The sequence below is a fragment of the Oncorhynchus kisutch genome, linkage group LG16, assembly GCF_002021735.2.
Source record: "Oncorhynchus kisutch isolate 150728-3 linkage group LG16, Okis_V2, whole genome shotgun sequence".
Lineage (NCBI taxonomy): Eukaryota > Metazoa > Chordata > Actinopteri > Salmoniformes > Salmonidae > Oncorhynchus > Oncorhynchus kisutch.
The window spans coordinates 25,639,308-25,783,486 of NC_034189.2; the positions used below are offsets into that span (position 1 = coordinate 25,639,308).

The 144,179-nt window shown below is 43.3% G+C and overlaps 4 protein-coding genes across 11 annotated transcripts in view; 2 read left to right on the forward strand and 2 right to left on the reverse strand.

The window, feature by feature from the left end:
- The first annotated feature begins 8,113 nt into the window (after nucleotides 1–8,113).
- hacd4 (3-hydroxyacyl-CoA dehydratase 4) lies at nucleotides 8,114–17,892 on the forward strand. Of its 3 annotated transcripts, none has more exons than XR_004203388.1 (7): nucleotides 8,114–8,247; nucleotides 8,771–8,877; nucleotides 9,620–9,737; nucleotides 10,080–10,192; nucleotides 12,592–12,698; nucleotides 13,688–13,819; nucleotides 17,034–17,892. XR_004203388.1 is itself a non-coding variant. In XM_020504268.2 (7 exons), the coding sequence occupies exons 1-7, from the start codon at nucleotides 8,144–8,146 to the stop codon at nucleotides 17,114–17,116; spliced, it is 774 nt and encodes a 257-aa protein (XP_020359857.1). In that variant the 5' UTR covers nucleotides 8,116–8,143; the 3' UTR covers nucleotides 17,117–17,892. The 3 variants fall into 3 exon arrangements, 2 of the variants coding, with proteins under 2 accessions (XP_020359857.1, XP_020359858.1); XM_020504268.2 differs by having other exon boundaries at nucleotides 8,116–8,247; nucleotides 9,620–9,747; XM_020504269.2 differs by having other exon boundaries at nucleotides 8,121–8,247; nucleotides 8,749–8,877; nucleotides 9,620–9,747.
- focad (focadhesin) lies at nucleotides 17,382–84,108 on the reverse strand. 2 transcript variants are annotated; one of them, XM_031792101.1, is made up of 43 exons: nucleotides 84,052–84,108; nucleotides 81,461–81,532; nucleotides 81,269–81,343; nucleotides 80,873–81,027; nucleotides 78,024–78,122; nucleotides 61,607–61,708; nucleotides 61,027–61,270; nucleotides 60,653–60,853; nucleotides 60,000–60,087; nucleotides 59,510–59,703; nucleotides 58,965–59,222; nucleotides 54,055–54,159; nucleotides 53,613–53,714; nucleotides 49,381–49,508; nucleotides 48,812–48,938; nucleotides 46,187–46,321; nucleotides 45,974–46,024; nucleotides 45,803–45,886; nucleotides 45,207–45,351; nucleotides 44,160–44,348; nucleotides 43,682–43,803; nucleotides 38,380–38,472; nucleotides 38,121–38,209; nucleotides 34,905–34,946; nucleotides 34,424–34,532; nucleotides 33,667–33,783; nucleotides 33,219–33,457; nucleotides 32,949–33,038; nucleotides 29,659–29,809; nucleotides 29,297–29,416; nucleotides 29,087–29,209; nucleotides 28,854–28,931; nucleotides 28,246–28,317; nucleotides 28,012–28,114; nucleotides 23,273–23,482; nucleotides 22,975–23,090; nucleotides 22,473–22,733; nucleotides 22,223–22,312; nucleotides 21,901–22,078; nucleotides 21,486–21,583; nucleotides 18,788–19,039; nucleotides 18,525–18,600; nucleotides 17,382–18,351 (listed from the first exon to the last, which is right to left on the reverse strand). In XM_031792101.1, the coding sequence occupies exons 2-43, from the start codon at nucleotides 81,515–81,517 to the stop codon at nucleotides 18,278–18,280; spliced, it is 5,442 nt and encodes a 1,813-aa protein (XP_031647961.1). In that variant the 5' UTR covers nucleotides 81,518–81,532; nucleotides 84,052–84,108; the 3' UTR covers nucleotides 17,382–18,277. The 2 variants fall into 2 exon arrangements, with proteins under 2 accessions (XP_031647961.1, XP_020359838.1); XM_020504249.2 differs by having other exon boundaries at nucleotides 58,965–59,225.
- Nucleotides 84,109–88,538: 4,430 nt separating this feature from the next.
- mllt3 (MLLT3 super elongation complex subunit) lies at nucleotides 88,539–134,818 on the forward strand. Of its 5 annotated transcripts, none has more exons than XM_020504254.2 (14): nucleotides 88,539–89,169; nucleotides 89,769–89,949; nucleotides 111,946–112,028; nucleotides 112,345–112,509; nucleotides 113,752–113,790; nucleotides 114,947–115,093; nucleotides 117,439–118,038; nucleotides 126,224–126,296; nucleotides 126,454–126,507; nucleotides 126,620–126,764; nucleotides 127,094–127,193; nucleotides 127,556–127,624; nucleotides 128,052–128,123; nucleotides 129,564–134,818. In XM_020504254.2, exons 1-14 carry the CDS (start codon nucleotides 89,158–89,160, stop codon nucleotides 129,693–129,695), a joined length of 1,872 nt encoding a protein of 623 aa, XP_020359843.1. In that variant the 5' UTR covers nucleotides 88,539–89,157; the 3' UTR covers nucleotides 129,696–134,818. The 5 variants fall into 5 exon arrangements, with proteins under 5 accessions (XP_020359843.1, XP_020359846.1, XP_020359844.1 ...); XM_020504257.2 differs by having other exon boundaries at nucleotides 88,541–89,169; nucleotides 112,366–112,509; nucleotides 129,564–132,425; XM_020504255.2 differs by having other exon boundaries at nucleotides 88,567–89,169; nucleotides 114,947–115,075; nucleotides 129,564–132,425.
- Nucleotides 134,819–142,635: 7,817 nt separating this feature from the next.
- Nucleotides 142,636–144,179, reverse strand: part of LOC109906538 (histone H2A.Z) — a 1,561-nt gene continuing 17 nt past the window's right edge. The window contains exons 1-5 of the mRNA XM_020504277.2: nucleotides 144,065–144,179; nucleotides 143,705–143,782; nucleotides 143,303–143,416; nucleotides 143,046–143,175; nucleotides 142,636–142,949 (exon numbers count right to left, since the gene is read on the reverse strand). The exon at nucleotides 144,065–144,179 is cut by the window's right edge and continues 17 nt beyond it. Of these exons, the coding sequence (XP_020359866.1) occupies nucleotides 142,888–142,949; nucleotides 143,046–143,175; nucleotides 143,303–143,416; nucleotides 143,705–143,782; nucleotides 144,065–144,067 (387 nt within the window). The 5' untranslated portion in view covers nucleotides 144,068–144,179 and the 3' untranslated portion in view covers nucleotides 142,636–142,887. The remainder of the gene's footprint in view (nucleotides 142,950–143,045; nucleotides 143,176–143,302; nucleotides 143,417–143,704; nucleotides 143,783–144,064) is intronic.

The following is a 144,179-nucleotide window of genomic DNA, read 5'->3' on the forward strand; positions in this document are numbered from 1 at the left end:
CTACCAAATGGTACTAAATATTACTTATTTGAATGAATCACAAACAACCATAATAGTAAATACTAGATACTTATTGTGTAATCACAATCTTACCTCTTTTCTCAAAGTAAACATCAGGTAAATAGTAAAGTGTAAGATAATCAATCACATTGTAGGCAGCCATATTGGCATGAAGCCGTTTGGTTTGGAATTGTGTGGAGAGCGCCCTAACGTCCCCCCTTCAACAAGGCATTTCTTCATCTGTGCACTGTGGTAGAGCCAGCAGAGACACAGGCATCTAAAAACTGCAAACTTGGAATGGACTTGAGTACTTCTCCGGTGTCACTCTGACCTTCCTCTATGGTGGGAACCTCTACCCAGTCCCGACAGACAGTCTTACTTTACTAAAGCCCTGTCAATGAGACATTTGTGTGATCTGAAAAACAGAAATCGTTGGGTGCTACTTTTCTGCAGTAATAGAGGGCCTGTGTCTTTAAGACATTCAATGCGAGCAAAAGTGAGCTGTCATCAATACTCTTAACCATGCCCGGCATGCAGGGTCGCTCCTTACAAGCTCCATTGTTTATTTTCTACCACACACCATTAACCCAAACCCCCACCATCACCACCACTACCCCATCCTGGTGTCTAATAGATATCTATTTACAAACCGATGCTGGCACTAAGACCACACTCAATGAGCTGCATAGGGCCATAAGTAAACAAGGAAATGCTCATCCAGAGGTGGCACTCCTAGGGGACAGTGATTTTATTGCAGGGAAACTGAACTCCGTCTTACCTCATTTCTACCAGCATGTCACCTGTGCAACTAGAGGTGACAACACTCTAGATGACCTTTCCTCCACACACAGAAACGCATTCAAAGCTCTCCCTTGCCATCCATCTGTCAAATCTGACCATAACTCTATCCTCTTGATTCCTGCTTACACAAGCAAAAACTTAAACAGGAATTACCAGTGATGCGCTTAATACAGAAGTGGTGCGATGAAGTGGATGGTAAGCTACAAGACTGTGTCGCTAGCACATCCGATGGCATTGCGGAGTTTACCACATCAGTCACCGGCTTCATTAATAAGTGCCTGAACCATGCATGATAGCACCAGCTGTTCTGGATGACTGTGTGATCATGCTCTTCGTAGCGATGTGAGTAAGACCTTTAAACAGGTTAACATTCACAAGGCCACAGGGCCAGACGGATTACCAGAATGCATAGTCAGAGCATGCGCTGACCAGCTGGCAAGTGTTTTCACTGACATTTTCAACCGCAATCTGACCCAGTCTGTAATACCTACATGTTTCAAGCAGACCACCATAGTTCCTGTGACCAAGAATGCTAAAGTAACCTGTCTAAATGACTATCACCCCGTAGTACTCACATCTGGAGTCTCCAAGGTGGCATAGCAGTTCAGACGTCTTTTGTCCTCGTCTTGTCGTGTCCTGTATATATATATATTTACAACTTTTTCACATACATTTTATTTTTATTTTCCATCAACTCATCTTCAAAACACTCTCCTGCAACCCGCCTCACCAATGTATATTTATAAAAAAGTATTATTTACCTCAGATCTGTAATCCTCCAAGAAGCTAGCCAGAAACTCCAAGAAGCTAGCCTGAAACTAGCCAGAAGCTAATCCAGAAGCTAGTTCAGAAGCTAGTTAGCTCCTTTACTGGCAAATCGTTAATATTCAGCTAACCACGGTTTGTGGTCATCAGCTATCCTTTAGCTCGAAAATCTATCGCCAGTTCTGTACGGCGCAGCGCGGCTCGGAACGGAACATACCGGACCAATTTTTCTCTCCATGTCCCTGGACATTCATACCCGGATCTCACAGCTAGCTAGCTGCTATCCGTGTGACCATCGGAGCTAGCAAGCTCCGTCAATCACTCCTGAGTTCCATCAATCACACCTGGGCTGCAGTCACCTATCCGGACCCGTTTTACTGCCTTCGCGGAGCCCCACCGGGCCTTCACAACTGGACTGCCGACGTTATCTACCCGAAGGAGTTATTCGGCCGGCTCCTCCGTCGCGACGTTACCTGAACGCCCATCTGCGGCCTGCTAACCGTTAGCTGTCTTACCGGCTGCTATCTGAATAGACAATCGGACAATTTTTTTATTATTATTTTTTTTTAAATTATTTTTTTAATTATTATTATTATATTTTCTTCTTGGGCCTCTATAACTATATCTATTGTTTTTATTTTTGTTGTTGTTGTGTGATTTGGATTAATCCCCTCTACCACACGGAACCCCACTAATCTACTGACGGAACGTAAGGGGTGGCTAACAGACCTCCATCCTATGCTAGCTTGCTACCGATGCCCTGGCTAGCTGTCTAAATCACCAACCAACCTCTCCACTCACCGGACCCTTTTGATCACTCGACTAAGCATGCCTATCCTTAATGTCAATATGTCTTGTCCATTTCTGTTCTGGTTAGTGTTTATTGGCTTATTTCACTGTAGAGCCTCTAGTCCTGCTCACTATACCTTATCCAACCTATTAGTTCCACCACCCACACATGCAATGACATCTCCTGGTTTCAACGATGTTTCTAGAGACAATATCTCTCTCTTCATCACTCAATACCTAGGTTTACCTCCACTGTATTCACATCCTGCCATACATTTGTCTGTACATTATACCTTGATGCTATTTTATCGCCCCCAGAAACCTCCTTTTACTCTATGTTCCAGACGTTCTAGACGACCAATTCTCATAGCTTTTAGCCGTACCCTTATTCTACTCCTCCTATGTTCCTCTGGCGATGTAGAGGTGAATCCAGGCCCTGCAGTGCCTAGCTCCACTCCTATTCCCCAGGCGCTCTCTTTTGACGACTTCTGTAACCGTAATAGCCTTGGTTTCATGCATGTTAACATTAGAAGCCTCCTCCCTAAGTTTGTTCTATTCACTGCTTTAGCACACTCTGCCAACCCGGATGTTCTAGCTGTGTCTGAATCCTGGCTTAGGAAGACCACCAAAAATTCTGAAGTTTTAATTCCAAACTACAACATTTTCAGACAAGATAGAACTGCCAAAGGGGGCGGTGTTGCAATCTACTGCAAAGATAGCCTGCAGAGTTCTGTCCTACTATCCAGGTCTGTACCCAAACAATTTGAACTTCTACTTTTAAAAATCCACCTCTCTAAAAACAAGTCTCTCACCGTTGCCGCCTGCTATAGACCACCCTCTGCCCCCAGCTGTGCTCTGGACACCATATGTGAACTGATTGCCCCCCATCTATCTTCAGAGTTCGTGCTGCTAGGCGACCTAAACTGGAACATGCTTAACACCCCAGCCATCCTACAATCTAAACTTGATGCCCTCAATCTCACACAAATAATCAATGAACCTACCAGGTACCTCCCCAAAACCTTAAACACGGGCACCCTCATAGATATCATCCTAACCAACTTCCCCTCTAAATACACCTCTGCTGTCTTCAACCAAGATCTCAGCGATCACTGCCTCATTGCCTGCATCCGTAATGGGTCAGCGGTCAAACGACCTCCACTCATCACTGTAAAACGCTCCCTGAAACACTTCTGCGAGCAGGCCTTTCTAATCGACCTGGCCGGGGTATCCTGGAAGGATATTGATCTCATCCCGTCAGTAGAGGATGCCTGGATATTTTTTTAAAATGCCTTCCTAACCATCTTAAATAAACATGCCCCATTCAAGAAATTTAGAACCAGGAACAGATATAGCCCTTGGTTCTCCCCAGACCTGACTGCCCTTAACCAACACAAAAACATCCTATGGCGTTCTGCATTAGCATCGAACAGCCCCCGTGATATGCAGCTGTTCAGGGAAGCTAGAAATCATTATACACAGGCAGTTAGAAAAGCCAAGGCTAGCTTTTTCAAGCAGAAATTTGCTTCCTGCAACACTAACTCAAAAAAGTTCTGGGACACTGTAAAGTCCATGGAGAATAAGAACACCTCCTCCCAGCTGCCCACTGCACTGAAGATAGGAAACACTGTCACCACTGATAAATCCACCATAATTGAGAATTTCAATAAGCATTTTTCTACGGCTGGCCATGCTTTCCACCTGGCTACTCCTACCCCGGACAACAGCACTGCACCCCCAACAGCAACTCGCCCAAGCCTTCCCCATTTCTCCTTCTCCCAAATCCATTCAGCTGATGTTCTGAAAGAGCTGCAAAATCTGGACCCCTACAAATCAGCCGGGCTAGACAATCTGGACCCTTTCTTTCTAAAATTATCTGCCGAAATTGTTGCCACCCCTATTACTAGCCTGTTCAACCTCTCTTTCGTGTCGTCTGAGATTCCCAAAGATTGGAAAGCAGCTGCGGTCATCCCCCTCTTCAAAGGGGGGGACACTCTTGACCCAAACTGCTACAGACCTATATCTATCCTACCGTGCCTTTCTAAGGTCTTCGAAAGCCAAGTCAACAAACAGATTACCGACCATTTCGAATCTCACCATACCTTCTCTGCTATGCAATCTGGTTTCAGAGCTGGTCATGGGTGCACCTCAGCCACGCTCAAGGTCCTAAACGATATCTTAACCGCCATCGATAAGAAACATTACTGTGCAGCCGTATTCATTGATCTGGCCAAGGCTTTCGACTCTGTCAATCACCATATCCTCATCGGCAGACTCGACAGCCTTGGTTTCTCAAATGATTGCCTCGCCTGGTTCACCAACTACTTCTCTGATAGAGTTCAGTGTGTCAAGTCGGAGGGTCTGCTGTCCGGACCTCTGGCAGTCTCTATGGGGGTGCCACAGGGTTCAATTCTTGGACCGACTCTCTTCTCTGTATACATCAATGAGGTCGCTCTTGCTGCTGGTGAGTCCCTGATCCACCTCTACGCAGACGACACCATTCTGTATACTTCCGGCCCTTCTTTGGACACTGTGTTAACAACCCTCCAGGCAAGCTTCAATGCCATACAACTCTCCTTCCGTGGCCTCCAATTGCTCTTAAATACAAGTAAAACTAAATGCATGCTCTTCAACCGATCGCTACCTGCACCTACCCGCCTGTCCAACATCACTACTCTGGACGGCTCTGACTTAGAATACGTGGACAACTACAAATACTTAGGTGTCTGGTTAGACTGTAAACTCTCCTTCCAGACCCATATCAAACATCTCCAATCCAAAGTTAAATCTAGAATTGGCTTCCTATTTCGCAACAAAGCATCCTTCACTCATGCTGCCAAACATACCCTTGTAAAACTGACCATCCTACCAATCCTCGACTTTGGCGATGTCATTTACAAAATAGCCTCCAATACCCTACTCAACAAATTGGATGCAGTCTATCACAGTGCAATCCGTTTTATCACCAAAGCCCCATATACTACCCACCATTGCGACCTGTACGCTCTCGTTGGCTGGCCCTCGCTTCATACTCGTCGCCAAACCCACTGGCTCCATGTCATCTACAAGACCCTGCTAGGTAAAGTCCCCCCTTATCTCAGCTCGCTGGTCACCATAGCATCTCCCACCTGTAGCACACGCTCCAGCAGGTATATCTCTCTAGTCACCCCCAAGACCAATTCTTTCTTTGGCCGCCTCTCCTTCCAGTTCTCTGCTGCCAATGACTGGAACGAACTACAAAAATCTCTGAAACTGGAAACACTTATCTCCCTCACTAGCTTTAAGCACCAACTGTCAGAGCAGCTCACAGATTACTGCACCTGTACATAGCCCACCTAAAATTTAGCCCAAACAACTACCTCTTTCCCAACTGTATTTAATTTTTATTTATTTATTTATTTTGCTCCTTTGCACCCCATTATTTTTTTATTTCTACTTTGCACATTCTTCCATTGCAAAACTACCATTCCAGTATTTTACTTGCTATATTGTATTTACTTTGCCATCATGGCCTTTTTTTGCCTTTACCTCCCTTCTCACCTCATTTGCTCACATTGTATATAGACTTGTTTATACTGCATTATTGACTGTATGTTTGTTTTTACTCCATGTGTAACTCTGTGTCGTTTTATCTGTCGAACTGCTTTGCTTTATCTTGGCCAGGTCGCAATTGTAAATGAGAACTTGTTCTCAACTTGCCTACCTGGTTAAATAAAGGTAAAATAAAAAAATAAAAAAATAAATCTGTAGCCATGAAATGCTTTGAAAGGCTGGTCATGGCTCACATCAACACCATTATCCCAGACACCCTGGACCCACCCCAATTTGCATACCTCCCCATCAGATCCACAGATGATGCAATCTCCAACCTGCCCTCTCCCACCTGGACAAGAGGAAGGAACACCTATATGAGAATGCTGTTCAATGACTACAGCTCAGCATTCAACATCATAGTGTCCTCCAAGCTCATCACTAAGCAAAAGGACTCTGGGATTGAACATCTCCCTCTACAACTGGATCCTGGACTTCCTGACGGGCCGCCCCCCATGTGGTGAGGGTAGGCAACAACAAATCCACCTCGCTGATCCTCAAAATGGGTGTCCTGAGGGGTGCCTGCTTAGTCCCCTCTTGTAGTCTCTGTTCACCCACGACTGCTTGGCACAACTCCAACACCATCATTAAGTTTTCTGATGACTTGACGGTGGTAGGCCTGATCACTGACGCCAATGACCTCCTATAAGGAGGTCAGAGACCGCAAGGCACTAAAGAGAGTAGTGTGTACGGCCCATTACATTACTGAGGCCGAGCTTCCTGCCATCCAGGACCTCTATACCAGGCAGTGTCAGAGGGAGGCCCAAATAATTGTCAAAGACTCCAGCCACCCAAGCCATAGACTGTTCTCTCTGCTACCACACGGCAAGCAGTACCGAAGCACCAAGTTTGGAACCAACAGGACCCTGAACAGCTTCTACCCCCAAGCCATAGGAGTTAGTTAAATAGTTAACCAAATAGCTACCCGGACAATCTGCATAACTTTTTTTGACTCATCACATACACTGCAGCTACTGTTTATTATCTATCCTGTTACCTAGTCACTTTATTCCTAGTTATATTTACATATCTACCTCAATTACCTCGTACCCCTGCACATCAACTCGGTAATGGTACCCCGTGTACAGTATATAGCCACGTACTCATTGTGTATTTATTATTACCTTTATTATTACGTGTTATTACTTTTATATTCTTTCTCTATGCATTGTTGGGAAGGGCCCATAAGTAATCATTTTACTGTTAGTCTACAACTGTCGTTTACTCAGCATGTCACAAATAAAATGAGATTTGATTGGGTTGGACCCTGTGGGGTGCAGTTCGCACCCGAATCCTGAGGTGTCAGAGTGGCAGGCTGCAGCTATAAGCCAAACCCCTTGGCATGTCCCGCTGCATGGCTTCTGTTATGCTGACATTGGGGAAGCACAACATGTAGGTCACATGGATTCATTCCCATACACTATATTAGCCAAAAGTTGACTTTGTTGGAAATGTCTGGATTACCTAGTCCTGTAATACCCCAAAAAATGACCAAGGTTGTTTCACGTTTTACTTCAAGTACTTTACATCAAGTTAGATTGGGTTGGTTTACAGGGTATGGTTTAAAAACAGATTATGGAGTAAGAAAACCAGTGATGTGAAGACCTCAAGGACTGAGTTTGAATTCCCTTGTTCAAAATCAACCACTAGAGGGCATTAACCCCCATATCTGACAGATGGTCAGAAATCAGCAACTTAAACCACTGGGGAAAGATGCATAACAGGGGTGCCAGGTTCTCTTAGGTTGTCCAGTGCATTCCCACACCTCAACATTCTCTCAAAACCCTTCATGGGTCTGCTCACTCTTCGGCCGTGCGGTGTCTTCCCACTTCTGACATCAGTGTAGTGAACTTGGTGGTGGTCTGACTCTGAATACAAAAACACCACTGTCTGACTCTGAATACCCGGATTTATGTTTATCCATACAGCATTGTAACAAAGCACTGCAGGTATGATTGAATTCTAGTATAATTCATATTCGTACCAAATTTGATCTATTGTTTGTTTTATTTATCATATTTATGGACCTTTGATTTATATAATATTTTAGGTAGAGGAATAGATAACGTAATATATGCAAGCACGCGCCATAGTGCGCATACAGAATCCGCATCATCATAATATTTTTAGGAGGAAAAAGCACCAAACATCACTGAATATCCGACCAACCTCCTTGACGTCAGATAGTTGCCCTTGTATGAGAGAGATGTCGACTTCCTCGAATTTGGGATTTCCAAAAGCACAGGAAACAACTTTAGTACATCATTTACTTTTTCGTCCGTCGTTTCCAGGTGAAATGAGGTAAGGACACAAAGCTTTGTCTTGCCCAATTTCGGAATGAAATAAGAATTTTGCCGCAGAGACCTCTACTTGGAGATACTTTAGGTTATGTTTATGTAGGAAACTTCCCCTTATCACAAAACTGCATAGAAAATCACCAAATGGTTAGTCGAGAGGCTTTATGTGGCTAAACATTGCGTGACTGTTAACATTCTTTTCAGTAGCCTAAGCCTATTATGCTCATTTATTTCAACAAGCCATTAACCACAACAGGATTTGTCAAGACTTGTTGAGGAGTTTTAGGAAACCATAAGACAAAGTTAAGAATTGAGTCGCGTAGTAGGCTGTGTAATGATTTGTTTTATTGCCAAACAAATACATATCTATTATTCTTATAATTGTTGTATTCAAATAATTATAATTATTTTGTATTGTCATGAGCTATTATTATGTTAAATACTGTAAAAGATGCCTTCTTGTGGAAGGTATGCATATCATAATTTTTTATAAATCTTGTATTAGTGTGTATTCTTTTATTTTCTAGGCTCAGCATTCGACTTGCTTACCTTTTCCTGTATAACCTGCTTCAGTTCTGTGGGCACACATGGATATTTGCAAACATGACAGCCAGGTTTCTCACATTTGGTGGAGGTAAGTTGTCGAGATCAGAGTCAAAACAGCAGAGCTGGATAGTCTAGACCAGGGATGGGCAACTTCCACTGAACTCATAACGAGGCGCTGCAGGGGTCTGCTACCGGTGTGCTGATCTCGTTACTACTGTTATTCGTAAGTTTTATCATGCTTGATACTGGTGATCGGAAAACCCGGAAGCGTGCTTTAAATGTCGGTATAGCCTATACTTCAAGTAGGCTACGCGTTAATGCGCTATTACTCAGATCACATCTTTATGTTCCTTCATTCATTACGCACATGCAGTCAGAGCCGGCCTTAGCCTTTTGTCATAATTTTGAAAACATTTTCGCATCCCCCTCTTCACAGCTGGGAGAAATTGTTTTCGTTTTTGCAATTTTAAAGCAAGTTTGCTGCATTTCTACACATTTTGCCATGGAGGGGAGAGAAGATTTAGCATTTTATAACAAATTTCATGCAACTCTACACATTTTGCCAAAGGGTTCCCCTATGGGGACAAACCGAAGAACCCTATATGGTTCTACTTAGCACCTTTTTTTTTTTACAAGAGTGGAGACTAATCTAAAAATGTTTGGCTGACAGTCAGTGACTTACATAACGAGAAAAACTGCTGCGGGCTGCCAGTAGTTGCCCATCCCCTGTCTAGACTCAAGAGCCTATTCATAAATGCTTTACGAGACTGTATAATGCAGTATGAGTAAAGGTAAAGTATGAACCCGAACCGAATGTTCTTGTTTTCCAGACGCGCTTGCTGACACCTTCTATGCTGTGGGGGTTGTGATGAGTCTATGCCAGCTGTTGTCCGTGCTGGAGCTCTTCCACATCGCTGATGGGATCGAGAAGGCACGCCTTCTGCCACGGTTTGTTCAAGTGTGTGCCACTGCCAAGCTTAACACTGTGTTCTGTCTCTTTGGAGTCTGGGCCCTGTTCAAATACTACAAAGTGTACCCTTCATCCATTCACTGAGAATTTTCACTTCACCGATCAGACAAAATAGGACGGTTAGAGCAATTCATCTCTGATTAGTGGTCCTGTTTGGTGTGTACACGACTGTACGTGACTGTGCAAGCAACAAATGGAGATAAGTGATGCACTATGTCATTTTGGAAAGCACAGTATGTCTGCAACGACTTCTGTGGTTGTAGTTCACGACAATATCAAAGACCTCAAAAGTAGTCTAATGCCAATGTTTTCTTGTCCAGGTTATGACCAGAAACTTCCTACTGTTTATGGTGATAGTCAGTCAAGAGGAGATCCAGAGTAAACCGGTTGTGTGTGCACAGTTTTACCTGTGGAATATTCTAGATCTGTTAAGGTATGTATATTTAATCGGAACAAAGACATTAAAAGGGTTTGGGTTGCACATTTTTGTCCTAACGCAGCACTAACATCCGATTCAACTATTCACCTAGCCCTTGATTAGTTAGGCTGGAACAGGTGTGTTGACCTGGCAGTATGGTGCCGTGACAACAACCTTTCCCTCAACCTCAGTAAAACCAAGGAGATGATCGTGGACTATAGGCACAGTCTTGAAGCCATAGACTGTTCTCTCTGCTTCCGCATGGCAAGCGATACCGGTGCATCAAGTCTGACACCAACAGGCTCCCGAACAGCTTCTATCCCCAAGCGATAAGACTTTTAAATAGCTAACAGAATGGCTACACACACTGTCTGAGTTGACCCTTGTATTTTGTTTTTGCACTGTCTCTATGCACACTCACAGGACTCAACACATTCTCGCTCACTGACATGCCAACACACACATGCACACATTAATACTGACTCTACACACACATATAATCATAATTTACACTTCTGTTACTCTGTTGATCATATATCTGTATGCCTAGTCACCTTAGCTCTATACATATATACCTTTATCACTCCAGTACAGTATCCTTCAGAAAGTTCAGAAAGTGTTCACACCCCTTGACTTTTTCCACATTTTGTTGTGTGACAAAGTGGGATTCAAATTGATTTAATTGTAATTTTTTTTGTTCACAATCTACACAAAATACTCTGCAATGTCAAAGTGGAATAAAACTTCTAACATTTGTAAAAGATTAATGAAAAATAAAATGAATATATCTTGATTAGATGAGTCTTCAACCCCCTAAGTCCATGTGTTAGAATCACCTTTGGTAATGATTGCAGCTGTGAGTCTTTCTGGTTAATATGTCTTTAAGAGCTTTTCACACCTCGATTGTACAACATTTGCATTACTCTTTTCAAAATTCTTCAAGCTCTGTCAAATTGGTTGTTGATCATTGCTGGACAACCATTTTCAGGTCTTGCCATAGATTTTCAAGCAGATTTATGTCAAAACTGTAACTCGGCCACTCAGAAACATTCACTGTCTCCTTGGTGAGCAACTCCAGTGTAGATTTGGCCTTGTGTTTTTGGTTATTGTCCTGCTGAAAGGTAAATTAATCTCCTAGTGTCTGATGGAAAACAGACTGAACCAGGTTTTCCTCTAGGATTTTGCCTGTGCTTAGCTCCATTCAGTTTATTTTTTATCCTCAAAACTCCCCAGTCCTTAATGATTACAAGCATACCCATAACATGATGCAGCCTCCACTATGCTTGAACATATAGAGAGTGGTACTCATTAATGTGTTGGATTGGATTTGCCCCAAACATAACACTTTGTTTTCAGGAAAAAAAGTAAATTGCTTTGCCAATTTTTTTACAGTATAACTTTAGTGCCTTGTTGCAACAAGATGCATGTTTTGGAATATTTGTATTTTGCAAGGCTTACTTCTTTACTGACTTCTTTTCAGTTAGGTTAGTATTGTGGAGTAACTAAAATGTTGTTGATCTATCTTCAATTCTCTCCTATCACAGCCATTAAACTCTGTAACTGTTTTAAAGTCACCATTGGCCTCATGGTGAAATCCCTGAGCGGTTTCCTTCCTCTCTGGCAACTGAGATAGGAAGAACGCCTGTATCTTTGTAGTGACTGGGTGTATTGATACACCATGCAATGTGTGATTAATAACTTCACCGTGCTTAAAGGGATATTCAATTTCAGCTTCTTTTTTTTTTTACCCATCTACCAACAGGTGCCCTTCTTTGCAAAGCATTGGAAAACCTCCCTGGTCTTTGTGGTTGATTCTGTGTTTGAAATGCACTGCTCAACTGATAATTGTATGTGTGGGGTACAGAGATGAGGTAGTCATTCAAAAATCATGTTAAACACTATTATTGCACACAGTGAGTCCATGCAATTTATGTGATTTGTTAAGCACTTTTACTCCTGAACTTATTTAGTCTTGCCATAACAAAGGGTTTGAATACTTATTGACACAAGACATTTCAGCGTTTCATTTGTAGTTCATTTGAAACATATAATTCCACTTTGACATTATGCGGTAATGTGTGTAGGCCAGTGACACAAACATTTAATCAATTTTACATTCAGTCTGTAACAGAATGTGTACAATTTCAAGGGGTGTGAATACTTTCTGAAAGCACTGTAGCTTCTCACTTTCTCTTTCTTATTTCTTATGTGTTTTTGTTCTACCTTATGTCATTTTTAGTGCTACATTGATATTGGTTACTGCATTGTTGGGTTTTAAGCTTGCATGAAAGGCATTTCACTGTTCTTGTGCACGTGACATTAACACTTGAAACGAGTGTTAAGATGGAACAAAAATGTGCACCACTCCAATGGTTGCTAATGGGTTGACTTTTGGTTCTGTCTGGCATTTGCAGGTACCCCCATGTTCTCCTGTGTTTGATGGGCACGGATTCCTTTGGCATGCTGTGGGCTCGATACACCCTATCCATCCCCATCTACATAGTCTCAGTCATCACAGAAGGTTAATATGTTACTATTATTTTACATAAGGGGCACTCAGTAAGATTTCATTGCCACAGCTCAGCTTTTTGAACTAGATTCTTGCAGGGATGTGAATATGGTAACAAAAAGAAAATACCCGAATGAACCTGCTGTTTTTATACAGTGGGGGTTTGAGACCGATGCTTTGACAGTAAACATTAAACAGGGGTTTTATAGGTTGCTTGGAATGTTATTTTTCTCTCACAGAATTTAGTTCCTGACCAACGGATTCATTAGACTATCTACAGACTCAGGGCTCGTTGCATCTTATGGAATGCCCCTTTAAAGGGCCAATCTGCAGTTGAAACAATAACAAAGCTTCGACCCCATCACTCTTTTAGTAAAGAGATGAGGGATAGAGTTTGAGAAATGTAACCACTCTCAAATGTATAGACAGAGCTATGGATAAAAGAACTGATCATCCATGTTATCAAAACCATGTTTTGATGCTATACAGCGTTTGTTTACATTTATGTTGTTTACAAACATTGTAGTAAAACAAGATTATATGTTGGGTTCTGATGGGGTACAACGGTTGAACTAAGCTCATTTCTAAGTTCTTTTTTTGAGGGGAGAGAAGATAGAGAAATGTAATAGTACACTTTCACTTGGTATGTTTTAATCTCCACTCAGTGTCTTGTTTTATCCTTTTACAGTCGGTGATGATGTGTCAGGCGCATTAGTCAGGCGTTGCATGTTGTGAGGAAATAATATTTAGAGCAGAAAGGAAGTGAGTTGGCACAGCAGGCTGACCAAGATATTAAAGTCAGGAAATGGGACACATTCCAACTTCTTTAGGCGCCTGTGTGTGGTTTATTTTAGACACTACAGAGTACATGCATTTTGCCTAAACAACTTCTGTGTTTTAACAGTAGACCATAGACATTTTTGCAATTTTGCCTTCCACTTGGTCTATTTTGTGTATCGAAGAGTGTGTTCGAAGAATCTTTCTGCTTTGGTCTTTTCCAGGCATAACCATTCACCAATCACTGCCTTACTTTGAGTCATTGGGAACATACTCATTCCAGCTCAGCCTGCCGGTGTCTGCAGGAATTTACTTCCCTATCCTCCTGAAGGCATACTTACCTTTACTGGCTGTTGGTAAGTTAACAGATTTAGCTTCCTTAGCAGAGCCTAAAGGCGCAAGCTGAATGAAACTGGACGAGCCATTTACAAAAAGTGAATGTTTCTGTAATTAATTCCTTAAATGAGTTCCACTATGTCTGACGGAAACAAAGCACTGCATTCCACAGTAAGAACCTCATACCAATGTTTAAGCATGGTGGTGGTAGTGTGATGGTTTGCTGCCTCAGGACCTGGATGACTTGCCATCATTGAAGGAACCATGAATTCTGCTCTGTATCAGAGAATTCCAAAGGAGAATGTCAGGCCATCTGTCTGTGAGCTGAAGCTGAAGTGCAGATGGGTCATGCAGCAAGACAATCATCCAAAACACACAAGCAAGTCTACATCAGAATAGCTCAAAAGCAACGCATTCCAAGTTCTGGAATGGCCTAGTCCAGGGGTTCCTAAACTTTTTTATCCCGCGACCCCATTTTGATATCTGAAAATCCTCACAACCATGTGAAAAAAATTCTGTACATGGCGGTCAATTGAAAACATTCTAACAGTATTTCTGATTGTCTTCTCAGCCAATTGGAAATGAGTCTGACAATGTATCTTATCTCACCACCACTAATGAGATGGGTGTGCTTAATGCATGTCGCCGTTGGAGCTTCTCAAAGTCAGGGGGCGTGGTCGACACTGCACTCCTCATATCCGCTGTCACATCCAACCTGGATCGACATTTGGTTTTAATGCAGATGATTGCGCTGAATGCAGCTTCACAGATATGAGCTGGCGAAGGGTACATGAGTTTTATGCTGCTTTCAAGACAACTAGGATACAAGGTCAAATCATGACGTTAGTGATCTTCAAGTCGGGAAGTCGGAGCTCTAAAAAGAGGCCAGAGTTCCCGAGTTGGAATTCCAAGTTGGATAGCTGTTCAAAGCGATTTTTTCCTCTCGGAGCTCGTTTTCCCCCCAGAGTTCCCAGTTGTTTTGAATTCAGTGAACTCGGATGTCAGAGATTTCTGAGTTCCCAGTTGTCTTGAATGCAGTGAATATCAGAGATTTCTTGAGTTGTTTTGAACGGTGATGATTTCTGTATTTTGAAAGTTACAAATCTTGAAAAGTTCATTGCTTACAAGCAAAATATTTAGGAATGATGTCTACAATGAACTAAATACAAAAATAGATTTTGGGTGGAATTTTTCATTAATGCTCAGAGGCCTACAATAGGTCAGGGCTGGCCAACCCTGTTCCTGGAGAGCTACCCTCCTGTAGGTTTTCACTCAAACCCCAGTTGTCACCAACCTGATTCAGCTTTTCAACCAGCTAATTATTAGAATCAGGTGTGCTAGATGAGAGGTGGGGTGAAAACTTACAGGACAGTAGCTCTCCAGGAACAGAGAAACAAAACTCGTTCTTAGAGACCTGTGAATGCATTCGGTCACATGACAGCTCGATCAGCTGTTCGATTTTACTTACGGGCATGTCAACTGAGCCAGGATCACAGTGAAACTTCCAAGTGTTGGGAGGTGAGCAGTCATCACTCGTGTGAGCCGAGGGAAGGGGGCATGGTTCGCTTTTGAAAGACTCCAATAAGAATTATTTCATATGAATCCACCGATTCAGTCACTCATCTGTAGAATGTTTTTTTAAATGCATTTCCCCTGCATGCTTGCGTTCAGTTCATTCAGTTTCACAAGTGTCTGTTACATAGGCAAGGATACATTTTTTCATTAGTCTTTTTTAAATTCATTTTTTTTAACACATCCATTGTGAATGACAACGGTTCCTCTCAATGCAAAAAATCTTTCCAACACTCCCCCTCGATAACCGCCAAGCATGGGTATGAAATAGATCATTGTCATGCTCGGATCCCATATCTCCACATAGTGTTGCGAACTGGCGTGCGCGCAGTGGATTGTGGTTTGATGTAGTTTTACAATCGAAGTTACCTGCTGCAGTACACCTCCGAGTTCTGTTCTCAGGTCTTTTTCCGCCAGTTGCTCTTGGTGTATCCACTATAGCTCAGTGGGTGTATCATACAGTGCATCCATATGGCAGAGTGAGACACATTCATAACTATAGTGCAGAGATCTGCCCGCCGTTCCGCTATAGATGGAGCCCAATCTGTGCAAAAGCCCACCATTCGAACCACTGGACTCTGTTTTTTATCAATAGAGGCACGCAGCAAACTAAATATCCCATGTACCCTTTCATGCTCGGGAATCATGAGACGCATCATCATCGCATCTGCCGACGTGTATAGCGAACAAAAAGTCAATACATGGGCATCTCGGCCCTCACAGCTAACGTCCATTTGGAGAGCATAACCTGGGGAGTTTTGAGTCCAGCTTCAGTTCTCTCTTGATTGCTAGCAATATCATAAATTCTTAATTTAACAGTCTTATATAACAATGGTTATGAAGCGAGTTTCTGTGCCTCTGCCTCCCCACTCATTGTTTCCACCAAATCAATTGCCTAGCTTTTCACCGTGGGAATGATTTATGTGCAATGGTCAAGTGCTGCCTTTTCCCACTATTTAAAAGTCGCTCTGGGTTATTTTCGATTTAAATAATTTTCATTTACATTTTTAAGATTAACATCATTACAATGATTTTGAGATAAAAAAAAGAATATAATCTTTGTAAGTATATTTTTTCTCAGGATTTTGGAAATTCTCCCGTTACACGATTTTCATATCAGGTGACCCCACATGTGGTTGCGACCCCTAGTTTGGGAACCACTAGCCTAGTGGCCACTACCTAAACCCAATTGAGATGTTGTGGCAGGACCTGAAACTAGCAGTTCATGGTCGAAAACCCACAAATATCATTGAGTTAAAGCAGTTCCTCATGGAAGTGTGGGCCAAAATTCCTCAACAGGGATGTGATAGAGACTGATCGACATTGCAGCTAAAGATGGCACAAACAGTTACTGAGTAAGGGGGCAATTACTTTTTCACACAGGGGCATTGGGTGTTGCATAACCTTGTTAATGAAATAAGTATCAACATTTAGTCATTTGTTCACTTAGGTTCCCTTTATCTAATATTAGGATTTGGTTGAAGTTCTGATAACGTTCGGTGTCAGAAATACACACACACAAAAAAAATATATATAGAACATCAGAAAGTAAGCCAATACTTTTTCACAGCACTCTAGCTCCTGTACGGAATATTTTATAGTCAACTACTTGCCCTGCCCATGAACAAACCTGCTAACTGTGACAACCTTTTGTCTTTCTAGGGGCTTGTGTAACAGTGTGGCATTCGCTGAGGGCGAGAGAACTGCGTCTTGACAAGTGGAATAAGAAGATTAAAAGGAAATGAGGTGGATTTCTTATCGCAGGATATATCACCTCGGGAGTTACTTAAGAAGACATGAAGACATTATGACCCAACAGCAAATGAGAACATCTTCCTAAGAAGGCTTCTTTGCACAACATCGCTTTGATGAGGTCACACTTTCGGGAATAGTTGGATAAGCAAAATGTTTATAAACGTGTTCAGTTGAGAAACTTGCTGGTCTCTTCTTCCAAGGCTTGATGTCCAATCTAAGCACAACTTAGTCTAAAATGAACAAAGCATCAGAAAATCAGTTTGTGTTAACATCTCAAGTGTTTTAATGAGGAACTCAGTGTTGCACAACAAGTCTTTTTGTCAGTAATGTTAGTAAAGCAAACAATTGCACAGTACAAGTGGCAGGAATGATACGCTTACACACACACACACACACACACACACACACACACACACACACACACACACACACACACACACACACACACACACACACACACACACACACACACACACACACACACACACAGAAACACACACACACACACACCTTGTCATGGGGGAAAATAGATTGTTTCATGGCCAAACCATCCCACTGTCGAAAGCCCCACCTTAAAGCCAGGGCAGGCACAGGGGTGTCTAGACTATCTCCACAAGGCTAGATTCCTTAGTTGCTTCATCCATATTTTATATATACCCATTGATTCTTGAAGACTGTTACTTGCCTCATGAGTTTTGTTCAATTGTTGTACTTTATCAGAACCCAAAATCTACTCCAATGTAAAAAATAAATTAACCAAACACTGTATAGCTTCAAAACATGGTTCAAACTATAATGTTGATATAATGGATGGTCAGTCCTTGCATCCATAGCTCGGTCTATGAATTTGAGAGCGGTTACATTTCCTCAGGCCCATCCCTCAGCTTTTTACCAAAACAATCAAGGATTCTAGCTTTACGCAGGACACCTCAGAGTGGGGGAATTATTCTTCTCCTCCCTCTCAAATTCCATCCCTAACCCCCAAGTCACCTCTGCGGCTGCTACCCTGGGATACCGCCCACAATATACTGCTACATGCAGACCAAGGCAGTGAGTGTTTGAAGCGTCAAAGCTGAAGAAGGTCAGGCTGGGCCGAATGGCTGTGATGTCACTTCCTGTGAGCCCAGAGGAAAGCAGGAAATTGGCCCAGGTCACCAACCGTACGCTCGCGTCCACACCGCTTTTTTCTTGAAATCCGTGGAGGACTTCAGAGCCAGCAAGGCAGCTGTACAGAAAGGGGGGGAGATATAGCAGTGGGGTGTGAGAAACCAGTGGTCAAAATCAAAAAGCCCTATTGTCTTGAAATACTGCATGTACTTCCTATTTTTCCATATAAAAGTGTCTGCTAAATGACCATATTATGAATTGGACATTGAGCTTTGTGGCGCTGTGTCTCACCTTTGGCAGTGTTGATGGAAGTGTCTGACAGACCAGTTTCCGGACCTTCAGTGATGCTGAAAAGCCAATCTATGAACTAAGAACCACACAACAATTGTTTTCTTATAGGTAAACACCATCTGCTACCAATTTACTGACATTATTCATCTCTTATTTTGTTTAGAGCAGTGCGTAGTAGTGTCTTTTGTGATCTGTTTCCAGATAGTGAACCTCATTGTCATCACACAAACAAAATGATCAATGTGTGGAGGTTGGGGACCTACCTTCTGTGACTGTTCCCTCCAGGGCTCTTTAGCCAATAGCTGCCTCAGGCTGTGGGGCAATCCCAACAGGCATAGCGAGACTGACTGCTCGGCCAGCACGGCGTCACCGTAGAGAGTGTGAGGTAGACCGGGCGGCTCTGACCCCTGCTGCCATGGAAACCACTGGGTCCTAACGCCCAGAAGGAGGGGCATGGTGTGGTCGCCCCAGGAGATCACCGCCGCAGCGAATACCTGGAGCAGGAAGTCAGTGGCCTGCACAGGATGATGGGGTAATGGAGTCCAGGTTATTCAGCCCAAGTATATGAAACACACAAATAGACTACCTGATTTAAAGACTACACACTGTGCACTTGGCAATTAAACGACTATAAAAGCATACCAATGCTAACAAATAGAAGTCAGAAATCATACTATTCCTTGAAATACCACAGCTACAACTTCACGAGGGTCGACATTCCAAAGTAATTCCTGAATGATAGCCATTCAACTACAGACCTGCAGCACATACAGTGACCTCCAAAAGTATTGGGACAGTGACAAATGTTGTTGTTGTTTTGGCTATCTACTCCAGCACTTTGGAATTGAAAATATACAATGACAGTGAGGTTAACATGCAGAAGGTCAGCTTTAATTTGAGGGTATTTTCATCCATATCAGGTGAACCATTTAGAATTTACAGCACCTTTTGTACACAGGCCCCCCATTTTAGGGGACCGAAAGTATATACAGTGCATTCAGAAAGTATTCAGACCTCTTAACTTTTCCCACATTGTTACTTTACAGCCTTATTCTAAAATTGATTAAATTTTACACACAATAATGACCCAATAATGACAAAGCAAAAACTTTTTTTTTTTGGTTGAAATGTTAGAAAATGTATTGAAAATAAAAAACTGAAATATCACATTTACACAAGTATTCAGACCCTTTGGTCAGTACTTTGTTGAAGCACCTTTGGCAGCAAGATAATTTGGGGATTTTCTCCCATTCTTCTCTGCGGATCCTCAAGCTCTGTCAGGTTTGATGGGGAGCGTTGCTGCACAGCTATTTTCAAGGCTCTCCAGAGATATTAAATCGGGTTCAAGTCCGGGCTCTGTCATGGCCATTCAAGGACATTTGGAGACTTGTCCCTAAGCCACTCATGCGTTGTCTTGGCTGTGTGCTTAGGGTCCTTGTCCTGTTGGAAGGTGAACCTTCACCCCAGTCTGAGGTCCTGAGCACTCTGGAGCAGGTTTTCATGAAGGACCTCTCTGTAATTTGCTCCGTTCATCTTTCCCTCGATCCTGACTAGGCTCTCAGTCCCTGCTGCTGAAAACATCCCCACAGCATGATGCTGCCACTACCATGTTTCACCGTGGGGGATTGGTGCCAGGTTTCCTCCAGATGTGACGCTTGGCATTCAGGCCAGAGTTCAATCTTGGATTCATCAGACCAGAGAATCTTGTTTCTCATGGTCAGAGTCCTTTAGGTCCCTTTTGGCAAACTCCAAGTGGGCGGTCATGTGACTTTTACTGAGGAGTGGCTTCCGTAAGGCCACTCTACCAGAAATGCCTGATTGGTGGAATGCTGCAGAGATGGTTGTCCTTCTGGAATGTTCTCCCATCGCCACAGAGGAACACAGCCTGGAGCTCTGTCAGAGTGACTAATGGGTTCTTGGTCACCTCCCTGACCAAGGCCCTTCTCCCCCGATTGCTTATTTTGGCTGGTCGGCCAGCTCTAGGAAGAGTGTTGGTGGTTACAAATATCTTCCAATTAAGAATGATGGAGGCCACTGTGTTCTTGGGGACCTTCAATACTGCATACATTTTTTGGTACCCTTCACCAGATCATGGCTTGGTTTTTGCTCTGACATGCACTGTCAACTGTGGGACCTTGTATAGACAGCTGTGTGCCTTTCTAAATCATGTCCAATCAATTGATTTTACCTCAGGTGGACTCCAATAAAGTTGTAGAAACATCTCAAGGATGATCAATGGAAACAGGATGCACCTGAGCTCAATTTCAAGTCTCATAGCAAATGGTCTGAATATTTATGCAAATAAGATATCAGTTTTATATTTTTAATACATTTGCAAAAATATCTAAAAACCTGTTTTCTCATTGTCATTTATGGGGTAGTGTGTAGATGAGGATTTGTTTTAAATAATTGAATCCATTTTAGAATATGGCTGTTAACTTAACAAAATGTGGAAAAGGGGAAGGGGTCTGAATTATTGCACCGTATGTGTATTAAAGTAGTCAAACATGAAGTATTTGGTCCCATATTCATAGCACGCAATGACTACATCAAGCTTGTGACTACAAATTTGTTGGATTCATTTGCTGTTTGTTTTGGTTGTGTTTCAGATTATTTATACCCAATCGAAATAAATGGTAAATAGTGTCTTTTTGGAGTTACTTTTATTGTAAATCAAAATAGAATATATTTCTAAACACTTCTACATTAATGTGAATGCAACCATGATTACGGATAATCCTGAATGAATTGTAGATAATCCTAAATGAACCGTGAATAATGATGAGTGAGAAAGTTACTGTCCCAATACTTTGAGCTCACTGTACCAATATCACACCTGCACGTGAACTCTAAACATACCAGCTGTCCCATGTATCAATTCACACACAAGCACACACACACAGAAATAACACAGCACCTGTGTATGTGTTTCTGAGAATAGTGTTAAAATACTTTACTGACCTGCCTGGTGTCTCTACACTTGACAGCGGTCACTCCGTAAGCAACATTTCTTATGAGTCCCATCAGCTCCAAAAGCCACTCCATTCGTTTGGACACACCTAGAAAGTGTACTTGTTATAAACCAGGGTTTCCATCTAAACCTGCACAAGCACACGCGATCCAACTAATAAAGAGAATGGATTCGCAAAGTATTTCAAGTCACGTGTGCTTTTGCAGCTAGAACGAAAACAGGAGTACTTCAGGAGTACTTTAGGAGTACTTCAATGACCAATAAACGATCAATACAGTATATTACAAACACTTTGCAAATACCCCTGACCCCCCTTGGCACTTCTATAGGTCTAAAAGGTCAGATCAGTTCAAGCACAACGTTGAAATCCGCCAGCCCTGAAAGCTGATTGGTTGCTGGGCTGACCTGTGTTGGGGCTGGCGGCCAGACGGCATTGGTAGAAAGTCTGCAGGAGGAGCCAGCCCACCTTGTGGCTGGACCAACCCCGGAGCACGGCCGCGATGACATCGTTGAGGCCCAGGAGTGGCACTCGGCCCTGAGAGGTGAGGTGAGCCAGGATGAAGCTGGTCTTCTCCATCTGTTTCTGTAGAGGAGGCAAGAGAGCAACACACCACTCAAAGAAGGGATGTGATCGATATCGGACAAAATAGAAACGCAGCAGGAAGAGAACATTGGTTTTGGGGAAGGTTGATTTTAATGACGCATGGGGTGAGGCGACAATCAGTACCTCTGTGACTTGGGCGATGCGGTCGATCTCTGTGTCAGCCAACTCGGACAGACATTTGGAGACTCCCACGTACAGGTGCACCTCTTGGTCCTACAATAAACCATGGACATACATCTCAGTGCATGGTCGATATTCAATAATGCTTAGTGATCACTAGTCTTGCACACACAGCCATTTCTTGTCGTGTGATTGACTAAGAAGAATAAGTGACAGGTGTACTTGTCAAAAAAAAAAAAAAAGATTTCCCTGCCTGTATGTGGTTGGGGAGTACGTTGAAGATCTTCTCTATAGTAGTACACAGGACAGCCCAGACGGTGTTGGGCGGGTTGGGGAGGGCCATGGCCTGTGCCAGGCCCCGGAGGAGGGACAAACAGATGGCCAGGCGCTGGGGCCGGACGTCCTGCTGGAACTGCTGCAGACCCAGGGTCTCCAAGTAAACCTGAAGCTTGTCCTCCGCCACGTGCTTCATCCATACAGAGAGATTGTCGTATAGGTGACCTCGCGTCCACATCTAGGGGGAAGAGAACCGTGGAGGAAGAATGAATGGAGGGCTCGCACTCTTCACTTCGTTCCCAGAGGGGGGGGGGGGGGGGGGTATTACAAGCTGTAATGTCTGGCCAAACAATAATTGACCAATAAACTTCCAGGAAAAAATGAAACCAATAGTACTTCGACCATCCACTGACATTCAGAATTTAAAATCCCTGAATGACATATTCAGAGGATTACAAACGGGGTTATGGAGGACTCACACTAAGACTCTGGACCAGGGGAGGGCTCAGCCACACCCCCAGGAAGAGAGATGCACTCTGGGAAGACTGGGCTTGGTTGGATGCCAGCTCTATACATTGGTGTTGGACCACCTCACCTGTTGGGAAAATAACATGTATTTTGCTAATCCATGATTGCTAGGCTTTCACTGTGTGTACATATTTATCCTTTCCTATTTATCCTTTTTATCTCTTTTACAAGGAGGCCATATCATTTATCTGCGTGTTTGTGAAGTGTATGATTATGTGGAACAGATAGGTGGGGAAGGTATCACGGTACCAAAGTTGAGCCTCATGAGAGGGGACAGGATGGCGCTCCAGTTGACAGGGGGGTACTGGTAACTCCCTCCCACTGTGGCCAGGGAGGCCAGGGCTGTCTTCACCAGGCTAGGGTGGGCAAACTCTGGACCTTTCTTTCCTGCCTCGGTGAGGAAGTCCACAGCAGACCTGATCACACTCTTCTCTGGGAGGTAACTGAAGTCCTGGGGCACTGAGAGAGAGAGAGGCGCTTGACTAAGCTTTTTTCCATGCATTGGAAGGGGCAGGATTTACACGTTTAGCACGACTCCATTAGTTGTGTTACACGGGGCAAGCTAAGTCTACCTAAAGTATTTAAAAGAAAATACTGAGTCATGCATAGAAGTACATACAGTCGTGGCCAAAAATATTGGCACCCTTGCACTTTTTTTCAAGTAACTCACAATTTTCACTAAAAATAAGTTGAAATTGACCAAAGCGTTTGGTCTCCACAATTTATTTCATTATTAATATTACAGAATGTTTGTTTTTCATTCAGAACTTAATATATCCATTTAAATCAGAAAATAAACAAATGGCATTGTTGATACCCTAGACTTAATATTTGGTAGCACAGCCTTTAGTCGCAATCAAGCGCTTCCTATAGCCATCAATGAGCTTCCTGCACCTTTGTACTGGCAGTTTGGCCCACTCCTCTTCTGAGAACTGCTTCAGTTCTCCCAGATTTGAAGGGTGCCTTCTCCCAACTACTGTTTTCAGATCTCTCCAAAAGTTTTCAATGGGATTTAGGATCTTGACTCATTGCTGGCTACTTCAGAACAGTCCAGAGTTTTGTCTTGAACCATTCCTGGGTGATTTTTGAAGTGTGTTTGGGGTCATTGTCCTGCTGGAAGACCCATGACCTTTGACGGAGACCCAGCTTTCTGACACTGGGTCCGACATTGTGCTCCAAAATGCCTTGGTATTCTCCTGATTTCATGATGCCATGCACACATTCAAGGCACCCAGTGTCAGAGGCAGCAAAGCAACCCCAAAACATCACTGAACCTCCTCCATGTTTGACTGTAGGGAAGGTGTACTTTTCGTTGAATACTTCCATTTTGTTTTCTGTAAACAGAGACATGGTGTGCTTGGCCCAAAAAAACTCTAATTTGGTCTCATCTGTCCAGAGGACATTCTCCCAGAAGGATCTTGGCATGTTCAGGTGTGTTTTGGCAAATTGCAGTCTGGCTTTCTCATGTCTCTCTCGCAGCAGTGGGTTCCTCCTGGGTCTCTTACCATATAACCCCCTTTCATTGAGTTGGCGACGGATGGTGTGAGTTGAAACTGTCATACCTTTGTGTCCGATGGTCCGCTTGAGTCTGTGTGGCAGTTGACCGAGGTGCTTTCTCCACCATTCAAACAATCCTTCGCTGCAATCTTCCATCAAGTTCTCTTGCGGACACGTCCAGTGAGGCTGGCTACAGTGGCATGGGCCCTAACCTTCATGATAACATTACGTACAGTGGAAACAGGAACATCGAGGTCTCTGGAGATGAACTTGTAGGCTTGAGATTGTCAACGCTTGGCTACAATCTTGTGTCTTGACCTCCTCAGCTAATTCTCTGGTTTTCTTTCTTTTCTCCATGCTCATTGCGGTAAACACAGTGACACATAACAGGAAAATGAGTCCTTTTCTCTATTCAAACTGGTTGAATAAGTGATTTTAATATTGCAGACACCTGCAACTCACCACAGGTGAGTTCAATTCCAAAGTAAAGGAAAATGACCTGCTTGAAATCTAATTATTTCTAACTACTTAAGCTAACATTCAGATTTTTTTTTGTTTTGTTCAACTGCAAACCAAAGACAAGCATATGTGGATACCAATAAAAAAATCAACAGGAATGGTGCATTATTTGAAAAAAGTGCACGGTTGCCAATATTTTTGGCCACAACTGTATAGAACAGTGGTCACCAACCGGTTGTTCGCGATCGACTTGTCGATCTCCAAACAGTTCTAGTCGATCGGCAAACATTTCTGTAAAAAACCCAACGATAAAGCCTTGTGTTTCTATATTTATGTTTTATTTGTCTCGGGCTGTTGGTTGTAGGTGCAGCCATTTCAGCTGCCTTGCGCGCCGGGTAGGCAAACTGTTGCCATTTCATATGTCTAAAGGTACAAACTCTGCCTTCCCAGTGGGTCTGGAGGGGAAATCAAGTGCACTATGTTCCCGCTGGCCAATCAGATTGCTCAGATGACCGAGTCTGTAATAATGTAGCAGACATAAAAGAAAGCTACACCAAAATTGATACTGTGAGATTTCAAAACGTTTAAAAGCATCACTAGAGAGAGACGGTCAACGAATACAGCAAAGAGATGCTGTTTTTTATGAGTGTTCTTACTCAGCACTGTCAACACTTTGTATTCAACACTTCTATAATCCATAAAAGTCCTGTTCTTCCTATTATCACTCAGCGCTACAACAAGCAGTGCAGTAGTAATGAATGAGAAGGAAAGTGTATCTACAGTCGTGGCCAAAAGTTTGAGAATGATACAAATATTAATTTCCACAAAGTTTGCTGCTTCAGTGTCTTTAGATATTACTACGGAATACTGAAGTAAAATTACAAGCGTCAAAGGCTTTTTATTGACAACTACATGAAGTTGATGCAAAGAGTCAATATTTGCAGTGTTGACCCTTCTTTTTCAAGACCTCTGCAATCCGCCCTGGCATGCTGTCAATTAACTTCTGGGCCACATCCTGACTGATGGCAGCCCATTCTTGCATAATCAATGCTTGGAGTTTGTCAGAATTTGTGGGTTTTTGTTTGTCCACCCGCCTCTTGAGGATTGACCACAAGTTCTCAATGGGATTAAGGTCTGGGGAGTTTCCTGGCCATGGACCCAAAATATCAATGTTTTGTTCCCCGAGCCACTTAGTTATCACTTTTGCCTTACGGCAAGGTGCTCCATCATGCTGGAAATGACATTGTTCGCCACCAAACTGTTCCTGGATGGTTGGGAAAAGTTGCTCTCGGAGGATGTGTTGGTACCATTCTTTATTCATGGATGTGTTCTTAGGCAAAATTGTGAGTGCGCCCACTCCCTTGGCTGAGAAGCAACCCCACACATGAATGGTCTCAGGATGCTTTACTGTTGGCATGACACAGGACTGATGGTAGTGCTCACCTTGTCTTCTCCGGACAAGCTTTTTTCTGGATGCCTCAAACAATCGGAAAGGGGATTCATCAGAGAAAATGACTTTACCCCAGTCCTCAGCAGTCCAATCTCTGTACCTTTTGCAGAATATCAGCCTGTCCCTGATGTTTTTCCTGGAGAGAAGTGACTTCTTTGCTGCCCTTCTTGACACCAGGCCATCCTCCAAAAGTCTTCGCCTCACATCTGCCTGTTGCCATTCCTGAGCAAGCTCTGTACTGGTGGTGCCCCGATCCCGCAGCTGAATCAACTTTAGGAGACGGTCCTGGCGCTTGCTGGACTTTCTTGGGCGCCCTGAAGCCTTCTTCACAACAATTGAACCGCTCTCCTTGAAGTTCTTGATGATCCGATAAATGGTTGATTTAGGTGCAATCTTACTGGCAGCAATATCCTTGCCTGTGAAGCCCTTTTTGTGCAAAGCAATGATGCCGGCATGTGTTTCCTTGCAGGTAACCATGATTGACAGAGGAAGAACAATGATTCCAAGCACCACCCTCCTTTTGAAGCTTCCAGTATGTTATTCGAACTCAATCAGCATGACAGAGAGATCCCCAGCTTTGTCCTCGTCAACACTCACACCTGTGTTAATGAGAGAATCACTGACATGATGTCAGCTGGTCCTTTTGTGACAGGGCTGAAATGCAGTGGAAATGTTTTTTGGGGGGATTCAGTTCATTTGCATGGCAAAGAGGGACTTTGCAATTAATTGTAATTCATCTGATCACTCTTCAAAACTTTCTCGAGTATATGCAAATTGCCATCATACAAACTGAGGCAGCAGACTTTGTGAAAATGTATATTCGTGTCATTCTCAACTTTTGGCCACGACTGTATAGGCTTGCGTTGTTGTTATTATTAGCGACTTGGGTCTTTTTTAATATTAAGGAATATTTCACTTTCTCTGTTTATAGGTGTAACAACATGAATTTGTACATGAGGCAGAAATAATGCGGTGTGACTCAAGTTTCGCCATCAGCTGGAAGACGGTGTCCCTTTTTTGGTCAGTGTCAGTGGAGGAAAGGGAAAGCGGAGGGATGTTGAGAGACGGACCCTCAGTCTGCTGCTCTCTCCCCCCGCTGAGACTGAGCATCAGATGCAGGCACCAGCCCAGTAAAATAAAAATATAATTATTTAAATGTATGCTCACTCAGCTGTGCCTCACAAGTACTACACCAATGGCTCTATTACAGGTGTGATCATATAGCCTACCTCAAATTTTGAAATATAGTTTTAAATGTCCCGAACAGCAATGCATTGGCAGGTCAATTCAAGCAAAGCCAGTATGTGGTGATGGTGTATTGGGCCGATAGCTTACTGCACAAACCTAATTTCTACAGTACTGTTTTTAATTGGTTAATGTTGCATAGGCTTACATTTTTTAAGTCATGTTAATGAAAAAAATCAGAGCGGTAGATCTCGGCATGCATTTTGATTCAGAAAGTGATCTTGACTCAGAAAAGGTTGGTGACCACTGGTATAGAACCACTAAATGATTGGATCTCTATGAAGCCACAAATCTCTAGGTATGTTAGGTCTGAGGCATGTTATTGTGTGGTCCTTACCTGCTGTGCGGCTGTGGCTGGTGGACATGTGGGCCAGGTGGAGGTGCCCCACCAGACAGGCACTGTTAGACTGCAGCCCGATGGCCCCTGAGAATGTGATGATCTACAGGTGAAAGACAGGTGAGCAGTGTTAGTTTGTTGCTTGTTTCTTGCTTTATGCATGTCCCTTGTGAGCTGTTAAAACAACATCCTCTTGAAGGACAGTAAACGTCCTCAATCAATCAACGTTCTTACCTGTGTGATGGCCCGTATGACCTCGTTCATTCTGGACTGCTGCTGGGAGGACTGCTCAGATTCATTCTTCAGCTAGAAGGGAGAGAACAGACACACATAGTCACTTTTTACAGAGAGGAAGAGAAAGAGAGAGGCCCAACTGGGCATAAAATCAGTCTCCCACCAGCAGGTGACGTTGTTTCGCCAAGCAAGGAGTTTTGTATGGAAGTCAATGAGAGTGTGTCGAATTTGGTCCCCCCAAAAATATATGGCTTATTTGCTAAGTGAGGTTTAATGGATCTAATAGAAGTTTTGTAATGCTTAAGTTGTGTACTGATATAAGTAGGACACGTGACATCCTGGCAACTTTGAGAAAAAATACTTTATATCAGAGTTGTTTCGAGATGGCCATGCATATTCATGACATGAGGTTAGTAGCACAGCATCTCTCTCCATTGAATTCAGGCAGTTGCACATGTAAAGCCATAAATAGGTGTTTGGCTCTATCTATCTAGGGGGAAGTTTTTGAACTGTTCATTTGGGAGGATTACCTTTTGTATTTGTACAGTACAGCACTGCCCTTTTAAGTTCGATTCCACTAACCCCATCCCAAATGTAGGAAGACTCACCTGAAGGATGCCAGTCTCTGATCCCACCAGAGCCACCAGGCCGTTGACAGCAGCCAGCCTCTGCATGGTGGGACAGCCCTGCAACACAGGGGAGGAGAGCCCACTCAATTAATTACAGCCGGACTCACACTGTTCATTGGCATGAATCACTTGCGATGCCAGGCCCATTGTTTAAAATAGCTTGTTTGGAACATAGGTAAACGTTTGTTCTGCCCTGGTTGTCGCTCCAGTACCTCAGCCAGTAGGATCTTGATCCAGGCATCCAGAAGGCGGGGTTGGATGTCCTCTGCCTTGCCGTGGCCGCAGGATGACAGACCATGAACAACCAGGCCAAGAGCCAATGAGAAACCTGGAGTCTGGACAACACAGGAAAGACGTATAGTTGTAGATGAACAACATTACACACACAAACCTCGCACACTCATTAAAATGTACCATCTCACCTGCTGGCTCTCCTCTGTCATGCTACGGAGAGTGCTCATGATCTCCTCTGATTTAAGGGCATCAACTACCCCTCCACTGAAGGCTGCCACCCCCACACCTGCTACAGAGTAGGCCAACACCTTGGGAGGGAGGGAGGAAAGGAATGAGGGAAGGAGATAGCATATGGACATTTAAATGTTTTAAAATAATGATTCATAAAAGGTGAGCGAGCACACTATAAATATTATCCGTTAATAACCTTCTAAATTATTTATTTAAGGGAAGACATCGTTATGAATCCTGTTTCAGGTGTCAAATCTGACCCTACAGAGTAAAACAGCAGTGAATGAGATATAAACTAATATGAAGATTTGGGCCATACCTCCTGCAGCATGCGACCCTGACTGCTGCTGTCCCCCTGTAGGGCCTCCAGCAGCTTGTCCAGGGTGAGGCCCACACGGGCCCGGTGTTCTGTCTGTCCACTGCCACTAAGGGCCCCCAGCACCAGGCCTAGTCCCAGCACACAGCCCGCACTGGAGAAAGGAGAGGTAGTGGAAAACGGATGATAGTAGGGGAGTACATTGTTGCACAAACTGAAAGCTTGCCACCTCATACGCACGCATGCGCACATACAGCGCGTTCGGAAAATATTCAGACCCCTTGACTTAACATTTTCTTACATTTTTGCAAATGTATTACAATTAAGAAACTGAAATATCACATTTACATACAGTACCAGTCAAAAGTTTGGACACCTACTCATTCAAGGGTTTTCCTTTATTTATAATATTTTCTACAATGTAGAATAATATTGAAGACATTAAAACTATGAAATAACACATATGGAATCATGTAGTAACCAAAAAAAGTGTTAAAGAAGCCACCCTTTGCCTTGATGACAGCTTTACACACTCTTGGCATTCGCTCAACCAGCTTCAACTGGAATGCTTTTCCAACAGTCTTGAAGGAGTTCCCACATATACTGAGTACTTGTTGGCTGCTTTTCCTTCACTCTGCAGTCCAACTCATCCCAAACGGGTTGAGGTCGGGTGATTGTGGAGGCCAGATCATCTGACGTAGCACTCCATCACTTTCCTTCTTAGTCAAATAGCCCGTACGCAGCCTGGAGGTCTGTTTTGGGGCATTGTCCTGTTGAAAAACATACGATAGTCCCACTAAGCACAAACCAGATGGGATGGTGTATCGCTGCAGAATGCTGGGGTAGCCATGCTAGTTAAAGTGTGCCATGAATTCTAAATATATCAAGACAGTGTCACCAGCAAAGCACCCCCACAACTCTTCCTCCATGCTTCACGGTGGGACCCACACATGTGGAGATCATCCGTTCACCGAGATCATCCGTCTTCTGCGTCTCACCAAAAATCTCAAATTTGGACTCATCAGAGCAAAATGACAAATGCTTGTGTTTCTTGGCCGAAGCAAGTCTCTTCTTCTTATTGGTGTCCTTTAGTAGTGGTTTCTTTGCAGCAATTCAATCATGAACGCCTGATTCACGCAGTCTCCTCTGACCAGTTGATGTTGAGATGTGTCTGTTACTTGAACTCTGAAGCATTTATTTGGCTGGCTGATTTCTGAGGCTGGTAACGCTAATGAACTTATCCTTTGCAGCAGAGGTAACTCAGGGTCTTCCATTCCTGTGGAGGTCCTCATGAGAGCCAGTTTCATCATAGCACTTGATGGCTTTTGAGACTGCACTTGAAGAAACTTTCAATGTTCTTGACATTTTCTGGATTGACTGACTTTAATGTCATAAAGTAATGATGGACTGTCGTTTCTCTTTGCTTATTTGAGCGGTTCTTGTCATAATATGGACTTGGTATTTTACTAAATAGGGCTATCTTCTGTAAACCACCCCTACCTTGTCAAAACATAACTGATCGGCTTGAGGAAAGACGCATTGAAGGAAATAAATTCCACAAATGAACTTTTAACAAGGCACACCTGTTAACTGAAATGCATTCCAAGTGACTACCTCATGAAGCTGGTTGAGAGAATGTCAAGCGTGTGCAAAGCTGTCATCAAGGCAAAGGGTGGCTATTTGAAGAATCTCAAATATATTTTGATTTGTTCAACACTTTTTTGGTTACTATATGATTCCATGTGTATTATTTCATAGTTGTTGTCTTCACTATTATTCTACAATGTAGAAAATAGTAAAAAGAAAAACCCTGGAATGAGTAGGTGTGTCTAAACTTTTGACTGGTACAGCGATTACAGGCTCGAGTCTTTTTGGGTATGATGCTACAAGCTTGGCACACCTGTATTTGGGGAGTTTCTCCCATTCATCTCTGCAGATCCTTTCAAGGTCTGTCAGGTTGGATGGGCAGCGTCGCTGCACAGTTATTTTATGGTCTCTCCAGAAATCCTCGACCGGGTTCAAGTCCAGGCTCTGGCAGGGCCACTCAGGGACATTTAGATTTGTCCCAAAGCCACTCCTGTGTTGTTTGTTGTTTTGGTTGCTTAGGGTCGTTGTCCTGTTAGAAGGTTAACCTTTGCCCCAGTCTGAGGTCCTGAGAGCTCTGGAGCAGGTTTTCATCAAGGATCTCTCTGTAATTTGCTCCGTTCATCTTTCCCTTGATCCTGACTAGTCTCCCAGTCTCTGACGATGAAAGACATCCCTACAGCATGATGCTGCCACCACCATGCTTCACCATAGGGATGGTGGCAGGTTTCCCCCAGAAATGACGCTTGGCATTCAGGCCAATCTTGGTTTCATCAGACCAGAGAATCTTGTTTCTTATGGTCAGAGTCCTTTAGGTGCCTTTTGGAAAACTCCAAGTGGGCTGTCATGTGCTTTTTATTGAGGAGTGGCTTCTGTCTGGCCACCCACCATAAAAGCCTGATTGGTGGAGTGCTGCAGAGATGGTTGTTCTTCTGGAAGGTTCTCCCATCTCCACAGAGGAACTGAAGCTCTGTCAGAGTGACCATAGGTACTTGGTCATCCCCCTGACCAAGGCCCTTGTCCCCTCTCCCAATTGCTCTGTTTGGCCGGACGGACAGTTTTAAGAAGAGTCTTGGTGGTTCCAAACTTCTTCCATTTAAGAATGATTCAGGCCGCTGTGTTCTTGAGGACCTTCAATGCTGCAGAAATGTTTTGGTCCCCTTCCCAAGATCTGTGCCTCGACACAATTCTGTCTCGGAGCTCTATGGACAACTCCTTCGACCTCTTGGATTGGTTTTTGCTCTAACATGCACTGTCAACTGTGGGACCTTATATTGACAGCTGTGTGCCTTTCCAACTCATGTCCAATCAATAGAATACACCACAGGTGGACTCCAATCAAGTTATAGAAACATCTCAAGGATTAACAGGATGCACCTAAGCTCAATTTCAAATCTCATAGCAGGGTCTGAATACTTATGTAAATAAGGTATGTTTAATTTTTTTAATTTGTATAATTAGCCAACATTTCTAAAAACCTGTTTTCACTTAGTTATTTTGGGGAATTGTTTGTAGATTGATTGTTTTTATTTTTATGAATTTAATCAATTTTAGAATAAGGCTGTAACGTTAACTAAATGTGGAAAAAGTCAAGGGGTCTGAATACTTTCCGAATACACTGTATAAGATGGTAGGGCAGTGTCAATCCAGCCATTCTCATATCTTATATTTATTGAACACTTTTTTAGATGCAATTCAGACACACTCACTTGTACTCCAGGTTGCTGTCAAAGCAGCAGGCTTCCAGAGTGTCTAGAGAACTCATCAACAGCTCTGTGATCTTCTGACCTGACACATCACTGAACCAGAGAGATAGAAGGAAGGAACAGAGGGAATGCTTTGGAAAAACACAGAAACACAATAACACCCGATGACATCCAATGTCACAATACAAACAAACAAATAAACACACACACCTCAAGAGTCAATTCTCACACACACACACCACCCCATCTCTACCCCCATGGCAAGCCTCCTACCTGAGCCTCTCCTGGTGCAGGCAGGACAGCAGCATGCCCAGGGCCAGGCCAGAGTGGAACTGGACGGCCTGGGAGTCGTCTGCGGTGGGCGAGCCGGGAAGCCCCGCCCTCAGGGTGGCTAGGACCTGTGGCACGCTGTCCTTGTGCCAGGCAACCAGCACGGGCACCACCAGGGACAGGGCCAGGGCGGCACAGGAGCGGGCGATGGCACTGGCCGTGTTCTCTCCCGAGTAGGATCGCTAAGTAGGATCAGTAAGTTGAAGAAAATACTAATTAAACAATAAAAAAATATAAGCCTACCCATACTGTTGAATGGTATTGTAGAAACATTCAACAACAGTGTACAGGTTTCCATTTCTTTTTATGATGTAACATCAATATAGTATGATTTAGATGCCAGCATAATTCAGTGATAATTCTAGTTGTTGTGCTTGGTTGGTGTACTGACGTGTAGGAACCAGGGGAAGACTTGTCCTCTGGGCTTGTAGCTGCTGCTGACGATGCTGAGGAGAGTGTCCAGGACCATGGCCAGCCAGGTGGATGTGGACAGGATCTCAGGGCCCACCTACAGCATATACCACAACAAACATGGCAGGGGAGAGTTACAGCAGTGGTCCTTCTTCAGTTCATATTTATTAGGACATTTATCTGGTAAAACAATGGGATACTTTCAGAGACACTCCTTTCTTATTTTATGGTACAGAAATGACCAGCTATTTACTTAAGCAATGAGGCATGAGGGGGTGTGGTAATATGGCCAATATACCCACAGCTAAGGGCTGATCTTAGGAATCACGCAACGCGAAGTGTCAGGATACAGCCCTTTGCTGTGGTATATTGGCCATATACCACAACCCCCCGATGTGCCTTATTGCTATTATAAACTGGTTACAAACGTAATTAGAGCAGTAAAAATAAATGTTTTGTCATACCCGTGGCTGATATAGCACGGTTGTTAGCCAATCAGCATTCAGGGCTTGAACCACCCAGTTTATAATAAGAAATAAAATGGTAAAATGGCAATTACACAGTAACAACCTTAGCATGCATTATTTGTTGTTTTCTCTTCAGATTCATTATAACAAACACTACTAGGCACCAGGGTACTAGTATCCCTTGACACTACATAATTTCCTAGTTAATACCAGGTAAGTACCAGTGCTATAAAATACAATGCTCCCATAACGTGTGGAGTCTGCTCTTACCCCAAGTCCTCCCTCCGTGTCAGCGGGCATGTTGCTCTCGTATTTGGCCAGCACCGAAGCCAGACTGCTCAGAGCCAAGATGGAGTTCCCCTGCACCACCGGACTGTCCCTATCGCCACGGAGACACAGGTGTAACACAGGGTTACCATGACAACAGTAGCAGGACTCACTGCCATCGTCAACCAAACAGTATGGCTACAGGCCACTGCTCCTCGATCCCGGTGTTGGGGGCTTTAAGTGCGTACAGGATTTGGTTCCAGTCCAGTACAAACCCACCTGCTTCAAGGGTTTGAATGATGGCACTGGCCTAGTCTAGAATAGTCCCACAGTTTTGTTGAGACCAAAGCTATCAACAGACAAACAATCAGTAAAATCCCTTACCATAATTATAAATGCAATATAATTGCGACAAGTTACATTGTTAATGCATACACTTGACACGGTGGGAAATTCAATGTCAATGCAGAGGAGACAGACTTACTTTGCTGCAGATTTGACAACATCAGTCAGCTGGTCCCTGACCCTGTGTAGAGGGAGAGGATAGAGGGAGAGAAGGGGAGAGGAAGACAGGGAGGATGATTTAGAGTCTATCGCTGGACGGGGGGGGGATGAACGTTTCATCTTCTCATGTCTTGATTACGCACGCACACAGTCTCTTTTCATCTGAGCGTAGCATATCACTCACATGGCGGATGTCTGTCCCATTGAGAGCATGCATTGACACTGATGTTCCCGCTGGTGTGTGTGAAGATGTAGTTGAAGTCGGAGGTTTACATACACCTTACCCAAATCTTTTCAGTTTTTCACAATTCCTGACATTTAATCCAAGTAAAAATTCCCTGTTTTAGGTCAGTTAGGATCACCACTTTATTTTAAGAATGTGAAATGTCAGAATAATAGTAGAGCGAATTATTTATTTCAGCACATTCCCAGTGGGTCAGAAGTCAACATACACTCAATTAGTATTTGGTAACATGGCCTTTAAAATAGTTTAACTTGGGTCACACGTTTCAGGTAGCCTTCCACAATGCTTTCCACAATAAGTTGGGTGAATTTTGGCCCATTCCTCCTGACAGAGCTGGTGTAACGAGTCAGGTTTGTAGGCCTCCTTGCTCGCACACACCTTTTCAGTTCTGCCCACAAATTTTCTATGGGATTGAGGTCAAGGCTTTGTGATGGCCACTCCAATACCTTGACTTTGTTGTCCTTAAGCCATTTTGCCACAACTTTGGAAGTATGCTTGGGGTCATTGTCCATTTGGAAGACCCATTTGCGACCAAGCTTTAACTTGACTGATGTCTTGAGATGTTGCTTCAATAAATCCACATAATTTTCCTTCCTCATGAAGCCATCTATTTTGTGAAGTGCACCAGTCCCTCCTGCAGCAAAGCACCCCCACAACATGATGCTGCCACCCCTGTGCTTCATAGTTGGGATGGTGTTCTTCGGCTTGCAAGCCTCCCCCTATTCCCTCCAAACATAACAATGGTCATTATGGCCAAATAGTTCTATTTTTGTTTCATCAGACCAGAGGACATTTCTCCAAAAAGTACGATCTTTGTCCCCATGCGCAGATGCAAACCGTAGTCTGGCTTTTCTAGGGTGGTTTTGGAGCAGTGGCTTCTTCCTTGCTGAGCAGCCTTTCAGGTTAGGTCGATATAGGACTCATTTTACTGTGGATATATATACTTTTGGACCTGTTTCCTCCAGCGTTTTCACAAGGTCCTTTGTTGTTGTTCTGAGATTGATTTGCACTTTTCGCAACAAAGTACGTTCATCTCTAGGAGACAGAATGCGTCTCTTTCCTGAGCGGTATGACGGCTGCGTGGTCCAATGGTGTTTATACTTGCATACTATTGTTTGTACAGATGAACGTGGTACCTTCAGGCATTTGGAAATTGCTCCCAACGATGAACCAGACTTGTGGAGGTCTACAATTTTTTTTCTCAGAGGTCTTGGCTGATTTCTTTTGATTTTCCCATGATGTCAAGCAAAGAGGCACTGAGTTTGAATGTAGGCCTTGAAATCCATCCACAGGTACACCTCCAACTGACTCAAATGATGTCAATTAGCCTATCAGAAGCTTCTAAAGCCATGACATAATTTTCTGAAATGTTCCACAGTCAAAGGCACAGTCAACTTAGTGTATGTAAACTTCTGACCCACTGGAATTGTGATACAGTGAATTATAAGTGAAATAATCTGTCTGTAAACAATTGTTGGAAAAATTACTTGTGTCATGCACAAAGTTGATGTCCTAACCCACTTGGCAAAACTATAGTATGTTAACAAGAAATTTGTGGAGTGGCTGAAAAACAATTTTTAAATGACTCCAACCTCTGACTTCAACTGTATTTGGCCTGCCATTTCTGAGGCTGGTAACTCGAATGAACTTATCCTCTGCAGCAGAGGTAACTCTGGGTCTTCCATTCCTGTGGCAGTCCTCATGAGACCCAGTTTCATCATAGCGCATGATGTTTTTTGCGACTGTGCTTGAATTAACTTTCAAAGTTGTTGAAATGTACCAGATTGATTGACCTTCATGTCTTAAAGTAATGATGGACTCTCGTTTCTCTTTTCTTATTTGAGCTGTTCTTGGCATAATATGGACTTGGTCTTTTACCAAATAGGGCCATCTTCTGTGTACCACCCCTACCTTGTCACAACACAACTGATTGGCTCAAATGCATTAAGAAGGAAAGAAATTCTACAAATGAACATTTAAGAAGGTACACCTTAATGCATTCCAGGTGACTACCTCATGAAGGACTGGTATAGTGATCTCTGTTGAGGTGATGGATGGACCAGTTGTTTTAATCCACCTTAGTATGCCAGTATGCCTGGAATCTTCAGTTAACCTTTTGGAAGAATCTGCTGTGCACATTTCCCTCATATCACTGTCAGCCATTAATAGGAGAAAAGTGGTCCTATTTGGCGCTGTTGGTAGAGCACGGCGCTTGAAAAGTCAGGATTGTGGGTTTCAATTCCCACTGGGGCAAACCATACGAAATATGTATGTAACCATGACTAATAGTCCCTTTGGATAGTGTATGCTAAAGTGCATATATATATATATATATATTTTAAATAATTAGATACCAGAATATTGTGACGAGGAGAGGAAACTATTTTAGACTATTGATATGTAGCCCATATTCCTGGCAGATTAGCCTTCAAATGATCCCCTCATTTGAGAAGAGAAGTTAATACATCTAATTAGTCGTTTCTGTGACTGAGATACACTGGAATTACATTACAAGACTGGCATCCAAATTAGATAGTTAAATTCATGCGAAGCTATACAAAAACTATTAACACTATTGTCAATCTTGTAATGTAATTTCAGTGTAAGTCAGTGACAGAAACTAAGTAGATTTATTCAGGAATGTTGTCTAATTCTGCGTCTTTTACCCAATGGTAAAGGGCAGAGTAATCTGTGTTAAGAGCTGAGATGTTTTTGATTATAGGGAGAGGAGTCAAAATGACAGGGCTTCATGGTGGATGGCACAGAGGAAGTAATTCAGAAAATGACCATCTCCGCAAAGGTCAACTATGTCCTGTTGTTCCATAGTCTTAAATAATGTCATACTGTCGGCTACAGGGACCAATGGAATGTGCTTTGTTAGAAGATGAGCTGGATTATGGTGGAATAGAACAGCATTTTTAAAGACAGGTGTGTGTGTGTGTGTGTTCTCACCAGAGCCAGGCACAGTGCTGTTTGTACTGCAGCTCCTCTGGACTCTCCTTGCCTTGCTTCTGCTGCATCTCCAGCTCTGCCCGACGGCCCTAATGACCACAGCAACCGTGACCACACAGCAACCACATACACCATACCGGTACAGCAACCATGGTCGCAAATCAACCGCATTCATACGGCAACCATGACCATAAATTGACCAGGAAACTCAATGGAGATAAACAGAAAGACATGCTGTATTCATACGGCACGCACACACCTGTAGGACGGAATGGTACGCTCGGCTCATGAACCCTCGCCAGGCCTGGGGTAGGAGGAGGGCCCGATGCCACTCTGATGGCTGAATGTTCACCTGACCACAGAGAAGAGAAACACTGAGTATGTATGCACATTCATACGTGCACACTACCGTTCAAAAGTTTAGGGTACTTAGAAATGTCCTTGTTCTTGAAAGAGAAGCCAATTAAAATAACATCAAATCGATCGGAAACACAGTGTAGACATTGTTAATGTTGTAAATGACTATTGTAGCTGGAAACGGCTGATTTATTTTATGGAATATCTACATAGGTGTACAGAGGCTCATTATCAGCAACCATCAATCCTGTGTTCCTCCTGTGTTGGTTTAGATCATCCAAGTTTATCATTTTAAAAAGGCTAATTGATCATTAGAAAACCCTTTTGCAATTATGTTAGCACAGCTGTCTCTAACCAGAATAGAAAGAGGAGTGGGAGGCCCCGGTGCACAACTGAGCAAGAGGACAAGTACATTAGAGTGTCTAGTTAGAGAAACAGATGCCTCACAAGTCATCAACTGGCAGCTTCATTAAATAGTACCCGCAAAACACCAGTCTCAACCTCAACAATGAAGATGCGACTCCGGGATGCTGGCCTTCTAGGCATTTTCAGTTTCTTGGCAATTTCTCGCATGAAATAGCCTTCATGTCTCAGAACAAGAATAGACTGAAGAGTTTCAAAAGAAAGGCCTTTATTTCTGGCCATTTTGAGCCTATAATCGAACCCACAAATGCTGATGCTCCAGGCAATCAACAGGTCTAAAGAAGGCCAGTGTTATTGCTTATTTAATCAGTACAACAGTTTTCAGCTGTGCTAACATAATTGCTTAAGTTTTTTAATGATCAATTAGCCTTTTAAAATGATAAACTTGGATTAGCTAACACAACGTGCCATTGGAACACAGGAGTGATGGTTGCTGATAATGAGCCTCTGTACACACCTATGTAGATTTTCCATTTAAAAAAATCTGCCGTTTCCAGCTACGATAGTCATTTACAACATTAACAAGGTCTACACTGTATTTCTCATCGATTTGATGTTATTTCAATAGTCATTTACAACATTAACAATGTCTACCCTGTATTTCTGACCAATTTAATGTTATTGTAATGGACAAAAAAATGTGTTTTTCTTTCAAATACAAGGACATTTATTTGCACAGTATGTGTGCAAATAAACAGAAAAATGGTGACGTAGGTCATCCATCTTTAAACACGTTTCTATAAAAAGAACTGTACGTGTTTCCAAAGATCATCACACACCTTGGTGTGGAGTATTCATAGAAAGCATTTTTCCTGTCTAGTGGGAGTAAGCCTGAGTGTACACAAACATATCTAGCAACTCATAAACAAAACACTTGAGAGGGAAGGTTGATGAGCGGACTGCTAAAATAAACCGTTTGTGTAGTATGATGAGGATTCCTTAAACTGTCACTGGAGCGTACAACTAGGGCTGTCAGCCGGTGTCCTTATGTTGGGCCCTGATATGGCTAAGCCATATGGCAGTGGGTTACACTAGTTAGTTTAGCAGACAAGATTTTCTGAGAATTCTGTGGCATTACTTTATATTGTGAAGAATGCAATCGAACTTAGCTGAATAAAACAGAAAGGACATTTTCTCCAAGCGTCTATTCTGTGTTGAGCGGTTAACAAAGAAACAGGTCCTCCTACTTTCTTCATTTATAGTTATTTATGCAACTTTAGTTGTGACACAAATGTTGGGCCATACGTTTAGATTTTTAATACATTCTAAGGCTGCATGATGCAACTCTAATGATGATTTGTGCAGGCTGTACACACTTCAACAGTCTCTCATTCACAATTTGACAAGCACTTGATAACGCCTCGAATTTCCCGGCTGCATGCCCTTTGTGTGGCCGTAATGCCCCCTAAAAAAATCCATGCCTTTTGCGGCCAGTGGCCGTTGTGCCCTTGGGCTGAATATAATAATTATCATTCCCTTCTCCCGGCTATGTGCCGAAGCACCTCTTACTCACATGGTGCTCAGTCACGTGATCGGGACTTTCTCACAGGCTGAAGACAGACACATTGGGGATGCAAATTGCGCACATACTTTTCCAATTCCGAGGCACATATTGAAGATGTTGGAAGAATTGTCCACATTTACTTTCCGTCAGCCAACAAGATGAGTAGGCCTACCGAACAGCAAAAGCACTAGCCTATGTCAATCTACTATCCCACATAGTACAAAAGTTGACCTATTCTATTCTGTGTGAGAAATAAATATTCCAAACATAGTCTGAGACAGATGTAGGATGCGATAGATCCCAGATTAATACAATCACTAAAACATGTTTTAAGCAATGAGCTTGGCACAACAGATGAGAACATTTAGCTTAAAATGTTGATAAACTATTAGGTTATTTCTTCACATTATAAGTGCAGCAATGCGCACACTGCTGTAAGCTATAAGTGCAAATGTTCCATTAGCAGGAAAACACCATTCTCAAACGTGACCACAAATGTGATTATGCATGTAATGGTTTTACTATAAAGGTGCATTTTTAAGGTGAAAATGATCTTCCCAAACTTGAAACTCCCCCACTGTATATGTAATGCCAGTTAGGCTTTACACCCGTTGTAAAGCAGATTAATGTGCTTCATTTTAAGAAGTTATTTGGCCACTTTAGTTGTGATACTAACCTTATTAAAACATATAGGCCTATGGGCTAGGCTACATGAGGTGTGATACTAACCTTATTAAAACATATAGGCCTATGGGCTAGGCTACATGAGGTGTGATACTAACCTTATTAAAACATATAGGCCTATGGGCTAGGCTACATGAGGTGTGATACTGACCTTATTAAAACATATAGGCCTATGGGCTAGGCTACATGAGGTGTGATACTGACCTTATTAAAACATATAGGCCTATGGGCTAGGCTACATGAGGTGTGATACTAACCTTATTAAAACATATAGGCCTATGGGCTAGGCTACATGAGGTGTGATACTGACCTTATTAAAACATATAGGCCTATGGGCTAGGCTACATGAGGTGTGATACTGACCTTATTAAAACATATAGGCCTATGGGCTAGGCTACATGAGGTGTGATACAAACCTTATTAAAACATATAGGCCTATGGGCTAGGCTACATGAGGTGTGATACTAACCTTATTAAAACATATAGGCCTATGGGCTAGGCTACATGAGGTGTGATACTGACCTTATTAAAACATATAGGCCTATGGGCTAGGCTACATGAGGTGTGATACAAACCTTATTAAAACATATAGGCCTATGGGCTAGGCTACATGAGGTGTGATACTAACCTTATTAAAACATATAGGCCTATGGGCTAGGCTACATGAGGTGTGATACTAACCTTATTAAAACATATAGGCCTATGGGCTAGGCTACATGAGGTGTGATACTAACCTTATTAAAACATATAGGCCTATGGGCTAGGCTACATGAGGTGTGATACTAACCTTATTAAAACATATAGGCCTATGGGCTAGGCTACATGAGGTGTGATACTAACCTTATTAAAACATATAGGCCTATGGGCTAGGCTACATGAGGTGTGATACTAACCTTATTAAAACATATAGGCCTATGGGCTAGGCTACATGAGGTGTGATACTGACCTTATTAAAACATATAGGCCTATGGGCTAGGCTACATGAGGTGTGCGACTATGATTTGAAAAAGTTTTTTGCCTTAAAGCTTTTTGCCTTAAGCTGGGCATAATTGACAAGTGATAATATATAATTCACAAGTGATGGGCTAAAATTGTCACCCATCACACCATTACTGATTTAATCTTGTCTTTACATGCACTAAATAATACATGTGTGAAATTTGCATTGATTTAGAATGGAGCATAATCATGCACCTGTCTCAAAACAGGGGCAGCGGAAAAACACACGTCTTCTATGCACTTCAATAGCGAATGGACGCTTTTCCCGTGGTTCATTTTCACGTCAGCCAGGTAGGATATACTCCTCTCGTAAAGAGAAACAATGTGCTTAAAATAAGAAAGTTGAGAAATAAATATAGTAGGCCCAGCCTATAGAAAGCTGATAGAATCCTGCTCTTTTTAACAGAAGCCATCACTCTGTTTTCTCGTGCAATTGCATAGCCTATAGAAATGTTTGTGCAACATGAGCACATGGGCTCTCATGAAGTGTTTGATTAGATTTTCAATGACATCTGCATTGATGTCAGAGTGATCAGAGGGACAATAGAGTGCTGAGTACCAGGCAGTTAGCAAGTTTGGTAGGCTACTAATGACCAGCAGCAGCAGCAGAGCTTGGAGAAGACTAATTACTGTGACTAAGTGGTCACGTGGAATTTGACTGCTGTCATGACTCATGACCGCCGGTGTGGCGGTAATACGGTCACCGTAACAGCCCTACGTAAAACCAGCTGTCAGTTTGAAACATGGCTGTTGGATGAGACACAGTGGCCACAAGATAAAAAAGACAAAGTATAAATGTGTAAATGTTCAGGTTACTTTTCTCAAGTCAACCAGCCAGTGGTGATGACGGACGGAGAGAAAGAAAGAGCGAGAGAAGACAGTGAGAAACAGAAAAGGTAAGGACAACAGAAAAAGAAGAGAATGTGAGTAGATAGAGAGAACATGAACCAAAGAAAGATAAAGCGACCAGAAATATGATGGGATAGGGGAGAAATGGAAAGGCATCTACAGAGAGAGAGAGAGGAGACACCCCCTTGCCCCTACCAACTCACTCGGAGGGCCCTCCGTTGTCACGTGTTGCTGATGAAACTTTGAGGGTTACTTCCAGAGTGGCGATGGAATCAATAAACACATCAACTTCGGAACACAGTCGTGACTTGAATGATGCAATGTTCCACTTTTAAATAATACAACTAGCAATTCAAATGAACAAATCCCCTGTTGTTTAACAAGATATAAACCTCAGTAAGTTAAACATTTAATTTGGGAGGTATTTAAGTCTCAAAATCAGAAATACTTGCATGTGGAACATAATTAGTCACACTTCTCCATTCTTTTCTATGAAATTTCACAATCTCCAAACATATCGCAGTGTGTGTCGGGATAGCACTTTCGGTCTGAAGCCGGCAGCTTTGCTGGCTCGTCCGAAGTTGCTATCTGAGGGTCTAATTAACCCCTACACCCTCAATAAATTTCACTCCCTCAGCTTTGGGACACTTGTGCAAATGGTAGAGGTGCACGTGAATGCACAAATGGAGGGCCGAGGGGAACGGGGTGATTTGGGATTCAGCCAGAGAGAGATAGGGGAGGTCACCTCGTGAATGAGAGTGGCTAACATCTGCTGGTAGCTCCGCCCCCTGCTGAGGAGGAAGCGGTTGATTGGTCGTCCATCTCGGTCGGTCTGGACGGGCAAGTCAAAGGAGAGAAGGAGGCCAGCTGTAAAACACAAACATTATATCACATAAAACTTAAATTTGCAGGAAAACCTAGCTAACCTGGTCCTAGTCAAATAAATTAGAAATATTCATTTGAGAAATGTAACCTTTATTTTCATGAACAGTAGACTAAATGCATAGTAACTCATGCAGTCAAGAATGATTCATTTTGCATACCTTTAACTGACTAGCCAATTCCTGATTTTATTAATTTATCCTTATATTTCAATACAGGGGATGTCAACAATTTAGCAGACTTATTAAGGCCTTAAATAAAGTAATTTAAGATTTTTTTTAAGAACCAGCGGACTCCCTGTTATTGAATTTTTCTTATTGATGGTGTGTGTTGGTACCTACCTGCCAGGCCAGGTTTGAGACCAGGCTGTTTGCTCTTCTCATAGGTTTTCAGCATGAAGCCTGGGATCCCTGCCACCGTTTTTCCCTGGTCTGACCGGAGGCTCCCCCTTTTCAGGGCAGAGTGGTACACCCCACGGGGCATCTGGCTCATCTCCTGCCTCACCAGTGAGGTCAGGAAGAGCTCAAATGCTGAACAGAGGGGGGTGGGGAGAGAAAGAGAAAGAAATTGGAAAAGAGGCGATAGTGGCATATTTTAATTCTGTTGTTGAAGTCTGCAATGGAACAAAATAGAAGTCTCAAAAGTGCAAACCGCACCCATCCGGCACTCAGGAAGGCTAAATGAAACACTATTTGAAATAAAAACAAATACTATTTGAATTTGGGAAAACATACTGTATATAATGGATGCCATGATGGATGTCCCCAACCCGTGTAAGAGCAGAGAAGAGTATTCCCAGTTTCACACACAATGGGAGACTATGGTATAAACACACAGTTTATTTTTACGAGGCAGAGAAGGAAAAGAGTGGCCCGGGGCGTCTGGGAACAAAGCACGTCGACAAAAGGACATTGAGTGTCGGTTTACTTTTCAGAATTCCTCATCGTTTAATATAATTGACACGCTTCATTAAATTACATTGGAGCAGGAAACTGGAGTGGGGTAGAGTTTGGTCGAAAGAGGCTGTCGAGGGATTGGGGCAGAATTTCTGATTTATTCGAGTCAACTGCTCTGTGGTGCTGCGTTTCAGCATGTAGAGACAGTCCTCGGGAAGTATTGCTGAATAGTTTCACACAAAACAATTTAAACGCTGCATTAAATCGAATACACTATTAAATCAACATCCGAAAACATTTAGTCCCATCCTCAAAAGTTGGCACGGTGCTCAGTACTGCTGTGATTCTAAAGAGCTGTAGTGAGAGAGAGCGAGCACATGTGTGTGCTGTGAGTATATGTGTCTAACAGTACAGTAGTTATAAAAAGGACAGAAAAGAAAAGAACCAAGGTAGTTAGAGATGTGGGGTATATTAGATATGAGCAGCTTCTACCTGGCAGGACTGAGAGGGATGTGAGACCTAGGAGCTTCACATAGGATGGACCTGGAATGGACAAATCTTCCTCCTCCTCCTCCTCTTCTTTCTCCTTTACCTGTTCCTCCTCCACACTTTCAGGAAGTTTTGCGACTGGCCTGGCCTACCAGGAAGACAAACCAGCATAACAAAGACATGATTGGCTGACTGATTGCATTACACAACAATGATAAACAATTTGATTAATTATGAGTATAATGGATTAAAATCAGATTAAGATAACTTTTTATCGATTGCACACAAAGGTCCATACAAATTTTGACTTCCGCTTTCAACCCAACCCCGCCGATACATATACAGGTTTTTGGAGAGGTGCGGGGGGCTACCACACTGGGTGCCTGGGGAGCAGTTGCTGTGGCGGGTTAAGTGTCTTGCTCAAGGGCACAACGGCAGACAATGTCATCTAGGATTCAAACAGGCAACCCTCCCGTTGCTGGCCTGCCTCTCTTACCGCTAGGCTACCCGCCGCTCCAGCGATGAATTACTACTACATAACGTTGCTAGGTGGTTGTAGGAACATTGGGAGAGCGTTGTCTATCCAGTGGTACTCTCACCTGCTCGGGGAGGTGAAGGAGCGTGTGCGCGGCCTCTGAGAACTCTGACAGAGCCTTGTATCCACAACTGGCCACCTCAGGTTCCTGGAACACACAAACCCATCAAAACAAAAACATGCACAGAGATCTGGGAAAAGCTAGTCTGGGAAGCAGGCTGATTTCTCCACCAACCTTGTTGAGAGCGTAGCCCCAGAGAAAGCTGACAAACTGCTCTTTGAGTTTCTGAAGGAAAACAAGCCATAGTTAAGGGCGAAAAGGCCTCAAATCACATCAAAATGAAATGCTGCACAAAAACAAAAAAAACGTGTTAAAATTGCCATTGTTAAAATATGGGCCCCAGGTGTGTTATGCATAGTCCACAGATTTGGAGGACAGGTGGTGTACCTCGTACTCCTCTGTCTTGACAGTGAGCTGTGGCAGCAGAGCCAGGAGCTCTGCTATGGCCTTGACCACCAGAGGTCTAGAGTCACAGCTCAGCTTAGGGCCCAAGGCTGTCCATGTGGAGCCCACATCCACCACCTGGAAAAACATCATCAATGTTTACCACCTGAAGACAACGTTATCTTAGGGTGGTTTATTGAATTATGCTTATTGTAACAAGCACATACAAAGTAAGGCAGTATTCATATTCAGTATTCAGACATCTTAGGAAAATTTAGTGGCAGTGCGTGTGTGTGTGCATGCGTGTGTGTGTGTGTGTGTGTGTGTGCATGCGTGTGTGTCTGTGTGTGCGTCAGGGTTTCCGTTAGGCAAATGTGGCGCCGGACAACGCGACGGGAATATCTTAATTTACCAGCCATTTGAGAAATTTACCGGACAGATATGCTTTAGGGCGTTCACTCACGGTGTTCAGAATCTTAACACCACCAGCGAAACCCCCTTTCTAGCTCTGACTCTGACAGCTACGTTGAGGAAAAATGTCCCTTCTACGCCTGTGATATGTGGTTGTCCCACCTAGCTATTTTAGAGATGAATGCACTAACTGTAAGTCGCTCTGGATAAGAGAGTCTGATAAATGACAAATGTAAACAGCACACCTGATGCGAGAGGTATATGACAGATCTCCATTAGAAAATGAGAAAGAGGGTGAAAGAAAGTTGATTTGAAAACCAATAGAACAGGCATATGAGGAAGTCCTTCATAGGCAGCTGTGTGGCAAAAGGCCTAGCTGATTATTGAGCTGAAAAGCATCTAAAGTGTGTTAATTTAATAATTTTAAACAATGAGACAAGAAGTGGGGTGTGTGGCAAAGATAACCTTTAGGTGTGTCTCGCTCTCCAAAATGTATGTGCTCAAATCTCCAGAATCCACTCCGCTGTCTCCCACCAATACATTCATTGTTCTATGTGAATGTATTGCCATTACATCTGTCACCAATAGTAAATGTACTGTTCATCCCCGTCATTTGGTTACATTCATTTATGTTAACGCATTTATATTACTAGGCCTACAGTTATTTTGCATTCTCATTCTCGGAGTGGAACTGCCATTTGTAGAGTTCACAACCTGCTACACTTGTGAGAAACAAGTTTGGGTTTTATTTTATAACTATCAGTTATTTTCCCATTGTCTTTTTTAATTTTTTTTATTTTACCTTTATTTAACTAGGCAAGTCAGTTAAGAACAAATTCTTATTTTCAATGACGGCCTAGGAACAGTGGGTTAACTGCCTGTTCAGGGGCAGAACGACAGATTTTGTACCTTGTCAGCTCGGGGATTTGAACTTGCAACCTTTCAGTTACTAGTCCAATGCTCTAACCACTAGGCTACCCTGCCGCCCCACGGTGCTCCATGTGAGCAATGAGCATGGGTCTGTTCTCTCTGTCTTGTTAATGATAAGGGAGCACGCCTGCCTCAGCACGCACACAACGGGCCTACCTTGTAGGAGTGCCCATTTGGGGATGTTTGCTTTCTGATTGTCTTAGTCACCACAACCACCACTAATAAATCACTGAGAAGCTCAGCTTAAGTCAACAAAGTCTTTTTTTTAAACATCCATTGCGAATGATAACCTAAGAGTTCCTCAAACAATCTACCCCTCGGTAATCACCAAGCCTCCATGTGAAAGAGCAAAATATCATAATCGGATCATCCCATATATCCAGTGGAAACTTCATAAAATAGCCTACCTTTCTCTTGTGCAAAAACAGCTGTTTGTCCCGAGTTCACTGGGGGAAACTCTGAGAGCCCAGAATAGGCTAGTTGATACAATGTTGCAAGTTTGCTAGCTACAGCTTTGGGCAGAATCCAGTGAGGATTTGATAGAATTTTGCACTTCACTAGCAAAAGTCAAGACAGATAAGGGAGGCAGACAGGCAAAGTAGAGAGATGAATGTGATTGAAAGAACCATAATTTTTTATCAGTAGGCTATATTTTCTACTGTTTTTATTTGTCGGCTTTATCTATTTTGAATTGGTTGACAATGGAGGTTATAGGCCAACGGCTGCATTGGTCATCTCTGAGTTCCATGCGCTCATTTATGATATTTCGCAGCCAATGATTACGGTAATGTGTCCATATGGCAAAGGCTGGTGCTCTCGCATTAGTTGAATTTAAACTTTTATATTTTTATTATTTTAACTAAAGATTTGTATGACAACGATTTTGAGAAACAAAAACATTATTGAAATGAAACTGATCCATGAAAACCCTAACTGACAGGCAGATTGGGAGAAATGGTAGGATAAATTGTATGCTTCCCCAAACTTGAAACTCACGCGCCCCCTATGAGGTTATGAAATAATTGCCTCCATCTTTCTATGGTCGGATGCCTCATAACATGAAGTAAAACATTCAGGTGTCAAACCATTAAGTATGTTTTCAAAATGCATACTGCCTCACGCTCACATTGTAAAGTGGTGGGTGACGCGTTGATAGCATGCTGGTTTTTCTCCTGGTCAATTTGTCAGACCACATTTTTTTTTTTTTGCCGTTAAAAAATAAATATCCGGCCATTAAGCCAGCAATTACCGGCTAACAGAAACCCGGGCACGCACGTGTACTCTCACCTCGGTGCGGCAGAGCTCGTGAAGACCTTGCAGGGCCAAGGCAGCAGGGGCGGCCTGGTCTGGTCTGGAACACTGGGCCAGAGTGTGTGTGATGGCAGCCAGCATGTCCCCTCCGTGCTGGTAGGGCCTGGGACAGACGAGTCATTAAAACCTCTTTCTGGAAGCGAATTCAAAATCCTTACCGCCAAGGCACTTTTGTAGGTCTGAAACTTTCAAAAGATTGAACAAGCGCATATCTAATATGGATCGAAGGGTATAAGGTGCAGAAGAAGTGTGGAAGGGTAGAGGGCATAGGGCAGGGGTGGCCAACCCTCCTCCCGGAGTGCTACTGAGTGAGCAGGCTTTTGCGCCAGCCCTGCTACAACACAACTTATTCAGCTAATCTAGGTCCCGATGAGCAGCTGGTCAGTTGAATCAGGTATGTTAGAGCAGGGACGGAGCAAAAGACTGCACAGCCAGTAGCTCCCCAGGAGGAGGGTTGGACACACTTGGTATAGGGAAAGCAAGGGGCTTAGGAAGAACCCTAAAAGGACAGACTGTATAAGTCTCAGGGGAGTGTTGGAGCCCACCTCTCTCTGCAAATGTCTCTGACACAGGCAGCCCTGGCTAGAATCTGTTCCCACTGGGCCTCCTTCCCCAGGAGCACAGACTTCTCGAACTGGGAGATCAGCCTCTGGAGGTCAGGGTACACACGGTCCTACAGCCAAGAGAGAGAGAGACACTTAATCCAAAACCAAGACTGCCAATGTGTCAACTCCCGCCACCTGGGAAACAATGCATTGCAAATTAAACACCCTTCTGAAAGTGCAGTGTGGACAATCAGCTGGCATCATATATTGTATTGTTATTTGGATGTAAAATAGTATTGTGTTTTCTTTGTGATCTGAAAAACAAGAAAACGTAATACAACTTTATATTGAATAGATATACACATCTATATATCTACACTACCGTTCAAAAGTTTAGGGTCACTTAGACCTTGTTTTTGAAAGAAAAGCACATTTTTTGTCCATTAAAATAACATTAAATTGATCAGCAATACAGTGTTGACATTGTTAATGTTGTAAATGACTATTGTAGCTGGAAACGACAGATTTTTTAGGGAATATCTACATAGGTGTACAGAGGCCCATTATCAGCAACCATCACTCCTGTGTTCCAATGGCACGTAGTGTTAGCTAATCCAGGTTTATAATTTTAAAAGGCTAATTGCTCATTAGAAAACCCTTTTGCAATGAAAACTGTTGTTATGATTAAAGAAGCAATAAAACCGGGCTTTAATCATATTCTTGATACGCCACACGTCAGGTGGATGGATTGTCTTGGCAAAAGAGAAATGCTCACTTACAGGGATGTAAAGAAATTTGTGCACCAAATTTGAGAGGAATAAGCTTTTGTGCGTATGGACATTTTCTAGGATCTTTTATTTCAGCTCATAAAACACAGGACCAACACTTTACATGTTGCGTTTATATTTTTGTTCAGTATATACAGTTTACATACACTTAGGTTGGAGTTATTAAAACTTGTTTTTCAACCACTTCACAAATTACTTGTTAACAAACTATAGTTTGTCATTTTTCCAACAATTGTTTCGACAGAGTATTTCACTTATAATTCACAATTCCAGTGGGACAAAAGTTTACATACACTAGGTTGACTGCGCCTTTAAACAGCTTGGACAATTCCAGAAAATGATTTAATGGCTTTAGAAGCTTCTGATAGGCTAATTGACATAATTTGACATAATTTGAGTCAATTGGAGGTGTACCTGTGGATGTATTTCAAGGCTTACATTCAAACTCAGTGCCTCTTCGCTTGATATCATTGGAAAGTCAAAAGAAATCAGCCAAGACCTCAGAAATAAAATTGTAGACCTCCGTTTGGAAATTGGGAGCAATTTCCAAATGTCTGAAGGTACCACGTTCATCTGTACAAACAATAGTATGCAAGTATAAACACCATAGGACCATGTAGCCGTCATACCGCTCAGGAAGGAGACGCGTTCTGTCTCCTAGAGATTAACGTACTTTGGTGCGAAAAGTGCAAATCAATGCAAAGGACCTTGTGAAGCCGCTGGAGGAAACAGGTACAAATGTATCTATATCCACAGTAAAACGAGTCGCTCAGAAAGGAAGAAGCCACTGCTCCAAAACCACCCTAGAAAAGCCAGACTACGGTTTGCATCTGCGCATGGGGACAAAGATCATACTTTTTGGAGAAATGTCCTCTGGTCTGATGAAACGAAAATAGAACTGTTTGGCCATAATGACCATTGTTATGTTTGGAGGAAAAGGGGAAGGCTTGCAAGCCGAAGAACCTCATCCCAACCGTGAAGCACGGGGTGGCAGCATCATTTTCGGGGGTGCTTTGCTGCAGGAAGGACTGGTGCACTTCACAATATAGATGGCATCCTGAGGATGGAAAACTATGTGGATATATTGAAGCAACATCTCAAGACATCAGTCAGGAAGTTAACTTCTTGGTGACAGGGGGCAGTATTTTCACGTCCGGATGAAATGCATGCCCAAATTCAACTGCCTGCTACTCATCCCCAGAAGATAAGATATGGATATTATTAGTAGATTTGGATAGAAAACACCCTGACGTTTCTAAAACGGTTTGAATCATGTCTGTGAGTATAAGAGAGGACAAACCTTTCAGATGTTTTTTTTTTTGAGGTCACACTCTTTTCAATGAGTTTTCATTGGGAATCCAGATTTCTAAGGGACCTTATTGCAGTTCCTATCGCTTCCACTGGATGTCAACAATCTTTAGAAATTGGTTGAGGTTGTTCCTTTGTGTAATGAGGAAGTACGGCCATCTTGAACGAGGGTCACTTGAAGTGTACTGTTAGATAGAGGAGCGTGACCAGAAAGCTAGCTACAGTTTGTTTTCCTCCTGTATTGAACACAGATCATCCCGTCTTCAATTTTATCGATTATTTACGTAAAAAAATACCTAAAGTTGTATTACAAAAGTAGTTTGAAATGTTTTGGCAAAGTTTACAGGTAACTTTTGAGATATTTTGTAGTCACGTTGCGCAAGTTGGAACCAGTGATTTTCTGGATCAAACGTGCCAAATAAATTGACATTTTGGATATATATCGACAGAATTAATCGAACAAAAGGACCATTTGTGATGTTTATGGGACATATTGTCGTGCCAACAAAAGAAGCTCGTCAAAGGTAAGGCATGAATTCTGCGTTTTCTGCGTTTTGTGTCGCGCCTGTTTCTTTGTTTACGGAAGTGCTATCCTCAGATAATAGCATCGTTGGCTTTCGCCGAAAATACTTTTTGAAATCTGACATGTTGGCTGGATTCACAACAAGTGTAGCTTTAATTTGCCATCTTGCATGTGTGATTTAATGAAAGTTTGATTTTTATAGTAATTTATTTGAATTTGGCGCTCTGCATTTTCCCTGACGCTAGCGTTCCACATATCCCAGAGAGGTTAAAGCTTGGTCGCAAATGGGTCTTCCAAATGGACAATGACCCCAAGCATACTTCCAAAGTTGTGGCAAAATGGCTTAAGGACAACAAAGTCGAGGTATTGGAGTGGCCATCACAAAGTCCTGACCTCAATCCTATAGAACATTTGTGGGCAGAACTGAAAAAGCGTGTGCGAGCAAGGAGGCCTGACTCAGTTATACCAGCTCTGTCAGGAGGAATGGGCCAAAATTCACCCAACTTATTGTGGGAAGCTTGTGGAAGGCTACCCAAAACGCTTGACCAAGTTAAACAATTTAAAGGCAATGCTACCAAATACTAATTGAGTGTATGTAAACTTCTGACCCACTAGGAATGTGATGAAAGAAATAAAAACTGAAATAAATCATTCTCTCTACTATTATTCTGACATTTCACATTCTTAAAATGAAGTAGTGATCCTAACTGACCTAAGACAGGGAATTCTTACTTGGATTAAATGTCAGGAATTGTGAAAAACTGAGTTTAAATGTACTTGTCTAAGGTGTATGTAAACCTCCGACTTCAACTGTGCACACACACACACATAGATATGTACATACAGGCCACTCAGAAAGTATTTAGACCCCTGACTTTTACCATATTTTGTTACGTTGCAGCCTTATTCTAAAATCGTCAAAAAAAGAAAAAATCCTCATCAATCTACACACAATATCCGATAATGACAAAGCAAAAACAGGTTTTTGAAAACCTTTGGCAGTGATTACAGCATCGAGTCTTATTGGGTATGACGCTACAAGCTTGGCACATCTGTATTTGAGGAGTTTCTCCCATTCTTCTCTGCAGATCCTCTCAAGCTCTGTCAGGTTGGATGGGGAGTGTCGCTACACAGCTATTTTCTGGTCTCTCTAGAGATTTTTGGGCCCTGGCTGGCCCACTCGAGAACATTCAGAGTCTTGTCCAGAAGACACTCCTGCTTTGTCTTGACTATGTGCTTAGGGTCGTTGTCTTGTTGGAAGGTGAACCTACGCCCCAGGTTTGTGCCTTTCCAAATCATGTCCAATCCACAGGTGGACATGTAGAAACATCAAGGATGATCAATGGAAAAGATGCACCTGAGCTCAATTTCAAATCTTATAGCAAAGGGTCTGAATACTTATGTAAATAAGGTATTTTTGCTTTGTCATTATCGGGTCTTGTGTGTAAATTGATGAGGATTTTTTTTTAAAGGCAATCCATTTTTAGAATAAGGCTTTAATGTAACAAAATGTGGAAAAAGGTCAATGGGCCTGAATACTTTCCAAATGCACTGTATGTATATATTCAAATAAAAAAAGTATGACTTAAGACTATTGCTCTCCCATCACTAACCTGTTTCTCCCACAGAGCGGTCATGAGGCGCAGTACCACGGCCCTCAGCTTGGGGGCGCTGCCCAGCATCTGGAGAGTGTGGAGCACCTGGGGAAGACAAAACTGACAACCACACAACACATGTCAGAGAGGGGAAGTCACACACACAGACACACGTCAACATAAAGTATGATGTTAAGTTTGAGCCAATACACTATTCAATGACACTCATGCATAAATTGGTACACAGGAAGCTTTCTTGGAAGGCTTTGCGTTAAGTCTATCTTGACCATATTCAATGTGAGGCAATGAGATGCAAAGTCTTCTCTAAAACTGAGTACTGTCCTTTGACGTTGAGACTCCTACTACTAGTTATAGCAGCTAAAAGTATAGCATTTTTCCACTGTTTGGGGATATGACTCAGCCTTTCAAACAGGCCAGCCGTGTGCAGTGCAGTAAGTACCTTATGGGTCCCAAAGTTTGGCAGCGAGTACAGCACAGCGTGGGACAAGTCTGGGTCACACTCCTTCCCCAACTTAAACAACAGAACATGAAGAAGGGATGGGACCTGCAGAGAGAGAGAGAGAGAGAGAGAGAGAGAGATCGAGGGAGGGAAAGACAGGGAGGGGTGAGAGGGGAGAGAGAAAGAGAGGGAGGGAGAGAGAAAGATAGGGAGAGAGAGAGAGAAAGAGGGGGTGGGAAAGAGAGAAAGTGAGTGAGTGAGTGACAGATGGACAGACGGACAGGACTGACGGGGGCACACTAGTTGAAGCATGTTTACTTGAAGCACTTTCTTCTTGTATAGGGGAGAGTGGGAGTAAGGGGGGGGGGGGGTAATATTCTACATTCTTGCCCGAGTTCTTCTCACCCACATCATTACAGGCCGCGCTAAGCTGCACACTGTCACAACCGATCCATCTCACCCGCCACCGCCACCCCCGCCGCCACACAGCGCAAGGAAGAGGCAAAGGAATCGTCGGGCTTTGAACTTTGAAAGTCGCGTTCCTGCGCTGGTGTTCCCCCCACTCCCTCCCCCGCTCTCAAGGAGCTCCTCATTCCTTAATTTCTTCCTTTCTTAATAACTTACTTCTGTCTCTCGCTTTTCACTCCCACTCTCTCGCCTTCCTTCTTTCCAACCCCCCACAGCTGACACACTGTTGTACAAAAGCAGAGTCTTGTCCCGGAGGCTTTTGCCATTCCAAGACACCTAAGTACGCTTCCTCTCTCTCCCACAAACCCTGACAAACATATAGAGCCTTGGGGGCAGAACAAACAGACAACCCCAGCCAAATTAGTGTCAGTTCTAGTGGAGGTATCATCATCATCATCCCAGGCCAAGACTAGAGAATATGGAAAGGGAACTGAGAGAAAATGAATCTGTTATTATAGAAAGCAATAAGGACAAATTAGGTAATGCACACACGTCCAATATACAGCCAGCCCTCCATACAGTATAGTGAAGGGGTGCCAAACAGCAGGCCCATTGGCCAAATAGAAAACTGTGGCCAGATAGGTACACAGGCAAAAATATGCTGCATTTGTTTGCTTGTTTTTGCTACGCAAGTAAGTGGAACAGCCTTGTGTTCTTGCGTTAAGTACATAAGGTATAGATGCAGTGCCTTCAACACATTACTGAGTACCACTCTCCATATTTTCAAGCATAGTGGTGGCTGCATCATGTTATGGGTATGCTTGTCATCTTTAAGGACTGGGGAGTTTTTCTGGATAAAACATAAATTAAGCTAAGCCCATGCAAAATCCTAGAGGAAAACCTTGTTCAGTCTGCAGAATTAAGTTACCTTTCAGAAGGACAATAACCTAAAACACAAGGCCAAATCTACACTGGAGTTGTTTACCAAGAAGACAGTGAATGAATTTCACAGAGCTTAAATAATTTTGAAAAAAAAAAAATGGGCAAATGTTGCACAATCCAGGAGTGGAAAGCTCTTAAAGACTTACCCAGAAATAATGACAACTGTAACCACTGCCAAAGCTACTTCTAACAAGGTATTGACTCAGGGATGTGAATACCTATGCAAATAAGATATTTTAGTATTTAATTTTCAACAAATTAGCAAGAATTTCTAAAAACATGTTTTCACTTTATTATTATGGGGTATTATGTGTAGATAGGGTGAGTTTTTTTTTTTTTCTCTTCATTTTGAATTCAGGTTGTAACACTACAAAACGTGGAATAAGTCAACAGGTATGAATTCTTTCTGAAGGCACTGTAAGGCTAAATAACAACCTCCGGAATGGGAATGCTCAGTGGTTCCCTCCTAAAATCATATAGCCCCTCCTACCCCCAACAGTGTAAACTGAGACGGCGCGGGATTAACTCCCTGTGCCCCCCCCAATAACAGGGACGTAGCCTCTGGCCCCTCCACATGGATAGCAGGCCTCCCTCTCTTGGACCATTCATGACTTGGCCAATATCCATGATCTTATGGACACCATGGTGAGATCAGGAATGTCACTTACCAGTTAGCGCAATCTTTGGATTGATAGTATTCCACGTCACTGTCAGTGTGCCTACCATTCTCTACTTTCATCACTACTATACGTTTCCATGTCTCCACCTAACTCTGTTGCCCGCTGGTTTGGGTTGAAATTGTGTGCAATTGGTTTCATTCAAAAATGTTAGCTTCAAAGGCCAGGGACTTAAGTTAAGTGCGCCGTGAAAGAGCTATTTTCAGTTCTTAAAAATCCAATTACATTTTGAGGGAATCCTCTGAAATGCCCCAATGGGCGCCCCAAACGGTCGTGTCAGAGCAGAGGTTAAAGCCACTACTCCATACCTTCTTTCCTTCCTTCCGGGAGTAAAAGACTGAGAGAAAGGTGTCCTTCTCTGACCCTCAGTCCCCTGTCGGCGACGCCTCTGCCACTGCTATGCCTTCATTAGCATAACGAGCTTATCGCTCCCCGTTCGCCCACACCTTGCCCTGTTGCCTAGCAACCCCAACATCTGCATGGCTTATCATGGGGGGGGGGGGGGGTTCTCTCCCTTGCCGTTTTTTTTGTGTGCCTTTTCGAGGGAACGGTCACCTGTGTTCCCCAATACAATTACCAACCACCTCTGCAATTACATTAAATGCACTGTTGTAAAAATCTGGGGCCATATGGTATCAAACTACTAGAGTAGGATCAGTTTTGCCTTTCACATTTCAGTCAGTAAGATTACTTAAACAGGGGGAACCTGATCCTAGATCAGCACTCCTACTCTGAGAAGCTTGAAACAGCCACTCCATAGTGCATTGAGTGTAACTATAGAGTTTAGATGGTGATTGAATGGTTGATTATTGTGTTGGTAATTGTGTTGTCTGTTCTTCTTGGTTAAAGACTAGGTCCTTCCTTCCGTTGTTGCACTGCAGTGCCTGAAGACTCGACAAGTTAGCATTGTAGTGACAAGATCGTAAGTAGAAAACATGAATAATACTGTAGATAGTAGCCTAGCGTGTTTCTATTTGTGGCTTGTAAATCTCGTGTTTGCAGCACCCTAGTGCCTGCAGGCTGCGGCAGCCGCAGTGGTGGTGTTGTGATTTAGCCTCCTAGTTACTGAGAGACATGGAGGTCGGGGGGGAGGAATTAGCCCACAAGCCAATGGTGTAAAGGAGAAATTAATCAGCCCATAAAAACTGTATATGGGGTGTCGACACACACACACACTGTAACGACACAAACATGCTTCATACTGTACACACACACACACACACACACACACAAGGAAATACCATGGGTATAAAAGGCACCAATAACTTACTGCTCCCCACTTAACTAGCAGAACAACAGGCGCTCAGGGAGCAATTACAGAATCAAAAGGTGTGCACTAAGCCATCTAATGAGCGCTGCAAATAAGGGTGATATACAATGTGACATTTCTTTATTGTCTATAGCAGGTGATCGTCCTCCGGGGTCACAGTGTCTGACGGTTTTAATCCTTTGCCTTTCAACCGGCGGTATATAGTGCATCCGGAAAGTGTTTGAACCCCTTCACTTTTTCCACATTTTGTTACGTTACGCCTTATTCTAAAATGGATTCAATCGTTTTATTTTCCCCTCATCAATCTACACACAATACCCCATAATGACAAAGCAAAAACAGGTTTGTAGAAAGGTCTGCAAAAGTATTGCAAATAAAAACTGAAATTTCGCATTTACATAAGTACTCAGACCCTTTACTCAGTACTTTGTTGAAGCACCTTTGGCAGCCTCGAGTCTTCTTAGGTATGACGCTACAAGCTTGGCACATCTGTATTTGGGGAGTTTTTCCCATTCCTCTCTGTAGATCCTCTCAAGTTCTCTCTGGTTGGATGGGGAGTGTCGCTGCACAACTATTGTTTCTCATGGTCTGAGAGTCCTTTAGGTGGCTTTTGGCAAACTCCAAGTGGGCTGTCATGTGCCTTTTAGTGAGGACTGGCTTCCGTCTGGCGACTCTACCATAAAGGCCTGATTGGTGGAGGGCTGCAGAGATGGCCAGGTTTTTGGTCACCTCACTGACCAAGGCCCTTCTCCCCCGGTTGCTCAGTTTGGCTGGGTGGCCAGCTGTAGGAAGAGTGTTGGTGGTTCCAAAAGTCTTACATTTAAGAATGATGATGGCCACTTTCTTCTTGGGGACCTTCAATGCTGCAGAAATTGTTCGGTACCATTCCCCAGATCTGTTCCTCAACCCAATCCTGTCTCGGAGCTCTACGGACAATTTCTTCAACCTCATGGCTTGGTTTTTCCTCTGACATGCACTGTCAACTGTGGGAGCTTAATAGACAGGTGTGTGCCTTCCCAAATCATGTCCAATCAATTGAATTTACCACAGGTTGACTCCAATCAAGTTGTAGAAACATCTCAAGGATGATCAATGGAAACAGGATGCACCTGAGCTCAATTTCAAATCTCAGAGCAAAGGGTCTGAATACTTCCCATATGCACTGTAGTGATAGCAACAAACAGGGTTGTGTTCAGTAGGGAGATATTGTTTGGAAGCAGAGTGAAACAGGGAATAAGAATGCACATTTTTGTTTTCAGTTTCAAAGCGATTTGCCCCAGTTTACCGTTCTGAACAACAGGGCAGGCCCCAAAAAATATTCGTAACATTTTTTTTTTTTTTTGCAGGATGACGTTGTGCACAATTTTCGGGGACCCGTTTTGGCTCGTGAACTCTACTTTCAAAACTACTGGCTGAAATTATACAAAACCTTTTAACGCATCTTTAAGTGATTCAATAAAAACTATTGTTCACCCCAAAAAAGTATGACAGTTCTGTAATTCCTAGAGTTGAACTTTATATAACTTACAGTTATATATGAATGTGGGTCCTGCATGTGGTCAACATTAACTTTTAATAAAATGTGGCTTCAGCATGCGGTTTCCAGTAGCTACCTGTGCGGGGTCTGCCTGGGCGATGGCAGCTGCGGTTTTCAGGGCCAGTCTGCAGACGTCCTGCTGACCGGTGACCACCAGGTGAGCCACGGTAAGGGTGAGGGGAGACGGGACGCGCTGGCTCAGGGGCAGGGCCGAGGTCACCGCCAAGAGCCACTCGCTAGCCGCCACCGGGTCCCCTGTCACCTGGCGTAGGACCTGGGTGGCCACCAGCAACTCACTGGACCACGGGCTGAGGGGTAAGGCTAACTGGGACACCTTCTGGTAAAGAGTAGGAAAGAGAGTGGGGATAAGGGGGAGATGAAGGTTGGAGGGGGGTTGGCAGAACTATGGGTATAAAGACCATATGCTAACAAGAATGCAGGGCATAATATTTACAGTATGACACACGTACTGTTAACTTGGCATATTTCATTGCTTGGCATTAATCATTGCTCCTCTCACGCACGTCATAAATAAAGGCCAATCTGGAGGTAAATCCCGCTTCCAGTTTTTTTGTGAGTAGGCCTTTATATAAATTAACCCTAAGAAGTGCATTTGTTTACCTCAGCAGGCTTGGAGGACTCTCTCTGCGCATTCTGTAGGAGGCTCTGGGCCAGGCTCTGGTTGCGTGTGTGTGTGCGGGAGTCCGTCAGAGGCTCCATGAGGGATGAGCAGGAGAGGACCTGCAGGAGAGGCAGCACCAGCACCGGGGTACCCCAGGGGGGTCGCTCACACTCTGGGGGGGCCAGACTTAGGGCTGCAGGGGGTAAAGATATCATCATTAAGAGAGTTGGGGTGTAGGGATGGAGAGAGAGGGAGAGGTGAGTGTGTGGATAGCCAGAGGCAAGTATAGTGGAGAGAGACAGAGAGAGGTGCATGTAGGGAAGGTAGGGAAAGAGAGGCAAGTGTGGGGGAGGGAAAGAGTGTGGAAGAGTGAGACAGGTGAGAGTAGTAGAGAAAGAGGCAAAAGGAAAGAGCGAGAGAAGTGAGTTTAAAGGAGAAGAGAGAGGGACCAGTCTGTGTAAGGAGAGGAAGCTGAGAGAGAGTTGATACCCAGTGTAAGCAGCCCGGTCTGCTGGGACGCTGAGGCCTCGAGAAGGAGCAGAGCCAAGCCCACCATCATGTCCTCCACAGGGAACTCCTGGAAAAACATACACATGCACAGTCACACGCACGCACTTTCGAGGAAGTGAGAATACAAACTGACAACCCCCCTCCTACCCCCCCAACACAAACACACACATCCCAACCCCGAGGGGTCTTGAAAACGCAGGGATTGTAAGCGCAGCACACTGAGCTCCAAAGATTCCCTCTCAGTCTTCGACCCCCGGAGGAATCTTTGGAGATGTATGTGCTCCCAAACCAATGCTTTGAGGAGATTAGGATCGCACCGCGAGGCGGATCTGGATACATTGAGCGGGAGCTGTCGACAGAATCCTAACAAACCTCCACAGCCACAGGCAGACAAACAAGCTAAAGAGCTGCTGTGCTTTGTGTCTGTCTGTGGGGAAACGGTTTGCTGGGGGTTCTTCCTTCTCAGAAATATAACATAACCATAAACAGCGGCAACGTCTGAAAGAGCGTGAAGCAAGAGGCTGATCTCATTAGAACCCACACAAACTGTTTACTGATCTGTGCAGATGAAGGAGATGAAGACCAGGTGAGGAAGCCATTTTAAACTATTTTGGCTTGCCCGGCTGGCTCACCTCTGTGCGGGTGGGGAGGAGCTGGTGCAGTAGTTGGAGTAGTGGTCTGCAGTCTCCGCTAAGCTTCAGACTTAGCTGACAGGCACACAGCAGCTGCAGGGCCAGCTGGGCCCTCTCACTCCCCCAGTCGGCCACCTCCAGAGCCGGGATCATGGCCTCCACGAGGCCCCGCAGCTCCAACACTGCCTCCACACTGTCCACCTGAAGATGGAGACATAACACAGGCCGCGTCAATGATCATACCATACCTGCTATGTTGTGTCTTTCACATGTGCTGTGTTGTGCTATGCTATAGTGGGTTCACAGGTTCATGTCTACACTGTAAATGGTGTGTTTCCTCAAAGAAACAAAAAGGAAAATCAATCTCGTCTCACCTGCATGTGAGGAACTAGCTCGTAGAGACAGCGAACCAGGCTGTGGCATACCACAGGGCTCTGTCCCGGGTCCTCTTCAGTTTCCTGGTCTTTCTTCTTTTCTTGGTTGTGATCCCCCGGCTGGGGGGGCAGTAGGACCCTGAGGAGGCTGTGTCTGAGCAGAGCGTACTCTGGCAGCCGCTGGGGCTCACAGTACAGGTAGCGCAGAAAGGGGGCCAACATGGTCACGTACGCAGACTCACCCCTACACGTGTTATATGCATGCACACACACACACACACACACACACACACACACACACACACACACACACACACACAGGAGAAATCTGTGTTAAACACACACTTGCACGTCCATGTAGTAAAATGTAACTGTAAAGCATATTTAAAAGTAGATAATATCACGCCTCGAAGAAGAACACAAATCAAACAGGTGAACTAGCTGACAGTCATGTCATGAGTTATGGAGGATGCTCCAGCTGAACGACCAGATGACTTGGACATCTTTGAAGGCCGAGCAGTTCGGCCTCACCTCTAGTTCGTTCCCGGGGCTGGCCAGGGAAGAAAACCCTTTAGCTAACCTGTCAGCGGCCCGCTGGATGAAGTCGTCAATCTCCAGCAGCAGAACGGGCCAGCAGTCAGGACGGTTCTCCAAGACGATGATGTATGGATGGGGGCTGGTCCTGTAACATATTAATTTATTTGTTTGGCTTTGCTTTGGGCTACTGGTAGGTATGCAATCTCTATGGATGTGTGAAGATGAGTTGTTTGCTCACACGCTGTAAATAAATCAGTAAAATTAGTGTGCGTCCCAAAGCGGCAACCTATTCCTTATGTGGTTCACTACTTTTGACCAGAACACTATGGGCCCTGGTCAAATGAAGTTCACTATGTCGATAATAAGGTGGCATATGGGACGCAACCATAGTGTCTTATAAGCCCATATGTCTGGGCAGCAAAGACACTTAAATAAACAATCATTCATAATCAATTATCCCATTTGTTTATCCGTCTTCCTTCATCTCATTTCGCTGACAAGGCCAACACAAAGCAATCAAGGTTTCCGGTTTCAAGTCCATGTGAAAAGTACTGGAGTTTAGTTTAGTTTGAAAGCTAATGCAACACATAAGCATGAATATATAAAAAACAGAAAAAAAGACATTTGGATATTTGGTTTAATGTATTCTGTTCCCTTATTTAGATATTTCATTATATTACAGGCCAGTGGGTAATAGTGCAGATATTATGGCCAGTTCGTTGTGCTCATAGTCTTTCCCTGAATGAGTGTGAGTCTAGCAGAAGCCTGGCCTTGAAGAGGGATGTGACTGACTGATGCATCTGGGTCTCATCGTCTAAGAGTTTCTCAGGCAAATGTTCTTCTGAATAACTTGATGTTGAGGTCAAAGGCTGTTTACACAGCCACCCTAAATCAGATTTTCTTTCTATATCCAATATCTCTTTCTGACCCTCCACACACAGTTTTACATGTGACCCATATCAGATTTGCGCATTCACACTGATGTAGCATTTGAAGTAGCACGCAGATGCAATGCTCATTTCCCATCCCTGTTCCTTAAAAGGTTGGTGGTTGTCATGGTAAAGGCAGGTTGTGCGCAATAAGAAACACATCAGAGCAACAAAAAAATATGATATGAGTGCCCTGACAGAGGCCGCATATGGAGGATAGGGTTTGTATCAGAATTGAGATCCACATATGGAAGTGGTATATATTGGAAGTCAAAAGATCAGATTCCATGTGTTTTTTTGTTGTTGTAAATGTTTACACATTTTACACAGTTTAGATAGGTATGAGATATGCAAATAATTGCCAAAAGACCTGAATTGGACTGCTGCATAAACACAACTAACATCCTAAAATGACCACAGAACTCTGAATTAGGTCAGATATCAGTCAGCAGCTTAATCTTTTGTCACAAAATTGTTTCATTGAGATGTGACCTACCCCTCAAACAATATAAAGTCACATTTAGATGTAATAATTAGCTAAGAACCTGTCTTAGTTGGAAACAAGCCAAATAGTCTTAATATAGGGCTATTACTTTTTAGTCCATCTTAAACAGATATATTTTGTCATGCTGAGCCTTAAAAATGTGCAGAACCAGAGGCTTTCAAATTTCTTCGGTCTACAAAGCTCTGTGTAACTTGGCAGACGAGTTCTTCTTCTGATCTGCCCAAAGTGTACATAGATTCCTCCAGGACAATGGATACACTTCTGACCACCAAGCTTAAAAAAATGTTGATGTAGGCAAGTCCTATGTCTCAAGCAAAGGCTAATGGAGCTCAGGCCGACAAGAAAACAGCTCACATAGGAAACCTCTCAACCCAGCAAAGTCCCTGGCAATGCCTTTAAATGGCCTGGCTGTCATTGTAACAGGATCTTACCTTACCTACTGTCAGACTGGACAACAAAAGAGAGGGGGCACAAAATCATTACGAGGACGACAACCAAAGCCAAAGAAGCCTTTAACGAGGCTAATGCCTGCCCTCGCCCCTCATCCCAGTCTTCCCCCTGCCACCTGGGGGGCTGGGGCAGAGCTGGCGTCAGGCAGACCGTGCCCAGCCTAAGAATTGGCCACCGGCCGACTGGCGAACAGAGGGGCTGTGGTGCTCCTGGTCCCAACAATCCACAATGACGTTCAATTAGGTCAGAAAAGGAGCTCCAGTCCAGATTCTGGCAGTGTAGTTGTAAGTGGGAAATGGTTGACTGTCTTAGTGGTTAAAGAAAAGTGGGTAAACTCTGAACACCGGTGGAGCTGAAGAGGGCAAAGGCTCTTTTATGAAAAGTGATTCATGGATTACAATAACGAGGATATAGCATCCCACTCTTCAGAATCTGAATGTGTAAACCAACCTGAAGTCTACCTTTCAAGAGAGATTGGACATGGCCTTTGAACAAGACAAAGGCCCAGGTTAAAACAACACACTTGTGGCAGGGGGACATTGCCTGCAGACAGACAGGCGTGATTGTGACCACTGCCCCACGTCAATCATTGCATGCGCCACTGAGTGCCTCCAACACCGGAGGAAGGACGTCTCTTGCTCTCCCTCCCTCTTTCTCTCTCTCGTGTGACTGACCAGCTTGCCTGCCATAGTCTCTTGCGGAACAAAGCATCCCCCTTCCCTCCACATCCCATGGCGTAATCTGTCTGACTATCTCTCTATCCCTCTCCTCAGGTTCCCCGTGGTTCGTCTCAACCTCCAGTTCAATGCGGCCTATCCATCAGGCCTTCTTTCTCTCCAGACAGGCCAGACAGACCCACCATTACCTGCTTTCACAGCCAGACAATGGAGGGAGCAGGAAACTGACAAGACTGACCTTGCTACCTTGCCATTGTTGAACTGCAAGTTCATTGGCAGTGGCAGAATAAAGGGCGCTGGGTTGGAGGGTAGCGGGGCTTTAAAATCAACGTTTGTCGTCTTCAGATTTTAAAAGTGGTCTGAAGTCCACATCCCTCACCATTGGTTGTGTAGATACACTATACCAGGCTATATGGCTGAAGTTATAATGAATGGAAAAGATTTGGAAATTAGATAGTGTTTATCTTTTCCATTCATTTGTGACTGAGGCAAACAGCTGGATCTAGCCCACATAACAGATGGCGTGCAACATGAACACACCTCCCCCATTAGACCAGTTAGGACACGTGTCAAACTTTTCCACAGAGGGCAGTGTCTGCGGGTTTTCACTCCACCCTTGTACTTGATAGATTAATAAAGTAATTAATTAGTAAGGAACTCCCCTGACCAGGTTGTCTATGTCCAAAAACCCGCAGACACTCGGCCCTCAGTGGAATGAGTTTGACACCCGAGTTGAAGTCTGAAATTGTCAGACTAATTTTAGGTGTCCCTTTACAGCTAGAATTCTTAAATACAGCATTTTATATATTTAAAAAAAACTTACAAATGAATGATAAATACCCATTTATTCTTGAAGAATAAATCAAATCGAAGTTTGTCACGTGCGCCAAATACAACAGGTCTGCTTACTTACAGGCTCTAACCAACAGTGCAAAAAAGGTATTAGGTGAACAATAGATAAGTATAGAAATAGTGAAAAATAACAGTAGCGAGGCTACATACAGTAGCGGGGCTAGATACTGGCACCGGTTGGTCGGGCTGATTGAGGTAGTATGTACATGTAGATATGGTTAAAGTGACTGCATATATAATGAACGGAGTAGCAGGAGCGTAAAATATACTTGTCTTAGGAGTTTAGTTCAACTGTTGTATCTTATCAGAACCCAAAATATACTTTTGTTTTACTCCAAAGTTTGTAAACAAACACTGTATAGCCTCAAAACATGGTTCAAACTATAATGTTGATATAATGGATGGTCAGTCCTTGCATCCATAGCTTTGTCTATGAATTTGAGAGCAGTTACATTTCTCCAGCTCCATCTCTTAGTTTTTTTTTACAAAACAGGGATGGGTAGAACACTTTGTTACTGTTATAATTAAGGACTCTAACTTTAACTGGACAATTAACTTTGAACTGTCCTTTTAAGAACCCACCAGTCTGGCAATGTGTGCAGGTTACGCTGACTCCCAGATGAACTCAGATCACACAAAAGGATGTGGGGGTTGGGGTTGAGGGAGACACGACAGGGCCTCACCGGGAGAAATGTATACATGCTTTAGTGCCACACCAAGTCGGAATCGGAAATCGTCGGACGCCCTGGAAATGCAGCTGAACTGAAGCCTGTCTGGTTGGGTGGGACCGACATGGTTATGGGGACAGACAAGACAGATACAGGACGTGATCCTGGGAGAATGGCGCTCGTTTTCGCACCGGACCTCCTGAACACCCCCTCCTTCTGGTCCCGCTGGGTGGTTAAGTGGCTTAGTGTCTCTGTGGAAGATTGAGCGGGGCAGCGGCGGGCAGACGGTCAACAATGGGCACCTCGTGGGCATTCTTCATTAATCCCGCAGCATTTACAATCGCCCAGCAGAGCCAGGCGCATCCACCAATGGCGGAGCGAGGCTGTCGGCCCGGCGGCTCCACCCTGCTGCCCCAGGCACATTCATCTTCTCACCAGGGAATGACAGGGAGTGAGACGGAGAAGAGACGTAAAGAGGGGGAAAGGTAACAATAAAATGGAGGGAAATATAGAGAAAGGGGGGAGGTATAGAAAAAGAGATACACATATGGTGAGAGAAAACAACAGGGATGGAGAAAGAAAGAAAGAGAGAAAAGATAGGCCTAGCTTGCATCTGTGTCTTTTTACCCACCACTCTAACTGATTTCGGGGGGCCCCAAGATCTTGGCAGAGGTCCACATCAAAGACTGGGGTAGGGAAAACGAGGACAGGGGAGGGGGAGGATTCTCTCTATAGGCTTTGAGAAAAGCATCCATTTCTGCCCTGGATATACAGTAGCTAAGAGTTGTGTACATTTTACAATGACATTTTTGACATCTAGCAGATGCTGTTATTTAGAGAAACTTAGAGTAGTGAGTGCATACATATTCATACTTTACTTCATACTGGTCCCCCATGGGAAGCGAACCCACAACCCTGGTATCGCAAGCACCATGCTCTACCAACTGAGCTACACGGGACTGTATTTGACTCCTTCTGACTTGTCCCCAGAAGGATTCCCCTGCCCTTGGTGGTTGACACCCATTCATTCTCAAAGCCGGAATAGCCATGTCCATCTTGGAGAGTTGTGTGCTGGCTAGCTGGCTCAAGGTGCAGCCTACTATACGGCTGCTCAGATCACTATTGAAGCATCTAGTGGCAGTAGGTATTGGCCCTTTTGTACTTTGATGCGATTCCCTACCCCCCCCAACTCATGCACCTCATTCCTGACACCTTAGGTGACTGCTGAGGTGTCATGATACATGATTCATCAATCCACTATGAAATTAAATCAGAGCTGGGCCTTAACAGCCCATTGGCATGGGTTGATGTTACCCAAATGAGATATTAATCATTATCAGCAGGATGGCTCAGCCAGAGGACAATCCTATGGAAGGGGTCGGTATACTAACTTCCTAGCATTTCTCCACAGGGAAATAATTCTATGCTTCCCAAATTAAACCCTATAGTGCACTACTTTTGACCAGCCCTGGTTAAAAGTGGTGCACTAAGGAATAGGGTGGCATTTGGAACGCCGAGTCATGATCTACAGCCCCATAATTGCAGTAGAAGGCAAAGTACTCCCGTATTACTATGATATCATCACAGCATTTCTACTGCTGTACAAAAGCCTAAGACATACTCCGAGTTGATATTCACGTAATAAGAAATTCCCCAAGACCACAACTTGGGGGAAACAACCATTCTTTCCCATTCACCCCCATGGTAAAATATTTTTGGGGTTACACAGAATGAGAGAAAAAAAACATCCCAAAAATCTGCTGTGTTGTTCAATGTACATGTAACCAGGTCAAAAATCCTGTGAGAAGAGGCTTCAGGCTTTTCGGTGTGGGAGAGAGGGAAATGTGGGGACTTTGTCCAAGTAGGCTACACCTAGCTATGTGTGTGGAAAACATTTCATCACAGATAAGACATTTAACTTGTTTAGTATAGCCCATGTGTAACTCCACTCACTACTTGTAACTGTATAGTCTGTTAGTTTGTGTCGTTGGTTTTGGCTAGCTTAAATGTTCCAGTCGGTAGCTAGCTAGCTTGCACTCACTCATGTGGCTGCTAGCACCTTCATGAAAAGGGGAATGAGGGAAGCCCTACAATATAGTGTTTTTCTAAGTAGCATGAACTCTCTGGAGCAGGCAATGTTGAAAAGGAACCTTTATACATGATGTACTTTTCTTAAATGTAGTTTTGTAATTGACTAAAACAAGGAGACAACAAGATAATTGCGTTTGAAAAGGGTCAAGTTTCTACTGTGAGCCAATGGGGTAACCTAGGTAACCACAGGTTGTTTTCCCCACAGGCGTTCTATCTAACACCGACTGGGACTATAACTACTCAGAAAAAGTACTATTATGACCTCACTGTAGCATTTCCATGAAAACACAATAAGACGTTAGGCTACCAATGTACTACATCTGTAGCATTTTCATGACTTCATTAGGATCTTAGATTACTATGATGATATCAATGAAGTATTTCCACAACTAAATAACGACTAAGATATTACAATGACAGCGGAGTAACTCAGATATTACTACTACAGATGCAATTATGACATAATGCTATTCGGACTACAACAAAAGTTATCACAATGTTATTATTACTACTACAGATGCTATTATGACAATGTTATCGTAACAAAAGAAAAAAACATAACTACTACAGATGTTATGACATCGCGCTATTATGACTATTACAGATGTTATTCTGACAGGGCAAGATGTTATGACATGTTTTATTATGACTACTACAAGGTATGACATGTTATTTTGACTACTTTAGATGCTATTATGACCACCACATGTTATTATTACGACAGAAGTCAATCGAACAACGCTATCATGACTATCCACAGCTGTTATTACAACAGAATGGTATCACTACCACTGCAGAAAAATGTTATGTTATAATAAGCATTATTATTATTATTATTATTCATTTAATTTGTAAAGGGCTTTTCTCAACCCAAGGCACACAAAATAATAACAATAACAACAATCCAAAACACAGAAAACAAATCAAAGCTATATACAGCTGTCGCCAGATCCGGAGGACATGAGAACAGAAATAGCAGAGGTCCTTGAAGGCTTTTCTGAACAGCACAGTCTTGAGCTGTGCCTTAAAGGGGGCCAGAGACTCTGCAGCCCTAATAGTGTCGGGAAGTGAGTTCCACAGCCTCGAAGCCTCGCAACTGAGAGCCCTGTCACCCGTAGTTATTAAGTCTGCTGCGGGGCTGAAGGGAAACAGAACTGGAGGAGCGACGTGTGCGTGTGGGGCAGGAGGGTAAAATGAGGTCAGACAGGTACTTGGGTCCAGAGTTGTGGATATCTTGGAAGGTGTGAACCAGGATTTTGTCGTCGATGCGTGAGTATATGGGGAGCCAGTGGAGGTTGAACTGTAATGTGCTCGCGGGGGAGGTGTGGGTGAGCACGTGAGGACCCGTTGGAGACATATTGTAGCCTGTTAAGGCTCTTGGCAGATGCGTCAACAAAAAGGGAGTTACATGGGAAAATTTGACATTGGTCAAACTCTTGATGTGCGCCTCAAACGAGAGCTGACTGTCAAATATCACACCCAGGTTGCGAACCTGACTGGAGGGGAGGACCTTGACATCATCAATATTGAGGCTGTAGCTGCCGATGTTGGTAATGATAGTGCCAATCAGGACGACCTCTGTCTAGTTGCAGTTTGACTGCAGGAAACTCAACTGCATCCATGTTTTGATGTCCTGCAGGCAGCTGACCAGGAGTGCAGTGCCATTGGCAGTGTTTGTGGAGACATAGAGCTGTGTGTTGTCAGTATAAAAGTGAAAGCCCAGTTCGTGTTTCCTGAAGATGTTCCCAGTGGCAGAATGTGGATACAAAACCGTAGTGGCCCCAGTACGGACCCATGTCGGAGCACAACTCTGTCTGACTCACTAGGACTGATGGCTACAAACTAGTAGCGATCAGTGAGATAGGACCTGAACCAGTCCAAGACAGTGTCTGACAGGCCCTTCTCCATGCAGTCTAGCAGGATGGCTAGACTGCAACTGTGTTGAATGCTGCACTGAGGTCCAGCAGTCAGAGGATGCTGGCAACCCCAGAGTCAGCATTCATGAGGTCATTAGTGACCCTTACCAGGGCAGTCTCAGTACTGTGTCTAGCTCTAAAACCCAACTGGAAGGGCTCAAGTAGGTGGCCAGGTGGCTTTGGAGTTGGCTACAAACAGCACGTTTGAGGAGCTTACTCAGGAAGGGCAGGTTGGAAATAGGCCTTTAGTTCTGGAAGTTGTTCAGATCCAGGCTTTTTAAGTATTGGTGTGACTGCGGACAGTTTGAGCTGAATGAGGGACACACCCAGTGATGAGGGACTTGTTGACCGTTTCTGTGACGTCTCCAGAGCAGGTAAGAAGGTCTTGACAAGGGAGGTGGTGATAAGGTCTAAGCAAGTGGTGGGCCTCTTTGTCCTAACCAGCTTGGTTGCATCAGCTGCAGTGACTGTGGTGAAGGTGGAGAACCTTGACTCAGGGAGCATAGGACTTGGTAGCTCAACTAAAGAGGCTTGGGAGGTCAGGAAGTTGCTATTCATGTTTTAAAGTTTGCTTTGGAAGAATCACAGGTATTGATTGCACCATTCTGGGAAGGCTGAGGTAGCACAATTATTCACAGGTTGGAGGTAGGGCTGTTATGGTGACCGTATTACCGCCACATCGGCGGTCACGAGTCAATTTCTACGTGACTGTGTAGTCTCGGTAATTAGGCTTCTCCAAACTCTGATGCTTCTGCTGGTCATTAGTAGCCTACCAAACTTGCTAACCACCTGGTACTCAGCACTCCATTGTCCCTTTAATGGGTGACAATATTACCCTATCACTTGTGAATATCCTATCACCAGCTTGAATGCAGTAATGCAAGAAACAGCGCATGCCTTTTTTCCCCCCAGACTTTTTCAAAATATAGTTGCACATGTAGCTTATCCCAAGATGTGGATAGTGGACAAATGACTTCTAAAAATTAAGCACATTCATTTGCTTTACAATGGGTGTAGAGCCTAACTGGCACACACACACACATTGTGTGAGTTTCAAGTTCGGGGAAGACCATTTTCACCATAAAAATGCATGCATAATCAGATTCGTGGTCACTTTTGAGAATGGTGTTTTCCCGCTAATTGATTGCATTTTGGAACATTCGTACTTACAGCCTACTGCCGTGTGCGCATTGCTGCGCTTATAATACTGAAGAAAGCCAAATAGTTCATCTACATTTTAAGCTAAATGTTCTCATCTGTTGCATCAGCTTCACTGTTTAAAATAATAATAATTAAGCTAGTGATTGTATTAATTTGGGATCCATCGCATCCTACATCTGTCCCAGACTATGTTTGGAATATTTATTTCTCACACAGAATAGGTCAACTTTTGTACTATGGCGGATAGTAGATTGACATAGGCTAGTGCTTTTGCTGTTCGTTAGGCCTACTCATCTTTTTGGATGACAAAAAGTAAATGTGGACAGTTCTTCCAATATCTTCAATATGCGCCTCGGAATTCGATAAGGACACGCGCTGTTGCGTCCCCGATGTGTCAATTCTGATAAGAATTGAGATATCTGAGAGAGACATGTGAATGAGAGGTGCTTCGGAGCACGCAGCTGGGAGAAATAATGATTATATTCAGCCCAAGGACACAACGGCCACTGGCCGCAAAGGCATGGATTTATTTAGGGGGCATTACGGTTACACAAAGGAGATGCCGCCGGGAAATTCGAGGCTTTATCAAGTGCTTGTCAAATTGATGAGAGACTGATGAAGTGTGTGCAGCCTGCACAAAAAAACTAAGCAGAGCTCATGCTTTTCATGCAACCTTTTTCATATCATAATTTTACAGTCGCATCATGCAGCCTTAGAACGTATTAAAAATCAAAACATATAGCCTAACATTTGTATCACAACTACAGTTGCGTAAATAACTATAAATGAAGCAAATAGGAGTACCTGTTTCTTTGTTAACTGCTCAACACAGAATAGACGCATGTGCACACTCCCTCAAATCATTGAGAAAATGTCCTTTCTATTTTATTCCGGTATGTTCAAATTGTATTCTCCATACTATGAAATAATATAAAGTAATGCCATGGAATTCTAAGCAAATCTGGCCTGCTAAATGAACAAGTGTAGCCCACAGCCATAGCCAGACAATGGCCTAACATAAGGACAACACATAGTATGCTATTCTGTCCTTCTGAAATAGATCCAAAGAAAGATGATATGAAGCAAATGTAGTCTAAAAATAAATAATCGTGTAGGCTATATTAAATGGATTTATTAGATGTTTTAAAATGTTCCAAAGGTCTGCATCAGTGGCTTGTAGTATATGAGTGGAAGCCAGGGGATGCTAATTGTGTTTATGTTAATTAACGGTCAATTACCGTGAGACCGGCAGTTATTTGCTTGACAATCACCGGCTGACAACATTTCATGACCGCCACAGCCCTAGTTGGAGGAGCTTGCTCACAGTAGAGAACAGCACCCGGGACTTACTACTGCTGTTGCTGATCAGTTGAGAATAGTAGGATGTACGAGCTGCATTTATGGTGTGTTGGTATTCTTGCTGATGTTGCTCATAAACTCAGCAAAAAAAAAGAAACATCCCGTTTTCAGAACCCTGCCTTTCAAAGATAATTTGTAAAAATCCAAATAACTTCACAGATCTTCATTGTAAAGGGTTTAAACACTGTTTCCCATGCTTGTTCAATGAACCATAAACAATTAATGAACATGCACATGTGGAAGGGTCGTTAAGACACTAACAGCTTACAGACGGTAGGCAATTAAGGTCACAGTTATGAAAACATAGGACACTAAAGAGGCCTTTCTACTGAATCTGAAAACACCAAAAGAAAGCCATATAATATATTGCAATATCCGTACTGTGAGACTCCTAAGACAACGCAACAGGGAGACAAGACGGACAGCTGATCATCCTTGCAGTGGCAGACCACGTGTAACACCTGCACAGGATCGGTACGTCCGAACATCACACCTGCACGACAGGTCAAAATTAGAGTTCGACCGATTAATCGGAATGGCCGATTAATTAGGGTCGATTTCAAGTTTTCATAACAATCGGAAATCGGTATTTTAACTAGGCAAGTCAGTTAAGAACACATTCTTATTTTCAATGACGGCCTAGGAGCGGTGGGTTAACTGCCTCGTTCAGGGGCAGAATGACAGATTTTCACCATTTCAGCTCGGGAGATTCAATCTTGCAACCTTACAGTTAACTAGTCCAACGCTCTAACCACCTGCCTCTCATTGCACTCCACGAGGAGACTGCCTGTTACGCGAATGCAGTAAGCCAAGGTAAGTTGCTAGCTAGCATTAAACTTATCATATAAAAAACAATCAATCAATCATAACCACTAGTTAACTACACATGGTTGATGATATTACTAGTTTATCTAGCGTGTCCTGCGTTGCATATAATCGATGTGGTGCGTATCGTTGCTCTAATGTGTACCTAACCATGAACATCAATGCCTTTCTTAAAATCAATACACAGAAGTATATATTTTTAAACCTGCATATTTAGCTAAAAGAAATCCAGGTTAGCAGGCAATATTAACCAGGTGAAATTGTGTCACTTCTCTTGCGTTCATTGCACGCAGCAGTTTGGGCCGCCTAATTTGCCAGAATTTTACATTATTGTAACATAACATTGAAGGTTGTGCAATGGAACAGGAATATTTAGACTAATGGATGCCACCCCTTACACAAAATACGGAACGGTTCCGTATTTCACTTAAAGAATAAAGTGTTCATTCAGTATTGTTGTAATTGTCATTATTACAAATACATTTTTAAAAACGGCTATTTTTGGTCCTCCAATAATCGGTATCGGCGTTGAAAAATCATATTCGGTCGACCTCTATACAGGATGGCAACAACAACTGCCCGAGTTACACCAGGAACGCACAATCCCTCCATCAGTGCTCAGACTGTCCGCAATAGGCTGAGAGAGGCTGGACTGAGGGCTTGTAGGCCTGTTGTAAGGCAGGTCCTCACCAGACATCACTGGCAACAACGTCACCTATGGGCACAAACCAGGCAGGACTGGCAAAAAGTGCTCTTCACTGACAAGTCGTGGTTTTCTCACACCAGGGGTGATGGCCAGATTCACATTTATCGTCGAAGGAATGAGCGTTACACCGAGGCCTGTACTCTGGAGCGGGATCAATTTGGAGGTGGAGGGTCCGTCATGGTCTGGGGCGGTGTGTCACAGCATCATCGGACTGAGCTTGTTGTCATTCTAGGCAATCTCAACGCTGGGTGTTACAGGGAAGAAATCCTCCTCCCTCATGTGGTACCCTTCCTGCAGGCTCATCCTGACATGACCCTCCAGCATGACAATGCCACCAGCCATACTGCTCGTTCTGTGCGTGATTTCCTGCAAGACAGGAATATCAGTGTTCTGCCATGGCCAGCGAATAGCCTAGATCTCAATCCCATTGAGCACATCTGGGACCTGTTGGATCGGAGGGTGAGGGCTAGGGCCATTCCCCCCAGAAATGTCCGGGAACTTGCAGGTGCCTTGGTGGAAGAGTGGGGTAACATCTCACAGCAAGAACTGGCAAATCTGGTGCAGTCCAGGATATGCACAGTAGTACTTAATGCAGCTGGTGGCCACACCAGATACTGACTGTTTCTTTTGATTTTGACCTGCCCTTTGTTCAGGGACACATTATTCAATTTCTGTTAGTCACGTCTGTGGAACTTGTTCAGGTTGTCTCAGTTGTTGAATCTTGTTATGTTCACACACAAATATTAAGTTTGCTTAAAATAAACGCAGTTGACAGTGAGGACATTTATTTTTTTGGCTGAGTTTACATCTGCGCATATATAGTTAGCCTAGTTTTCTTATACGGTTGTTCTAGACGATGGGCCAGTTGCTTTGAAAGAGCTTAGCTCTTCAGTGTACCAGGGAGGCGATTAGGAAAAAGACACCATAAAATGTTTTCAAAGGAGAAACTTCATCCAGTATGGAGGCCAAGGCAGTGTTGTATTAAGCCAGAGTCAGTAACTGGCAGGTAGAGATCTATTTAGTAAGCTGGCCATGGTTTACAGTTTTCAGACTTCTAAACTGAATGCAGCGTTTCTTGGGCCGAATGAGTAGAGGAATAGCTAGGGTGAAGGTGATAAGTTTATGGTCAGACAGCCCTGACACATTTCCTTCCAATTTGGCGAGATCCACGCCTGTGGAGACTAGGTCCAGTTTATGGCCTTTCTTGTAGATGGCAAAGTCCACGTGCTGTTGGTGTCCAAAGTTGTCCTGGACATCCGCCAGGCCGGTAGAGAGACAGCAGTCAGGGGAAACGACATGTATGTTGAAATCACCAAGCTCTAGCATAGTATGGGCTCAGGGGTGTTAGTGGGTCAGATAGTTCAGCAGGAAAGTTAGGGAGGCCAACAAATTAACGCAGACAGTACTGATACAGAGCCATTGATCTTGAAAGGCATTCATTCAAAACAGGACAGCTGGTACTGCAGTAAAATCACAGTGCTGTCAGTCCTGCAGATTACAGCCAATCCGCCACCCTGTCCGGATGTGCGAGGACAGTCCAGGTAGGTGTCGCCAGATGGAGGGAATTGGTGGAGGGATATGTACTCATTGGGCTGATGCCAAGTCTCAGTGAGAAAGAGAATGTCTATACCTCTATCAGTGATGATACCATTCAGTAGTAAGATCCCGTCTTGCTTAATTAAGGCTGTTGCTCAGCTCCCTGCACAGGGTTGTTTTAATATGTTAAACATTTCAGAGAAAATCTTGGGTGTAGTGAGTGATAGTTGCTTCCATTTCTGTATCTTTTGGTCCAGCCTTTGGTCCAGTAGATGGGAGATGAGATAAAAAAAAAGAGATGAGGATCAAGGATGATCTGAGCTGGTATTTGAATCCAAACAATGAGCTAGTTGATTGGAGAAGTAGTCAAATACAATATATATATATATATATACAGTGGGGCAAAAAAGTATTTAGTCGGCCACCAATTGTGCAAGTTCTCCCACTTCAAAAGATGAGAGGCCTGTAATTTTCATCATAGGTACACTTCAACTATGATAGACAAAATGAGAAAAAAAATCCAGAAAATCACATTGTAGGATTATTTATGAATTTATTTGCAAATGATGGTGGAAAATAAGTATTTGGTCACCTACAAACAAGCAAGATTTCTGGCTCTCACAGACCTGTAACTTCTTCTTTAAGAGGCTCCTCTGTCCTCCAAACATTACCTGTATTAATGGCACCTGTTTGAACTTGTTATCAGTATAAAAGACACCTGTCCACAACATCAAACAGTCACACTCCACTTGCAGAAAATATTTGACCTCTGTCATTGCCAACAAAGGGTATATAACAAAGTACTGAAATTAACTTTTGTTATTGACCAAATACTTATTTTCCACCATAATTTGCAAATAAATTCATTTTAAAAAATCCTACAATGTGATTTTCTGGATTTTTTTCCAAATTTTGTCTGTCATAGTTGAAGTGTACCTATGATGAAAATTACAGGCCTCATCTTTTTAAGTGGGAGAACTTGCACAATTGGTGCTGACTAAATACTTTTTTTGCCCCACTGTATATACAAAAGTATGTGTGGATTCATCTATTTCAGCTACACCCTTTGCTGACAAGTGTATCAAATGAGCACACAGCCATGCATCTTCATAGACAAACATTGGCAGTAAAATAGCCTAACTGAAGAATGGAATGGCCTCACTGACTTCCAACGTGGCACCATCATAGGATGCCACCTTTCCAGCAAGTTAGTTCATCAAATTTCTGCCCTGCTAGAGCCACCCCGGTCAACTGGAAGTGCTGTTATTTGTGAAGTGCAAACATCTAGGTGCAACAATGGCTCAGCCACGAAGTGGTAGGCCATACAAGCTCAAAGAGCAGGACCGCCAAGTGCTGAAGAGTGAAAAGAAAGTCTGTCCTCAGTTGTAACACTCACTACCGAGTTCTAACTGCCTCTGGAAGCAACGTCAGCACCAGAACTGTTCGCCAGGAGCTTCATGACATGGACTTTCATGGCCGACCAGCTACACACAAGCCTAAGATCACCATGCGCAATGCCAAGTGTCGGCTGGAGTGGTGTAAAGCTCGTTGCCGTTGGACTCTGGAGCAGTGGAAAAGCGTTCTCTGGAGTGGTGAATCACGCTTCTGGGTTAGGTGGATCCCAGGAGAACATTACCTGCCACAATTCATAGAGCCAACTGTAAGGTTTGGTGGAGGAGGAACAATGGTCTGGGGCTGTTTTTCGTGGCTCGGGCTAGGCCCCTTAGTTTCAGTGAAGGGAAATCTCAATGCTACAGCATACAATGACATTCTAGACGATTCTGTGCTTGCAACTTTGTGGCAACAGTTTGGAAAAGGCACTTTCCTGTTTCAGCATGACAATGTCCCTGAGGATAAAGCAAGGTCCATACAGAAATAGTTTGTCGAGATCGGTGTGGAACCTCATCGAACATCTTTGAGATTAATTGGAACACCGACTGCGAGCCAGGCCTAATTGCCCTACATCAGTAATGCTCTTGTGGCTGAACGGAAGCAAGTCCCCGCAACAATGTTCCAACATCTAGTGGAAAGCCTTTCCAGAAGAGTGGAGGATATTATAGCAGCAAGGGGTGGGGGGGTGGCAACTCCATATTCATGCCCGTGATTTTGAAATTAGACGTTCGATGAGCAGGTGTCCGTCCACATACACTACATGACCAAAAGTATGTTAACTAATTTAACGTTGTTGGTAACATTTTTAGTTCTGTGTTCAATACTTGATCAGCTAAAAGTTGATAAAACAATGCACATAGAAAACACTTACAAATAACTAAGGATACATTTGCAGGAGTAAACTACCAAGGCTGCCACTATGTACCATGGCAAGCATGGAATTACCTGAAGGAGTAGTGATAAGTGATGTGGACTCAAAGACCCGCACTCCACTCCAATCAATAGTCTCACACTCAGAACCTAACTTGATGTTATGAATCAAAAGTAGCCTAGACATCTTTCCTCTGTGGTCACAGTAAAGTTGTGAAATAGAGCGGTGTGTATGGTCCTATTTGGCCCGCAAAGTCATACCACGGGAAATAAAAATAAAAAGTGGACTAACCTGATGGAGCGGGGACAAATGAAGTGGACTAACCTGATGGAGCGAGGACAAGTGAAGTGGAATAACCTGTTGGAGTGGGGACAAGTGAAGTGGAATAACCTGATGGAGTGGGGACAAGTGAAGTGGACTAACCTGATGGAGTGGGGACAAGTGAAGTGGAATAACCTGATGGAGTGGAGACAAGTGAAGTGGAATAACTTGATGAACTAGCGATAAGTGAAGTGGACTAACCTGATGGAGTAGGGACAAGTGAAGGGCGTTCCTTTGTCTCGCTGGTCCGCTTGCACCTGGAGAAGCCTTCCTATCACTTTTATCAACCCCTGCACATTCCTGTTCATAAGAAGCAGAAAAAAATCAATAAGTCCAGGAGTATAACTAGCAGTTTACAGAAAACCCAGATAGCTTAGGATTATACCGTGCAGAGGACCTTACAGGGATACTTCAGGATTTTGACAATGACGCCCTGTATATACATCCCCAGAGTCAGATGAACTTGTGGATACCATTTTTATGTCTGTGTCCAATATGAAGGAAGTTAGAGGTAGTTTCGTGAGCCAATGCTAACTATCATTAGCGCAATGACTGGAAGTAGCGCAATGACTGGAAGTAGATACTTCCAGCCATTGCGCCAACACTAGTTAGCATTGGCTCACAAAACTTCCTCTAACTTCCTTCATACTGGACAAACTTTGCTGTGGGGTTGTGGAAGCTGTAGTCAGAGATTTAAGCTATCCGATTGGCCAGCGCAGTAGGAGCACTTGATTTAGCTCTCCTGGTCCGCCGGGTAGGCAGAGTTTGTTTCTTCAGACAAAATGGGAACACTTTGCCTATCCAGCGTAGGGCTTCTGAATCAAGTGCACCTAACGACAACAGTGAAAGACCAATAAAAAAAGACTGGAGCTCAAGGTTTTATCATTGGCTTTTCTACAGAAATGTTTGGCGATAGACTATGAATGCCTTGAAGATTGACTAGTTGATCGGGATCAACCGGTTGGTGACCACTGCAGTAAGAGAAGCACACTGTACACTTGTACAATGATATTAGACGGCGCATGCGATAATATCAGAGATGGGAAAGGTCACAAGCTGTTTGGCGTTCCATTTCCTGCTGCGCTGGCCATTAGCTCAGCACGATCAATAGCTCAAAGTCAGCAGTAGCAGCAGCCTGGCGAGTGGCAAAGACAGCGTGTCCCCTCCTCAGTGAAATTACTTTGTTACCATCTTATTACAGTGAGAGCAGAGGGCCCAAGGTGTTATGAACAAGTCAATGCCAACAGGGCAGAGTGTTCAGATTCCAATACACCACCATCATTCAATGTGTTTCCCATTGTAACAGACCTGAATGAATTTGGTTAACAACAACAGCAAAAAAGGACATTTAATAAATAACATACTCAATGTCATACAGTGAATGATAGTGGCCATGGTTATCATTCTGCACAGATATGATCTCTAGGCCTATACATGGAGTGCAGGGTATTTTCAATGCTACAGAACTACTATCGAAATGAGTTCCATGACTTTTAATATAGCACGATCAACTGCTCTACAGTTTGGTGTGACAATACCGTGTAACAGGATGTCCTGATAAGTGTTTAACCACAGAGAGATAGGGGAGGGGCTCATGTCTGACAGTATGGCTAAGCTCTGTTAAGACCTCAACAGAGCGCGGGAGGCTGTCGTAGAAGAAGAACAATGGTAGAAGACCATTTTTATGAGTCTGACTCTAATCAAGTCTGTCTGAACACTCTGAGCACGTGTAATAAAATGCTGTAATACACACCGAGACATATTTTCTGAATTGTGTGTGCGCGCGCCAGGGCTTCCGTTAGCCGGTAATCGCCGGCTTTTGGCCTATAAAAATTTTGAAAAAGAGAAATAAAACTGTCTCTGGCCAGTTGTCTGGGAGAATAAGAAAAAAATCCCATTGCAAAATGATGCTTTTTAGCCTATTCATTGATGGAAATACCAGCCAATGTAAATACATTTGACTGGTCATGCTAGGCTGTCTATAGGTTCATTTGCAGAACTTTGTGGAATTAAATTGGCACGTGTACAGGATATTCGTTATGCATCTTATTTATCACACGCGTACAGCATACAGATACTTTCCGTGGGAAATCTGCTGCTGCCACAGGCTCTCAAACTGCATGCACAGGCAACGGACGGCAGGCTTCATAAGCGCATCACACACCACTTTGCAATGAGCGAGAGGCCGTATGCATTTTGAAAACATATGCTTAATTGTTTGAAACCTGAACGTTATACTACATATTATGAGGCATGTCTTACCTTGCCAAAATATCCGTGGAGGCAATTATTTTATATAAACTTCCTTTCGTTGTCCAGTAGCCAAAGGCACAATCCTATTAGATCTCCCCTCTTTCTAATGGATATTTCCATCTCTGTCACATGAAACCGCTCGCATGTGCAGTGCTCTTTGACAACAGTGTTTCCCCCGTAAAATGCATTATGGAACAAACATTTGAGCGCAGCCTACTGCCTTGTGCGCATTGCTGCTCAACATTTTAAGCTACACATTCTGATCTGTTGCATCAAACTCATTGCTTTAACTTTTTTTGTTTCATGTAGCCCAGGCCTACTGGTTGTATGAATTTGGGATCTATCGTCCCAAAACTGTCCCAGAGCCTGTTGGGAATAGGCTATTTCTTACTCGACAAGCTAACTATAAAATACTTTCTACAATGGGGGATAGTAGACTGACAGGCTAGTGATTTTGCTGTTCGTTACTCGTCTTGCTGGCTGAGGAAAAGTAAATGTGGACAGTTCTTCTAACATCTTCAAAGAGCACATCAGAATTCAAGAAGGACCACACATCATTGCATCCTCGACTTGCATGTTCTGTTAATATGAATTACCATCATCTAAATGTGATTTCTGTCATTCTGAGCACCGTGGGTGGACGCCCTAATCAGGTCACGTGCCCAATGCATATGGGTCCGGTAAATTTCTCAGATGCCCAGTAAAATAACAAAAATGTTTCCGGTCAAATGTCCGGCGCAAATTTTTTTTTTACAGAAACCCTGGTGTGTGTGTGGACAAGCGTGTGTGTGTAATACCTGGCGGAGGGCAGGAGGTTGAGGACGCTGTTGAGTATGTAGTGCAGGTCAGCGTGGGCCTGCTCTACCAGGAGCACCACGGCGTCACAGCAGGCTGAGCGCACAGCAGCACAGTCACTGCAGCACTGCTCCCACAGGGCCTCCATAGCTGGGCCCTGCAACAGTCAGACACAGTCAAAGACACAGGAGAGGCAGAGGCACAGCCACTACAGCACTGCTCCTACAGGTCCTCCACAGCCGGGAGTCAGACACAGTCAGAGACACATGATGTGGTCATAAACAAATTGCATCAATCAAAAACACAGTGGGTCAGTCAGAAACAAATGTCACAGCCTGAGGCACAGCTTCACACTCAAACATGATACTCAGACACAAATTTGAAAGCCAGACACCTACCTGGGTGGAGGACTGGCCGATCCTCTCATTCTGGCCCTTCTCTTTCAGCACAGCCGCAACCAGACTCCTCACCGTCTGCAGACATAGACAACAGGCTTACTACAGAGTTGGATCCTGGCTCACAATAACCTGAACAGTATGACCCCCCATTGCATCCCCAATCCAGAGACAATCTCTCAGTCAGCACTTTACCTGGGCCTGTATGAGCGGGCTGGGAAAGTCAAATCTCTTTTTCAAATTCTCACTCATCTTCTCTGGTCATGCCTGCGAGTGAGGGAGAAAAACCAAAAGATTATTCTTAGGATTGAGAGCACAGAAACTGTAATATTTACTTAAATAGAACGGAGCTCTCCTTGTTGAAAACAAAAGCACACAACAAAACTAAGGTTATTGAAGAGGATACCTGGAAAATCAGACTTTCTGGCCATGTTTCAAAGAAACATTTTACGTTACATTTTTAGTCCTAGCTCCCAGCGGACTGACATGACAACCTACGAAACGAGCTGAACTGCCCTAAGACAGAGTGATTCCCCAAACTCCAGCCATCTGCTGTGTCATATAGGCTACAACTAGCCTAATGCACTGTGTACCTACATTGAAGAACAGCCCCCAAGCAGGTACCTGCATCCCTTTGAAAGACGACCCCCGCAGTGTGAACTAAAGCTCTGACAGGTGGCATTGGCCACTGACATAATTTTGCATGAATTGATTGCATTATTCACGAGACACCTTCGCGAATACAGGCAGATGACTGGCCCCCGAGCAGTTTGCTAGTCGCTACATTGAATACATTGAAACTTGGACCATCTCAGGTTGTTGTTCCATTAAAGAATGACAATGAGGCAGAGAAAGAGAGAAGTGGACTGACTACCAGATGGTTATTGTCAGGGCCCTGGCTGCCTGGCTGGCTGATAGCCAGGGAGATCTGTATGTGCTGTGTGTGAGACTCTGAACAGAGGGGGAATATGGGATACAATGTAGCCCCCCCCCCCCCCCCACCGCACTCCAGCCCCACCCGTTCCCCCTCTATTATAGAGCTGATAAGTGACAGGCCAACAGTGTGCAGCAGCCCATTCACAGCCCCTGACGCAGCTATAACATTCACTCTCAACGACCTTAATACAGCATCCACAGAAACAGCCACACTACTGCAGCCCAAACGTATAGCGAGGTAAGGCTCTCATATTCAATGCTAAAAGTAGACTTCTGACAACTGTCTTCTACAAGTTGGTGTTTATGGTTGAAACTTATCGTAGGCCTTTGTGACGTGACTGACTAGGATTAAAGGATCAAATCCACCTGTCAATGCTGGCTGTGGACAAGGTGCTTGGTTCCATAAAATGACATTGTGTTGTGAAGGGATTGAAATGTGGCCAAAATGGTTGTGCAGTGTTATTAAATGTGTATAAAAGACAATAGAGGGAATAAACTAACATTCATATTCTTTGAGAGTGTAAAAACAAAGTTGCTGTTGTTGAATTAGGCATAAGCAAGATGGCATAACATCGTTTATGGATTTACATGACTATGTTCAAACATATTCAACTTGCTCTAGTCCGACTATGCTGAGGTTTGACACCCAGATATAGTCTTTAAAAAAATAGATGTTATTTCACTGTGCTGCATGGCACATTTTCCAAACTCAAAGAGGGACAATAGTCAGTGAAACATGTAAATTAAACTATTCAGGGTTTTCTAGACTGCCTTTAACTTGTTCACTAACAATGTAAACAGGCCTGTACTGCTGGCTCGGCATTGTTAGTGTAACAATGTGACATTGTTTGAAATGCTCATTCCTGTGCCTTTGAAAGTGACAGTCCTAATGCTTGTGGATAGCAGAATTGACTATGGCTTGTTGCTTGCCCTCCAAAACGATGTAGTTACTGGTTAAGGCAGGCAGGCAAAATAGATAGCACATTATGTTTACATTGTTAATGCAATGGGATACATTTGGTAGGACTACCATAAACTCTACCAACAGCCTGGCTGTCTAGCTGCTGGTGTACCTGGGGTTACTAATAGTAGAGACAGAAGACATATCGATACCATCATGATGAGTTTCCTGGAACTGAGTTGCAAGCGCCAAGTTCCCTGACGCTCGCAAATGTTAAACAAATGCACTGTAGCTAGCTAAAACAGCATCTGTGCATTAGAGACGTCTCTAACGCCCAGAAAGCTCAAATTCAAACTCCAATTCATCACGAACAGGTCGGAAGCCCACAACAGCTCAACACATATTTGGAAGTGCCGAATAGCCTTTTATTTTTCTGTTGCTTTTAAAATGTAGACATTTTTGTATTTTTACATTATAACGCTTGCAGAGCAAGTGAATGAGAGTCTGAGTCTGAGCTTTCTGGGCGTTAGAGGTGTCTAACGCAAATATGCTGGTTCAGTAGAAAGCTAGATATCAAGCTACAGCTAACTTTACATCTAAGTCACTTTCAGTTAGGTTAATCATTTTGAGGGCTTGATAACTTCCAAATAACACACACAGTTACAGTTGGCAGTAAGTCAGATACAAACTAACAGAACGTCTGTTGAAATGATACCTGGCTAGCTTGCAAAGTTGAATGAATTTGGTGAGCTAACGTAGGCTCCTAAACTGGCCACTGCACTGAATAGCCAATAACGTTAGATTGCAGCGCGCGAAATCTTATTCCACATAAAACATGCACTTTTTTAATCGTCTACACCTTTACATTATAGACCGTAATACAGACCTAAACTCTCTAACTAAAAATGATCAACCAATAACTGTAATTGCAATACACTTCAAACTGTACCTCTGGTCCAGAACTGGCAAAAACACATGGGAGTACGGTGTGCAGTAAGCGTCAAACAAGTATGGAAAACGCAATTGAATAATTCCATAACCTACATGTCATTCAAACTTATTTGAATAAAGAATGATGTCATATTTTAATAAATAAGAATCCTATTTTTCTTGAATTGATTATTATTGCATACATATATTTCAACTTGCATTAATCTGGATATAGCCTACTGATAATGAGGAGGAGGAGGAGGAGGAGGAATCACTGGACATAGGTCTTGTGCATCCTATAAAACACCAAATTGCCAAAAGAAACCTACTGTAATGTTAGATCAACATTTCACTAGCAAGTTTTTTTTATGGTTGTTTCCTTCCTTTCAGCATGAAAGATCATAACTGAGATTGTCTTGTAGCTGTAAATTGCTGTATACCATTAATAAAAGGAAATTGTTTTTCAAATAACATTGTTGATAAGACTGGGACATCGTTTTCCAGGAAATGGTAAAGTGTGAAGAAATGTTTCTATTCTATTAAATTAACTGCGCTGTGACCTTGAACAACGTAGGATGATTGCCTTGAGTTTCTGACACCTCAAGTGAAATTTCTCTGTGAATGTGCTGGATTTCTTGTGTTCTTTTTTTGAAATTATTATTATTATTATTATTTGTGTACTTGTTTGACATTTTACTGCATTGTTGGGAGCAAGTAACATGAAAATTTTTCTGCACCCACTATAACATCTGCTAAACTGTGTACACGACCAATAAACTTTGATTTGATGAGTGGCATGGCCGAAACCAGTCCTCACAGACATGATGGTGTTGATGAGTATGTAGGCTCAACAGGTGGAACCAGTGATAATTGGTCCTAGTGTTACATTAAATGTCAAGGACACGATATAATACCAAAATTAAATTGAATCATAATGAATCATAGCCACTGTTATCCCAGGTTTGCTTGCTTGCTCGATCACACCGACAGCGTCATTGCATTTTGGTACACCAGAAGTACATTCATTTCCAATGGAACCCTGGGTTTGCATTGCAGAATTGTGTTGCAGAGGCAGTTGCAGTACTTTCTGTGTGGTGCATACGTCGGATTTATTGAACGTATGCGTCAAACTGTATGCGTTGACGGTTTGACAGAAATGGTAGTAGAAGGTGAATGTTGAACTTTTGTTGCACACATATCCAGATGATGCTGTGTACTATTTTGCGCAATGATGCTATCGGTGTGATCAAGGCTATAGTGTTTCTTCAGCAAACAGTCTGTGTGCAATACAAATATTAAATTTTACTTGAAGTGATTTGGATTGGTCTATTGTGTAAGTGACTATGGCCAAAGCTGGCTTGGTTAGGTATTTCTCTGGACTTCCTGTTTTAACGGACCGATGAGGAATCGATCCTAATCCATCCTGTCATGGCGCTTTGGTTTGGCACTGCATGCATCAGCACCTCTGCAATAGGTCATCTTTTTGTGCTTGCCTCCATTCTACCGATATTAAGAGCTGTCAGATTAGTAGATCTTCCTTGAAACTATTGGCACCGATAGCTAATGAGCAGGAATAGTTCCGGTGCATTGTTTTTTTGTCACTGGTTATTTGGACAAATCAAGATTTCGCAGGTGCGCATCTTTCAAATTTCGCAAGGGGAGGGTACATTCAATCTATACGCTACATTCGTAACCAAGGGGGAAGGGGTAATTTACCACATACCACTGGGAAAAATCCACTTTACCGCCCCTCCAACTGGTAATTACTAGTGGAAACGCATCTATCATCCTGAGCTCCCACATGCTGACCTCTGACATCACCTACTAAGGAAATGACCACAAATCACAAGGCCAAATCACACTGGAGTTGCTTACCAAGAAGACATAGAATGTTCCTGAGTGGCCAAGTTACAGTTTTGACTTAAATCGGCTTGACAATCTATGGCAAGGTTTGAAAATGGCTGTCTAGCAATGATCAACAATCAACTTGCCAGAGCTTGAAGGATTTAAAAAATATTAATTGTCAAATATTGTACAATCCAGGTGTGCAAAGCCCAAGGGTGTTTATTTATTAATTCATTTATAGAGCCACACAGTGGAGGTGTCATGATACCCATAAAACCTAGCGGTCAAACAGGGAAAGGGTTCCAATCATTTTTCCAACATTCATTTTTTCCCATAGGGAAAACACTTAAAATAAGGGTTATGTTTCTTGTAGGCTTACCATGGCGTGATGTTTTGATAACCATGTAAATCTCTCTCAGACAAGGTGACATTTATCAATATATTTGGCTATATTTACTCTGACTCTAAAATGCTAATGAGCATCAAAATAAACATCATGCAAGACTACAAATCCCTGCAAGCTCCTTTGATTACAAATCCCTGCAAGCTCCTACAAATCCCTAATACCTTTGCTAACAAGTATTGTGTCAATTTAAAACTTGCACAATACAATTAAAATAATGGTCAGTTTAAAGAAACGTAGCCAATTTATTTGTTACTAAATGTAGCGAACATTAGACAGTTAATCCAGAGATTCTTAATTTAGCCTCGATTTGTCAGTCTCTTCCAAATCATCATGGCATTTGTAGTTCTTTATGATAGCCACATTAGCAGCTAATTTGCATTTCATTTCGGGGGGGGGGGGGGGGGGATACAGGTGAATGTATTGATGAAAGAAGTCACTTTGTCCTAAAAAGATTTACACAGTTATCGAAATGTCACGCCAGGGCAGGCCTACATAAAAAACTGGCCTTATTTTAAGTATATCTAAAATCCCCTATGGGAAAAATGAAAGGTGGAAAAACAATTGGAACCAATTCCTTGTTTGACTGCTAGGTTTTAGGGGTATTATGACACCTCCACTGTCAGGCTCTATTTGTCAGGGACCATGTACAACATGCCATTGCACCAGATTTAGCTAGTTAGATAATTTTCATTTGTAGTGCCTGGGCTTAACACCTATGGACACAAAACTTATGCTGCTTTCCTAACCAAGTTGATGTTGGGAATTTACAGGTTGTGAAGCCGTAAATACCCACTTGGTTATGAACTCAACATTAAACGAGCAGCTGACCAATTACGTGAGACTTTAGTTCTGGGCTAACCGAGATTAAAGTAGAAGCAACATCCAGGTGACAAATGTGACTGTAAAAACAATTACATTTTTCAATGGGGAATGATGAACAGTTGGTTAGTTGTCGAATCCAACACTTGTTAAGTCCATATTGTTAGGTTCTCTTTCTTGTGATACTGACACAATGTAAGAACAAAGACTTAGCCCACTGATGGAAAGTGGAAACTGCGCCCTTGCATTGATATCTCAATGCTCATTCACGTCACACTGGATGTATGTAGACATGATCAGAATTGGTATTCGGAGTTCGCCTATAGTTCAAAATCAAGATGTTTAAAGCTGATTTATGGTCATTCCAGAATAAGCATTGGCTGTACAGCATTTACTGCTATGCCGCCTCTGCAGAAGTCAGTCCATTCATGCTTCGTGGAGCAGCCTCTAACCCGCTCCAACATCCAACCAATCACATAAATGCGGAACTATGCAGAGCCCCTGCATTGTGAAAGCCAATTTATGCTTGATCCAATTATGTGGTTGGACGATATTGAGGGTGTGATGCATTTTCGGAGGGTGTGATGCATTTTGCCGAGCCTTCGGAGGCACAGCAATTGCGTCATACCCTCAGTGTTTTAGCTCCCGGGATCGCACTGACAGAGCAAGCATAAATTGGCATTTAGGTTTATGTGTGTTTTAACATGCATATTTCTTACAATGGCTGAAGATGTAACAAAAGTTTCCAAAAACACCACACAGAGAGAATGTTTTTTTTTTTTAAGTGTGTATTTGAGGCATGTGTCCATACTGATAGGATCGAAAGAAAGGAAGCACTGCTCTTGGATCAGTGTTCTCCCTTTCCAATCTATTCCAATTGGCACATTTGTATTTGTTGTCACCTGTTCCATTCGTTACTGGCTGTCCAAAAAAGACGGGTAAAAATATAGATTTTGTGTTTAGCAGAGATCGGCTGTGTATAAAGTAATGAAGAAGGCCAAAAAAAGCTTCTAACGACGTACTTAGCTGTTTATGAGTTGAACACGAGCGTTTTCAAGAGAAACTTTAGTAACGATGGTTGGGAGATTTAACGACTGCTCCTATGAAAGATGTAATGATGAACGTGCTTTTGGGAAACCGAGACCAGAGCTGTTGTGAAGGAAGTTGTCAATAAAGTGTGTTCGTGTTTATACAGGACATACCGCCCCAACCAACCGTCAACCAATCATGTCAATACGGAGTTATATGCCGCTATACGGAGCCCTCCACATTGTTACAAAAGTTGGGAGGCGCAGCGATGTGGTACGGCGTTTGATTTGGCCTCCGCAAGCCAACCGAGGCTCCGCAAGTGCGTCACACCCGCCATATGGAGCCTCTGGACCACATTACCAGATCAAGCATACTTGGGTGTCATTATGGGCTGGCTATGTTAAAGGAACATGAGATGTTGGAATTTAAAAAAACATATGAATGGTTATCTATTTTGGGCCTCATAGTATGTTCTTTGTTTTGATATGGATGGTTTATGTGGATTCAATGACCATTTGCGGAAAGTATATTTTTGAGTATATTGTTTGAGTATATTGACATCCAATTGTAGGCTAATAGAGGTTTAAAAAAATATCGTATAGCATAGTGTAGGCTATGTTTGATATATTGGATAATGTTATGTTACAGTATCAAGTGCTCCAGTCAAAGCTGCTGTAAGAGAGTAAATGTATGTTTTGACTGTTCATGCTAGGTCACTATGTGTACTCATCAATGGTTTGAAAGCCACTTGCCTATGTGGGTAAATTGTGAGGTGGATTTACTATAGTCCATGCATTGGTTGTCTGCGCGTGTGCGCTGTCTCATTGGTTCGCTTTCCCCCTGCTCGTCTGCGGCTCTTGTCAGTGCACAAAACAGCGCATGCGTCTTATTTTGCTCCTCAGCCTTTGAAACTCCGGGTTGAGTTCAATTAGGAGAGACCATGTCCGCCATCAGCCATATGCACTTCTCTATCTTCTCATTTAAAACAAATTCTCCATGAAATAGCGGTAGAACGCGGCCTCGAGAATGGCCACATCGGTGAGTACACTGCTTGCGACCATGCTTAGCAAGGGTGTGTTGCACGGTATTGTTTTCTTTGCTAGAAGAAGGCGGAATTGCCCGGCGCGTCTGAGCAGAAGATTTCCAGCCATATTTCTATCGAAGTACAGTAGAAACACAGATAGCTGCTCTTGGTTAGAACTAGTTGAGCTGGGAAGCGCGTATAGAATGCCGCATATATCGTGTATAGGAGCATTAGTGCGAAAGTGATGCTTGGATGGTAAAATAACGAAAAAAGTATTCCCTGGCAAATTAGACTTTTAATAGTTTTTCGGCGTTGTTCAAAATGACTTGCAGTTTGTAGCGTATAGACCACGGTAGCCAGAGCTACTTCATGAACATCAATATAGGGCAGGCTATAGACCCGATGCTTTCTTTGCTGAAATGCTATGCCAGATAGAGTGTATGGGATTTTGAGTAGGCCTATATAAAATCGAAATGTGTTATTCTGCAACGTGAGTGTTTTAATTGATTTATTCCACGCATTGCGTGTGTGCCTATTGAGACCATCGTTTTGCCATGGTGCCAGTCCAGCCTTCGTTTGGCAACAACATGTGATATGATTTTGGATGTTCTAGGGTGCTGTTCAGGTGAAACTAGAACTTGGACATCGTGCCCAGGTCAGAAAGAAACCCACGGTGGAAGGCTTTACGCACGACTGGATGGTGTTTGTCCGAGGACCAGAGCACAGCAACATTCAGCACTTTGTGGAAAAAGTTGTTTTTCACCTGCACGAAAGCTTCCCAAGACCAAAAAGAGGTAGGATTATAATTTATCCTCATTTATATTAGATTGTTTTGGAAAGTTTTATTGTCATAGAAGAATAGACTGCTTGATTGTAAAGCAAACACTACAACTCCAGGCAAACCCTATATGGGTGCATGTGTGTGCACGAACTTTCTTGGTAGAAAAAACCCCCACGCTGTTTTGTTATAGCCATCATTTTGCAGAGTTTGTCAATTGAAAATATTGATATTTCTACTCCCCAAAACTTGCTTAATTCATTTGAACATTCCCACCTATAGCGCATACGTAATTTATTGGATGCGCAATTGGAGAATTGAACACCAACATATTGATTCATTTTAGAGTTTAAAACAACCTGAGGCTAGATGAAAGCAATATAATTTTTTTATTAGAGGCAAATTCCGCCCACCTGCTGCAGGCTATGAATGATTGGGCAACCCAAATGAATGTGAGTATTCTGCAAACCATAACGTGTCTTAAGTTTTTAAATTTTTTATATAGCTTATCCATGGAGGGTAACTTGGGTTTAAACGCCCCCCTCCTGTAATTCTCAGAAACTACTATGTCGCCAATCCCCCCCCCAACACTTTCCCTGGGAAAGTTTCCCTAAAAACTGTATATTTTGTGTTAACTTTTTTTAATCACTCAAACAAAACGATTTTGAGGTACATTGGTCAAATATTCAGGTCATTTACAAAAATATACAGTACCAGGCCAAAGTTTGGACACACCTTCTCACTCCAGGGTTTTTCTTTATTTTTACTATATTCTACATTGCAGAATAAGAGTGAAGACCTCACAACTATAAAATAACACATATGGAATCATGTAGTAACCAAAAAACTGTTAAACAAATCCAAATGTTTTATATTAAAGATTCTTAAAAATAGCCCACCCTTTGACTTGATGACTGCTTTGCACACGTTTGGCATTCTCTCAACCAGCTTCATGAGGTAGTCTAGTCACCTGTAATGCATTTCAATTAACAGGTGTGCCTTGTTAATTTGTGGAATTTCTTTCCTCAATGCGTTTGAGCCAATCAGTTGTGTTGTGCCCTATTTAGTAAAAGGCAGAGTCCATATCATGGCAAGAACAACTCAACTATGCAAAGAGAAACGACAGTCCGTTACTTTCAGACTTGAAGGTCAGTCAATCCAGAAAATGTAAACAACTTTGAAAGTTTCTTCAAGTGCAGTTGCAAAAACCATCAAGCACTATGATGAAACTGGCTCTCGTGAGGACCACCACAGGAAAGGAAGACCCAGAGTTACCTCTGCTGCAGAGGATAAATTCATTAGTAAACTGCACCTCAGATTGCTTCACAGTTCAAGTAACATACACATCTCAACATCAACTGTTCAGAGGAGACTGTGAATCAGGCCTTCATGGTTGAATTTCTGCAAATAAACCACTACTAAGAGACTTGCTTGGGCAAGTCCAAATTTGAGATTCATATTTCTAGCCGCTGTGTCTTTGTGAGATACAGAGTAGGTGAACGGATGATCTCCGCATTTGTGGTTCCCACCGTGAAGCATGGAGGAGGTGTGATGGTGTAAGGGGGGGCTTTGCTGATGACACTGATTTATTTCAAATTCAAGGTGCTCTTAACCAGCATGCTATTACAGCATTCTGCAGCATTCTCCAGCCCATCTGGTTTGTGCTTAGTGGGACTATCATTTGTTTTTCAACAGGACAATGACTCCTCATACTTCCAGGCTGTGTAAGGGCTGTTTGACCAAGGAGAGTGATGGAATGATCAGGATATGTGGAAACTCCTTCAACACTACTGGAAAAGCATTCCTCATGAAGCTGGTTGAGAGACTGCCAAGGGTGTGTAAAGCTGTCATTAAGGCAACGGGTGGCTAATTTGAAGAATCTAAAATATATTTTGAATTGTTTAACACTTTAACACTTACTACATGATTCCATATGTGTTATTTGTTGTTTTGATGTCTTCACTATTCTATAGAAAATGTAGAAATAGTACAAATAAAGAAACCCTTGAATGAGTAGGTCTGTCAAGTTTTGACTGGTACTTATATATTGAACAAAAATACACTGCTCAAAAAAATAAAGGGAACACTAAAATAACACATCCTAGATCTAAATGAATGAAATATTCTTATTAAATACTTTTTTCTTTACATAGTTGAATGTGCTGACAACAAAATCACACAAATTATCAATGGAAATCAAATGTATCAACCCATGGAGGTCTGGATTTGGAGTGACACTCAAAATTAAAGTGGAAAACCACACTACAGGCTGATCCAACTTTGATGTAATGTCCTTAAAACAAGTCAGAATGAGGCTCAGTAGTGTGTGTGTGTGTGGGCTCCACGTGCCTGTATGACCTCCCTGCAACGCCTGGGCATGCTCCTGATGAGGTGGCGGATGGTCCCCTGAGGGATCTCCTCCCAGACCTGGACTAAAGCATCCGCCAACTCCTGGACAGTCTGTGGTGCAACGTGGCGTTGGTGGATGGAGCGAGACATGATGTCCCAGATGTGCTCAATTGGATTCAAATCTGGGGAACGGGCAGGCCAGTCCATAGCATCAATGCCTTCCTCTTGCAGGAACTGATGACACACTCCAGCCACATGAGGTCTAGCATTGTCTTGCATTAGGAGGAACCCAGGGCCAAACGCACCAGCATATGGTCTCACAAGGGGTCTGAGGATCTCATCTCGGTACCTAATGGCAGTCAGGCTACCTCTGGCGAGCACATGGATGGCTGTGCGGCCCCCCCAAAGAAATGCCACCCCACATCATGACTGACCCACCGCCAAACCGGTCATTCTGAAGGATGTTGCAGGCAGCAGAACGTTCTCCACAGTGTCTTCAGACTCAGACGTGACAGTCATGTGCTCAGTGTGAACCTGCTTTCATCTGTGAAGAGCACAGGGCGCCAGTGGTGAATTTGCCAATCTTGGTGTTCTCTGGCAAATGCCAAACGACCTGCACGGTGTTGCGCTGTAAGCACAACCCCCACCTGTGGACGTCGGGCCCTCATACCACCCTCATGGAGTCTGTTTCTGACCGTTTGAGCAGACGCATGCACATTTGTGGCCTGCTGGAGGTCATTTTGCAGGGCTCTGGCAGTGCTCCTCCTGCTCCTCCTTGCACAAAGGCGGAGGTAGCGGTCCTGCTGCTGGGTTGTTGCCCTCCTACGGCCTCCTCCACATCTCCTGATGTACTCTCCTGTCTCCTGGTAGCGCCTCCATGCTCTGGACACTACACTGACAGACACAGCAAACCTTCTTGCCACAGCTCGCATTGATGTGCCATCCTGGATGAGCTGCACTACCTGAGCCACTTGTGTGGGTTGTAGACTCCGTCTCATGCTACCACCAGAGGGAAAGCACCGCCAGCATTCAAAAGTGACCAAAACATCAGCCAGGAAGCATAGGAACTGAGAAGTGGTCTGTGGTCACTTCCTGCAGAACCACTCCTTTATTGGGGGTGTCTTGCTAATTGCCTATAATTTCCACCTGTTGTCTATTCCATTTGCACAACAGCATGTGACATTTATTGTCAATCAGTGTCGCTTCCTAAGTGGACAGTTTGATTTCACAGAAGTGTGATTGACTTGGGAGTTACATTGTGTTTAAGTGTTCCTTTTATTTTTTGAGCAGTGTATGAAGGCAACAATGTCAAAGATTTTACGGAGTTACAGTTCATATTCGGAAATTGGTCAATTTAAATAAATAAATTGGGCCATAATCTATGGATTTCACATGACTGGGAATACAGATACGCACCTGTGGTTCACAGATGCCTTTAAAAAAAAGGAAGGGTGTGGATCAGAACCAGTCAGTATCTGGCATGACCACCGTCGTGCTGCATGAGACCAACACATCTACTTCACATAGAGTTGATCAGGCTGTTGATTGTGGAATGTTGTCGCACTCCTCTTCAATGGCTGTGCGAGGAAGCCGGATGTGGAGGTCCTGGGCTGGTGTGGTTACATGTGGTCTGCGGTTGTGAGGCTGGTTGACGTACTGCCAAATTCTCTAAAATGATGTTGGTGGCTTATGGTAGAGCAATGAACATTCAATTCACTGGCAACGGCTCTGGTGGACATTCTTGCAGTCAGCATGCCAATTGCACGCTCCCTCAACTTGAGACGTGGCATTGTGTTACGAAACTGCACATTTTAGTGGCCATTTGCCCCTAGCACAAGGTACACTTGTGTAGTGATCATGCTGTTGAATCATCTCTATGCCACACATGTCAGGTGGCTCTTGGCAAAGGCAAAATGCTAACTAACAGGGATGTTCAGAAATGTGTGCACAAAATTTGAGTGAAAAGCTTTTTTTCATCTGGAACATTTTGGATATCTTTTTTATTTTAGCTCATGGGACCAACACCTGAAATGCTGCTTTTAACTTTTGTTCAGTGTCTGTATCTCACACGCACAATATACCATTAGGGGAGCCTAAACATAAATAATCCACTTGGTTAGCACTTTATTTTTTTTTTTACCAGTTTTTAATAATAAAGTAGTACAATTACTTGATGCTCGATTAGGCCAAAATGCCCCCAGGGCAATCCAAATCATCTGTAAGTTACACAATTGTATTTATTTATTGAATAACCCCACCCCTTCAAAATGTGTTTGCCTACGGATAGCCAGTATGTACATATCTACATCTTACCAAAAATGTGCCTTTTTTCATAGAAAATATACATTTCCCATAAGGCGGACTGTTTCCCCCAAGTTACCCTAAACTAGAAAGGCAAAATGTGACCGCTCCCCAGTATATTTGGCGATGGTAAACAGAAGGTTTGTTCAAACAGTGGAGCGCATAGTGGTTAAGTGTCTGGCACGGCTGGAAGGGATCAATTATAGTATTTGTTGGTTTGGGATTTTTACCCCCCCTTTCCTGCTGGTGTGTTTGAGTGTTCTTCGGCATGACAAGTGCTGGGAAACGTGCCAAAGTCGGTGCCTTGGAGAGACCCTGTCATATTGTAATTACACGCGACTCAGATTGCCGGGGAACATTCATCGTTTATTGGGAACAGTTGTAAAATCATGCAGTAGTTACCCCCCCCCCCCACAAAAAAAATGTTTTGATTAAAAAGTATTTACTCTCCTTTAACACTAATACCCCGGACTCCTCAACAGTATGTTTATGAAGAATAGTCATTGCATCAAGAAAAATATGCATTAGGCAAAGTACAGAATGGGTCTTTATAGAAGAAATGTGTTTATAGGGTTCTGTTGCACCTCAGTAGGCTCTTTTACTATATAAATCAAGTCTTGAGTAGAACTTTCTTTGTTAAAGTTCTTATACTTTGGCGCTTTCACCTCTTTTTATAATATAAATATTCTGGTTTGTCGGGTATTACTGACTTGACTGTGGCCATTTGTATGTTAAATATGACCTGCCAGTGTCTTCCGGTTTCACACACAGTGGAAACTTGTTGCATGGGCAGTTGGACTAGACAGCCTTCTGATACACCTCACATGCTTATAACTTTGTCCAGGGTGTTAGCACAATTCACAACATGGTCATTGTCCATTTACCAACAGCACCTATAAGTGTTCAAATATTTCCATTGACGGCAGGTAATTGTGTGCTTTCATGTTACCAATACTTATAGTAGAATCCTACAGGGCTCTAATTTGGACTCCTATTCCAAAATGTCACTAGTATTCTCACAGTTTGGACTGAATGAATGACAACCACCTATTACGATATTCATTAAAATGCTGGCAGACTTGAACACAAGACCGCCATAGATCCAGTCAGCCACCATAAGGATGTTTTCATTGGTGTTGCATATGCTTGGTCCCTGTTCACTGGTGCAGGTAGGCTACAGTCTGTCGTACATGGTTGATTGTACACCCCCCCCCCCCCCCCCCCCCCACACACACACACACACAATCCACCAAAGGCTGCTTTTGAGTCTGCTCTTTGTTGCAAAGAGACAAAACCGCCTTCTAGACTAGAGCCAGGGATTGAGGTTGAGATCAGTTCAAGAGAAAAGCTTTCTCTTTTTCTGAGAGAATACTGTCTCTGAATGCTGGATTACGGGTGCAAATGTTATAACCTGACTCAGTGGATTGGATGTTGTAAATCATCACGACTCAAGTGTGGCTTTGATAAGAAAGTAACTAGCCTCTTGGTCTTGCACGGAAAAAATGCATAAACAATGAATTGTAAGTTGCCTTCTACTTGAGTTTTAAATAATAAAAAAATAGACAGTTGCTGTTAAATGTAAAGTTTATTTCTTTATTCATGACACCAATGTTATGTTCTGTTTGATTTGTTAAATTGAGCAAGATCTGAGCTCGAGAGCTTCATTTGAACATGGTGGTGAGTATTCAAGTGGGTGAAATAGAAGTGGCTGTATAGTGCACTGCATAGTATGATGTATTTGGTTATGAATCTACCTTGTCCATCGGTTTACTGTGGAGTCATTGAGCAAATCAGTCTTCTTTCAATAAACTGGAAAATCTGTCCGTTTACATGCGCGTAAACAAGAAGCCATTTCAACAAGCATAAATCTATACTGTTAGGCAAATAGAGGTGGTGGTCAAGGCAAGTGCCATTCTACAAAGTGTTGCTTGTACTTGACGTTCCAAAGTGCTGCACGCATGTTGTCAATGCGTGCAGGGAATTTGGAACGGATCTCTTTATTCTTGGGAACACCTGACTCAGTTTGATGTGGTTAGCAAAAGTACATTTATCACCCAGTATTTCTGATTCATGGCATAAATGACAGATCTAAAGATGTGCTCATGAGAACAGCTGAGGTGTGTGCGCGCCTGCCTGTCTGTCTGTGTGACAGTGTGGTGAAATCCTCCCCCACTATGTTTATTTCCCCATAACATTACACACAAATCAAACTAGTATGCTTGAGATGTACGCTAAAAGTATGTGGACGCCATCAAATTGAATGGGTTTGGCTATTCGCCCACGTCCGTTGCTGATAGGTGTATCAAATCGAGCATACAGCCATGCAATAAGTAGAACGGCCCGTACTGAAGAGCTCAGTGACTTTCAACGTGGCACCGTTGTTGGAAAGGTGGTATCCTATGACATGTATGACACAGCCCCCTTGCACAAAGCGAGGTCCATACAGAAATGGTTTGTCGAACGGTGTGGAAGAACTTGACTGTCCTGCTCAGAGCCCTGACCTCAAACTCATCTAACACTTTTGGGATGAATTGGAACATAGGCATGGCTCGCAGTCAAATTGCCCAACATCAGTGCCCGACCTCACTAATGCTCTTGTGGCTGAATGGAAGCTAGTGCCTGCAGCAATATTACAACATCTAGTGGAAAGCCTTCCCAGAAGATTGGAGGCTGTTATAGCAGCAAACGGGGGGATCAACTCCATATTAATCCCCATGATTTTGGAATGAGATGTTGATGAGCAGGTGACCTCATACTTCTGGCCATGTAGTGTATGTTCTGAAGAAGCCCTTTTGACAAGCGGTGAGTAAAATTAGGGTTCAATCTAGTCCCCCTCCCCCCCTCTGCCCATTCTTGATAAATTGTGCTTGGCTAGAATAAAATGTTCCAAGCCCCAGCAGGAAGATACTTAACCTTGTTTAAATCCCCTGATATGACACATGCCATGAGATCTTACCCCAGTCCCTACGAGGTGATGGTAGTATGCAATGTTCCCTCTAATTCTGGTGTGTGTTTACTGTGAACACTGAGACGAGGCGGCTGACGATGTTTGCAAGAAACCACTTTACAAAATAAAATTCATTATTAACATAACATTATTAGAGAGTCAGACAAATGATGCTACGCTTTATTGGCTACTTAGCTTATTCAAGACCGTCTCAAAATGAAACACTGCCCCTTTTAAGGCATAAAAGGTCTACCTGACTCGCTTTTCAAAGATTGCTGGAAGTGCACACATCTTGTGCGCTTGTAAGACGCAACCTCTTCCCTGGGCTAATAACTGTGCTAATAACTCACTGACTAGCAAAGAATATGAACAAATATGCAAACGTTGCTGCATGCAGCTCACTTTGATCTCAAAGCAAGTGCATCTACTCGAGGCCGCTGTAGCCCAAACACAGTCCAGTTCAAAGTGAATGGCACAGATCCATATGTAGCAATGGTCTAATGCATATTTGGCCTACTGCAGCTCTGATTGGTTATGGGCCACCAGTCTGTGTAGAGTACTGGCCTGAGTCATGCCTGTCAATGCAATAGAATCCTACTCCCAATACACTCTGCCTATAAGAAAATATCTTTCAGTTTTGCATACTAAAGCTTGCATAGTTTATTTTGTTTCGGTATATTACATTGAAAGTGGCTAATATTGTGTTGATTCGATCACAATTCCCACAGTAGAGCTACACGTCGATAGTGTTACCTAAATGGGGGAACTGAACTTCACTCAACTTTCTACGATCGCGCACAGGCTCATATTTCTTCTGCGTGACGCGCCACGCACACACGCAGCTTTAGAGGGAACATCGGTAGTATGGTACTTCAGTGTTTTCACATGGTAACAAATTGCCAGCCTAAGTACTTCCTGAGCTCGAAGGGTTTTGTATAAAACGTAGGCGCAATAAATTAGGATGCATATTTTTTTTTAGGTAGTTGAAATTGTTTTGGGGGTGGGCAGTGTTGCCAACTTTTGGGTATGGTGGTTCGTTACTAGGTTACCCTCGAGTGCGCTGACATCAAAACGTGATGTTGCCAACAGTGACATTGGGTTCTGTTTTCAGGCTAGCCAATGGCTTTAAATGCTTTCAGCCTTGGATCCTGTTTGCAAGGATGATGTATTTGCAGCTTATCACTCAATTTGACCAATTGGGCACTCCTCTTAGCCTGAAACCTTCCTTAGCAAGTGCAAACCAGGATACAGCTTGAAATCTACTGCCTCTCACGTTTTTATTCTAAAACTTGGTGTGGTCTCCCCTAACGGGTAAATGACTGGTGTTCTGATGGTACACCTAAAATAAACAGTAAAATGGTAGTCTACATTTTACATTTATGGAATTGACGGACTCGAACCCCAAGACTCTTCAGGAGCAGTGTGGAATCAATGCTCTTCTGTTGAGTACAAAATACCTCCACAACCAGTCTTCAGCTTGGCTGAAATGCATGATGCCGTTGTCAGGTAAACAATCACGGGAGGTTAACCCTACCCCTCTCTGGTACCTTTGATCAGCATTGGGCCTCTGATGGGAGAAGCCAAAGAAGTTGAGGGCAAACCTAGCATAGACGAGCATGTTTGACTGTTTTAATACTGGTCTTGTAAGGGCACAGCTACCCCCTGCAGAAAGGGAGAGGGGTGTGTACACACACACACACCTTCCAAGGATATGTAGCTCTGAAGGTCCCCCTTATTCCCTTTCTCACTTCCCTCTTTTCTTGTGAGGCGGCTAAATGCCGGCTTTGCTGTTTTAATATAGCCATCCTGCAGCTGTTGTGGATCATACCGATGCCCTCTCCTCACTTGACAGGGAATTTTTGCTTAGAAAAATGTCTTGTGGATGGTTTAATTTTTTTTTAATCCATCCTAAATGTGTACAAATCTAGAATAAAGCAGGCTATATATTAATTATGAAGACCATAAAATGACGACATTTGTCACAACAGGAGTGGTCAGTTGCCGTCCCCATTCTGCACTATTCTGCTCTGTCTCGATTTTAAAGCTTCCGATTTTGTAGTTTTATGGCCAGCAAGACATTTAAACAGACCTGCAGAAAATGGTTATGATTGGCTGCCATGCTGTGTAGCCTTGGAAACCTGATATTTAGTCCTGTGAGGAGGACTGGAGGAAAAGGAGGGGGTGAGACCGACCCCCATCCCAAAATAAATGGACTGGAACATGGTTTAGTCGGACATTTTTACTTTGGGCCTGTCAAAGCATAACCAATACACCACTCTTATTTTTAATTTTTTTTAGGGGGACTGACTTGATTTCCGTCATCGTATTGTTCTCTGAACGTGATTTCCCTATTTTACAGATGTGTTAGTAATGTCGCCTGTTAAGACTCCCTATTCAATACATTTGTCTTTTTTTTTAGCTGGTCATTTCGGGTTCTGAAATGAGCACTTGCTCATCATATGCAGTGTATGCTCTGTGCTGTAAGGATGCTCTCACACCTGCCTCGAAGCCAGTGGGAATAGCTGGCCTGTTCCCTTGACTCCACAGTCATAATCGTAATTCAAAACCTCAGCGAACATTTTAAGGCATGATAGTAATAAATCATGACCATTGGCTCTATGGGAAGTTTGAAGTTATTGATTTTTACGGAGCTGAGCAGATCACATTTGTGTCACTCGCAAAATATATTTCCCTGTAAAAAGATGCTGACGACCGGCAAACTGATGTTCACGTCTCTGCCAGTGTGAACTAAGGTATTGGGCAAAACGGGCTCAAAGCGTTGTTTCAAATCTTAAATCTAATCCTCTATTCCTATTTATTTGTGTTACAGTGCTTTTAATTTTCTAATTGTTTGGGGGGTTTCAACAACCCTTACTCCATGTTGCTTTAACTTACCTGGCCACCGTATATCTCTTCAAAAGCGATAGAGAAAATGTTGTGGGGCATAGGAAGTGGACTGGAGACTTAGCGGTAACTCTGCTCTTGCGTTCCCCCACAGCTGCACTGATTTCCAGTTTCAGTCCAGGAGGGGGAAGCTGCTTCTCCTCGACACATTAAAATTAATGATGCAACAGTCTGTAAAGTCACAGTGCCGCCTCATTATAGGCAGCAGTTAGGCCCTGGCGTTCAGGTGTTGCCGTGGCGACGGCCACTGCCGAATGGCATCGCTGTCGTCTCGGCGGAGCGCACCAACCCTGAAGAAGTTAGCTCTGGACTGGAACCGAGAATGGGCTATTTTTTGCAATCAGCTCCGATGGCACATGCTGCTTTGTGGTGTTAAGCACCCCATTTGGTGTGTTTTAATCTGTTTTTGAGATGGTACCTCTTAGGATGTGCGGGTAATATTTCATGAAAAGCGTGTCCCTTTAATGGAAGGGCATTTCGTCATTACGGGGGTGGAATGGGGGAGTTGAGAAGCATTACTGGATCTTTATGTTGAGATAGGGAAGGACTCTTTTTATTTTTCTGTAAGAAGCTCTACGATAACCGGTTTAAATAAGGTGTGTGTGCACGCGCCTGCCTTCCCTATTCCCTCCATAGCGGTGGGTTAGCGTAATGATTGGCTCAGTATGTTGGCCCCTGGATCTCGCCTGGGCTCCTGGAGTTGTCGCATGAAGCCTTTAAAAAAAAATATACGTTTTATTTTTTAACTTTCCTTATCCTCACTGCCTTTCCTAATCATTATTTTTGGGGCTGTGCACATACCACAAGTCAAGTCACTGGAGTACCCATAGACGAGATCTCCTCAGGCTTAAACATGTCTTAGATGTAGTGTGGCGTTCCTCTCCTCCTTTTGCTGTGGTTTCGCTAATGTGATCTCGTCTTGCTCTGATATTGATGGCGATATTGTCTTTGTCTGCAATGTAGTACGTTTTGATGCATTTAGAGGAGTGTGGGTTTGGAGATGTGCTAGCCTAGATGTGCTTGGTTCCATTTTGTAGTCAAAAGTGAATGTTGAGACATTTGTCTGGATATTGGGAGTGAAAGTGCATGTGTGCGTGACCCTGCCAGTGTTTACTAACAGTTGTACAAGCTTCACTTGAACGCTATTATTTATTTACAGTATTTGTATCCCCCTCATTGTTATCGTTAATTATTAATTGGTGGGTATGATAAATGTTGTAAGCGCAAAGTCGATTTCCAACAACGAGTTTGATTTGTGGAGCCCAGAATAGACTCCTGCTTGCGGACACCAGATCCGCGCACACCTCTGCTGAGATAATTGTCTCCAACCCTGGGGCTTGACATGTCATCCCTGCCTTCAAACTGATTATTGCCCATCGGAGATGTGCAGAGTGTGACTCATTCCTCTCCCCTGATTTCCCCCTCATGATTTGGGAGGTCTGTCAGAAACACTCCTCTGCCAGAAGCTCATTTTGGTTTAGTTTGCCTCACTTTTCCTCCCGCTGCCCTCTGACTGCTGCTTTACCTCTGTCACCCCAAGACAAGTCATGCCAGCATTACATCTATTCTCCTCTCCTGCCAGCCAGCTGGATATAGGCCTTTTGATGCCTTTTTTTGGCATTCAACCCCTTTTTTTTACTTTTTAAAGAGGGTGTATACATTTGTACAATTCTCAGGAAAGTTTCGTAGTTGAGGTGTTATTCTTATCATGGAGAGACAGGGAGTCGGTCAATAGCACAGGGCGTTTAGAGATTAGCAGTTGCTAGTCACTAGTTACGCCGTGTGTGTGTGCGCACCTTGGGTCCTTCAGTTCATTCTACTGTTTCCTAAAGACCACACTGTCACAAATCTCCAGTGTTCCTTGATGTCCCCAGCACTGGACAAAGCCCCCCTCTGCCTCTACTTCCCTTTGCCCACCCCCCCCTCCCCCACCCCTTACTGGAGAGCAGAGGTACCATCAGCCACTGGATGTGCCTCCCCCCAGCTTCTGGCCAGAAATCAAAGAGCTGCAGGAATTTGCCAGTAATTGTTTTACGACTCCGCAGAAATCATACCTACTTGTATAGGTGGAGCACAAAGGGCCTGGGCCGTGAAACGGCAGGCTGCCTGCCGCCACTGCTGCTGGCATGAAAGGAGTGGGAAAGAGGTAGATATGGAAAGGGGGGGGGGGGCCGTAAATGCTCACTCTCCCTTAGTTTTGTCAATGAAAGGAGGGTGGAGGAAGTGCTTTATTGATGCATTGTCTATAAGGGCTGTCTGACAGGTCTTTCTCTCCTGATCTCACTCTCGCCATAAAACATTTTTATTTTTATAAATATATATTTTTTAAACTTTACAGCACCTAACTGAATCTAACATTTTAGTCCAGACTTGCTGCACTGTGTGAGGGCCTCATTTAATGAGCCAAATGGCAAGGTGTTTGGCTTTGCTTGAGGTTTACACACCCCTGCCATACTGTCATGCATATTAGTTATTCTTGGGCACTGTCTTGATGTACTAAACTGATTCCGTGTTCATGAAAGTTAAATGTGGCTTCACGATATGGAAACCACTTTGGCTCCTTTTCGTTTTGCTACTACTGGTTTCCATCAGATTCCAATTGTTTTCCTTTATGTTGCATTTAGGCCATGTCAGATTGTCTAAAATATTTTAACCAGGTTAGTCTCGTTGAGAATCAATTTTTCAACAGAGACCTTGACCAAGATGGGCAGCATCAACACATCGGTTTCAGACAAACGGGCAAATGACCTCAAGCAGACGAAGATGCCTCTTACGTCACTCCCAAAAATTATTTCACATGTCTAAATGCTATAGATGGATATCGGTAAGAGGGGTGAGGGACCTGATGTGGTGAGCACAGTAAGGAATCAGGGCAGAAATACATTTATTTTAGTTTAAGTATTTGATTCAGAATGGTTGGAAATACTTTTAATATATGAGAAATTGACAAGTTGCCTCGGTCATAAGTGCATTCACACAGCAACATTGTGCCTAATCTATAAAGCAATTTGTAAATGATGAGTGGACCCTTAATCTCAAGGGATACTTTTTCTACAAAGGTGTCTACAAAAGGGTTTATTGGAAAGATTTGACCATATATTTTATGCATTGTTCGACCAGATCTATCGTGAGGATGACACCCTTGCAGTTTGTCTAAACGAACCGTCCCAACCCCCATTTGTATGACTTGTGCAGTGCTAGTCTTCCCCACCTGCAGCACAAGGAGTTGAAGCAGAGAGGGAAATACTTTCTAGTACAGAGGAGCTTGGGGGTAATCCGACGGCATGGAGGCAGTGATGACAAACGGGTGATGCAACACCAGCTTTGTTCCGTTTCACGCGCTCTGTGCCTGGGTGGGCGAGGTGGTTGGCAGTGATGGCAACTGCCTGCGTTTCCTGATAGCTTTGTTGTCCTTCCATGTAATGCATCTTTAACTGCAATGCCAGTTTTTCTCTCTTAAAAAAAAGCCAGTAGAGAAATTTATAGAAGTACTAGATGACTATATTCTATTAGAGGAAATTGTTAGTTTCAAAAGCACAGATTTTATAAGAAATGGTTTAATGTAAAAAAATATACAGTACCAGTAAAGTTTGGACACAGCTACTCATTCCAGGGGTTTTCTTTATTACTATTTTCAACATTGTAGAATAATAGTGAAGACATCAAAACTATGAAATAACAGTATGGGGGTGAAAAGAAAAAAAAAACTTGAATGAGTAGGTGTTCTAAAACTTTTGACTGGTACTGTATATTTATGTCATCTGCCTCCACTATCACAGTGGCACTACACAGGATGAAGAATCAAATGAAAACCTGGTGCGGTGCTGGTCTGGGAGAGTGCTTTTGAAGGCTGGGGGAGCAGCTTGAACATCGGGAGTGATAGAGGGACCACCAATGGCCTTGTTGACCGATGGCTAGCCGCCGTGCTGACAGCAAGGCTCCCTGGGTAAAATATGGTGGGGGGGGGGATTTGGAGTTCTTAAGCCTTTTAAAAGCCAGGGAGCTCAGCAAGGTATGCTGAAAACTATACTGTACAGGAAATTAAATCGCATTGCGAGGGAGTGAAATTGGTCGCCGCAGCCACCATTAATGGCCTTTTAATTAGAACCATAATGGAATTCTACCCGGCAACCGATCATCCTGTTATGGTGCCAATTACGGCGTGTGAGCGCCCTGTTTTCTAGTAAACCTCGTGCCCTCGTTCGTTGATTGGAGAGGGGTGAGCTGGGGTGGGGTTTTGGGCTAAAGGAATGTATCCCCTTACCATCTTGGCCCCTAATGGTCAATTACAGGGGATAGCTGGCATCAGGGCGACACTACAAATCTAAGAGGGGTCAGGGTGGGAAAACTATACCCAGTTCAGTCAAGGTCCCATGCAGACTGACCTAACCCAATCTGTTTGGCCGGTATCATGCCATTGTTCACATAACGACTTAATGCTGTTGAGAGCGTGCTGGTGTCTTTTAATTTTTTTTAAATTATTTATTTATTTTGCTCACTATAAATGCTTGGTCTTGCATTGAATGACTTTAATTAATGATCTTTGTAATTAAAAACAAAGTCTTATGAGTAGTGTTTTCTACGACTATAAAATGAATGCTCTCGTTTGGGGTTTACTTTGAGGTCCGCCATGGACTGTTAAGCTTGGTGTTTAGTGTTTTTCCCTCTGTGCTCAGCTGTGGTTGGTGAATGAGGATATTGCCTACACGTGTTCACTGTTCACCCCTTTATGTCGGCCTGGCCGCTGAATCATCATTCAGTACGCTCACATTCAGCTGTTTTGGATCAGTAGTGTAAAGGGGTGTATGGGACAGGAAGTTGCACCCTCAAGATCTAGGCGAGAGATCTGTGGTTGTCTATTTCTGAAGAAGAGGGTGTGGGGTATATGTGTAGGAACCATGGGGAAACCGAAAGGCACTAGAGGGAACTTTAAAAAAATAAACGTTATGCTGTAGTCATGGAGTAGGCCATACTAATCTCATGAGATTCAACCATCATGCCCCTAAAAGAGTTTTTCCCACACTGGTAGTGCCCATACTATAATCAGAATAGAATAGTAAGAGTGACTTGTGCGACATCGTAAGGGAAGCTTGAGGAAGTGGTCCACTGTATCCGAGTGACAGATGTTTATGATTTGGTTACGAGGTTGGTATTGTTCATGTACTCCCCCTGAGGCCCCCCCCCCCTCTCTCTCAGGACCCGTGTCAGTCTAGGAGAAATCCCACTGAGTGTTTTGTGTATGTCTGAGCGCTGCTACCATGACACCCTGTAGCTTCAGTGACACAACCCCGTCCCTGCCTTTGTCTTCCAATATGGTAGGTGCAGAATCACACCTTTTTCTGCGTCGTCGTCCCACTCCCCCATATGGCAAGATGTGCTTTGGGAAAGCGCCTTCATCCCTGGTTCTCCCTGTCTTTTCTCGTTTTCCTTTCGTCGATGTATGGTTGTTTTTGTCTGAGCATTGGACCGTCTCTCTCCACTAATTCAAACTTCCACTCGGCATTGGCAAAAGGGAGCAAATTGCCTATATGAACAAGAGCTGGGCCCTGGCAGGAAACAGGCTGTATGTCTTTGATTAGCGCATGAGTTGTCAGGTTGGTTCCTGTTACAGTAGTGGTCAAAACTACACTAAACAGTCCAACTATAAGGAACGTTTTGTGTAGCAGCCTGCTTGAGGAATTAGCCTTATTTGATACAATGATAGAGAATGAGGATAAATTAACTCCCCATAGCCATAGATTGTTAGTGGCGGTTCTCTTCAGATCACAGTTGTGACATTCTACTTCCTTCCCCTTTTTGATTGGACAGACTGACACCCATGTTGTGGCATTGAGGTCCTAATAAAAATGCTTAGATTAGCATTTTTCTGTAATCAGTCTAGGGCTGAGGGCTGCTCGTGGGCTTGTACATCAGTCTGCAGCCAGTCATATAGGTCAACAGTGCAGAAGAAAAAAGCTCGAGGGGGAGGTAAATGGGGAGAGGAGAGCGTCGAGCCTGTGGTAATTAAGCCCATGCCTGGGACCAATTATTGGCAAACCAATTTTAATTCTGCAAATGGTTTGTTATTTCAGGTCGGCCACTGCTTGGCCAAGTGAATGAGCAGATTTGATGAAGGCCACAGCATGGCCTACACTCCACCCCCCCCCCCCCCCTTTTACATGAGCATTGTGCAATACTGTCTAGAACTCTTCAGTCAACTCCTTTAAGGCCATAACCTGCCACCTTCCATTGTTTGGCACTTGCTTGGCACTTGCTTGACCAGGGGATATTCTGGGACACCTTTTTTTGCGGCATTGGCTTTTTCCTAAGAGCTTAGCAACTGGCCCCCTGCATCTTAAGTCCCTTGCTAACTCGATTAGTCCAAATGGGAGCAGGTGACCTCTCCTCGGTTGTACACTGGCCCGTGTGTGGAGCATGGTAACCACAATGGTTTGGGGGAGGGTGAGGGAAGATGTTCCGCAGCGGACTGAGGACTCACCTCTGCGGAGCATCTAATCATTACTCTCCATAGATCGAGCAGCTCACGCCACTTAACTAGTCTCGATGTAAGAAGACTCGCTGTGCAGAAGTTTATTTCAGGATAATTATTGTTCCTTATCACAACTTAATTTGATTCTGTAGAGTCTGGGAGTTCACGATTTGGCATATGAACATTTAGATCCTTTAAGCGAAGCATAACTTGTAGCCACATTAAACTGCTTTTGTCAACAGTTGTAAATTCTTGTTTTTATTTTAAAGTTGGACCTTAAAATGGACTTGAAAGCACCTCTTAATATTTTCTGTGCTATCCTTTTCCCGTTGGGAAGACGCTTGACCTTTCTGCACGGCCTGCCATTCAAGACCTCACAGCTGGGACGTTGGATTAAAAATGGGAAATGATTCACTGTGGCTTGATTCCCTTAGACACTAGAATCTCTAGATGTTCCAATTAAATGATGCAACACAGTTAGTGCACAGTCTGCCTATGGAACAACAGGAACAGTAAGGCTGCGGATTCATGAATAATGGTGTTTCAGCTGAGTCATGGACCAAATGTCGACCAATAGAAATAGTCAGACTAAAGACTAGCTTTCAAATTACTTGATTTTTTAAAACTGCAAGTGTGAGCGCTGTTGAATAGAGCTTGAAATATAACTAATTTGTATAGGTGTCAATATTTGACTAGTTACCAGTATATACCTGTTCCATCAATGTTTCTGTTCCATAGGCAGACGGAGGCTCTTTCTGAGCTGCAAGCTCTCTAACATATGAGTTACAATATGGAGTATGACAGCATGTCCTCTGCGAAAGCTTTTTATTCAGCCACTTTGACGGATCAACTTGACAGACGTAGTTATTTTCTCTTGAAAGTGCTTTGGGGTAAAGTTTCGCGAAGTGCAAGTGGATAATCTGTATTCTAACAGTTACTTTACAGACGTTAAGTGCATCTGTTAGGGAAGGGAAAGCGTTACGTAATTAAACCTATAGGGAAAGGGGATACACAGTCCGTTGCACAACTGACTGCATCCCAACCAAAATGTGTCTTCCGCATTTAATCCAACCCCTCTGAATCCGAGAGTTGCGGGGGGACACCTTAACCCACGTCATCAGACACCCGGGGAGCAGTTAACCATTTAACTGCCTTGCTCAAGGGCAGAACAGCAGATCTTTCCACCTTGCTGGCTCTGGGATTTGAAACCAGGGACCTTTCGGCTACTGGCCCAACACTCTTAACCGCTATGCAACTCAATGTGATGATGACACTTAATCCTAAACACGATGCAGTAAAGGCATGTTAAAAATGACTCTAACTCAGAACCTGAAGCAAGGATATGCATATTCTTGATACCATTTGAAAGGAAACACTTTGAAGTTTGTGGAAATGTGAAATGAATGTAGGAGACTAACACACTAGATCTGGTAAAAGATCAAAAATGTTTTTTTTCTTTGTATTATCTTTGAAATGCCACAATGTAGTATTGCAGTTTAGGTGCAATTTAGATTTTGGCCACTAGATGGCCGCAGTGTATTTGTTTTAGACTGATCCAATGAACCATTGCATTACTGTTCAAAATGTTGTATCAAGTTTGCCCAAATGTCCCCTAATTGATTTATTGATACATTTTCAAGTATATAACTGTGAACTCTCCTCAAACAATAGCATGATATTATTTCACTGTAATAGCAACTGTAAATTGGACAGTGCTATTAGATTAACACGAATTTAAGCTTTCTGGCAATATCTGATGTCTGTCCTGGGAAATGTGTTACTTAAAACGTCATGCTAATCACATTTAATGCACCGTTAGCTCAACTGTCCTGTGGGGGGGAGGCACCAATCCCGTAAAGGTTAAGTTAAACACTCGCCATTTGAGATGAGGGAGGGCAAGGGGAAAGAGGGAACATCTGATTTCATGAGCGGAAGGAGCTGTTGGTGAAGTAGCTGCAAGATGTCTTCAACTTTTTATTTTATTTTACTGTGCAGTTCTGTGTCCAACTTTTGGCTCATTACAAACCAGTCTCTGGGGAAAGGGCAAATGCATTGTGACTGGCATTGTTCTATGATTGACATCTCGGCTTGATCCACGGGGAGAAAACGTGAGTACCTCGGGCCTGCTCAATAAATAGGCTGGCCCTCTGTCTCCCTTCCAAACTTTGCTCTAATCGTTGGCAAAGTTCCTGTTGACAGGTCAATGAGTGTATTGCGTACCTCGCTCTTCCAGTTGCAGGTTGTTTATGGGACGAGTCTTGTCCTGTAGGCAGAACTGTGATTTCAGCTAGATGTGCCTGCTGCAAAGTCAAAATTGTTATAAACAAAAATTTGAATTTGTCTTAATTTAAGGTCAAGGTTAGTCATTAGGTTTATCAGATTTTTATACCTTTTGGGCTGTGCCAATTTGTGACTACTCTGCAGAGCTTCCTCCAGAACAAGATTCATTACGAAAAATGCTAACCTGCCTTCCAGTTGCTCCTTCACATGTACAGTGACCTTTTCAATTTCGAATAGGGAACCATAGCCAAGATGGTACTGCCAAGCCAATCTCCTCCCACAGCTCAAAGCTCAGACATTTAATTTGCTTTCCTTCTTCCCCTTTCCTGCCTGTGACGCACACAGAGATGGTAACATAGCCAATGTGTTGGCTTGGTAAATCTTTTCTCATCAATTTAATGAGTTCTATTCTAGGGTCACTTGTTGCAATGATGTGTAGATTACAAGCAGTGTGCTTCTAATGGTGATCTACTCTTCACTGGTTGCTTATCCAGTTTTGTTGCCACATGAGATTTACAATGTAGCAGGGATCCTGCATTGAAATAGTGGTTTAGGCTAAGAGGAAATGCACCATAACATCGAATGGTCAAGTACAGCAAGCGATGGGATGGCCAAGCGCGGCCGCCCACACGTCGCAGTGTCTGAATTCGAGTGGGGAATGTTATAAATTACTTGATTGAAGAGTTAAGACATTGAGATTGTGGCATTTTAACAATGTCTACAGAGTGAACCATTTGATTCGATATGTAAGAAACCACAACTGCTACAATGAAATGGCTGTGTTCTTCATTGGTTGACGAATCCCAAAAATGTACATTACACCCCCTAATGACTTTGGGGGCTATCAAGACCATGGTGTTTTTTTTTGGTCAAAAGTCCATCCTCTCTCCTCCGTGACCCGGAAACTGATAAGTGTCTTTGTTAGTAGGCAAGCGGAAGACTGTCCTCCCCTCTTTTGAGTTGAGCAAATCTAAATGAGAAAAGGCCTATATAAGGTCATGTGGTGAATGGGTTGTTGCGCTTTGCTGTGTTAAATGATGGGGGTGCTCTTTCCTGGGCAACAAGTAGGAGACACAGTGGGAGGTAGCAGCATACCTGGGAGACCAGGTGTTGATGCTAGCTAACCCTCAGAAAACACCTTCCAGACAGTCTCTTAGGTCGACAAACCTGCGTCACCGCCACATGGGGGGAAAAATGCTGGAGGCGTGAAAGAGAACCGCTCAGACAGAGCCCAGACTATCCCACGCTATGTTTCTGGGTGGTGCAACTCATCTCATCCTCAACCCATATTTTCCAGGTTCTACATAAATAAGTTCGGCAGGCTACGGTGAATGGAACCTTTTAGCCACATGTAATTGAACCTGACCCGATCACGCAATTAATCACGACCCACAATATTTGCTCAGCGTTATTGGATTCTGGGGCAGAGCATACACCAGCAGTGAGGTTGACTCTGGTCTAGCCATCCGAGCCGTCAGTCACCCTGAAGGTGGTGGCGCTTAGAGCTGGTGTAATGTGAACATCTGACTTCCTGTCTGATGTTGCAGTTTGGCTCCTTTGATTTTTCTCTCTTTGTACTAGGTTACTGCCAGCCAGGACTCTGTAGGGGACGAGTACTTTTTTGACCATTCCGACACTGTTTCTTTTAACGTTTCGAGAACAGTTTCTCAATTTCTGTCGGATTTGGCTAGTTTGAACGGTTGGCATACACTGGTGGAGAACGCAGTCATTTAAAAACCTATTTTTCTCTGAATGTTTTGTTAATCCCTGTTGGCTGTCTGTCATGCTGTGCCCTGCCATTCCCTGCTTTTACTGCCTTTTTAAAAGACTGTCTGACCTTGACAGAGTTAGAATGACTGCATTTATACTATACCACTCCTCCAAATGAGCTAAGGAGCACATTGTATATTACTTAGCGCTTTATCAATGTACAAACTGTACAATTATGGTTATGCTGCACATACTACTCCGTAAAGACGAACAAAAGATAAAAGATGTTGAACGGGAGCTTGTAGATTCTCTTAAACATGCAGACTAATTGGCAGTCTTGCTACAAAGCCCCCTGGGACATAGAGAATGACAAACAGGTGTGTCCGAGGGGGTCATCTGACCTGGAGCGCAGGTTGTTTGTCCTGAAGAGCTTGATGGGAACCCAGCATTTCATGTCGTGGGTTGCCAGGACTTGAGATGTCTTTATATCTAATATTAGCCCAGAGTTTCTGGTATCCGTGTTGCATCAGATTGGTGGCGGAAATGGTCTTCATGTTTTATAATGAGATCCCAGTAGAGGGAGCGCTTTCAGGTAGTACCTTGGCAGTGTGAAGTTGTGAGCAAGTGTGGCTGGCAGCAAGAGACATTCCAATTCCCGTTAGTGCCAATGTTACCTTCATTGGTTACCAATGAAGGTAACCTTGACAATTATGTAGGTTTAAATACTTTATTTTTATTTTTTTAATATTAAGAGGAATATATTTGGTACCTTGAGACTTTGCTGTTGCTTGTGGTTGAAATTAGATTAGAAAACAAATCACGTTTACGTCTTTTAAACATTTTTCAAGGAGCTTGTCGACTCACCCACGTTTTTAGTAAATATATATTTTTTAAGGCTTTAGTGACAAACACATTAGAAACACTGAGTGGTGAGACACGGAGCACACAGGACTCGTATCATTGTTTCAGAGGACTAAGGATAACGTATTTACAAGTGAACACACAGCATTGAGTGAAAAGCACCCCTCCCCCTCTCTCTCTCTATATTTTAGTGTGCAAGGATCCACCCTATAAAGTGGAGGAGTCTGGATACGCAGGCTTCATCTTGCCCATTGAAGTGTACTTCAGAAATAAGGTACATTTAACAAGGTTTTGACCTGCGTTGCTTACTAAAGATTCCAACCTGTAAACATTTGGCTTAGCCTGATATATAGGAGACCATGATCATCCCACATTCGGAACTTTAATCATCTAAAAGTAGCATTTGAATTGTGGGTAATGGCAAAAAATGTATATATTTTTATATCCACATGCATTTGCATAGTTCTTTATACAGAATATGATAGTTAACACTTTCTTTGCCTTTTGTATGAAAGAGGACTCTATCAATATACATTTTACCATTTGGACTTTGGTACGCAACTGACTTCTCCTTTCTTTTGTTCCTACGGATGTCCCACTGCACCTCTCAGGAAGAACCTAAGAAAGTGCGCTTCGACTACGACCTGTTTCTACACTTGGACGGCCACCCGCCTGTCAATCACCTGCGCTGCGAGAAGCTCACCTTCAACAATCCCACGGAGGAGTTCCGCAGGAAGCTGCTTAAAGCCGGCGGGGTACGAGATGACAGGACTGGGGGGTGGGAGATGGAAATTTGACTAGGGGTGCATCTCAATAGCTGGTGTTTATCTTAATAGCCATAAGCATGGGTGGCCATACTGGATAGGTAGGCTTTTGCTCCAGCCTTGCTTGAAGACTTGATTCAGCTGTGAGAGCAGGGCTTGAGAATAGGCCTTCATTTCCAGTATGGCCAACCCCTGGAGAGGTAAATTATTAAATGACAAATCAGAAGTTGAAGGGAATGTAACACAATGAATAGCACTTTAAAAACATCCAGATGACATAAGAACTTTGACTTTGCTGGCCATGAGATATGAACCATGTCGGTTGCATATCAGACCAGCCATTGGCAGGCAAATGGGCTTATCAGGCCAGCCATTGGCAGGCAAATGGGCTTATCAGGCCAGCCATTGGGTGGCAAATGGGCTTATCAGGCCAGCCATTGGGTGGCAAATGGGCTTATCAGGCCAGCCATTGGGTGGCAAATGGGCTTATCAGGCCAGCCATTGGCAGGCAAATGGGCTTATCAGGCCAGCCATTGGTAGGCAAATGGGCTTATCAGGCCAGCCATTGGTAGGCAAATGGGCTTATCAGGCCAGCCATTGGCAGGCAAATGGGCTTATCAGGCCAGCCATTGGCAGGCAAATGGGCTTATCAGGCCAGCCATTGGCAGGCAAATGGGCTTATCAGGCCAGCCATTGGCAGGCAAATGGGCTTATCAGGCCAGCCATTGGGTGGCAAATGGGCTTATCAGGCCAGCCATTGGGTGGCAAATGGGCTTATCAGGCCAGCCATTGGCAGGCAAATGGGAGTATGCTTTTTTTATTTTGTTTTGTTTTTCTTTCCACTGCCCTCCTGAAAACCTTGTGTGCCCACAGGAATGTCCCCAAAACATTTTTGTGGACAATCGCTTCAGGAACATATGTAATTTGTAAGGTCCTGAGTGTTTTTATTTATTTTATTTTTAGCAGGCCCCTCTCCATGCTCATTCCAGTAACACACCAATGTTTTTTGTCTTTGTGTATGATATCCTACACCTTAATGTCTACAGGCCTTTTCAGAGGAAACAAATAAGATTGGAAAAAGACAACGCTGACTGTGACATGGTTTAATTAAGAAAGGACTGGTGTGCCATAGCAACATTTATTCCGCTTACTCCGAATGTTTTGAGGCTTTCTCCAATAGAGCTGATTGGTGTGTGAGTGTGCACTAACATGCTTTATGTGTGTCCTCCACAGCAACGGGATCCTCACAAAAGAAGTTCGGACGACTCTCAAGTAAGACTTATCATGTGTACTGCAACATTCTTCCAATTGAGATAGCCAGGTCGCAATTGTAAATGAGAACTTGTTCTCAACTTGCCTACCTGGTTAAATAAAGGTAAAATAAAAATTAAAAATATTTACAGACAAGAATGTGTTGATACTGAAGCTTCAATGCTGTTGGTCCACTCACATTGACATTGACAACAATTGGCTTTGACAATATAGGCTTGTATCCAAGAACTGTATCCAATATGCACAGTTGTGGGCAAGCTTCTATTATTTCTGAGACTTTCCCCATGTTGTTGACCAAGTGTTTCCCCTACCATTGTAAAGGCGGAACCCACCCCGCCTAGCTCTGTTATCCCACTCCTAAAAGAGTTTGACATCTGTTGGTTTCATTTGGAGAGAGGGTAATGTGAAGACAAAGGAAAGGATAGTTATATCAAAGGAAATGCTTACTAAGTAGTTTTGGTGCTGACTCACAGCAGATCATTTCAACCTCAGAGAAACCTCATGTTCCCAGTGAAGTGTTAACCCTTTGTTTACATCTTGCTGCTGGGCAAGAAATGAGATGTGTTTATTCTTCCCTCGGCTGTTGAAGTGACACCACAAACAAACCCACCCTCAAATTTAGACACACAAGGAAGCAGCTGTGTTGTCTTTTCTTTGCTCGCGCGTGCTCACTGTCATTCCATACAATGTAATGACTGTCTGTGAGCAGTTCCAGGAATAACGTGCAGTGTTAAGTGGACAAGTTTATTTTTTTGAGGTTTGCTGCTCTTGGCATCGACCAGAACGCGACGATAATCTGTTAGCCTCCCTAAAAAAGAAAATATTACAAAAATATCCAAACAAGCAGTCTTTACTTTTACACACAAGCAGCTATAATAAGCAGGAATTATGAAACAGTCCAATTCATGCGGTACTTGATATTCAAATAGATTGGTTAAGCTCTTCATTCCCAGACCATGTGGGCACAAGATACAATAGAAAACTGTTTTCCACATCAGGACAATATCATTGTTAATTTCTCTGCCCTTTTTATTGCATTGTATTATTACTATTTTACTTCTGTTGTAGATTTGATTCCCACAGGCTACATTATATATTAAATATGTCACTGATCTGTAAGTCAGGCGTTGGCTAAATGACCCCGTTTTACTTCCAGGTGATGGTAATGCAGGAGGGTTCCACATCTCTGTTCGGCCAGCACCTCAAGCTGCCCACCCTCCCCAGCAACTCCCTGACATTGACCTTCTCAGACGCTAAGAAAAGCAAGGCCTTCCCAGGGTCGAAGGTCAGTAGCGGTCTTCAGGTACAGACCAGGGCTAGACCGACTTCCCCCCCCCCCCCCCAAAAAAAAACTAACAAATAAATAAATAAAATAATCGCAGTGTACTTGGCTAGGTTCAAAGCTGTTGAGGGTATTTAAACTCTGTGGATTTTCAAAAGACTTTCAACTCGGCATTTCTTGGCTGCTGCGAGACCACATGGTCCTGTTCCCAATAACTTTCAGACACACTGGGGTCCTATGCTACCAATGACGGTTATAGCACCGGCCATACTGTATTAATTAGGCAGTATATAAAAGTCACTTTAGTTTTAAAGCCTGTTGAAGCTTGGTACGTATCAATGTTTCATTGTGATGCAATTGTTCTCTAGCGGTCTCAGAAAGCCAACTTTTAGATGCATATGTGGTATTATCCGTCATGGCCGTAAATCATACATGTCAATAAACTGGCATGTTGCTTCCATTTACTTGTTATTTTTAGGCCCTTTAAATGGTATCATTTACCGCGGCCGGGCAGAGCCCACTCTGGCAGGACTGGGTTACGAGAGGCCCAGTGCACATGGAAACGGTTTCCAATCTAAACAGACTGTGCGTGTGTGATGGATTACTGATGGAGCGGAGGGGGTCACACGCGCACAGTAGTTCTACCATTATCTTCCACTAACGTCCAATGGCAATCCACCTACTGTGGTCTCCTCTCCCTCCGGTTCACTTGTACCCGACTTGTTTTTGTTTTTTAAGTGTTACTGATTGCTATGGGCAGTCTGCCAAGTTTTACTTGACTATAACTGCATTTTTATAGACTAAATGACCAAAACTCAATTGTTGCACATAACTACAAAACAGCACAATGCGTAAAGGACCAGTTAGTTTCTTAGTTGCCTTGACAGTTATAAGGTGCATAAGCAGCTTTGAAAGTAATATTCTCTGTACATAGCACTGAGTAGCAGGTGATTGTAACAAGTAGACTGCAGTAAAGTAGATGATGCACACATCCATATACTCTGGAGTGGCAAGTACCAGTGGGGGGGGGGATCGGGTGCTGTTTTTGTGGCCAGTTAATGTATTGGGGCTGTTATTGGCGAAGCGCATCACTTTCAGACCAGTAAAACTTTGCTATAAACGGCCTTTAAAGTTTTTGGCCCTGGGCAGCCAGAGTGTTTGTTGGTGGGAGTAGTTTTGTGTGAGTGGGTTAGCAGCTTTACGTCCCAGGGTCAGGAGCAAAATAAAAGGGTTTTGGAGGTAGTTTGGGCAGGTCGTAACACCCCCCCCCCCCCCCCCCCCCCCCCGTCTAGACTTGCTTAATGGCTTCATGGCATTGATGAAATATTGACGGGGGCCAGCAGGCGTGACCCCGGGACAAACGGCCTGTGTCGTTTAGTTAGTGAAAAGAGAATGCACTGGCTTTAGTTGCTTCCATCTCCAGGTTTGCTCACCAGTCGGGCCACTTTAAGGTCACACTTACAGCTGTTGAGTCATCCCTCCCTTCCCCCACATTCTGGACAGAACAAGTTCCCAGCTCTTTTCTCAAGTAAACCTTTTTTTTTTCTAGAATAGCAGTACAGAACCCCAGGGTGGCACAAGGCTTTCTCAAAATGAACACACAGTGTTAAGACTCCTTTTAAAATGCCATGACCAGACCAAACCTTTTCTTTGCTCATTTATTTGTCTAGGGCGTATTGATTTGAGCATTGTAATCAAGCCTTCAGCGCTGGAAGCCAAGTAAATAAGTCCCTGTAGTGTTAAGTATTATTTTTTTGACCCCAACAAATCTCACTGAAGTGGCAAACCTCAAATTGCATCATCCCTAACCATTTCCCTGGATATCTAGTCAACAGTTGATCAAGACTAATTTCAGTGGTGTGTGTGTGTGTGTGTATATAGAAAAGCCCTTGAGATCAAAAATGTACTTTTAGGCCCATACCCTCCACTATGGATCAAGGGAGTTATTAGCTGAGCTCATTGACATGCTGACGATTAGCAACAAAGTGGGTCAAACAAACCAATTAGGTGTTTAGCCCCATCGTGTCCACTGACCCTGAGGCGGGATTTCTCCATCTTCCCTCTTGCCAGTGTGCAATCCTCTGAGTGTTAGTTAGGGCTGAACTAACCTTTTTCATTATGTACGTAGCTTGTGCGGGCTGTACTTAATCCAAATCATAGAACTTGTTATTCAGATAATCACTTAGTTAGTGAAACATATCAATAAACTGTTCAACTATCCATTAAACCTGAAGGTAGCTCAAAACCCAACTTAACCTTAGAGGAGGTTGTTGCACATGAAGAGTTAAAGTTGATAGCTTGATCGACCATCCTATAGGAGACTATCCAAATAAATTGAGACCTAATCTATGTGCTTTTCGCTGCAGGACGGCTTCAAAGGATCTGACTCTCTCCTCACCACAACCACCACCACCACCAGCTCATCCAAGCTCCACAAACCCTCCAAGGACTACAAGGACAAGCCTTTGAAAGAGCCCAAAAGTGCCTTCAGAGACTGTAGCAGGGAACCAAGCAAAGCCTCCAAAGATCCATCCAAGAAACCCAAAGAGAACCAGCCTCTTCGGGACAACCCCCCCATCCCCAAGATGGGCTTCAAGGAGCCCAAGGCCATGTCCAAGGAGCACCGGCAGGATGGGGGCTACTCGCACGGGGCTGGGAATGGGACAGGGACTAACAAGCGACTGTCCATCACCGACAGCGAGGACCACCTGACCAAAAAGCGCAAGAAGGGCTTCTCGGAGTTGACGTTAAAGCCGCCGGGGGGCTCGTTGCTGCCGTACCCCCAATCCCACTACTCGGAAAAGAAACTGCTGAAGGACAAATCCCAGGTGCGGCCCGCTAAAGTGCGGGTGGACGGCGGTGAGGCGCTGGGGGAGCGCAGGAAGGCGCCGACGCTACCTCCGTTCTCGGAGTTGAGGGACGCCAACGACTCCGACATGGAGGACAATATGTCCACCAAATCAGATGTGAGTGGAGCCTATGTATTTTGTGTTTGTAGGTTTGTGCGGTCTGCCTTGACCACATTGGAAGAGTTGAATTATACTTTCATGTCTTCTGGGCTCTACTCTGTAGCTGTAAAAAGATGTTAACCTACATTTTTTAAAAATAATTTCTTTAGGGATGAGCAATTCTGATACTCGTGGCCAGTGTCTGCTGGTTTTTGTCCCTTCAAATCAGTGAGTGGTGAAACCAGGTGTACCTTTGCAGCAATAAAGTTTGTCCATTTTGTTTGCACTGTTACGGCTTCACATTCAGGAACAACCGATAGGAATCAATCTTTCTAGTTAGCATTTTTACACATTACCATACGAGTATGCCCATAGAGCCTACTGGACTTTTTAGTATTAGGTAGCAGAGTGGAGTTTCTGCCTAGTGCAGGAAGGAGGTTATTGAATCCTCTGGTTTTAAAAGTGGGTCTGTTCTTTTGGTCAGTCTCATCCTCCGCATGACCAGGCAATAAACATCTAATGACCGAGTCCAAGGGGGTGGCTCATAAACATGGTTGGTGTGCAGCTGCAGAGGGGCTGCTTTTGTTTAGAAGGAAACAGGAAATGGATACCTCCTAAACCACCACCCCACCTTCATGAATTTACCTCCCAGTGCCCCATTTTGACATAGCCAAAAAAGCTGCCCATGCAAAGCGACAATCATGTTTGCAGGTTTAGAATGTTCTGCTAGATCCAGGTTGCATGGTCAACTGTTGCATTCTGAATACTTTTTTTTTAGTTGACAATTTGGTTAAATTTGATACTCTGTGCAAAGGATTAGAGATCTGGGAAATTATTTTTACATACCACATTCTAGTTCCTTTTGTAAGTGTTAAGATGGGAATAACGGAGTCATATTTAGACCTTGAGAGATAACAGTAGGCCTTTCAGAGTGTTGCCAGCTCCTCACACGTTCAGTAAAGGATCTTAACAAAATGGGGACTGTTATTAGCAGAGAAGCAAGCTGGGAGATTTATGGTTTTACGGCACCCAAGGAGAATGCAGAAGGACGCCAGGAATAGCCAAGAGCTCCTCTTCAATCTTTTGCCTTTTGGAAAAAGGGGGCAACCATTCTGCATTTGTCAGAAGCATCTCGTTATCTTTCTCCGTTTGCTTTCAAATTTTCTTTCATGCCCATGGTGTGTTCACCAGTCCCGCTACAAATACATTACACACACAGGTGATAATCTCCCTTAACCATTTCCCCGCCAGAACCAGCAGAGCCATTGCAGCCCAAAGCCAAATGTGTGCGTGTGGTGTTGGTGGGGGGAGGAATTTGCCCTACAGGAATGGTCATAAATGGGAAGTGGGGTGGGTGCAGGGCGAGTGGAGACAAATACCAGGTGGTCGGTCCTCCACAAGCTGCCTTGACGACTCTGGTGGCCCAGTCCTGGCTATCCCTGCTTACGCCTAACGCGAACCTTCATTTGATCTGGGCTTCTGCCACGCTGTGTAGGCCTGGGGGAAACCAAGGAACTACCAAAGGGGAGGGAGAAAGTAACAAGAAGAAGAAAGTCTAATGAAGGCCCCACAACTACACATGGGTAGATCATATGAACAGATTGTATTTTAGGTTAACTTCTGTCATGTAATGGAAACACAGGCTGTTTCATGAATTTGTCCTTCGGTGTAAGCATTGGCCTACTATTGCACAACAGTACACAAGTTGGTCCCTCGTCAATACAAAATGTGTAGGCTGTGTACACTGCACATGTTGCATGCCTTCCTGACTCTTTCTCAGCGCAATAGGGTGGTTTGTGGTTGGTTTTATGTTTGTGTAGTGCTACATGTCCATGAGTTAAACAGTCATTTTTGTCAGATTGATCTACTACATGACCAAACTGAGAGCGCACGGCACCTTAATTCACATCAATACGACCTTGTTTGATCAACCTTCCACTGAATTGAGAGTGAATTAACTGACGTTTTGGCCCAGTCCAGCAATGTTCATCTTGTACTTGTATCACACTTCAAATAAAATTCTAATAGTCACATGTCCAAAAATTTGCACAAAAATGAAATGGTAACACAATATAATAACAAGACTATATACAAGGAGTACCGGTACCGAGTCAATGTGCAGGGGCACGAGGTAGGATAATATGTACATGTAGGTATGGGTAAAAGTGACTTGGCAGTCAGGATATATAATAAACAGATTAGCAGCAGCATGTTTGAAGCGTGTGAAAGTGTCTGTAGTGTCAATACACTTGTTTGTGGTGTGTTGGCGTGTTAGTGTAATGTGTGGGTAGAGTCCAGTGAGTGTGCATAGAACCGGTGCAAGAGTCGTTGCAAATAACTGGTGGCTTCGGTAGACTGAAAGAGATGAGACGGCAGATTGATGGGGGCAACCTAATACTAAAGTCCCGTTTATTGTCCTATAAGAGGTCTGCTTTGGTGGCTTTGAGCAAGGCAAGACAAAAGCCCCGAAAGCAGAATGGCTGTGAGATTTACGATGTACTGAAGAAGCCCTGGCCCATAAACCAGTAGACCAGCTGCATGTTTGTTGTCGGAGGTGACGGCTATTGAAGTTTCCCTACCTTTTGTCCTCACTTCTCGCGCCTGCGCTCTCTCGCGAAAGTAATGGTGGATGTTTCTTTGGGGCCTTCTACTGTCTATTGGGAAGAGAAGTTGTTAAAACCAGTTTATCCTTGTTACAGTTGGGCTGATTGAAGGTTTCCCTGCACTGCAGCACAGGTGAAGAAAATATGCTTCAAAGGGGATATAACTGCACTACTAGGGACATACTGTATTTAAGACATGCATTTTCCTGATTTAATTTATTGTTAGTTGACTACAAAGTTGCCGCCACCATGCGAGAGTTTGTCACATTAACGATGTTCTGTTGCTGCAGCTTTTGCACAAGCACTTTGAAAAGTAACATTTAAACCAAGACATGTGTGGGTTTCCTGGTTTAGGTGCAAATCAAATGTCTGCAGTATTAAAAATGGGCTAATGGCCTTACGTGCTATGAAAATGGACATCTAAGATGTGGGTTTCTTACTCGGACCACGTGAGCTCCATTTAGTTTCTGTCTGTGTTTTTGACTCCAGCACACTAGAAGACCTCATAATTCTGAATGAAGGCTAATCTTTGGCCCTCTTGATTGACTAAGTCTTTGGATCTGAGAGAAGTTCATAAACTGTAACAAGGGTATATGGTTTCAGAGACCAGGGTTAGAGAGGGCTCTATTTGGCAGCCCGGGCCCGTAGATTAAGAGGCTGTATCCTCATAACCAGGGAGGCGATTTGTGGCTGCTCGCACGCCTCTAGAATTTGAATGGAATTCCATCTCGTATTCCCCTTGCTCTCCTGTGTAGTACAATGAATTACAGAAGGCTTTCCCCAGGGCTGAACCATACTAGGCAAGAAAGTCAGTCGCTTTGGTTCGAGTTGCTGTCTAGGGTTAGGCCTTAGCCTCTACAGTCACCAGACATAGACACACATCCTGGAAGTTGCATGTCATAGCGGGGGAAGGAGTAGATGTATCTTTACTTTGTGTGGTGTCTCGGGGCCACAGATCAGACAAGAAAATGATCTGTCATTTAGCTTCAAAGTGCCTTTCCCCTTAGTCTTCCACTTGGATGAGGTTTAAAGCTCCCAGTTACACAACCATGTGGTCACACACACACACTTGGATGCATTGTCTGTCATTGCCTATTTCTTCTGCTGGATACTGTATTGTTTTTCTCATGGTATTTTGTAGTCTTTAGCCCAGGGATGCACTCCTACTAGTTTCCATTTCTCCCTGGCTCATACTTAATCAACAAATGCTACTGATTGGCTGGAGAGGACACAGTACTACAGTACATAGACCTCTGCTGGAGAATTGGAAGAAGTCCGTGTTGGCCTTTAGTCATCATTCTCCCTACAAATAAGTTTTGGTATGTTCTGTGAAAAACCTATTTTAGCTAGGTGTGAAATGTAAATGTCAAAATACAATTTATTTGTTTACCTCTCCCTTTCTCCCCAACTTCTACCTTGTCTCATTGCTGCAACTCCCTTAAAGGGCTTGGGAGATGCGAAAATGAAGTCACGCGACTTCCGACCGATATTAGCATTTTTCGCGCATCGGTATTAGATAGAATGACGCGGCCCTGCCCGCCTGTGCGGGAAAACATTTGGTTACCACATTGGCTCACAGCAGAATCGTTTTGAAACGCAATTTTCTTGTCTGCTCATTTTAGTCAATTACAAAACTATATTTAAGAAAAGTACATGTCAAACAATTACTTTTCAACAATGCCTGCTCCAGAGCATTCTCACTACTTATAACGGTGCTAGCAGCAATATGCTAGCTACCGACCGGAGCGTTAAACTTGCCAAAACTAACGACGCAGACTAACGTTATACGCTACAAGTAGTGAGTGGAGTTACAAATTCAATATACTAAACAAGTTAGATGTTTTACCTGTGATAAAAGGTTTTCCACACAACTACGTGTAGCCTACTTTGACACTGGGTCGCTTGAAGTAACAGGGCTCTTCTCACAGGCTCTATTTCCCTACGTGGAAGCATTACGAACCGTGGGTTGGGACTTTTACCAGGTTACATGCACATTGAACAACACGGCCTGTTTAGGTAATTCTGTATAACAAAATATTGACAAAGGTGGCTCTCTTACAATAGTGGTGAATGGGAAAGAATGTTTGACTCAATTTGAGTGTGGTCGAGGGGAATATCGACTCGGTGTATGACTTGAATGGGATTTGTTCCACATTCTAACACATTAGCATGTGTAAACAGTGACAAACTAAACCAAAGCCACGGATTGCCGTCATACCGTGTCCATGGACTACTTATATGGCAAGGAAACCAATTTGTCTTTGTGTAATTTCTGAACTATCCCTTCAATTCCTTTTTTCTGTCGTCTTCCCTGCTTATTTACATTTTTAAAAAATATTGAGGGGATGAGTTGTGGCTGATTTCTTGCGATATGGAGGACGAAACCAATGATGACTTAGTCACGTTTGGCTTAACCCACACAGTGCTTCAAGAGCCAGCTAAAATATAACACTGACAAATAATACTCTTCCTTATTTTATGGGCATGTGGTTGACTTTAGTAGTATGTCTGTGCTGTTTCACCTAACTATTTGTACAATGGTAGTGGGAATTTTAAGCAGTGTGGCTATTTTGTTCTGTCTTTTTATGTTTAGCTAGTGGCTGGTTCTTGCATCTTTTCAGCTGTTGCACCACAGTTGCTGTCTGTCAGTTTTGATTGAAGTCACTTTTTCATTAGCTTTAAAAAAGTAATGTACCGTACCGTTACAGCTTTGCTATTAATCAAGGCAGGGTGAAGGGTAAGGGATAGGCCTTGGTAATCTCCAGCTCTCTCCTTCACTCTCTCTCTTTCTCTCTCTCTGGGACACAGCACAAATGCCAGACCAGATGATTTTTAACGTGGTGCTCTCCACAAGCTCTGAAATGCCCTTTATTTTTTTTTACAAGTTTCTCGTTTTTGGCTGGACAACCAAAGACGAAGAAAAGCCTCTTGATTTACAACCGAGGCCTCTGACCATGCATTTGATGTCAGCGAGACACCCAGACAGACAAACAGGCTGTAAAATGCTCCAAAAAGAAAGGGAGAGCGAGAACATCAAAGATTCCCTCATGACTCTGTGGGACCCCACAGGGGGGCTTGGTTTTAATGGGCTTACCCCTACACTTGCCAGCCAGACACTTGTCAGCATCAATACTCAGCCCAGATCTTGGTAGAAGTGAGGGGAGGAGGAGTTTTTTTGTGTGTGTGTGGTAATGGAAGTTTGTTGACTCTTCCCCAATTTGGAATGGAAATCGTACACAGCCTTGCAGCACACCTCACAGGCCAGACAGGAAACCGAAGCCACACCATATAAGGCATAGATCCATCACCTGGAAATTTTCCAATTCAATTAATTATTTTTGTTGCCTCAGGAAAATAGCTTGTCCTCTCCATTCAGGCTCTATTCGATTTTTAAATCCACCGTTTCTTTGTTGCAGCAGGTGTATTCATAAGACTGCCCTATCAAGCGTTTTATAAGCTGAAAACATTTTGTATCAGCCCTGTCCTGGCTGTAAATCACTGCTTTGTGCTACCTTGGCTGGAGGGCCAGAACACTTCTGTGAGTTTGGTATTGTTCAAGAGACCCAGGCCTGGTTCTTCCAAGGGGTCATCTGAGAGGAATGTAAACAAATTAATTCAGATTAACTTTAATGGCTTCTTCAGATTTCCTTTTGTGCAGCCTTCTAAGGAGGATTAACTTAATGGTAACTTGCAGATTTTCATCTCTTTCTCTACTGAAAGGAACTATCACCCCCTTTGCACTAACTTAAAACAGTGGCAAAATGTAAAACTTTTTTGTTAGACTGACATGGATATGAAAGTTGGTGTAATAGGTAACAGAACTTCTGGTGTCATTTGGAGCACAGTAGATTGGTACATTTAGGCACTCATCTTCCTCCCTGGTATGAGTGTCATGATATGATAATGTATGATGTCCTCCTATAGTCTCTTAATTCAAATACCCATCTCCTTTTTGTTCACTCAAATTGTCTTGGTTAACATAATACCATCAATTAGTGATTAGCCCATACATGAAGGAAGGAGGCATTTTCAAAGTATTGGAACCAAGCCATTGCTCACCCACACATGTTAGCGTTTCTACAGTGACGGGAGAGTGAATGTTGTGCATGTACGTTGTAAATACAGGAGCCCCTCGGAGCCCAGCCAGTAAACCTGTCACATTCTCTCCTTATTGGCCCATGCCAGGGATTTCATCACTGCCACTCACGCCACCGGGGTGCCAAGCCTGCTTACAGAGCCCTGTCTTCCTAAGGATTTAATGCACTTAATAGGCTTTCTGGACTCTTATTAGCTATTATGGCAGCCTATAACCATAAGCCCAGTAGGAACTGTACTAAGGAGAAATTGAATGGTTGGGAGAGCCACATATCCAGTAAAGAAGTTGCAGATGCCTCCTGCAGTGCTAGAGGCGTCACTACAGACCTGGGTTTGATCCCGGGCTGTATCGCAACCGGCCGTAATCCGGAGTCCCACAGGGCGGCACACAATTAGCCCAGCGTCGTCCGCATTAGGGGAGGGTTTGGCCCCCCAGGGTTTGGGGGGGCTTTACGTGGCCCATCACACTCTAGCGACTCCTTGTGGAGGGCTGGGTGCCTGCAGGCTGACCTCAGTCGTCAGGTGAACGGTGTTTCCTCCGACACATTGGTGCAGGCAGGTGTTAAGAAACGTGGTTTGGTGGGTCGTTAACTTTTTGTCAATCTCTGATTTGAAATGTATTTGTTAAAATTATATTTAATACTGGACATGCACACAACTTGCAAGAATTGGGAAGTATTTGATGCTTCTACACCTCCATTGCTTGCTGTTTGTGGTGTTAGGCTGGGTTTCTGTACAGCACTTTGTGACATCCGCTGATGTAAGAAGGGCTTCATAAATTGCTGGTTTTATTTAACCAGGAAGTTCCATTGAGGTTAGACTTCTTTCCCAGTCGAGACCAGTGATCAATATGTTTTTCTCATTAGAATTTGTTTGTATGATACTTAGGCACCATGATGGCTCTGAATAGGACCAAATTCACCCCAGACCGCTTGAGTTGATATGGGCGTGCAGCCGTGTGAAAGTATTATGTGGATGGGTATGCGGGAACTTAATTGGGATTTTCTGGCTTGCTCCAGAAATGTTGTCTTTTGTATGTGAAAATTGAACCAAATTCCCTTTTTTATATTGACATGCTGCAGTCTACCTTTCAATGGTTGCCTTCCTGCCCAACTGTCTATTTAGTGTGTTGAGGGGGGTGAATACTGCTTTCAACCTTGTGAAGCGTTGTAAGTCTACCATGTTTGGGTTTGACAAGCCCAGATTTACGGTGGAAGCAAGCACTGTTATGCCTTTTTAGGATGGAAGATAGTCCCAATTATCTACAAACAAAAATTCTGATCTCCAATCCCCTCGCATTTCTACGTGACACACACACTACCATGGCCCTCTGTGGAAATGTTATGCCCCCCTAACTAGACTTGAAGCGTGGGCTGCGGACTCAGTGTTTTGTGTCCAGTGTTTGCACCCTACCCAAGGGGCTTTGCACTCTGTGAGCACTGACATTTGCCATGTAGTAGATCATGTCTGGGTCACTGATCTCTCTTTCCCCCTCCTCTTCCCAGTCGGAGCAGCCCAGTCCAGCCAGTTCAAGCTCTAGTTCCAGTTCAGGATTTGCAGCCAGCCACAAACGCCAAGGTAACACCAGAACCTATGCATACACACTTTTCTCCAGATCACCTGGAAATGACAATCATTCTATTTTTATTTATTTATTGGCCACCCCAAATGGGGTATAACATGTTGCATCTCTTCCCCTTCACTCCCATGTTGTGATTTTGTTCCATGGACACAGTGGCTGAATTCGTCCGCAGGAAGGTAGGGGCCGTCCCTGCCACAGCCCACACAGGTAACCTCACACCTGACTACACAATCCATGGATGGGATCGCGAGACTGGGCATGATTAGTCACTATCAAATTGTTTCCTCTTTACGAATGTTCGCTCTCTCTCTACACACAGTGTTGGGTCCCCTTCGTTCAATAATTCACGACCTGCACTCCGACGACAACGAGGATGATTCGGAGGAGGACGACAACGATGACAACGACATGGACTCTGACCTGGAGCGACAAATGCACACGCACATGACACACCGCCACCGCCGGTAGGTAGTGCCTAGGTTTGTCATGGCAACATGGCCCTTTGGGGGGGGCCCCCAGGGTCATTTTCAATGGGGCTTTAATGAACTGGCAACTTAAAGGTTACTGGTATTATATGCCATCTCAGGTACTACCTCTACCGTTGTGCCCTTAAGCAAGGCTCTTCATCTCAAAATAGCTTCAGGGATGCTGCTCTGACCTTGTGCTCTGTGTGTGTGGTTCGATTGGATGGAAAAACAACCACAAAAAAAACATTGTCCTATTTGAATAATGGTCCATTATCAGTAATACAGTTGTATAGTATTCCAATGGTTGTCATCCTCCTTTTCTGCAGGGTCAGCTTGAGTGACGGCACTGAGAGTGAGAACAGCTCAGCGCCTTCTCCCCACTCTCGCCACGAGCCCCCGCCTTTAATAAACACCAGTAATAACCAGGTAAGACTAATAAAATCATCAACATTATGAAATTGAACACAGTTGTTATTGGTTTTAGACACGGCTTGTATGGAAACATCAGTCTTAGCATCCTATAATTCCCAGGATGCGTTTCCCTTGTGCGCCAGCCACAATGCTACTCGTAAATAATGACCGTTGTGTACATTTTAAACAAAGCAGTGGTTTTCCAGTGGGTACATATGATGATCCCTTATCTGGGTCGTATTCACAAAAACAAAATGAAAGGAAATGGGTCAAAATTGGGAGGGGCCTACCTGAACTTGGCTAATAAACGCTTGTTTTTCGTTACCAAAGTTATTGCTACGTTGTGTACTGATGAATACAACCCTGATGTCTTGCAGATACTGGAGGTGAAGAGCCCCATTAAGCAAACGAAGCAGGATAAGAATAAAAACATTGACTGTGACAAGGTGAGTAGCTTCCTTGTTGTTGGGGTTTTACAGAGATAAGGTCATATCGGTGTAATTGAACGGTATTGTAGCCAGGACATTTGCAGTCCTAAATCGAAGTGTCTGCGGTCACCAAGGCTCTTGCAAATGGACAGGAGACAGTCTTCCTGATAATCATACGGTTAGTCTCCCTGTCATAGTCCCAGATGGTGTAAATAGGTAACGGACATGGTTCAAATGCACACAGGAAAGTTGGAGGTTTGCTTTGGTTTGCACTTTTGCGACAACGCAGTTGGCATCGTTGTCGTCCCAGGCAAATTTTAAATCAAACCACGGCTCACGTACATGACATTCGGATTTGACCCAGTTAAAAAAAAAAAATCAAGTCTTGTTTAGTTGAACTCATCCCCCATGCTGATGGCCCGTGCTTTCCATCTCTCTCTCTCAGGCTTACCTGGATGAGCTGGTGGAGCTACACAGACGACTGATGACACTGAGAGAGAGGCACATACTCCAACAGGTGTGGTCCAATAGTGTTTTGTTTGTGTGGGTTTGCTGTACTAATACATGTGTTCTCGGAGGATGAACCCGTACGTTTGCCGGTTCATGTTTGCATGTAAGATGTCGCTTGCTAGGGTAGTTTTGTTTGGGCTTCATGCTGTATCTGTTACACAGCACATTATAATTGAGGACTTCGTATAGGTGTCTGGCAATTATTGATGATTTGGCTAACCTTTTTTTCTCCACTCCATCTAAAAGTACACGTCCTCTTGCTTATGTTCACAAGGCCTATCATATGACCGCATTAATGGAGATTCCCAGCCACCGTTGCCAAGGAGTGGGCTCGCTCTCCTAATGAGAAGTTTGGCTCCGAGCATCGGTGGAAAAACTCCTCCCCGCACAACATCAGCGAACCGAGCGCTAACTCACGGCATAATCAAGCTAATCCTCAGAGCGCTTGGAGACTTCAGTGTCATAGCAGTGTTTCACAGCCTCTGAATGAGACATGTGAATGATTAACTTTCCAACCTCCCAATGCTATTTTGCCTCTTTTTGGAAAAACCGCAATGGAGTCATTTCATTTTTATTTTTATTTTTTTGAAGAAGAAGAATCAAGAAAATGTGGCCAGTTTATTTTCAATAGAAATGAATCTGTAGCATCTGCCAAAGTGCTGTCCTACCTGACCAAAACCAGGTCCGGTAATCTTGGTGTGGTTCCTTCTCCCCGGATACGGGGGGAGGGGTGTGTGTTGAGACTCTGCTTGAAAGCATCTGAATTCTATCTTCCATGTCATAACAATTGGCCGAGTCTCCCTGCACTCCTGGTCCGGCCGGCGCTCAGGGAGGGAGGGAGGAGAAATGCGTTCCACATGGAGGCCCAACCGGTGCTTTGTAGTATGAAACGGATCAGGCTAGGGTCACCCATTACGTTACAACACCGCCACGGCGTCAGACACCGGAGTTCCAGTAATCACTGCAAGATAGACGCATACACACGCACACACTTCCCTATCGGAGGAGAGCTGGAACCAATAAGACACCAGCCAAGGAAAAAGCATATTTCCTATTTGGGCCTCTCCCTCTCTGATAGAGTTCACATGCAAGGAGTACAGTGGAGTGAATTAGGGGGGGGTCCCCATTCCAAATTCATTGTAGTAAAAACCGACACTAGCCCACCCACCTTTCAATGACGCTTCCCACAAATTTGTTTTGAATTAGTCTATTGTATAGTGTGCGGTCCAACATTGTCTGACTAGGCTGCTCCCTGAGACTGTATAGGGTGGAAACTCTGCTGCTGGTCAATATACCAAACATTAGGACAACTTCCTAATTATGTTGAATGTGGATGATTTAACAAAGGAAATGTGTACAATTCCTCCGTACTTGGTAGGATTAGGGTTTACAGACTGTAGTCTAAGGGTTTGTTGACTTTCTATCTGTGACTTCTTTCCCCTCACAGATAGTGAACCTCATCGAGGAGACTGGACACTTCCACATCACAAACACCACTTTTGACTTTGACCTCTGCTCCCTGGACAAAACTACGGTGCGGAAGCTCCAGAGTTACCTAGAAACGTCTGGAACGTCATGAGGTCTTGGAGCTGCTGGCTGCTGCAAGGAACAATGTTGGAAGAACTTAGGAATCTTCCTCTTTTGTTCCCCCCCACCCCCAAAAAATGTACTTTTCACTGCAACGCAAAAAGATGACCTGCCACGGCCGGGCCCTGCCCCGGGTCTTAGTGCCTGGCCTTCTGGTCGCTCCACAATGCTCGTTGGATCCTGTCTCTCCACGCGACCAAGGTAGCCCGTAAGCACAGACCGGATCGGCGTGTCGTCACCCTGGAGATGAGTCCTGTCGACCAGGAATATCACCCAGAAAGCCTTGAGAAATTCCACAGTTGACAAAAAAACGTGGTAAAGAAACCGTGACCTTGCTTTTAAAACTAATGTGCATATTATTACCATGTATTGAATTTTTTGGCGTTCTTTGTGATGAATGGTGCATGTTCAACACTGCCTTACCACGTTTGTCGGTCTTTATTTATTGAGTTGTGTGTGTGTGTGTGTGTGTGTGTGTGAGAGAGAGAATAGCAACACTGAGTTAGTCTTGTGCAAGCACTTCACAACATGCATCGCTCTGGAAGGACGGTGGAGCAGCGCGTTGTCATCACAACGTTAAGTTTTAAATGATCTTGTGACGGATGACTTGAATGGCAATCAAACGTCCCTCTATATGAAGATGGCAACTCTACCCTCTCCTCCAAAACAATAATTGTTATCAGTGCCCACCGGTACGAGCTGAAGACAAATCATGAACTCAAATTGTTGAAATTAACACTTGTATATTCCATTCTTGGTACCAAATCTTTAATTGATGTATTGGACAATGACGAGGCAAATTTCCAAAGTGTGCTGCATGTTGTTTTTACAAGCTCTCACTTGTATTCCGCTGCTCAAGTTGAAACCAAGCCTAGTGTTTGATCAATCTATTCTGCCCTACCAAGCAAAAAGGCAGTAACTGCTCATAGCGTGGAACTGATAGAAATGGCTTTTATTTACCTTGGTTTCACAGTAACTTCATGCAGTTACTGCTAACATGACCCCCATTTTCTACAAAATACAATAGAGGCAGGATACATTTCCACATGATTAAGCATGTATATGTTGCAAAAATAACACATTTTCAACCAAATGAGCAGTTACTGCCTTTTTTGCTTGGTTGGGCAGTATTGTAAGCAGGCCTGAGCTAAAAAGGAACTATTTTGAATCCTGGAATTTTAGGAGGAAAAATTGTACTCTTACGAATGTAAGACTGAATCTTATTTATTTCACGGTGACCTCCGTTGCCAAATCAAAGTTGTGCATTAGAATTGAGAACTGAACTGATATATTTTTTTTTTGTAACTTTGTCCTTTTTGCTAACCTGAGGAGTTGAAGTTAATTTTGTCTGCTGAGAGCGATGCCTCAACAGGAATACCAGTGGTTGTAGCTGCTCACAGGGCCACGCAAAGGCAGAGTATGTTGCATTTTTTTCTTGACCAATGTCAGTCTTATGAGTTTGTGTATTCTTAGGACATACAATAAAAATGCTGTGTTTTGTACAGATGAGAACATGTGCAACCTGTGGTAAAAAATAGTTAGTCACTGTAAATGTAACATTTTTTGTTTGTTTTTGACTTTGTTGCAATGACATTTTGTAATTTCTCTTTTTTTTCTCTTGTCAAAGCCCAAAGATTTTGGTTTTGGTTGGGATATTGTTTATTTGTATATAAACGTTGTGATTATTAATGTCATCATTTCTTGGAAGGTTGGAAAAAATATAACATTTTGGTATTTTAAACAATGGTAGCTTACAATCATGTGTTTTAGTCAAAGCTATAACTGGCTTCTGGTGGATCCACAACATGCAGCAAATTTTTGGGGTTGATTTAATCACTATTCTTCTAATTAGTCTGCCGTTTGAATTGTATAAATGACCACACTGCTCCCCCCATGTTTCTAATTTGGGAGGGCAACACGATTACTTCCTGTATACAGGAGTGTACAAAACATTAGGAGCACCTTCCTAATATTGAGTTGCAACCCCCTTTTGCCCTCAGAACAGCTTCAATTCGTCAGGGCATGGACTCTACAAGGTGTCAAGCGTTCCACAGGGATGCTGGCCCGTGTTTACTTAAACCGGTCCGCCTGGCACCTACTACCATACCCCGTTCAAACACAAATATTTTGTCTTGACAATTCTCCCTCTGAATAACACACACAATCCATTTCTCAAGGCTTAAAAATCCTTTAACTTGTCTCTTTATCTACACGAATTGAAGTGACATCAATAAGGGATCATAGGATTCACCTGGTCAGTCTCATGGAAAGAGCAGGTGTTCTTAATTTTTTGTAGACTTAATGTATATGAATGCTTCTATTTGGAGAGAAGTGAGTGCTGGGAATAGTTATACAATACCAACCTTTTTCAAAGGGACGTGTCTGTTCAGGATGGTGCAACGTTACAGAACAATAGGCATAGGCAGTCATTTCTGCTCTACAGTATACATTGCATTTCTATCTGCATCATTCGGAACATTTCGCCCTATTGAATACACCCCCTCGGTTATCTGTATATCTAGCACTAGCAGTCATCTCAATCTCCCGTCTCTTGCCTATTGAGATGTATGGGGGGGTACATGAGGTTGCAATGTAGTGCAGTTCTGTGTTGGGTTGAATGTGGAACTTATTGTCTCTGTTGTCAGTTCTACCAGATCTGACCCATTTACTGTGTGTTTTCAACTTGCAGACTATTTCCTATAAAATGCACAGTTGCAATTCCTTTTTGTGAGGACATTTGGTTTTGTGTGATTCAAGGTTTCACATTCAAGGTTTCATTCATGTCACTGAATTCCAATGACAACGTGATCATTTGATTACCCTAGTTTTCTTCAACTAGCCACTAAGTACTGTATAAACGCCACTATTCCTTTTAAACAAAGTGTTGATTTATTTCTCAGTGGATCTTCAAATGCCCAGTGTTTCAGGATGTTTTGAATCCTGAATCTTCGAGACAAAGTAAATAGGTAGCCTTTTCCAGGCCGTGGGGGAGGAGCCCACAGTATGTGCCGTTTCTGTAGCATGAGAAGTACACTCCCTGAACAGGACCCTAGTTTATCACTGAGACATAAAAGCAACTGTAGTTCATGAACCATTTATTTTTATACATAACTCAGGTCAGAATGTTGATCCCCTCTTTTTTTAATTAGCTGACACGGTTTGTGCAGCACGTGGTTTTTAGGTTTGTCAATGCAGGTGGTCGGACAAATGCTTGGAAGGCATCCAGACTCCCCATTTTGTGGCGGGGATGGGGAAGTATCATGCTCAAGCCTTTTATCAGGGAAATAACCTTTTTTAAAATAGGATTTTCAGCTCGTGTTCACTGTATTGCTCGCCAATTGAAATCCTCGCAGATTCGTTCAGAGCTCGCTGCCAAGGTTAGCTGTCCTGGGCCCTGTCCAGGAGTGTGTGCAGATAGAAATGTGTCTCAACCGGATATGATTTTTCTGTCATGTAGAATATGGAATTATGTCTGTCTGCTCTTCATTACATTTATATCTGCAACACACAGAATATATTCCTGTTCATTTTGATCCGTGTGGTTGAGAGAGAAGTAGGGAGAGGAGGATGCCACTTTAGACTATTGAGCTGTACCCCCTACAACCTGCCCGGTAAGGACCTTCCTGTCTGTAAGGACAACTCTGCTGTGTCCCAAATTACATATTAATGATGTAGTGCACTATAATGGGAATAGGGTGCCATTTGCGATGCGTCCAGGGAGTCGCAGGTATAGTGTTGGACATGGGAAGGCCATGGCCACTAACGGACATGCTAAGCCAGCCAATTTAACACATTTTCAGCAGCTGTTTAATGAATTGGAGCAGCTGGACGATGGTGATGCCAAGGTATTTTGAGAATGCGATTTACAATTCTAATCGCATTAACACGGCGCCATCATACGCCTTACTCTGCCATTCCACAACGTGTAAGAGCCAGAGGCTACTCCAGTTGTCCATTGACTGTTTTCACACTGTATTTGCAGCGGCGGGAAAGAGTCATCCCAACAGAAGTCTTAAGGAGACATTATAGTTCTAGAAGAAATTTTAAAAAGTCACTACTATTGTTGCAAAAAAATGATCAGTTCTTATATGCAGGTTTTTTGCCTTTAGGAAGTTGCTTAATGACAAAGATTGAAATCGCTTAAATAATCATTTATAATGTTTCGTTTTTGCTGGAGTCCCTTTTTTAAAGACAATTCCACAAGCTGTTGTGTATGGATACACTTGTTTTGCTGGCAGACCTGTTTGTCAGTGATTTATTAAGAGGGAGTATACTTCTATCGTATCACACCATTTTAGGAAGAGGATCTTGTTTGGTCTGAGCAGTGCTGCCAATTGCATCAATTCAAAGAGATCTGCCTTTCACTTAAGCTGCTTTTCAATGGTCTGGTTTAAGTATACAGTATGTATACATATACATGACGGTGCAGGCTGCAAGGCAACAGGCCTGATCCTCAGCTTGTCCAGCTGCTTTTTCTCGCACAATGATAGTTATGGATTGGGCATGGCTGGATCCTTCAATCATTTTCCCACTCCTTTCCTCAGTGTGTTTTTAGATACGTTTTTTTCAACCATGGTTTCTTAAGCTCTTCTCTTGAACTCTACACTCATTGTGATTCACTGCAGCTGACACCATGCCCTGTGTATATAGCCAAGTTATCGTTACACATTGTGCATTTATTCCTTATCTATTTTATTTTTTTAATTCTCTGCATTGTTGGGAAGGGCCCGTAAGTAAGCATTTCACTGTTTTACAAAGCATGTGACAAAATTTGCTTTGAAATTAGTAGCAGGGCTATGGCATATCCCTGAACGTTCCAGAATGGCGTGAAAATGGCAGCCATATTGGTCAGGGAGAAATCCAAACCAGTCTATTTGGAATGAATGGCAGTAGAGGCATAATCCTGTTTTTACTTGTGCAGGAAAATAAAAGTAAGTCAGGTGATGTATGTAATATTTAATGTAAACCCTTTTGTTTTCTTGTAAAGCTGTGCGTGCTATTATGATACAATATCAGTACTTGTTGTATTTACAACTTATCTATACTGAGCAAAAATGTAAACGCAACATGTAAAGTGTTGGTTTCATGAGCTTAAATAAAAGAGCCCTGAATTTTCCATTTGCACAAATATTATTTCTCTCTAATTTTGTGCACAGATTTGTTTACATCCCTGTTAGTGGGCATTTCTCCTTTGCCAAGATAATCCATCCATGTGGCATATCAAGAAGCTGATTAAACAGCATGATCATTACACAGGTGCACCCTGTGCTGGGGACAATTAAAAAGGCCCTCAAATGCACAGTTTTGTCACACAACACGATGCCTCAAGTTCTGCAGGAGCGTGCAGTTGGCATGCTTGACTGCAGGAACGTCCAGAGCTGTTGCCGGAGATTTTAATTTCAATTTCTCTACCATAAGCCACCTCCATCATTTTAGAGAATTTAGCAGTATGTCTAACTGGCCTCACAACCACAGACCCCCTAAATAATGCATTTCATTTTGTAAAGTAGTTTCTTGCATGAAACACATGTTCAGTCACCTTATCTGAAGGACAAGTGGATTAACAGGTTAACGTCAAGCTCCATGTTTTTCTTCAATGTAGGCCTACATTGAGCTCCACACATTGGCTGCTACTGTAGGCTGAATGATATAACTGCTATTTCCCTCTTACAAATGTTATGGGATGCATTTTCTCCATTTGTTTTTGATTGTAGACTCTGGTAGACCTACATTATTGTCAAATATCCTACTGGGCCCTGTTAAAACAAATTTAAAGCGGGTACAGCCTCAGTGTTCACAGTAAACGTGCGCTGGAAATTTTCACAACTTTCAGGTTTGCGCTCAGCAGAATGAATGTTTTTTAGGGAACATTGCCTGAGGCCCATTGTCGTGCCATTCCTCTGCCGCCATCACCTCATGTTTCAGCATGAAGATGCACAGCCCCGTGTCGCAAGGATCTGTACACAATTCCTGAAAGCTGAAAATGTCCCAATTCTTCCATGGCTTGCATACTCACCAGACATGTCACCCGTTGAGCATGTTTGGGATGCTCTGGATCATCGTGTACAACAGTATGTTCCAGTTCCCACCAATATCCAGCAACTTTACACAGCCATTGAAGAGGAGTGGGACAACATTCCACAGGCCACAATCTACAGCCTGATCAACTCTATGCGAAGGAGATGTGTTGTGCTGCATGAGGCAAATGGTGGTCACACCAGATACTGACAGGTTTTCTGAACATCTCCCCCACTTTTTTTTTTTAAGGTATCTGTGACCAATAGTTGCATATGTGTTCGCATTCATGTGTAATCCATAGATTAGGGCCTAATTTATTTACTTCAATTGACTGATTTCCTTTATATGAACTGTAACTCAGGAAAATCTTGAATTGTTGCATGTTGCATTTATATTTTTCAGTAAAAATCCTATCAACTGGTTTCAGCCAGTGTATGGCTGTGGATTGACTGCATTGTGTGAATAGAATGTTGGTATAATGGCAGTTAATTTGAATAATTCTATAGGTTTTTTCTAAAACTGGGCTGGCTAGCAAAAAAATAAACCGTGCAGATAAATTCTTCAAATTAATTATTTCACACTATTTTATCACAGCACTGGCAAGCCATGGTTGACCATCTCCATGACCAAAATGGCTGACCTTTAACACATCAAAGTTCATGTCTAGTATTGTAATTCTATGGCAGAAACACCATTGCGTCGTCCGCGGCAACGACACCATCCGGCGACTAGATGATAATCCTGCGAGAGGGAGTGAGACGAGAGGAGGATGAAGAGAAGCATTACTCATTTGTCTGATTTCACTGGGATTCTAAAGGAGCGAGAGAAAGCGGGGGGGGGGGTTCTGCTTTAGGGATCCTGGATTAATTTAAGCCATTTCACAATGTCCAGCCACAGAAGAGAGAGGATGGAGGGAGGACGGAGGGATGAGGAAGCGAGGGATGCGGAGGGGGGTTGAAACAGTTCAGTCATAGCCAGCAACGGGACATCCTGTTGTAGCTTCCAAATACCATTTCCTCCAATAAAAAAAGAGAGGAAGGGTGAGGGGGGGCAGTGGGGGGGAGACCTCCGAAATAATCTCCCACAGTAGACACACAGAGACATTGATTGTCATCTTGGCATGAGGCCAAGTCTGGAGAGAAAGCTCCCTCCCTCCCGCTGCCCCTCTGGAAGGCAGTCAAAAAGCACCTAAAGGAAGTCATTAAAGCTGAAGGTTGATGAAAAGTCTCACCCCCCCCCCCCCCCCCTGTCGTCCTTCTCTCCGTCTCAGCCCCCCCCCCCCCCCCCCCCCCCCCCCCGCCTTCCCTCCCTCTCTCCCCAAAGGCATGCTCCAGACTGTTCTCGACAAAGGACCCCTAAATGCTGACATCACAAAGAAAAGTGTTCCTTTGCATCCACATGTTTACACTGGCTCTAGAGTTGCGTTCAGTGTGACAAGAAATGACTAATCATTTTTAGGATGATTACCTGTAGGTGTCCAATGAGAAGGCTCATTTGTGTTTTCTGTTTTACAAAGTGACTTACAATTGGTCATTTGAATTATGCATTGTGTGCTTTGGGAATGAAATCCATTTTTATGGATTGCATGACACATTTAAGAGTTGGACATGATATGAAAGCAAAAACAAAAAAATTGTTGAACCTAAGCCACGTCAAAGGTAATTCCAGTGTGCACTTTCTATTTTCTGGGAGGAAATTGATAGTGAATGGCGACCACCGAAGCATCCCCGCCCTCCCATTTGCCAAGAGATTTCATCCACCCAGACTAATCTGCCATTGTCATCAAATTTGCCCCCAGTGACAATAATTCAAAAGCATTTATCATATGCTTTAGCTTAGTTGTGTCCCGGCTCTTTTTCTCTGTGTGGCCAATCTTGTTGACCTTGCTGTCAGCTCTCCTGTAGAATTCTGGGTGGCAGCTCTGTCGCCCCGAAAGCGGCATACAAATTAGCTTTTCAAAAATCAGATCAAGTTATGTAAAGAACAAAAGCAAGCAGACATCAAAGAGGATGGGGAGCACGGCAGGGGGTAGGGGGGGATCCCCCTAGGTCTCCATACAGACGGGGACCAGGCGAGGGCCGCATAAAGGGTTCCCAAACGTCTGGGTCCCCAGACGCCCCGGGTTTGATTATTGTTTTTATTCCCCCCCTCCCCTCCTGGCACCTCCCACCTTCTTCCAACCCCAGACCTTGCTCCATCCCTTCAAATGAGTTCAGCTTTTTTGGAACGAGTCCCAATCCTAGACCTGGTCTTTGATTTCTGTGGGGTTTGGCACTGTCTCTCTTTCTCTAGGAGGACCAGTGAGCCGTGACCCCTGGCAGCCCACCCCAGTCTGTGTGAGCCCGCAGACACTCTCCCTCACAAACACACATGTACACACACACACACACACAATGCCCTGCCACAAAACCCCACAGGAAAGGAGGGAGAGACACACACACAGGGGAAAAAAACTAGACAAATCTATTGAACTCCAACTTTCAATGGAATCTTGTCCTCTGAAAACAGATTACAAATCTGCTCTCTAATACTGCTGTATGTCTGTTCTGGTGAGTTGGATTTAGTGTGTAGTCTGCTGGTGGTACCAGGGAGACTGAAACCAGTAGAACCTGACCTGCTCAGCATTCAAATGCTACCAGCCAGCCACCTGCCACCACACAGACCAAAGTGTTGAACATGAAAGAGGAAGAGAAAAACAAATCTTGAATTCAGTCTGTTGACTGTCTTTCCCAACTGTTGTCAAATGACACATAGCTTTTTACTAACCGGTAAACATAGCTCCCTCAAGATGTGATGTGGAAGGAGATTTTATAATACGGTATTTATGCAGGCAAAAAAAATTCATGTGGATAGTAAATATATTCTGTTTATGTGGCATTATCTTGTCAGTTATAACATTTTAACAATGAACTTTAACACCAGGATAAGTAGTCACAAAACTGTAATGGCGTAAGGAAGTTTAAACATTAACGGCCTAACATACAGTACATGTAAAAAATACAATTTAAAAGGTTATTCAAGTCTACTTAACCTACTCAATTACTCCTGTTTAAAAATGTATAATATGTTGTATATACTATATAAATACATTCTATATAATATATAGTATAATTTAATATCAGTTCTGTAATACTGGATTCAAAGGTTCATAAGAGTTAAAAGGAAATCATTTTGTCTTGCACAGCAACATTTTCCTCCATTGTCAGTAGTAAATTCCCATAATCTCGTGATGACATGCTGATATTGCATGTTCCATGAAAGCGTCATGAAGCTGAAATACTCCCTGTCCCTCTCTGAAGGCCCAAGATGTGGTGGATAGTTTCCAGCAGGGCGTAGGGAAACATAATAGGTGTGTCCCAAATGGCACCCTATTCCATATTTGGTGCACAATTTTTTGTATGGACCCTGGTGGAATGTAGTGTACCATATAGGGAATACAGTGCCATTTGGGAGGCAACCCAACTCTACAGCCTCAAGGTGTGCACTGCTTATTTTCTGCAAACTAATTGAAAACAAATTAACGCAGAGACCCCTTTCTTTCTCATCTTAATTGACGTAATGGTTCAGTGCTACGGTGCTTTGTTGGCCCGGTTCTCGGTTTGTGAACTGTGTGGACTGGAATGGTCTTGATCGGGGAAAAGACTCATTAGCCAACAAGTTTTCATCACGGATACAAAATAAACAATCAATAGGCCAATCAGACGACAATTGAGGATTATCTATTTAAAAGAGTACATATACTTTAATGTTCTTATAGTTGTCTAACGTTAACTTACCACAGTAAAATGTTTCTTACTCAGTGTAGGTGTAGTATGGGACTTGGTCTTCAATGACCCAGTGAGATTGTGAACTAACCTTTTGATCTGGCCATTTTATTCAACAGCAAATATGTAAAGCCAATCAGCCTGTCCTTCCTATTTCTGCCTCCACCAGCCTCCACTAGTAAGACTAGACAATCAACACCTCATCTATACCCTCACCAATCTCACCAGGCTGAATCATGGGGCCAACAGGCCATGCTGTCATGCCCACAGGCTGACAGACAGCTCTCCAACTCATACTCTTCTTATTCCTGCCTTGACAGAAGAAAATATATGATCATATCACTAGTGATCCCGGCTGTTTCCAGGCTGCCTGGCTTGCCCTTAAAGAAATGAGGGTGTCTGTCTGTGCTCATTGCTGTTAATGAATCAGTTGAAACTCTGGGACCTGGAGGATTGTAGGCAATCCTTCCTGAAGTGCAGGGTGCTGGAGGGCCCACTGATGTGTCTATGAGAGGAGCTGCCATGCCATCAACGGCTCAGCAGGCAGGGTTGGGGAGTTTTTTTGTAATCTGATTTTTAAAAAAACTGTAACTGTAATAATATTGTAATTAGATTACAGATTCTTTTGAAAAAATAGATCATTACCTCTAGGATTACTTTTAAATTCGGAAAGGCTAAAAAATACATTGACACCTTTCTGTTTTTTCAATGACAAAATCAGCATCGAAAAAAGTTGTTTGTTCCAGCTGAGTGAGTCTGACCACAAGTCAGAGACCACTATGATTTCATTTTTTATTTAATTAAATGTTTACCTTTATTTTACTAGGCAAGTCAGTTAAGAACAAATTCTTATTTTCAATGACGGCCTAGGAACAGTGGGTTAACTGCCCGTTCAGGGGCAGAACGACAGATTTGTATCTTGTCAGCACGGGGATTCGAACTTGCCAACCTTTCGGTTACTAGTCCAACGCTCTAACCACTAGGCTACCCTCCAAGTGTGTTGGATCCTTTTTGTCTTCATTTACTGCCTCGTAAAGGGAAAGTAATCCAAGAGTAAAGGAAAGTAATCCGATTATGTTACTAGGTATGTGTAAACCAAGTTACATTACATTTGAACGTGACTAGTACCTAACTAATTACATTTATAAAATAACCTTACCAACCCTGCCAACAGGTGCAATGAGATGGACACTACAAATGATCTCCTTGTTTGAGCATGTTCAAGTTAACCAAGTTTCTTATCAAGAACAAAAAGAATGCCAATGGACATTGCTGTAACCACTCTCAAATTAGCCGGGTTTATTCATTAGTCAATATCGTAGCAACGAAAAACAAGTCTCTATAGGACAAATCCAAGTAGGTCCCTCCCTGTTTCATTCAATTTGCTTCTGTTTGGTTCCTAGTAAATAACAATCCATGTTGGTGAGAGGTAGGTGGTCAATATGATTTAGTTTATGTAGTTCTTGACAGTGTATGGCGAGGTGCCACCATATATCTATATAAACTGTATAATCCATTATGAAAAAGTCTAATTGGAACTTGAAATTGTGCATGTTTATAACCAATCTTGAACAATTATTAATAACCGTTTTCCCTTCTGCCAACATATCTCCAAACTGTATCTCCTCAGGCGAGTAACTTGGTGAGAAACGTCGTCGGCACTCAAGCCAAAGCCTGCCTTTGTCATACCGCACGCACACCGGTCTAGTTACTTCACTCCCGGCCCTGTCATAACCCACTGAAAATCTATTGTCATTAAAGTGTTACTCCTCAAAAAAGGATTTCTACTGACACCCCCCCCCCCCCCTCCCTCCCCTCCGGGTGCCTTTGACTGAAAAGATACAGATAGGCCTACAGAACATTCAGGTGTTGGTAGATTCCAGTTAACTTCATCAGCAATTCAAGAAGTGATCCCTTTTTTTTCAAACAAGTATTCATTAATTAGATGCAAAAATCTCATTTGAGGGTAACTGCTATTGCAGGTTTCCCCAGACAAGCAGCACCGTTTTATTTATAATTTTAATTGTTAGACATAAGACCAGGAAATTAGCTCCAAGTTGCTTTTATTTTGGAAATCTGTTCCCACGCGTAATAGACACGTGATCGTGAAAGTAACAAGGTTTGAAATTTGTCAAATATATGTTTGGGCTTCTTGCGGTCAATTTGAAGTCTACGGATTATTTATCATGTTCCGTCCCCGATCATTCGCTCAAGAAAAAAAAAGAACTCGTCCCGCGGCATAATGTTGGTAGTACTGTCACATTCCATGGTGCAAGTGACCCCTTGTGGACAAAATAGAAGACAGAGCATAATTTACCTGAACCTATTCAGTTGAACATTTACAATTAGATACACATCCACTGAGAAAATATGTAGATCGTTTGATGCAATGTATCAAAAGCAGAACGTATGCAGACAGTGGCACAAATGTGCTGTCATTTTATTAGGGAGTCATGTCAAAGATTAAAATCCCACTGACGAGTTTTATATTCAAAGTGAAAGCTTATTTTATGCATTTGCCATTCGCAGCAATATTTCTACTGTGTGAAGGCTCACCAAGAACGTATTTCCCGCAAGGTAGCTTTCTGACAGTCTGATGCAGCGACAGGCTCCAACTGTCTGAAGCATGCCAATCTCACACCCATACAATTTTTCCCTTAGGAACACCTGGACAGAGGCTACATCAGGATGGGAATAATGTCAGCTAGAGGGCAACAAGGTTTAAATATTCATTGAAGGGCTGCAGACAGACCAGTTTGTCAAAAGCAATTTGCAGGCCAGAAACAGAAGTTTAGACAAAGTATATCTAATTTATAAATGGTCCCATCAAGATTCAGACATTGAAGAATGGCATGGGCTCAGATCCAAGCCACAAGTAGCCCATTAACCACCAATGGGCTATGAAACTTACCTCAGGGGGTGCACTTGAGCAAAAAAAACATGGCATTTGATGTTGCTCAAGGTTGTGCCAGCACATGCATCAGTCCACACAATCCTGGTCATAGTCACCTACAAAGGAGCTGGAAAAGTTAACATGCATGAAATAAACATGCTTGGTGATGTAATTATAGTATTTCCCACATTGCAAGTTAGGGACATGTAGACTATACCAGATTTATAGGGCACAAATTCTCACTAAAAGACATAAAGGAACAGATGCACAATACCGTGGCGCTTTATTCAAATACAACTTCAAACATGGAAATGCCACTGGTATGCCAAAATGTACACAATAAAAACAGCACACATCAACAAAGCCAAAAATCAAAACCAGCTTCTCTGAAGCCACTTTTCCTCAGATGAGTAGATGCAAGTTAATACATTTAAAAAGTCCTAAAGTTCTACCAAGCAAAACATTGAAGCAGAATGTCCTGAGATGACCCCATGCCACTGTTTGCTGGGTTATACAGTCTTCTGCTGTCCCTTCTTTCCAATCAGTGACTTATGGATATGAGGGATGACACCTGAAAGAGGGAAACAATCAGTGGATTCAAACATGAAATATAAAACAGGGAAATGGTACAATAGCAATACCAGTGGGAAATAACTGCTGCACTTACCACCACCAGCAATTGTTGCTTTGATGAGAGAATCCAACTCCTCATCGCCTCTAATGGCCAGTTGCAAGTGACGTGGAGTGATACGCTTGACCTTCAGATCCTTTGATGCGTTTCCTGCCAGCTCCAGAACCTGAAGTTCAAGAGCTTGCAGGTAAATATCACTGACTCGGGTGAACTGCGATTGCATACATGGTACTGCATGGTTTTGTGCCATAAACCGCAACAAAATGAAAGTGAGTGTTTTGAACATGCGTTACCTCAGCAGTTAGGTATTCAAGAATAGCCGCGCTGTAGACAGCTGCAGTCGCGCCAACTCGACCATGGCTCGTTGTTCTGGATTTCAGATGTCTGTGAATACGACCCACGGGGAACTGAAAAACAGGACGGGAAACGTTAAGCATTTATTTACCCAACTAGCCATCAGTAAGTTGCGAGCAAATTACACTGAAGGCTTGCGCGACTCCCCACCCTACTTGGCAGTTTGTTAACAGGTTACGAACATATTGTAATCTTTCGAAAATTGTGTAATTTTGAATGGTTATAGATTCACCGCCACGATATTAGTTAGATTGTTAAATCGTTCGAAAATTAACACATTTAGCCTACATTACCACACGTTTTATCATTGGCGCTAGCAAGCAATAAATGAACGCACTCACCTGCAAACCCGCCCTCTGTGAGCGCGAAATGGCCTTTGTCTTCGTCTTCCCGGAGTCTTTTCCTGCCTTCCCACCAGCCTGAAATATACAGTTTTATGGTATGGGTTATTTTATGTATTAAACAATTGCTGCAAGACAGCAGTGTGTGTAATTAGCCTGTTTATTCTACAGCGCGTGTTGGCGTTTTGATTATAACCAGCCAATGCCAAGGGATTCAAATAGCTAATGTCAGCTAGCTAGCCAACGTTAGCTAAATAATATTACCTTTGCTAGCTAACACAAATACGTGCTAATTCTCACGGTAAACCCGTTGAATAAAGTGATGGATTTAGCATCGAAGAGTTTAAAAAATATATATACCATTTTATATGATGTCCTGGCTATTTGCAGCTGCACAGATCCTCGGCGAGCACTTGTCTAGTTTGAACAACTAGTTCCGCATCAGATTGCCATGCATTTATGAAGGGGAGCTTGA

Coding starts and splice junctions, on each gene's coding strand:
- focad (XM_020504249.2), bottom strand. CDS start 81,517: ATGAGTGAGAATTTGAAAAAGAGATTTGACTTTCCCAGCCCGCTCATA. Junction 81,344..81,460: donor GCCCGCTCATACAGGCCCAG/GTAAAGTGCTGA, acceptor CTATGTCTGCAG/ACGGTGAGGAGTCTGGTTGC. Junction 33,458..33,666: donor TCTTCCCCTGGTTCCTACAC/GTCAGTACACCA, acceptor GATCCTACTTAG/CGATCCTACTCGGGAGAGAA.
- mllt3 (XM_020504254.2), top strand. Junction 89,950..111,945: donor CTTCCCAAGACCAAAAAGAG/GTAGGATTATAA, acceptor TCTATATTTTAG/TGTGCAAGGATCCACCCTAT. Junction 113,791..114,946: donor GAAGTTCGGACGACTCTCAA/GTAAGACTTATC, acceptor TTTTACTTCCAG/GTGATGGTAATGCAGGAGGG.
- hacd4 (XM_020504268.2), top strand. CDS start 8,144: ATGAGAGAGATGTCGACTTCCTCGAATTTGGGATTTCCAAAAGCACAG. Junction 8,878..9,619: donor GTTTCTCACATTTGGTGGAG/GTAAGTTGTCGA, acceptor CTTGTTTTCCAG/ACGCGCTTGCTGACACCTTC. Junction 9,748..10,079: donor TTCTGCCACGGTTTGTTCAA/GTGTGTGCCACT, acceptor TTTCTTGTCCAG/GTTATGACCAGAAACTTCCT.